Here is a 144,179-nt window from a genome sequence, read left to right on the forward strand (position 1 = left end):
GGGAGTTGGAGTTATAAAATCTTTGTATTGTGTTACCTTAATATGTGACAAGTGCATGTAGATCTAATTGAAACTATAGGTTTACATTGAATTAATAGTTTTTTTAATGAATTTACACCTATATTACCGGAAAAAATAATGAACTTTATGCATAAAATACGGTAGACCAGGAAGATCCTTCTCATTCGCATGGATTATTCTGCATGTTCTGCCGGTGGTGAGACATCCGGTTGATCTTATGCAAAAGGAATAATAAAGACCCAGAAATTCATTCGTGAAATATTAGACCAATATCAAATAGGTTAACTTTATTATTTCATAATCGTGTATTCGTTATTATTTATATTCTTGCATGTCTGGAATGGTATTCACCTGACACGTAAAAATTTGGGAAGGACATTTGGCTTCAGAGATGACCTTGTAAAACTGATCTTTGTACTGACAAACAGGCACTTGTCTTTATAAAACAATACAACAATTCAAGGAAATATAAAATCGATTCATTGTGAGAAGAGTACGATCACAATGGATTCCGGTTGGTCTACTCGAAATGCTAGTACGAATATACAATAAACAAAAGGTGGGCGTGTTTAATGCCATTGTGTACGAAACAAATGGAAATTTACGACATAGTAAAATTTATTAGGTTGACGATCGCAGAGTAAGAAAATAACTAAAATTGACGACCGAGTATCATTTCAAGACAATCGTGGTTGGTAACTGTTGTTAAATAAAAGTGTAAGTGTTTTTAAAGATAAGCGACTGGTTCGGGTTTTTACTCGTTTTGGCTTCAGTTTTTAACTATTTTGATCTGAGCGTCACTGACGAGTCTTATCTAGACGAACCGCGCGTCTCGCGTATCAAATTATAAGCTTGGTACCTTTGATAACTATCTGGCACGAACATATCTGTGAAGTGATATTAACATATGGTAAATAAGACTTGCTACAATTCCCTTTCTTCTGTTTCTTTCTTACTAATTTATATGCTTACTGAAAACTACCAGTATACCGATTGCCCTGCAGATGTCAGTATAAGGGTAATCTCTTGTTATAACAGTACGTAAATTTGAGAAAGAAGCAAAATTAATATAAATAAGGAAGGGACATGTATTTGCAGATGTCAGTATAATAGTAATCTCTTAGTTATAGCAGTAAATTTGTTAAAGGGGCAAAATTGAAAAAAAAATAATAAGGAAGGGACATGTAACAAGTCTTATGGTAAATATACAGTTATAGTTTTATTCAATAGATTTTATTGATTTTGCCGGATAAGACGCGTTGTACCTTGCTATATACAATTTCCTTTCTTCACAATATTATTAACCTTCCATAATTAAGTAACCGCTCGACTTTAAAAAAAAAAAAACCAGCATATGGTTACAAGAGCGCAATTATTCGTAATTCATTTTCCATAGGGTATCACTGGTGTTCCGGGTTTTTTTTTCTCTCGAAGACTACACAAACTGGGGAAAAACGGTTAGCAGTTCCTGTTACTAGAAATGCCAGTGTTACATTACAACCATAAAATATATAGGGTCATGCGGCAAAAATTGACTTGAAATGCAGTTGAAAAAAAATCGTCTATTTTATTTTCTTTTTTCGCTTAATGTAAAAGGCATATTTTTGGTGGCTCAAACGTGCAGAAATGGAAGATATTTTCTATACTTCGTGAAACGTGAATATGATTTTCTGCAATTTTTAAATCTAATTATTGGATAAGCTTTCGATTAAATGTAATCCCAATCCTGTATCATCCAATCAGAAGCCGTATATGATTCTATTCTGAGTACCATCTGGGGTCAAAATCTTGCCGGTAAAATGTAACCAAATAATTGCGCTCTTGTATCCATATATCACCTTTGTGTGAAATTCTGTAGTTTTAAAAAATCGATTTATCTTCCTTTCTCCAATCTTCATTGTATTCAAACAAAATATTCTCTGAAACTGACATTATCAAGATGCTTGATTTCTCGATTGACAACATATTTGTTACGTTCGGAGGACGTGTTTTTTTCCAATGGGAACAAATTGTGCCCCTCTTCTTGCCGATTTGTTTCTTTAGTATCATGAGGCTGACTTCATACAGGAACTTCCTAGGAAGAAAGATAAGAAGTTAGCAATATCCGTAAACTCTACTTTCCGCTATATAGATGATCGTACTCTCACAAAATAATTCAAATTTGGTGACTATGTTCGCATCTATCCCATCGAACTAGAGATAAAGGATACTACAGATACAGTTAAGTCGGCCTCACATCTTGACTTACATCTAGAAATCGACAATGAGGGTCGGTTGAAAACAAAACTTTACGTCAAAAGAGATATTTGCAGCTTTCCAATTGTGGACTTTCCATTTCTAAGTAGCAACATTCCAGCAGCACCTGCAAATGGGGTATATATCTCCTAATTGATACGATATTTCCGTGCTTGCATTTCCTATCATGATTTTCTTGATAGAGGGTTGCTGCTAACAAGGAAGCTATTTAGCCAAGAGTTCCAAATGGTGAAGTTGAAATCATCCCTTCGTCAATTTTATGGACGCCATCGCGAGTAGGTTGACCGTTATGGAAAAACCGTTTCACAAATTATATCGGATATATTCCTTACGTCGACACTACAATCACCTTCCCTTTCATGAATGTGACCTACCGAATTAAACTATTTACCGGATTTGTTATCACATAGCAACACGACGGGTGCCACATGTGGGGCACGATCTGCTTACCCTTCCGGGGAACCTGAGATCACCCCTAGTTTTTGGTGGGTTCGTGTTGATTATTCTCTAGTTTTCTATGTTATGTCATGTGTACTATTGTTTGTCTGTTAGTCTTTTTCGTTTTAACCCATGGCGTTGTTAGTTTATTTTCGATTTATGAGTTTGACTGTCTCTCTGGTATCTTTCGCCCCTCTTTTATAAGTTTTTAACTATATTTTGAACCAAAAATTTCGGAACAATAGATTTTGCGATTACAGAAACAAAAACAATACAGTCGTAAAATTGAGAATGGAAATGGAGAATGTGTCAAAGAGACAACAACCCGACCATAGAAAAAACAACAGCAGAAGGTCACCAACAGGTCTTCAATGTAGCGAGAAATTCCCGCAACCGGAGGCGTTCCTCAGCTGGCTTCGAAACAAATATATACTAGTTCAGTGATAATGAACGCCATCCTAATTTCCAAATTGTACACAAGAAACTAAAATTAAAGTAATACAAGACTATCAGAGGCCAGAGGCTCCTGACTTGGGACAGGCGCAAAAATGCGGCGGGGTTAAACATGTTTATGAGATCTCAACCCTCCCCCTATACCTCTAGCCAATGTAGAAAAGTAAACGAATAACATTACGCACATTTAAAATTCAGTACAAGAGAAGTCCGAGTCTGATGTCAAAAGATGTAACCAAAGAAAATAAACGAAATGATAATTATACATAAATAACAATTTATTTATTTATCAATTCATGATTATCTTTTTCTTTCAATAATAAATCTGGTCAAATTATGAAAATATGTAGTCTATACCTCAGAAACTCTCATGAAACAGTATCCACAATGCATTCAATATCAATACTATATTTAAAAGAGTATACAAAAAAGCGTAGGTACCACGGTAAATGCAACCCAAAGAAACATAACAGCACGAAGAAAATAAAGGGGAAAATATAAAAATAAAAAGATAACCAACTTCTGCACCTATTGAATCTATAACTCAAGTTTTGAATTATTTGTGAAATAGATACAGAAAGTGCATCTATTACCAATAAGTATAAGTACTTTCCTATGACGTTTTTAAGAAAAAGGACAAGACATTTTTTTGACAAAATCGTGGTACTTTTTTTTTGTTTGCTCAGAACTACAATATGGGTGAAGTAGTTTATTGCTGCTAAGGTGAGAAACCTTATTAATTTTAAAATTGAAAGCGTCTCATTTGTCATAGATTTGTTGTAGACCTGAAGATATAGAGGTAGATTTTCTTTGGATCAATTGGTTATAGTGCTTCCTTTAGATCCTGAGATTCACGTTTCGAATCCCGTTGGTGCCATCTATTGGGGGCAACAACAATAGCGCTGCGAGCAGGGTCTACTTGTCCATACAAGTGTATATCAGTGCCTGTCAGTTTTGTATGGTCATGAAGGTTTACCAGGTTATATGATGACCGGTACTTGTCTAGATGACATGCAGGGAACTGGCCAGAGGATTTCCGAGTGAAAATCTCGGGGTTGTACAGTAGTGGACCAGTAAGTTGATCGAAAAAAGAAAAGGATGAGGAGGAGTGTTGTAGACCTTGATATATAAAGGAAGTCTAACTAGTTTAGTTAGAGAAGATCTTATTTGGCTAAATTGGTTAGAGCCCTGCCTTTAGATACAGGGATTGAGAAAAATAATAAATAACACCACTGGTACTCTATGGGAAATGCATGACGAATAATTGCAATCTTGTAACCTTTTGCAAATGTACAAGAAACAACACCTACAAGTATACGTTAATCAAATCGAGTTGTCGTCCTTCTTCCATAATTTGGATAAAATCTATAAAATGAACTTCTAGACACGTTTTAATGTTATGTTTGAAAATGATGACTTTCAGAAAATAAAACAAGAATTTTCAAAGAAAGATAGCATAATGTTGCAACAGTTAAAATTGTCATCGTTACATAGAGTCGGGACGTTCAATCTACTTCTTAGTGTAAAGTTGAATATCTACTGATCGAAATAAAAGCTTAATATATTATTCATGATGGGCTAATTCCCGACAGAGTCCATCCAAGTTTTTTTTTTCTTCTAAAAATAGCCAAGACGGACACATACTGCTTGGAAATGGTCAAAATATAGTACTTGACATAAGCCAACAGTCCTGGCTTTTTACAGCAAAATTTAAGAAGTTGTAAGAATAAAATAATGATAACTAAGTTTGTACCGTCAAATATGTTTATTATAAGTTTATCAAAGTTTTCTTTGACTGTTGTCACCATGCATGAAAAAATCATTTATGTACATCACTGTTAACTGTTTGAAGACTATGTTACTTCTACATGTTGGTGGGACTTTTCAATAGGCAGTTTTTTGTAGGTAGTTCGAACAATTCCGTTAAAAATATTTGTAAGAAATTAGGTAGCATTTCTAAAATCAAGCACGAGTTGTTTCTCTTCTATAACGTTATTGTATTTTGGATGTAATTACAATAATCCCGCCGTGTTCATACCAATAATCGCATACATGAAAGGAGAAAATAAACGTGCGTATGCAACCGATCGCACAACAGTTTGACTCCTATCGCGTAGAATTTTAATCATCCTTGAGCTACTCTCTTTTTGACAGTAAACCCCTTTCTAAATTTGGACATCCGGGCTGTGCGGGATGTATAAATACCCAACCACGTCCGATCGTAATGAGGGGAAAAACTCTAAGGTAGAATAAAAGAGGGGAGGTTTATAAAACAAACTAACAACATCAACCATTTTCCAGATACGGAACCGGTGCGAAACAAATGTCGTACTAAGTATTCCGGACTTATTACAAGATCAAGAGTTTCTGGAAGAAATTGGTGGTGTAACCTGTTTTAACGCCAGCTAATCCTCCCACTTGAATGACAGTTGTTAACCCATTTTAATACAATTAATTGTATCATGGGGAAGTGCCAATCACTTTGCACGTCAATGAACCCTTGCAACAACTATAAGTTGTGACTGTCATAAGTTAAAATTGTCTGCCCCGTCGAAAACAAACTCCTCATTTCTAATGGCAGTCCAAAGGAGTAGGTCCGGTAAGGGCCGATTTTGGCCTCAAATTTCAGGTTAATGTCACGAAAGATTTAGAACACTTTTTAAACGCTTAAGTGTCTATTTCAATTGATTCGATTAGTTTATGTGAAAGATTTTTACTGAATAGGCATTAAAAACGCTCCGATTCTATCTTAAATATGAAAAATCTATCAAAACGTCACTCTTTAGATGTTTTTTGTCAAAATTATATATATAATGTATTATCATCAAATACAACTTACATTTCAATATTATGAATGAACACGAATGCGGCTACTTTCATTTAAGACGGAAACCGTCTAAAAGTTGATGCTAGTACCCAATAAATATGCATTGTTTTGTCAAAAACAGCCCGGATGTATGTAGCAGAAGCATTCTTCTTTCCAGTAAATAGCTAAAAGATTACATTTTCAAAATTTTGTAAAACTGCTATATTTTGGGGCCATATATATATATCAGTGCCTGTCAGTTTTGTATGGTCATGAAGGTTTACCAGGTTATGTGATGATCGGTACATGTCTAGGTGACATGCAGGGAACTGGCCAGAGGATTTCCGAGTGAAAATCTCGGGGTTGTACATAAGGGACCAGTAAGTTGATCGAAAAAAGAAAAGGATGAGGAGGAGTGTTGTAGACCTTGATATATAAAGGAAGTCTAACTAGTTGAGTTAGGGAAGATATTCGTTGGCTAAATTGGTTAGAGCCCTGCCTTTAGATACAGGGATTGAGGAAAAAATATGGAACACCACTGGTACTCTATGGGAAATGCATTACGAATAATTGCGCTCTTGTAACCTTTTGCAAATGTATAAAAAAAAAACACCTACAAGTATACGTTAATCAAATCGAGTTGTCGTCCTTCTTCCATAATTTGGATAAAATCTATGAAATGAACTACTAGACACGTTTTAATATTATGTTTGAAAATGATGACTTTCAGAAAATAAAACAAGAATTTTCAAAGAAAGATAGCATAATGTTGCAACAGTTAAAATTGTCATCGTTACATAGAGTCGGGACGTTCATTCTACTTTTTAGTGTAAAGTTGAATATCTACTGATCGAAATAAAAGCTTAATATATTATTCATGATGGGCTAATTCCCGACAAAGTCCATCCAAGTTTTTTAAAAACAAATAGTCAAGACGGACATATACTGCTTTGAACATGGTCAAAATTTAGTACTTGACATAAGCCAACAGTCCTGGCTTTTTACAGCAAAATTTAAGAAATTGTTAGAATAAAATAATGATAACTAAGTTCGTACCGTCGAATATGTTTATTATAAGTTTATCAAAGTTTTCTTTGACTGTTGTCACCATGACAAAATCCTTTATGAAGATCACTGTTAACTGTTTGAAGACTATGTTACTTCTACATATTGGTGGGATTTTTCAATACGCAGTTTTTTGTGTTGTTCGATCAATTCCGTTAAAAATGTTTGTAAGAAATTAGACAGCATGTATAAAATCAAGCACGAGTTGTTTCTCTTCTATAACGTTGTTGGATTTTTGATGTAGTTACAATAATCCCCGCCCTGTTTATACCAATAATCGCATACATGAAAGGAGAAAATAAACGTGCGTATGCAACCGGTCGCACAACAGTTTGACTTCTATCGTGTAGAATTTTTATCATTCTTGAGCTACTCTCTTTTCGATAGTAAACCCCTTTCTAAATTTGGGCATCCGGTAGGCTGTGCGGGATGTATAAATACCCAACCACGTTCGATCGTAATGAGGGAAAAAAACTCTAAGGTAAAATTAAAGGGGGAAGGTTTATAAAAAAAACTAACAATATCATTACAACCATTTTCCAGAAACGGAACCGGTGCGAAACAAATGTCGTACTAAGTATTCCTGACTTGGTACAATATCAAGAGTTTCCCGAAGAAATTGGTGGTGTGTAACCTGGTTTTAGCGCCACCTAATCCTCCCACTTGTATGACGATTGTTAACCAATTTTAATACAATTAATTGTATCATGGGGAAGTGCCACTCACTTTGCACGTCAATGAACCCTTGCAACAACTATATGTATAAGTTGTGACTGTCATAAGTTAAAATTGTCTGCCCCATCGAAAACAAACTCCTCATTTCTAATGGCAGTCCAAAGGAGTAGGTCCGGTAAGGGCCGATTTTGGCCTCAAAATTCAGGTTAATGTCACGAAAGATTTAGAACACTTTTTAAACGCTTATGTGTCTATTTCAATTGATTCGATTAGTTTGTGTGAAAGATTTTTACTGAATAGTCATTAAAAACGCTCCGATCCAAGCTTAAATATGAAAAATCTATCAAAACGTCACTCTTAAGATGTTTTTTGTCAAAATTATATATGTAATGTATTATAATCAAATACAACTTACATTTCAATATTATGAATGAACACGAATGCGGCTACTTTCATTTAAGACGGAAACCGTCTAAAAGTTAACTACAATTGTGAAGATTACAGTAATTTAGCATGACTTAATGATGCTAGTACCCGATAAATGTGCATTGTTTTGTCAAAAACAGCCCGGATGTATGTAGCAGAAGCATTCTTCTTTCCAGTAAATAGCTAAAAGATTACATTTTCACAATTTTGTTAAACTGCTATATTTTGGGGCCATATATATATATCAGTGCCTGTCAGTTTTGTATGGTCATGAAGGTTTACCAGGTTATGTGATGATCGGTACATGTCTAGGTGACATGCAGGGAACTGGCCAGAGGATTTCCGAGTGAAAATCTCGGGGTTGTACAGTAGTGGACTAGTAAGTTGATCGAAAAAAGAAAAGGATGAGGAGGTGTGTTGTAGACCTTGATATATAAAGGAAGTCTAACTAGTTGAGTTAGGGAAGATATTCTTTGGCTAAATTGGTTAGAGCCCTGCCTTTAGATACAGGGATTGAGAAAAAATATGGAACACCACTGGTACTCTATGGGAAATGCATTACGAATAATTGCGCTCTTAATAATTGTAACCTTTTGCAAATGTATAAGAAACAACACCTACAAGTATACGTTAATCAAATCGAGTTGTCGTCCTTCTTCCATAATTTGGATAAAATCTATAAAATGAAATACTGACACGTTTTAATATTATGTTTGAAAATGATGACTTTCAGAAAATAAAACAAGAATTTTCAAAGAAAGATAGCATAATGTTGTAACAGATAAAATTGTCATCGTTACATAGAGTCGGGACGTTCAATCTACTTCTTAGTGTAAAGTTGAATATCTACTGATCGAAATAAAAGCTTAATATATTATTCATAATGGGCTAATTCCCGACAAAGTCCATCCAAGTTTTTTAAAAACAAATAGTCAAGACGGACACATACTGCTTGAAAATGGTCAAAATATAGTACTTGACATAAGCCAACAGCCCTGGCTTTTTACAGCAAAATTTAAGAAATTGTAAGAATAAAATAATAATAACTAAGTTTGTACCGTCAAATATGTTTATTATAAGTTTATCAAAATTTTCTTTGACTGTTGTCACCATGAAAAAATCATTTATGTACTTCACTGTTAACTGTTTGAAGACTATGTTACGTCTACATGTTGGTGGGCTTCTCAATACGCAGTTTTTTGTAGGTAGTTCGAACAATTCCGTTAAAAATGTTTGTAAGAAATTAGGTAGCATTTCTAAAATCAAGCACGAGTTGTTTCTCTTCTATAACGTTATTGGATTTTGGATGTAATTACAATAATCCCGCCGTGTTCATACCAGTAATCGCATACATGAAAGGAGAAAATAAACGTGCGTATGCAACGGTCGCACAACAGTTTGACTTCTTTCGTGTAGAATTTTTATCATCCTAGAGCTACTCTCTTTTCGACAGTAAACCCCTTTCTAAATTTGGGCATCCGGTAGGCTGTGCGGGATGCATAAATACCCAACCACGTCCGATCGTAACGAGGGAAAACACACTAAGGTAAAATTAAAGAGGGGAGGTTTATAAAACAAACTAACAACATTAACCATTTTCCAGATACGGAACCGGTGCGAAACAAATGTCGTACTAAGTATTCCTGACTTATTACAAGATCAAGAGTTTCCGGAAGAAATTGGTGGTGTAACCTGGTTTTAACGCCAGCTAATCCTCCCACTTATATGACGGTTGTTAACCCATTTTAATACAATTAATTGTATCATGGGGAAGTGCCACTCACTTTGCACGTCAATGAACCCTTGCAACAACTATAAGTTGTGACTGTCATAAATTAAAATTGTCTGCCCTATCGAAAACAAACTCCTCATTTCTAATGGCCGCACAAAGGAGTAGGTCCAGTAAGGGCCGATTTTGGCCTAAAAATTCAGGTTAATGTCACGAAAGATTTAGAACACTTTTTAAACTTAAGTGTCTATTTCAATTGATTCGATTAGTTTGTGTGAAAGATTGTTACTGAATAGTCATTAAAAACGCTCCGATCCAAGCTTAAATATGAAAAATCTATCAAAACGTCACTCTTAAGATGTTTTTTGTCAAAATTATATATGTAATGTATTATCATCAAATACAACTTACATTTCAATATTATGAATGAACACGAATGCGGCTACTTTCATTTAAGACGGAAACCGTCTAAAAGTTAACTACAATTGTGAAGTTTACAGTAATTTAGCATGACTTAATGATGCTAGTACCCGATAAATGTGCATTGTTTTGTCAAAAACAGCCCGGATGTATGTAGCAGAAGCATTCTTCTTTCCAGTAAATAGCTAAAAGATTACATTTTCACAATTTTGTTAAACTGCTATATTTTGGGGCCATATATATATATCAGTGCCTGTCAGTTTTGTATGGTCATGAAGGTTTACCAGGTTATATGATGGTCGGTACACGTCTAGGTGACATGCAGGGAACTTGCCAGAGGATTTCCGAGTGAAAATCTCGGGATTGTACAGTAGTGGACAAGTAAGTTGATCGATAAAAGAAAAGGATGAGGAGGAGTGTTGTAGACCTTGATATATAAAGGAAGTCTAACTAGTTTAGTTAGGGAAGATATTCTTTGGCTAAATTGGTTAGAGCCCTGCCTTTAGATACAGGGATTGAGAAAAAAATATGGAACACCACTGGTACTCTATGGAAAATGCATTACGAATAATTGCGCTCTTGTAACCTTTTGCAAATGTATAAAAAAACAACACCTACAAGTATACGTTAATCAAATCGAGTTGTCGTCCTTCTTCCATAATTTGGATAAAATCTATAAAATGAAATACTAGGCACGTTTTAATATTATGTTTGAAAATGATGACTTTCAGAAAATAAAACAAGAATTTTCAAAGAAAGATAGCATAATGTTGCAACAGTTAAAATTGTCATCGTTACATAGAGTCGGGACGTTCATTCTACTTCTTAGTGTAAAGTTGAATATCTACTGATCGAAATAAAAGCTTAATATATTATTCATGATGGGCTAATTCCCGACAAAGTCCATCCAAGTTTTTTAAAAACAAATAGTCACGACGGACATATACTGCTTTGAACATGGTTAAAATATAGTACTTGACATAAGCCAACAGTCCTGGCTTTTTACAGCAAAATTTAAGAAATTGTTAGAATAAAATAATGATAACTAAGTTCGTACCGTCAAATATTATATGTTTATTATAAGTTTATCAAAGTTTTCTTTGACTGTTGTCACCATGAAAAAATCCTTTGTGAAGATCACTGTTAACTGTTTAAAACTATGTTACGTCTACATGTTGGTGGGACTTTTCAATACGCAGTTTTTTGTAGGTAGTTCGAACAATTCCGTTAAAAATGTTTGTAAGATAGTAGGCAGCATGTATAAAATCAAGCACGAGTTGTTTCTCTTCTCTAACGTTATTTAAGGAATGACTGTAATATTTTTTCTGTCTATGAAGAAATAATTTAAAAATTTGGTGCACACTGAATAACGCGCGTAGCGGGTTATTTAACAGTGTGCACCACATTTTTTATGTTATTTCGAATAGACAGAAAAAATGTTACAGTCATTTCTTATAATTTAATTCTAAATTCTATTTTAAACCGTAGAAAACCATGAAAAAACGTTGATGACGTCGCGGTCACATGACTAAATTATGGCTATGGGCTCATAACAAAATAACGTCAGCCAATCAGAAGATGCGTTGCATCCAAAATTAAATTATTGGATTTTGGATGTAATTACAATAATCCCGCCGTGTTCATACCAATAATCGCATACATGAAAGTAGAAAATAAACGTGCGTATTCAACCGGTCGCACAACAGTTTGACTTCTATCATGTAGAATTTTTATCATCCTTGAGCTACTCTCTTTTCGACAGTAAACCCCTTTCTAAATTTGGGCATCCGGGCTGTGCGGGATGTATAAATACCCAACCACGTCCGATCGTAATGAGGGGAAAAACTCTAAGGTAGAATAAAAGAGGGGAGGTTTATAAAAAATACTAACAACATCAACCATTATCAACTAACGGAACCGGTGCGAAACATCTGTCGTACTAAGTATTCCTGACCTGGTTTTAACGCCAGCTAATCCTCCCACTTGTATGGCGGTTGTTAACCAATTTGAATACAAATTATCGTACAGGGGGGGGGGGGGGGGCGTGCCATACTTTTTGCACATTAAAAAACCCTTTCAGCCACTTCCGTTGTGACTGTCAAGAAATAAAATTGTCTGTCCAATCGAAAACAAACTCATCATTTCTAATGGCAGTCTAAATTTCAATTCCTTCATCCTGGTTATCATACCTGGCTTTCATTGTTAAGTTGATATTGTCCTCAAAAAGTATACCGATTTGTTTTCAATATTCAAATTAGGGAACGACCATTTAACTTTCAAGGGAGAGGGGGTGTGGTTTTTTTTATTAAATATTCTGATCCCCCAATTTGATGAAAACAAATATTCTGGTCAAGCTCTAGATGACAAAAAAAATTATTCTGAATGCAAATTCCCCCATATCATTGGCGGATCCAGGGGGAGCCCCTGCTTTTTTTTTTTTTGAACGATCAATGCATTAGAATGGGGACATATAGTTGGAACACCCCCCTTTTTTTGTCCTGGGTTGGGAACTCCCCCCCCCCCTTTTTTTTTTAAATGGCTGGATCTGCCCCTGCATATCTTATAGTGTTAAATATTGAAGAAAAAAATATGAGTGTTCGCGCTTTGCACCAATAAATAATTATGGCTAAGAAAGAAAAAACATCACAAAAGAGAGAAAGAAACCGTATCAGTATATAGAAAAAATACAATTAAAAAAAAAGAAAAATGTAAAAATTTGTAGTAATTGTTCCTGTCTTGGCCTTTTGGTTCCCGTTCCCGTACTTAATATAAGCCTTCACAAAAGATTGTATAAAGCATGAAATAAAACTATACAGGAAGATCAATCTGTTGTTGTCCCCCTCCCCTTTTTCGGTAGACGGACTGACAAAATGGGGCATTCGAGAAAATTACTTGGAAAGGCTGTACAATTTTAACGTTTGGAATCGTTAAAAGGACGGGAAATAATTTTACTTTATTTCAAATTTAGGGAAAAAAAATCGAAAAAAAATGTATCATGTCAAACTCCCGCTGTGACGTTAAAACTTGTCAAATAAACCAGGTCTAATATAGTTTGGTACGCGAGACGCGAGTGTCATCTACAAGACTCATCAGAACAATTAGAAGACCAAACAAATAAGAAGTTAAAGAGCATTTGAAAATTTCGATAAGTTGGGCCAAATACGGATTAAGCATTCTATAACTAGTGGTTAATATCAACAGTGAATCGAAAACATCATTGTTATATACATCAAATTCACAGAAATGAACGTTATAAGGGATATTTCTTGGTAATAGACTACTGACTGGTGATATCATCGGGGACGAAATGTCCACCAGCAGTGGCAACAACCCAGTAGATGTAAACACTCATCAAAGATAGTAAGCTTATAAAATTTGGAAGCTACATTGTAGACGCACGTTTCGTCTACATTAAAACTCGTCAGTGATGCTCGAATCAAATCAGGTGCACGCATTCTTAGGTAACATTAAATGAGTATTCTTGTCTAGTCCATGGTCTACTTAATTAAGCTCGGTTCTGTTTTGGTCCATGTGTAAATGGATTGAATTAATTTCTACATGACATCATAATAAAATTATGATAAGATAAGATTAAAGACAATCTTTTCTACAGGTTATTGAAGTAGAAATCTGGCAGCTAAACTCGCAAGTTAAATAACAATGCGAAGCATTCTCATGTAAAGATTTTAAGTCAGAGAGCCAGTGTTTAGATACGATGTGTCCTAGCCTTATAATTCTAGACCCAATCATTTTAAATTATTTCAATCTTCAATTTGCTTCAAAACTATGATTCTATTTATGATTTTATGACAGTCAGCTCTAATACATTGTGCATAGATATAGATATAGGAAGATGTGGTATGAGTGCAAATGAGACAACTCTCCATTCAAGTCAGAGTTTATAAAAGTAAACCATTATAGATCAAAGTACTATCTTCAACACGAAGCCTTGGCTCACACCGAACAGCAAGCTATAAAGGGCCCAAAAAATTAATTGTGTAAAACCATTCAAACGGGAAAACCAACGGTCTAAATAATAATGTACCACATCAACAAACGACTACTGATCATCAGATTCCTGACTTAGGACAGGTGCAAACAATTGCAGCGGGATGAAACGTTTTGATGGTATCCAACCTTCACCCTTATCTGAGACAATAGTGTATCATCACAACATAGAAAGCCACTTGAAATGGCTTTACTCAATCAAAAAACATATTCACAGTTAGCTCTAATACATTGTACATGTAGATAAGTCTTGAGTAACGCAGCATCTATGTCTGTCTTGAAAAACATGCACAAACATAATATGTTCTCATGTTTAACCGTGACAATTTCACACTAATAAACATCAAATTATTCTCACACATAAATTTCTAATTTTCCTTTGATCATGTGATTAACACAAAATTTGTCTAACACCCCAAAAGGTTTGTTAACAACTTTATCTTATCCTTTGCGATGAACCTGTAAATTACCCAATTATCTTAGTATATGATAACGTTTGGTGTTATCTTGATGATGTTTATAAACAAATCAATTCATTTTCTATTGTTTATAATCACCAATTACACATCAATTCATCTCTAAGTGCAGAATAAGGTCCTTTGGGAAGAGTTCATTAAGTCTGGGGATAATTTAGTGATGTTGCAATAACATTTTTGTTAATTAAACATGCATATGATGAGTTTATTATCGGGAATTTAACTTCCAAAAGATGCATGTTCCGCATTTACATTTCTCTTTGTGTTTATTAAACATAAGAATCCTTTCATAAGTGTAACCTTAAATAACTACTAGTCCTGAATATTTGTTTAATTTTAGTTTATTTATATGTTTTTGGAGTTTAGTATGACGTCCATTTTCACTGAACTAGTTCACATTTGTTTAGGGACCAGCTGAGGCCCACCTCAGGGTGCTGGTTTTTCTCGCTGCGATTAAGACCCATTGGTGGACTTGGCTGTTATCTGCTATTTGATCGGGTTGTTATCTCTTTGACATATTCCCCATTTTCATTCTCAACTGTACTGTTATAATTTAACCTATAACTTCTTCTACGTATTATATTTTTTTAGTTCTTTCTTGTTCTGAATGTAATTTGACACCTATGAGATCGAATCTGTGGGCAAAAAAGGGAATGATGGGGAGCCGGAAAATAAACAATAGAAACAATGCCTTCCTCTACACACACACAGTGACACACACAAAAAATATAAAAATGAAGACTCATGCTTTCCAGACACAAAAATATTTCTATAATAAAATGTTTCATACTCGCTATTTGTATGATCATTGAATAATTTTATTTCATTTATTACATATTTACAATGTATTTGTGTTATAATATAAAAAAAATCAACTGTATATCCTTCAATTAAAATGCTATATATAATGACTTAAAACATACGCATTTAAAATTTGCAAGACAGGACACTGATTTCACCTGGTACATTCTAAGCATACTTTTCACCCTAATTAAATGCTCAATTTAAGGTTAACAAACAAATTTGAACAACTTTTTTACTTGTTATTGATGGCTCAATGTGAAAATATGATACCAGAGGTTAAAATCACAGGTTGCTGAAGATCGTAAATCAACAAAGTCATCCACTTTCTCGTATCTGCCGTGTGCATCAGGGTTAAATATAAGACCCTCTATTCTTTGTATTATCTGTGGATGATATCTAAGTTTATCTGATGTAAAATCTGTGACACTTAAGGCGATAATGTCGCAATACTATTACAATTAATTGATGAATTAAATGATAATGACAAATCGTTTCATGAGAACAAAACTGTACTTTTTCTTGTAGAATCATGTCCGATCCAAATCTTACAGGAGTGCGTTTATTTTATATTAGTAATAGTACTGTAAGTGTTTGGTTTCAAACGGTTACTTCCAATGGTTGAAAAGGTCACCGTGTCTTTCTCTAAAACCAATGTTTAGAGTAGTCCGTCTAGCTTTTGGATGATGTAAAATTAAACAAAAGGGACGAAAGATACCAGAGGGACAATCTAATAGACCAACAATAAACTGACATCGCCATGGCTGAAACAAAAGACAGACAAACAATATAGTATACAAGACTTAACATAGATGACTAAAGACTATAAGCAACACGAATCCTACCAAAAAAACTTCGGTTGATCTCAGGTACTCCGGAAGGGTAAGCAGATCCTGCTCCACATGTGGCACAGTTATTACACACTAGGCAAATAGTCTAATTCGGTAGGCCACATCCGTGGAAAGGGAACAAGATTATGGTTACAACATACGGAACAATTTGTTATTATCTTTGAAATGGATATTCCGTAACGTTCAACCAATTCGCAGTTTCAGAATGTAATGCATTCTGGGTAATATTTTCAAAAGCGTACATCAAAACGTTGTAACTGGAAATTGAAATTTGATTGTATTTTATACTCCATGAATATATAACTTTTATTTACGAACCAATCCTCTTTAGCAAATGTGGTATGCGCTCTAGCCTACTAGCACTACTAGGGCCTACTAGGGCCAAACAAGTAATACAAAAATAACTTCAGGTGTCATATAGTAAAGCAAATGCCAAATTTCACATAAAACCAAAATAAGAAAATGACGAATACCAAAAATTACAATTAAAATGCATATGGTATACATTGTATTTGATAATGACTAATATTGTAACAAAACAGAAAAGGGGGGGGGGGGGTCTTGACTTCAACTCTATGTGAGTAGTTGTGTATCCTAAGCCAGGATGTATGAACTTTTATGTGGTTATTGTTATGTCTTATTCTTAATGTGAAGTGGTGTTGACCACTGGTCATTACACCAACACTATATACCAAATGGACAATTAATTTATTTTAGTTAGAGAAGTCCTTTGATAAAAAAAAATAACACATGGACCTATATTAAAACATTTCTTCGGCAGATTTGTTAGCAGTATTACAGTTTTGTATTATGAATACATGAATATATAAAAGTATTGGATGGAGAGTTGTCTCAATGACATTCATACCACATCTTCTTCCTATATTCATCTTCAAGTATATGATATTTGGTTAGATTACATTTACTTAAACAGTATCCTATATAGCTAGCTCAAAATAGAGTGGCGCAGCTCCCCACTATATACTAAAAAGTATCTTGTATTTCCTTCTGTTCATTCCTCAGCTTTTCTAGTCATGTCCTAAGCATTCGGGTTTTTTTCGGGGGTGGGGTAAATACTGTCTAATGCATGCTAAAAGTCAGAAACAATATTTTAAACAATCAAATACTATAACCATTATATATATATATATATATATAAAAAAGTGTTTTATAAATAGGTTGAAGTTAACCCTTTCAGACATGAAGCCCTAAATAATATATTAAGTGTTCATCTTCAGTATTGAAATTTGACGAGTTTTTATTATAATATTTCAAAATTTGAACTCGTGCAAAAAATCAGGGGAAATTCAGCATACCTCTCTATAATCAGTTATATACCTTATTGTTGTTTCTTTTTCATTTTTCTCACATATTACCCATGTGTTTTCAAACATCAAGCACATGTAACTTAAATAATATGTTTATCTTAAAATTTAATTATATTTTTATATCTACATTAAACCGAATTTAGTATGAGCCTTTCTTTAAACATTTGAAAACTGCCCGTTGGAATCTGAGAATAGCCCATTAGCCATACTGATAGGGTGTAATAACAGTGTCAAACATATAGGATTTTTAAATATTACTCAAATAAGTCGACATTATGATTTAATCGACAGAATTATTGGATTAAGATATCACATAATATGATTATTAATATTTTGATAACGAGGGGAAAAAAGAATAGAAGTAGTCATTGAATGGCTACTAGACAACGTTTTAACGAATAATATCTAATGGTTGTTTAGAAAATAACTTGTCAGTTAGACAATATATGTTAGAACGAAAGTGTTTCACCAATATTCGAAATTCCCATATGGCAATCGGATTCCTTTGTAAAGTAAAAGAAAAATGCAAATCAGAAATAAAGTTGTCCAAATAGTTTTCAAAACATTTAATTTTGTATCGTTTTAACCACTTATTGTTTAAGCAATACATAATCGATGTTTGTTTATTTTTTACAATAAACTCATCATAGATACATCATCCTGAACATGCATGAAATATTTGCCACTGGCCGTTAAGCAACCAACAATCAATCAAACAATCATCATAGAAACCAGGATTGAAATGTTCTATTAATGCGTGTATTAACGCGTATTTTGTCTACAAAAGACTCATCAGTGACGCACGAATCGAAAAAGGTTAAAAAGGCCTAATAAAATTCGAAGTTGAAGAGCAACGAGGACAAAAAAATCCTAAAAGCGTTGCCAAATACAGATGAGGTAATCTATTCCTGAGGTACAAAAGAGTGCTTCTTTTAAATACATAAAAAAGAAGTAAAATACTATATAGAAAGTCAGTTTTAATAAGCCCGGACATTGTAAAGTCTGCATGAAACAATTTATATAAGAAAACCAACTGCGTGATTTATTGTAAAACAATAAAATAAAAACATACATGAAAGACAGCAAGCAAACCAACGACAACCACAGAATAACAGGATCCTAACTTAAAAAGGCGCATATAGAATGTGGAGAGGTGGACATATTTTGAATGCTAAAAATACTATAATACACCGTGTTGTATAACAGCATGTAGGACATACGAACAAACTGTAAAAATCAGTTGTTGCAACGTTGTTTGTGCAGGGAGCATACAAGACATCGGATATAATATCCGATTTTGAGCAGGCATGCATTTGAATTAAGATAATATATCCTCTCATAAACTGAAGATTAAGGAAACCACTGATACAGCTTCCGCCGCCAATTCTCTGTATACATTTACCTCGAATTTGACAATAGTGGTCACCTCATTTCACAAGCTGATGATGATTGAAAGGAAAGATTTACCTTACACTACCATTTTTATCCTCGTATGGAGTATACATTTCTCAAAACTTACGAGATTGTAGCTGGTACATGGACTTTATTTAACATAGTTGATGTCGAAGCAAAACAAAATTAATGAGCAAGGGTTTTATCGAAGAATGTCTTGTCCTGTTTTCTTTAAAATTGTCTACCCAATTTTGTTAAAATGGTGGACCTTAGGTTTAGCTAGCTATAAAACAGGTATAACCCGACCACTATTTTCTTCAACATGCATGTACCAAGTGAGGAAAATGACAGTTGTTTTTCCACCCGTTCCGCTGAATGAATTTTAATTTAACTGAAAATCAAAAAAAGAAGATGTGGTATGATTGCCAATGAGACAACTCTCCACAAGAGACCAAATGACAATCTGATTGAAGAACAGAGCATGTGTCCAAGCTTTGTTTACAAGATTCTAAAAAAGCTCCGTTTGACTTTCTGGGTTAAAAGGCCTTCCAGTCTCCTCTAGTTTTGTTATCACTTCTTGCTATCTACATGTAACTCCTCGCGTATATTTTTGTAATTTTACACCCTCAATTTTGAATTTTTTGGGTTGAACGTTCTTGTCGAAGAAAAAACAGAAAAGAGTTTCGGACGCACGAAATTAATATAGTGTATAATTGATTGACGGTTGTTCGACACAATGATGTGACGTAACCATGAAATCCTCGTGACAAAATTAAAGTCATAACTGCGATTTTCGAAGACCTCGGTATACCTCGAATCAGTATAAAATAAGGGTAAGGGAGCTTCCATTTGATATTAGGGGGGCTAGGATGAAATAGTGTTGATAAAAAAATGAAAAGACAGGATGAACAACTTTGAAAAACAAGGCAGAATGACAATTTATGTTAGAGTCAGGATAAACTAATTAAAAATGCAGGACCGAATAGAGTGAAAAATAAAAAGGAGGGACACAGATTACAACTTAAACAAGAACTATCTTAAAAAAAGATATCCGAATTTAAATTTGAGTATATGTTTTAAACTATCATTTCGATTTACCATTTAAATAACGTTTTCTCTGTTTGTGTTCAGTATTCTCGGTCCTCGTATCTTTTTGTTTACATTCACCAAAACCCCGCGGAAATCTCACATGCGTAGGTGCGTTCTAAAAGTCATGTACGTTCGTACAACAAAGTTTACATTGAAAATTATATAATTGTCCCGAATAAACAGCTGTTAATATGGATGCAAAGAGCTATTGGAGAAACAATTATTTTAATAAAAATATAAATCTTTGTAAGATCTAGTTCAAATATTTATAGTTTTTCACTTGCTTTCCATCACGATATAATTAACGAGACGTTTTTTTCAAACACAACCAAATCACCCACCATGACAGCATTTTGTCTAATCACAGATAGGATTTTCGAGCATGTGTATTCTGTTGCCATAGTTAAGCGTCCTTAAGTTCAAAGGGCACAAACCGAAACTATACCGACTACGTCGGAAAAATGCAGCCCCCCCCCCCCTTTACACCTAAGAATCAAATTGTAGCTCCCTAAGTGAATATATAGTATATAGAAACTATAACCAAAGTAACTGGGGATTATATCGATACCTTGGGGGGGAATGATATCGTGGCTTTTTACATTGGAAGCTGTATGGTTTGGATGACGTAAATGCAGGAACGAGTTCTAAATCTTATACATATATAAAAACGATTGTACCTTGTGCATTTCTAATTGTTTATTCTTAATTTTATCACTACCATAAAATATTCTGTATAAAATATAGTTTTTACATTTGTAAGTACGTGATAAATTTGTACAAACAAACAAAACCTCGATTGTGAAATATGCCTCCGTTTGGAGAATCTCTAATTGCTTTTATGATGCCGTCTCGATCGAATCTTTGTATACATAATTATTAGCACCCATAACGATCATTTAAACCATCAAAAGTGTGAGAAAGTGACTATTTGTGTAATTAAAATATCTCTTACACTCGAATTTTGAGGTATCAAAACACCATTTAGGACATTTATAAACTTTAAAGACATTTGCTGGTGTCCAAATATTGACAATAAGACAAGTATTTGATCAGCTCATTGGAAGCGCTTAAGATCGAACGTCTGTCATTGTTCGTGTCAATTGAAAGATGTTCATTTCGCAAAGTTTGTTTATTCAGATTACAATAGAACTAAACATTTACTGTCTTTATGTAAATAGAAAAAGAAATAATGTGAACTTTTCACATTTCTTTCTACTTATGCCGGCTTAGGAATTAAACAAATGTTACGGAATAGAGATCAGATACTTCGTAGTTTAAGTTATGGATCAGGTTAACCGGCACTTCCAAGTACTCTTAAAAAGAGGCTACTGTTAAACGCAATAGTGAATCTGAACGATAAAAGCAGCAGACCATGGTGGAAAATGATTACATGTATATCAAGAGGCGTTCTATTTTCATCCTCACGAAACCCTTTGATTTGGCTTTTAATTTGAGGTCCTTTTTTGTCATATGGCTCTTCATGATCAGAAGTTTGGGTTCTAATATATCATTGGCTTTAAAATATTCGGCTTTGAGTCTTTTTGATGAAAATAAATCCAGAGAAGCACTTTAGACATTTGAACTATATAAAGTGTTGCTTTCATATTTATAAAGTTTATTTTTGGTGTGATAAATATAATTCCTATTTTCTTTGGACAATAAACTTGACAAAACAGTTCTGCACATACGATTAAATTATAATTTTGACTATAAGACTTAAAGAGAACAATTTCCTTCGAAACTTTGAATTATGTCTCTGAAAAAATTCATCACAAAAGGTTGTTGAAGAGTTCACTGCCAGCAATACTCTCCCAACATGGAAATTCGTATTAACGTGTACCGGACGTATCTGTATATATTTATCTTGCTAAGACATTCAGACGTTCTTAATATGAGTTGTACTGTCTGAACAAGAAATTATATTATGTCAAAGCTAGCTACTCTTTACAATACTCTTGAAATTTACACTGTTGTAATCAAATATCGCGATCTCTTTGTTCTTGCCCCCTCCCCAACCCCCCAAAAATGTAATACGAACAAGAATATGGTCACTGTGGTCTTCTTCCGACTGAATCTAAAACCCTCGTTAAAGTTGAGAGTCCGTTTTGGCAGTGTGGGATGTACAAGTACGTAGCCACGCCCGGTCAGAATGAGAACGTTTAATCTGATTTTTCCTTTATTTTCCAGTACCAGTCAAAAATCCCACGACCTTCTTACCGGACACCCTAATTAAAAGGACTTAACTATTGTATTTATTTTCATTTTGTATGCCAACCATTTGTTTTCAAATTTATCTGCCTTGTCCAATTGAATGTGTTGTCTTAACCATCAGGGAGCTTCAGAACGAGGAAAGACCTAAATAGACCAGTCTCCTAAGCATGAGAGGGCATCTAAACTGGAAAGATCTGAATATAACAACCGCTTTAGCATCAAAGGGCATAAAAACTGGAAAGATCTGTATGGAACCGTCTCTTTATCATCAGACGGCAACAAAACTGAGAAAATCTGCATGAGGCAGTGTCTTTAGCATCAGAGGGCACCGATCTGAGAAAATTTGCATGGACACATCTCTTTAGCCTCAGCGGGAACCAAACACTGAGAAGATATTCATGACACAGTCTCTTTAGAATCAGAGGGCACCGAAACTGAGAAGATCTACATCGAACAATCTCTTTAGCATCAGAGGGCACAACAACTGAGAGGATCTGAATGGAACAGTCTTTTTAGCATCAAAGGGCATCAAAACTGAGAAGATCCGCATTAAACAGTCTCTAGCATCAAAGGGCATCAAAACTGCATCAAATCTGAGAAGATCCGCATGAAGCAGTCTCTAGAGCATCAGCAGGCATCAACACTGAGAAGATCTGAAAGGAACAATCTCTTTATCATCAGAGGGCACCAAAACTAATAAGATCTGCATGGAACAGTCTGTTTAGCATTAAAGGGCATCAAACTGGAATGATCCGCATTAAACAGTTTCTAGCATCACAGGGCATCAAAACTGCATCAAATCTGAAAAAATCCCCATGAAACATTCTCTTTAGCATCAGAAGGCATCACTGAGAAGATCTAAAAGGAACAATCTCTTTAGCATCAGAGGGCACCAAAACTGAAAGTATCCGCATGGAACAGTCTCTTAAGCATCAAAGGGCACCAAAACTGAGAAGATCTGCATAGAACAGTCTCTTTAGCATTAGAGGGCGCCAAAACTGAGAAGACCTGCATGGAACAGTCTCTTCAGCATCAGAGGGCGCCAAAACTGAGAAGATCTGCATGGAACAGTCGCTTAAGCAATAAAGGACAACAAAACTAAGAAGATCTTCACGAAAAAATCTATTTAGCATCAGAGGGCACAAAACTGAGAAGATCTGCATGGAACAGTCTCTTAAGCATCAGAGGGCGCCAAAACTGAGAAGACCTGCATGGAACAGTCTCTTCAGCATTAGAGGGCACAAAACTGAGAAGATCTGCATGGAACAGTCTCTTCAGCATTAGAGGGCGCCAAAACTGAGAAGATCTGCATGGAACATTCTCTTCAGCATCAGAGGGCACCAAAACTGAGAAGATCTGCATGGAACAGTCTCTTTAGCATCATAGGGCACAAAACTGAGAAGATCTGCATGGAACAGTCTCTTTAGCATTAGAGGGCACCAAAACTGAGAAGACCTGCATGGAACAGTCTCTTCGGCATTAGAGGGCGCCAAAACTGAGATGATCTGCATGGAACAGTCTCTTCAGCATTAGAGGGCGCCAAAACTGAGAAGATCTGCATGGAACAGTCTCTTTATAGCATTAGAGGGCGCCAAAACTGAGAAGATCTGCATGGAACAGTCTCTTTAGCATTATAGGGCGCCAAAACTGAGAAGACCTGCATGGAACAGTCTCTTCAGCATTAGAGGGCGCCAAAACTGAGAAGATCTGCATGGAACAATCCCTTCAGCATCAGAGGGAACAAAACTGAGAAGATCTGCATGGAACAGTCTCTTCAGCATTAGAGGGCGCCAAAACTGAGAAGATCTGCATGGAACAGTCTCTTCAGCATCAGAGGGCACCAAAACTGAGAAGATCTGCATGGAACAGTCTCTTTAGCAATAGAGGGCACCAAAACTGAGAAAATCTGCATGGAACAGTCTCTTCAGCATTAGAGGGCGCTAAAACTGAAAAGATCTGCATAGAACAGTCTCTTCAGCATTAGAGGGCACAAAACTGAGAAGCTCTGCATGGAACAGTCTCTTCAGCATTATAGGGCGCCAAAACTGAGAAGATCTGCATGGAACAGTCTCTTCAGCATCAGAGGGCACCAAAACTGAGAAGATCTGCATGGAACAGTCTCTTTAGCATCAGAGGGCGCCAAAACTGAGAAGATCTGCATGGAACAGTCTCTTCAGCATTAGAGGGCACCAAAACTGAGAAGATCTGCATGAAACAGTCTCTTTAGCATCAGAGGGCACTAACTATAGACGGTAAAAATAAGTTACCCCTGGTCAAATAGTGCATACATACATATATGTAGGACAAACAAAATCCCACTAATTATAAATATTTGTTATTTCCTTGTCGTTCAAGGAGCTTTGCACTTTTCTGCACTGCAATGTTTTTATAATTCAAGCTCTCTGTTTCAATCGCGTTATAGCCTTTTGTGATGATGCGGCGTAAAGCAATCAACAATCAATCAATCAATAGGACAAATGATGTGTTTCAGTACATTCAATATTACCATTGGTCCCCTCGTATAAAAACACATCAAATTAAGGCGGTAAACAATACTTGCCTGTCCGTACAGTAAAGTAGCAAGTTTTGAGCTGCAAATATAGGCTAATTATTGTTTAAAAAATTAAAGAGTTACACATTCATCTTCTTATCAAATCAAAGAAGGGGTCATTTTCATTCAAAACCTTTTATCTTAATGGGTAATTAAAACATTAAATGACAGGCATATTAATTTGCACTCCTAAAAATTGGTATTTTATTAACATTGCAGGCTGATTAATCTTTTAAGTCTTTAGAAAATAAAAGAGATAATCCCTAATTTTACAAATAACATTGCTGTCCCGTTAATCCAAACACTTCTTTTCATTATTTACCTATATATAGATATATACCGTTAGACTATTTAAACCTATCGTATCGTTATCAAAGTTTTGGACATGATTGTAATATTAATTCTCTTTAATTGGTTTTATTGACAAGAAAAGAAAGTGTTCTCCTTTTAATATCAGTTTTTGATACACAAAGCGCATGCGTGTCAGGTGAGAGTTAATCTTTGCTTATTTGTGTATTGTCTTGTATGAGTGGTATATGATAGCTAGTCGGAACATCAAAGACAGAAAACATGAGATCGAAGTCTAAAGCAAGAAAACTAACACACGGTAAGTGACAAAATACACACACAAACATTTAAACGCACAAACACACATTTTGAATTTTATTTTTATTTTTTTCATCCCTCAGATTCTGTATCAATTATAACCACCTGTCGTTTTGACATCGAATTTGATTAAATACAACAAGTACAGGCTTTTTTAACTATATTTAACAATAAAATAAGACTTAACATAATTCGATCGATTTCTTCAATAAATTGCTAAAAGTTTGTAACAGGTAATTGCTTTAATATTGTCCTTTTAGTAACTTTCCCTAATCTATTTTCGGCTATTGGAAATTAATTATTGGTCAAAGTGTAAATTTCAAAACAGAGTTTGGAATAACCGTAACTCTGATGTGATTGTCATTTTAATTCTACGTATCAATTTTGTTCACATGTATAGAACAAACATATTGACATTTTAAAAAAGGAAGATACAAAGTTATTTAATATTTAATAATTATTTGTCTTGATATAAAGTGTAATATTCAATCTTTGTGCAAGACATGAAATCGTTTGTATTGTACGTTTTCTATTGAAAACATTCACTCGGTTAGTATCGATAAGATATAGTTTATGAATACTCTTTATGTATGCTCGTGTATTATCATTTTGCACAAATAGACCCATGGAAAGCTAATTTATACAATAAAAAATAGCAGATATGCTAATTGTATAAATTCATGTCTATATTTATACAAATCTCCTCTAACCTGCATGTGTAAATTGATTCTTGGCTTTCAGGTGTTTTTGTTTGTTTTTAGGGTTTGTTTTTTTTTTGGTGAGGGGGATGGGGGGCTATAAGAGATCACGATGAAGATCAATCCAGAACTGCTTATCAGACCCACCAATTGTCATTTTTCTTAAGCAAATCGTCTGTGTGAGGGATATATTTTTATTTACAGATGAAAGTGTTTTTTGTGTATGTGAAGTTAGGAGGGTTTAAAGCATATGTATATAAGTACATGTTGTATTTGCATGTCCTTTTAGTCGTATAAAGGGCAAATGCTTTGAAATCTATTTAAATAAAGATGTGCCTTACAGCAGCCAGCACTCACATTGATTGACCTTGGACGATTTTAGCTCAAACCTTTTTAGGTCTTGGTTCTTTCGAACTCAGAACCTCAGTGTTGACTGGCTTGTGATTACAGTAGAAACTACTTTGACCACTCGCCGAGGCCCCCTCCATAGGAAAAAAATAAGAAAAAAAATACAATTTATACATGCACATGTATTGACCTTGGACGATATTTGCTCAAATCTGTTTGGGTCTTGCTTCTCTTAACTGGCTGCTCAAACTGAAGAATTGGTATTTATCTTTACCCGATGACATCCAGACGCGCGTTTTGTCCTCAAATGATGACCACGTGTCTTACATACTCATTGAAAAGCAGTGTTCTCCAACAAGTGAGATGTTTATCTACCCTAAAAACCAAGTTCGTTCCACCATGTTCTACATGAAAATGCCTGTACCAAGTCAGTAATATGACAGTTGTTATCCATTCGTTTGATGTGTTTGAGCTTTTAGTTATGCCATTTGATTACGGACTTTCCTTTTTGAATTTTCCTCAGAATTCAAAATTTTTGTGATTTTACTTTTTTTGACATGCAAAAGTTGATAATAAAACTTTAAATTATTCCGATGCATTATCTCAAACGAAAAGATACAAGAAATCAATGTTTTCATGTTATGATATTCATTTCTTAAATTGTGATATATACGACAGCTGGCTATGTTGTTTGTCTAAATCTTAAGTCATGTAACTTAGATGGCACGTGACAACAAACTTGATCTCTTGTAGATAGTTGTACCATTGGCAATTACAGTGAAACCTGTTTATACTGGAACTCTTCGTGACTAAGATTATGTTCGGTTTTGGCCGATTTTCTGGTTCACAACGTATACAATATGATATGACGGTGCTTAAGTTCATGTTTGGTTTATACAGGATTTCGGTTTATGCAGGATTCGGTTTATCCAGGTTTCACTGTATACTCAAATATCCTTATTGTTATATTGATAATTGAATGTAACATTGTGAGCTCGAGTTTCGAAGAAAAAATGCTTCAAAAAGGACCATTGCATGCTTACCATTTACTTGAACATTTCGGTTCTTATGTCTATGACTGCATGTATTGTCGTCTATTCTACTTGTTGCTTTCCTTCCATACGACTGTCCATTTGAAAATGTTATCAAATTGAATACTTATAAAATTCAATATACAAATGAATACAAAACATTACATCAGTTGTATGATGATGGTAACAAGGGTTCAGTCGTATGGCCTTTTAGCTTCCAGATAGAAATTCGCGCGTTGAGCAGGCCTTCGTTTGCTAAAATGGTTGTACAATCAAGAAATGTGCGATGGGTGTTTTTTAATCTAAGACATTTGTACACGCTATTGTTATGCCAGTAAATCAAAAAAGAAATACATTAAAACAACATGCTGTACAGTAACCAACAACAATGTCGTCCATAAATTCAGTTAAAATGAGACGATTCAAAATAAGTGTAATTGACTGCTTTGACGCTACTCCTTTTTTAGACGACATTTTTCCCAAAACTACATGACAACTTATATAAGATAATATAAAAACCATCGCATCAAAAAGTTCTTCTTGAATTGTGTTTATTTGTTCAACGTATGATTTCTTATAAGAGACAAAACACATATTAAAGAATAAAATAAGGAAGTTACAAGGTGGCAGAATAGGTATGATAATTACAAGTGTTTCAATTTAAAAGACTAAATCATGCGTAAAGAACACTATATAATCATTACTAGACCTTTCATTTAGTCAAATGTATGGGACAGTTTCAAGATTTGCTGCTCTACCTAATAATTACTAATTGAATTTTGTTATTATCAAAAGGTAAAAACGGACAGAGACTTATTGAGTTCACATCCTCAAACAGATTAACATAATATCAAACTAAAATCCACACCCCATATAGCACAACATGTATCATCAGATTTTCACTACAATAGGTAGGTTGTCCTGTCGATAAGTAAAAATATAAATTAGCCAGGGCTGATATAAGTATATTAGCCTGTGCTGATATGAGTCAAATGGCGTGTTATATTTATATTACCTTTCAGTAATTTCTTTTAATCAAGTTATGAATAACAACAAACTATTGTTTATGCTTCATATGATAGAAAAGATAACAAGTTTTTCAATGAATATCTCTATTTGATACGCTTTTCTTGCCAACTCAATATGAGAAAGTGAAATTACTAGATGTCAAAGGGACATGTATTTGTCATACTTAAGACTTAGTCATCGTGTTCATGTACTTTACGAAGCTTTCTGTTTTTCTTCTCTGAAGTTTAAAAAAAAACATAGAGTAATTTGTGGGGCCCTTTATAGCATGCAGTGAGGTCTGAGCCAAGGCTCTGTGTTGAAGGCCGTAGTTTGACCTAAGATGGTTTACTTTACAAATTGTGACTTGGATGGAGAGTTGTCTCATTGACACTCATACCACATCTTCTTATATCTATAGTATAGTGATTTTTTCTTTGTATTTAAAATTCAATCAGAACCCACCCTTTTCAAGCTTACTATGAGGTATGGGTTTTGCTCATTGTTGATGGCCGTTTGGTGACCAAGAGTTGTTATGTCCTCTGGTCTCACGCATGCGATATTTTCCACTGGACGTTAAGCAAACAAAAGCTAATCAATTGACTTGTAAATTCGGAACCAGAACAAATTTACAATAAATCATTGCATTCGAAGGTTTTACAAGTGCATTGCCCGGGATGAAGATTTGCAATAGGGAAAAGAAAATAATAATTTGGTCATTTGCAACAAACAACTTCTGTAAACGGACCTCTCAAACAGTTGTGTGGGTTTCTAACGCGGAAAGAGTAGGGCACTTGTTTTCCATACCAGGGGTATCAAATTGAATTTCACCGTTCCTACCTAACGTAACTGTGCGTTTATACATCAAGCACAGTAATAGGCAAGCGCCCCATTTTCTCCGGCAATATAAATTCAAAAATGTGCATATGGTATTAACTATTTGTATAATGTATGCAACTGTATATAAATGATAATCAATGTCAATATGAAGTTCAGATCTGTTTAAATTTTATGATGACGGTATATGCAGTTGTAAACACAAATATAGAGCTCATTTGTTCTTGTGAAATACACAGGGAAAATGTGTAAAAAATTTGATTCTATCATACTTTTATTTACAGCTTTTTCTATTGGTAAAATGTTTCGGATTTTTTTCTCTCTCATGAATCTTGATATCTCACTCCTATTCCCTTTTTTAGGCAAAACCTCTCGAAATTTTGGGTCCTCGATGGTACGTCTTCAACTTCGTTCTTTAATTTAACCTTTTTACTCGAGCATCATGGTCTTTTAAAGATGAAAATCTAGTATAGCGTACACAATTTCAATCCTAATATGTATATGATGAGTTTATTTCGATTGCATGACACACTGTAATTTGTGCATTTAACTTTTTCATTGTTTATTTCAATGCATATATGTGTCGTTAAATGTATAATACGGTGTATCTGTAAGATTGTAATTATAAATTCTTTAGATTTAGTGAAAGATTTACCCATTAACCCTTAAATCCTTTGGCCATTTCTTGCCAAAACAAGTTTTCTTAAGGTGGACAATGAGTCAATACTTCTTCTATTTGTTCAGAAGTATTCCTCAATGGATTTTCCTTTACTTTGGCATCTGGGTGATAATGCATCGAAAAGAAAAGGATCTTTATGGGGCTTAGTATACACTTAAATATTTATCTAAGACCAATTGTAATATGACACTATTTAAGTAATATTTTCTTGAACCAAGGATAGTGGTCTAAGACCTTAGAAAAACACACTTTAATGGATTCATCAAAAGAGGAGCATTTCTCGCATTTAATTCTCAAAACAAAATATCTTCAATTAGGTGTTACATTAAAAACGACATTTTTGTTATGATAGGTGACTTCAATGACAGCTTGGGATTTCGGACAATCCGTTATAAAGTAGTGGTAATGTATACAATTTATGTGGTCAAGTGGCCACACTGACACGGTTTGGGTCATCATTGTACAAACAAAATGGAAATGTATAGATAATACATAAATAGGTAGTATTGTTCACTTTTCATAAGTTTTATGTGAGAAATTTCTATCGAATTTTTTGTTAGTTTAAACTGTTTGCATTAACTCGTGTATTTTCGCCCCTTGTCCATATTTGATCAAATATTTTCAGTAATTGACACATTATGTTGATTTTAGAAGTAACAATAAATACTACTATCAGTCTTTGATAATAACCCTGAAAAGAAACCTTTTTTTAATCCGTCTCAATCTATTACGAAGGATTAAAATATAAAGTACAGAACACTGATTCATTTTTTTCCCTAAATAATTAGATATTGAAAAAAATATATACAGTCATGTTTTGTATCGATTATGTGATTCTGTAAGATTTTGAATTATTCTTGATTATTTTGCGAGATTTTCCTTTAATGACTTCATTAATAAATGATGTTGCAGGTTGTCACTATGACCATTTTTTCTAAAAAAAAAAAAAAAGAAGAAAAATTGTATTTGATTGATTCACAGTGTTTGTTTTTTAAAAATCATTCTTTTAACTATATATTATATAGATAATTTGTATCTAAATATAGCACTAAAGATATTAAAAATATCATTTTTTTTCTCCAAATTGCTGGTAACTTTACGTTATGTTAAATGCTAACTAAATGACAAAACAGGTGCCACATGTGGAGCAGAATCTACTGATGCACCTGTCTGCTGTTGTTTGTCTTTTTGTCATGGCACTGTCAGTTAGTTTTCGACCTTTGAATATCCCATCTTTATAGTTTGCCTCTCTTTTGTAATATATATATAGAGCTTATAAATTTTCCGCCGCATATTAGCTCATTAGTTGGTGTCATTCAGATTGAAGCTGCACAAAGCTGTCTCGCTTTGAGTAATATTTACATAATTTCAACATTACTTCCCACATAAAAATTGTTGCAAGATCATTGTTTTCTCTTCAAAAATGGATTGATATCTTATAAGGACAAAAAGTTCAATTTGCAGAGACTTATAAAAGTACATCGTTTAGTATAACAATAACGGGTTCAATATACTAATAAAAACTTAGTATTGCTGCAATTAGACAATAATACGTGTATAGAAAAGACATTAAATAGGATAAATTTTGTCATTTTGAAAGGATTTGCGAATTGAGAAAGAATATAAATTAGTTTCCTCATTTTAAAAGGATTCTAAGAAGTTAGGAAAAGCCCGTGTTCAGCGGCAAATATCATTGTCTTTTGAAAGCAAATCATTTATTTTCAAAAGACATTTATATCATATTACACGGCGTACTTAGTAACACTCAGAAACAAATCTTTATGTCTTTTGTGACTTAATCTGATTATCTTTAGAAAATCAATTTTAATATACATTTGTTCATATAGATATTGTACAAACAAAACTTTAAGAATCAGAAACTCGTCACAAACAGTACGATTTATAAACTGATTATTTACCTAATCTATTACTTATCTTTTTAATCATCTTTAATCTGATTTTCTCTCTTAAATAGATAATCCGTTGAAATGTGTGTATCTGGTAAAATCACCGCGGAGATAATTCTTAATCCGTTAATCTTGTCTATAATTGGGGTGCAAAATAAGGAGAATCTTTTCAAAAATTAATTCGTACTTTTAAAATAAATAAATTTCAGAAATTCTAAAAAAATTTCTAGACAAGAAGTTAAATTTTTGCATAATTCATTTGTCCTAATTTTGTGAAGGTACGAAATTTACAGAGTAACAACTAACCTAACTTTTCATAGTTCCGATGACCCTTGAGACACCCCAATATTTAATGAAATTCTGACAGTTATCATAATTTTCATCATAATCCATAGGTAATTCATATATTTAATATCATTCAATTTTAATCTATTTTGCGCGTGTTAAGAATTGTTGAATAATAATGGTAGATTATGTGTATTGGTTCAACACATGAAAAGAATTACATAAGTGTCTTCTTAATCTTGACATTTTAACCTTCAAAAGAAAAAATAAGTGCAAACATTTAATAAGGCTTTATTTTATTAAATTCAGCAGTTTTTATAGCTGAGACAAAGAAGATTGTTCGATTTTGATATTAACACATATAAGAAAGAATACAAAGAAACATGTCCGCACTTTGTGAAAATTAAAATTAAATTAACGAAAAGTAAAGAAAATCTCAAAATTAGTTATGACTTGTATATGTATGGTATGTATTGTAAATGAAATAGAGACATCTTTTGAATTTACTTAAGTGAAATTTCTGTCATCCATTCTTTTTGATAATTATTTAGACTATTTTTTATTTTTATTGTATAGCCCTATATCATGAAAGAATATAGTACTGTTAAAATTGCAAATGCCTTCATGGTAAAATAAATTCATGTATATGGGTTAAATTATAATAGTTTGTTTATTTGTACAGTCTTTGATTTTTCCAATGTTCTAAAAACATCAGAAATAAAAAAAAATCATTAGCAAAAACAAAGAATACAGTAAATTTCCGCAGTTTTCAATGTCTTTACAGCGGAAACCCTCTTATTGGAAGATTCACTCTGCAAATAGAAACATTAATAGGCGGAGATAAAAAGTTCTTCGTCTGTTATTGACAGATCACATGAACATCCCTATATCATCAATCATGGCATATACTAAAACAAGAACTGCATTTTGTAGATGGAGCATGCATAGACGTGTTTAGATTCTCTATAGATTGTCAATAAATTTGTTAGGAGTTGAATAATGCCATTGCTTCTGGTAGAAAATTCAAAAGCAAATTCTGAATCATTAGTGTAAATAATTATTCTATTTGGAAATACAAATACATGCATGCACACAAAATACAGTTCACTTCAGGGATTGTACAACTAATGGAAAATCTCTTTTAGAAATGTACTTCCACTAAACATTTCTTCCGAGAGTTTAAATAAGAAATATAAAAAAAGAAGATGTGGTATGATTGCCAATGAGACAACTATCCACAAAAGACCAAAATGACACAGACATTAACAACTATAAGTCACCCGTACGGCCTTCAACAATGAGCAAAGCCCATACTGCATAGTCGGCTATAAAAGGCCCCGATAAGACAATGTAAAACAATTCAAACGAGAAAACTAACGGTCTTATTTATGTAAAAAAATGAACGAAAATCAAATATGTAACACATAAACAAACTACAACCACTGAATTACAGGCTCCTGAAGTTTTCTGTATTTGAACCGTTTGGATTTCTTGTTTGCATTTTTTCGAATTTCAATTTGTTCATGCTAACAATCATTCACCATGCACATGTATCTTATACAGTTATTGAATTTCTAAAAATGTACAGATTTTATATGCACTAAAAGTGAGCAAGCCATAGCTAGACTTCTACTTGAGCAGTGATTATTTTCATCCTTTTTTTTTATAATGGAGATATTTGGTATTTCGAAACATGATTCGACAAATGATCTGCTTTCCGATCGTAATTGCCGGCATTCAAATATTGTACCTAACATCGATAGTGCTCATTACTTAAAAGGGTTAAGAAATTGAAAGATACAATACACAGCCTGCTTGGGCTGTGAATTACCTTTCGTGTTATGAGTTTGGGCTTTTGATTTTGCATTTTGATAAGGGAATATCCGTTTTGAGTGTAGTATTTTTGTTATTTTACTTTTTGATGTGTCGATTATCGTATCATCACGTGAATGAATCGATTATGAACACACGAGTCCCAAAGCCATAACATTGCTGACAAGTCCGTTCCAAATATCCACCCTATTGATTACTACATACCAGCTATTAACAGTGTATTGACACAGAACGATGAGTTTAAGTGTATGGGTTGTTGATTTTATTGTCAGTTTAACTGTGGGATGAGTTGTTTATCTGATAGATCAATTGATCATCATCCGCAGTATGTTTATCGTTATCAGCATTGATAAACTTATGGAGCTAGACTTGCTATGAGAGGAATGTGTGAGGATCTAGTGGCGGAAAAAAAAGAAATGCTTACGGATTTAAAAAAAAATTAAATTGTCATTCATGCCAAGTATGGACATACTAAGAAAAAATTGTATGGGTAAAAATATCTTCTTTTTGTCGAATAGGTTAACAATAAAATGTCCGTTCACTATAAGCTGATTGTTGTCCCCATTACACTTTTACATCTTTTGCGTGGGGGTCAACTTAAGGGTGCCTTACTCCATTACACCTAACATTAAATCGGATTGGCAGCTATGATGGGGTTTACCTCGACACTAAGCATAGTTTCCTGAGACCAATACCGAATCAAGTAAGATACGGAAAGATATACGCAAAGAGATTTTGAGTCTCGAAGAATTTAATGACAACGAATGACAACCAGTAAAGAAACAAAACTATTTCGAGTTGATTCGGTTTATTATGGAGCTAATTCAGTTCTAAAACAGAAGTTTCTGAAGGTGGTGAAACAATTTTAAGCAAACGCCTTTTCAGGGTTCATTTGTGTTTTTGTAGAAATAAACATCAGATTCATCAAATATTTTGTCCCATATATTTTCTTTTGATCAACAATTAAAATTGTTGTTGGGACGAATCATCCAAAATGTGCACTTACAATCATGGGGCTTCCTTAGAGGCGACATAATCTATCCGATTTATCGAAATCGATTCACACAATATGTATTTAACAAAAATGTAGGAATTATAATACAATTTTTAAACTTTTCTTTAAAATCTTCTTCGTTACAAAATCAACAGATACAAGAAACAATGATATAGTTGAAGAATTGGACAACCCTAAGAGCGCCCTCTATTAGTTACTGTGAAAAATGTGGATGACGCTGAGATGTCATTTTAGATCTTTTAAACCGACGAGATAAAAATGAACATCTGAAAACACCATGAAACAGCCACAAAAATTAAAGTCATCCTGTTTTTCTTATTGAGAAAATGAAATTAATAACAAACATATGCCTAACAGATAAAGAAGATGTGAGAAAAGTAGAAATTAGAATTTCTCATCCACATAGTTGCTAAACACCGTGACCCAAGAATATATTAGCTGTGAATGCTGTTATCTTGGATGTATTTCATAATTTCCACATGCGGGGATGCACAGTTTTAACAAGTTGTATAAGATTTATAACGAGAAAACCATTGGGAACCATTTACCCATGCCAGGCCTGATAATAATATACATTTATTTTTCAAATTAAATAAATTACGACTGTCTTTTTGAACTATGACACCACGGTGAAATATTTTATTATTAATTGAAGTAATGTTTTTAATGAAATGGTTGGATGTTGTAACACTCAATCATAATTAATGCAAAGTAGTTATAGGAGCAAAATTCCTGCACATCTTTTAATTGAGCAAGTTTGGGGAATTATATAAGCTTTACCAATACCAGTACTAGTATTGGCATTGAATAACGACTTGACAACTCTTTTCCCCAAGAGGACATCTGATTTCATTAGTACTAGTACTATGGGACCGATCACTCATCTTAGGTGGGGTATGATTTATTTTCTCTCAGTGCAAACAACTTGTTTCACTTTAAAAACAATTCTCAATGGAACCAAACATTTATCTTTTTGGGGAATGCTTGATTGATCTTGGTTTTTTTTCTGGATACAGAGACAATCTTTCTTATTTTCCTTTATGATATATTACCACATATTTGCACTTCCCTCCTGAAACAATCTTTTTTTCTAAAAACAAAATGATTCAAACACCCGTTTTTGTTTAAGTGAGAACCTATCCCAACCCCTTAAACAGACATGCTTCCATGCATACAAGATGCCGTGCTCCCGGAATAACTTAAACAATGTACATTTGATTACAAACTATTCAGAAAATTCCAAAATTCTTCATCTTTTAGGGAGTCAGCATTAACTTTAAGGAGCGTATAATATGTTGTTTTTTTTAGTCAGAAATTTTTTTTCGCGAACAAATTCATTTTGTTTTTCAACGCGATCACTCGGATTTTTTTCTCTCAATATTTAACACCATAAGGTAGGGGTGGGAGGGGGCCGAGGGGGGGGGGGTCATTATAGAAAAAAATAAGTAGTTAAGTGACCGTTTCCTTTTAAATTTTTCTCTGTACACATTTACTTTGGTAATTCTAGAAAAAATTTAAATCCGTGCAGTCATCTTTTCTTTCAGACTCATATATATACAATGTATGTTGGGTTGATGTTTAGACGAGTTATGTATATATATAGACCGCATTAAAATATAGACTGTGGGAAAACATGGACAAGTGTGATCACCAATTGATTTAGTTATCACTTTATTTCACACTTGATTAGTTTTAAATTACCAGTTAATTTAGCAATGACCATCCGTTTAATATAAGAGACATATCGAAGTAAGAAATTAATTTGAGAAATATACAACGAAACAGATGATAACGGTTTTCAATCAGTGTAATAAACAACAAATCAATTTCCACGACTTCATGTCTAAAGGCATTTTATAATTTCCGATAAAAAAAGAAGTTCTTTCACAGTTCTATCTTTGGTTTACTAATTTGAAAGGACATGACAATGTTCTTAATTTGTCTTTCTGGCTGTTTAAGTAAATCTGATAATAATAGTAGCAACGCGACTCATCAATTTTGTTCCGAATGAAAAGGCTTCGGTGAAATTGACAACGTTATATAAACTACTTGTATGGTTTCCGTCTGATCTTCTTGCCAGAAGAGCTAAATTGATGGTATGTTTTTGTAAGAACGTTATCTCCACCCTACAAAAGACGTACAAGATTTATTTCATCGGGGCTTAATTTATTTTCAAACTGTTTTATTCGAATGTCTGGCTTCTATAAGGCCGAAGAGCGGATTCGGATAACGAAAATGGATCGATCACGAAAAAGGCGACTTCCGTAGAGGTTTTTCCTTTCAAACAAAACTTGGCATCAATTAATAATGCTTTTAAGATTAGATAATAAATTGAAGTTAGCAAGTGCACATAGTAACAATTAAACAGGAAGAAACCAATAAAAAAGGGAAAAAAAGAAACCTTCTTTGTTTTGCCTAACATGACATTTTTTATTATTATTATTAATAATATCAAATTATTCATTTTGGCAATGTAGAGAAATAACTGTAAATTATAAATAAAAAATTTAAGTTGGTTTTTATTTATTTTCGAATTGTTTGAGTCTTTTATTTTTTTGGTATTTTAGCTATATTTTTGTAATTTTAACATAACTGAATTATATTCACTAGGATTTTTTTCATGCTTCTTACAAAAACGCCAGCATTATTTCTTGACATAGATCATCACATATGCATGGGTAGCTTTATCCCAAGCATATGATTACAACGTGTTTTTTTTTTTAATTTAAATTAATTGGTATTGACCACCAACATATAAACATACTTGATTGAATGTCCGATTAGACTTTTTTATAGTGTTAAACGCATGTTTCTGTCACTACAAACCATCATTGTAAGCTATTATCTTCTTCAAATACTGGCATTAACCTATCTTCAGCATGTATTGTTCACCTGGAGCCCAGTCGAATCCCTAAAAAATAAAAAAATAAATATTTGCATTTTTCTGATTTTTGAGCTAGAGTGGACCATGTTGAAAGTCTAGGATCCGACATAATAACCTAAACAATAAGCCTTGATGTGTACAACTGTCGTTTGTCTTTCTATCTATATCTGTCCATTCTTTCTCTCTTTCTTTTTTTTCTGAATGAATAATACAAACAATGGTTCATTTTGTCGTGATAATCTGATTACTCACTCTCACAACTGATTTGAAGATAACGAGCAGAATATATAAAGATATACCCAATCAAAGAGAAAAAGACTTGGGTGTTGTTTTCATTATTGACTATTAACCTGTGAACATAAAACGGGGTTGTATGTCTAACAAAACATTGAACGTGTTATTAAGGTGACAAAGGAACCATTTAAGCCATCTACCTGATATTTTCCTCCCTGAAATAATAGATTTCAATGACAGTTATGTTTTTTAAAATCATGGGAAAACTGCTGATTGACTTGAAATTGATGTGATGTCGATTTCAGAGATACCGATTTCACCGTTCGATATATTTGACACTTCATTATAAAGTTCAAGATTTTCGATATATTTGACATTTCACTATAAAATTCAAGATTTCATTGATATAAAATTCAAAATCTGGATTGTCATCATATACAGAACAATGAAATCATTAATTATTATTATCATATACATATACATGTGTATTCAAGACACAAAGTAAACAAAAGATAAAAAATACCCTAAAATTCTCCCAACTAGAGGTACAAACAATTAGCATTTTTAATGCATCTTGCACCTGAGATCACCCCTAGTTTTTTGGGGGGTTCGTGTTGTTTATTCTTTAGTTTTCTATGTTGTTTCATGTGTGCTGTTTTTTGTTTGTCTTTTTCATTTTTAGCCATGGCGTTGTCAGTTTGTTTTAGATTTACGAGTTTGACTGTCCCTTTGGTACCTTTCGTCCCTCTTTTGCAATGCCTTTAATGCAACATTTACTGACATTATATAATTACTTCTATTATAATATATTTATTTGAAAAGAAGACGACATTTTTGTTTTTAGGGACCAGCTGAAGCATGCATCCGGGTGTTGGATTTTCTCATTGTGTTGACGACCCATTTTAGGCAAATTTGTTGTTGATATCAACTTTGAAGACAATCTTTTTAACTTTTATAATTTCTTTAGAATGAAATTCAAAACAGTGTGGCTGTGGCCATTGATTGACACATTAAATTCATCCATTGACTGGGACAATTTACATGAACGTTTGTCTGTAACGACCACTGTTCACGACGTACCTACGATAGACATTTAAACTGTGGGGTCACCAAAGGTTTCTTAACGCCTTTAATTATAAAATAATTCAAAAAATTAATCAGGAATAACCTTTATGTTTTGATTTATATAATTGATATAAATCAAAACATCGTGTTATTTCTGATTAGTTTTTCGAATTACTTTATTAAGGTGTTGAGAACCTTTGGTGACCCCATAGTATAAGTGTCTTTAAAAAGTACATAGTGAGCAGTGGTCGTTATATACAAACGTTCACCTAAATTGTCCCAGTCAATGGATGAATTTAATGTGTCAATCAATGGCCACAGCCACACTGTTTTGAATTTCATTCCATTTGGCAAGGGTTTTAGCGTAGCTTTACCAGAAAGGGTCAATTTAATATCCAAGGGATTTGATGACAGTAATGTCTAATGCATGATTGTGTTAAAACCCCGGTTTGGTCAAACTAAAGACTTAAAATCAGCTAAACGTTTTAATAACGTTGTGTTGTTAAGGGAATATTAAGCTTCTCAATGATCAAAATTAGTGTTTGTCAAACTGCTATATAACCAGTGTAATTTTTCTGATAAAATGGTTGGTTTATTTTTTTTTTATTTTTTTATATTTTGGTTAAAGGGTCAAAGTAAATGCTTTGTAAAATTTTTAGGAAAATTAAACGAGCCAAATTAATTTTAGTTAAAGTGTTGGGTACCACCTTAAGGAGTAAGAGCACAATCTGCATGGTCGGCTCGAAGTCAGAATAGTGTGTCCGGGTAAGGTGGCATATCTTCATACAGACTGTCGTTACCTTGTGAACAAGCAAACTTGAAGCTTCTCGTTTGCATGACCTATCCTAACCCTTGTTCTGTTAATTGCTGTGTTAGGTTCCTGTCTTATCGTTAACTTTATATTTTGTTCAAGCGACTTTATTGCATATTTTCGAAGCATGCAACCCCATAAAATAGTTTGCCAACATAACGCACAAGCTGTATCTTGCAAAATTCTTAACGTCACAATTATCTAATCCTTTATATTCACTTATATTGTTAATTAGTCTTAATCTATACATATCACCGTATGCAAACTGAACTTTTAACATTGATAGAAAGATACATAGTTATCTTAAATAGTAGACTAAGTTTGGAGATTCCTCTCAATGGTAATGTCTATCATATCATAGCAACGTTTGACTATAGCCATGAGGAGAGATCTTTCGTGGCTCCTCTACTTTAAAAGGGTTATCTTGTTTGACTGTGTCGCGTAATCCGTTTGCTGTCATCAGTGGACAGAAGTCGCACACCTTTCAAAGATAACGACACGCGGAAACGAATTTTCAATGTATACTGCCAAACCACCTAAGATCATTTATCATATAACTGTTCTATATCTATATCTTAAGAGACGTTTTGAAAAACCGGATAATTTATTTGAATTTTTCCTTATAAACAATTTGTAAAAAGAAACTATTTGTATAAGACATTCGCCCCTGTTATGGTGAAGTTAAATTTATGTGTGGTTTTCAAATGGTTAAATTTAGTCCTTTTTAAACAAATTTAAACAAATATGGGAGATATCAAGAAGATTTAGCGGGTTAGTAAAACTTTCTTTCTTACACCAAGAAAAAGTTATTGCTTTTGTATAAACATTCAAAGATATTGAGAAAATATTGTATTTTAATTTCATTTCATTACATTAAATTGATAAAATTAAATTGATAAAAGAGCGTCAGGGTTAAATGGTCATCATAAAACTATCATATCTAATAATTGAAACTTGTTATTGCTAATAACAAAGAATATATGTAATAAATTGAATTACATATATTTGAACTCGTCCTAAATATGCCTGAAGTATTTGCCACTGGACATTTAAGTAACTAACACAACAATCTTATTTTGCAATGTTTGACTGAAATGTATCACAAAGTATAATGACATGTTTTGTTACAAGTATTGGAATCTAGACCAAGCAAAGTTGTATTGATAAGTTTTTTTTTCCTCTCAACTATAGACTGAGTACAGACCTTGTCAGGTTGTTTTATGTCTTGTGGTATACGTATTACTTGAATTACAGTAAAAGGTGCCAGTTTTATCTTAGCAGATGCCTATTTCGACCTGTCTCTTATATTTTGAAAAACGGTATGGAAAATAATAAACGCAGAAACCTCAAATAGGTATGTTTAGATTTTACAAAGAATCTCCGAAACAAGATAAGCATACGAATGTTTCGTTCGTCCGTGTATGGGAAAGTATGAAAGTGAAGACTGTATTTCCTGTCTTAAATGAGCGAATAATTTCACAACTTATGTTAACAAGGAAAGACACAGGAGGAAGTAAATGTCTCTTAATTGACGAAATAACTATTATATTATAAAGAAAGTTGAAAAGATAGCAAGGGGCCAAATGTCAATTCTTCCTCCTGTATAACTTCCCTATAACGAAAACTTATTTTGAAATTGAAGGTCGAAAAAAGAAAATTGTCATTTTTCATGTATTCATAAACATGAATTTAGTTAGTCCGTCTCACGGTTACAGACAAATAAAGTTTTGTTTTATTTTATTATCTGTTTATAAATTTAAATATACTTGTAATACATGTACCATTGCAGTTAATATACATGTAATTAAATTTGCCATCTCCCTTTTACACATAATGAAGTTAGCTATGAAATGCAATGAACAAAATAAAAAAATTGAAAACAACACGTTATTTATTTCTTGCGTCACACACACTGGAAATTCAATATATTATGCACATTGACCTATAATGATTTACTTTTATAAATTGTTATTTTGATAGTTGTCTCATTGGCACTGACACCACATCTTCCCATATCCGGTCTAGATTTAGTGCGTGAACAATTTTGTCTTTATAACCTTGTGTTTACATGCATGTTTCAAGACCAGATACACACGTGCTCTCCTTTAAAGCGCAGGTATATCTTCATAAATCATATTTTTGCTCAGAAGGAAAAGTAATGAATGCTATATACATAAAAGCAATTATTTAGTCTTTAGTCGAAAAGAGGTCGCTGTAGGTCCAGGCGGCTATCTGAATGAATAGACACCAGTTATTTCTACATGACCAATAGTAATTTTGTCTATTTATTAACTTTTTAATTTTGATATAATAATCATGTCCTTTTAATGGTCTGATAATTTCATCATAAGGTCCAGTAGTTTGGTCGTTCCATTAGCGCCTAAAACTAAATTGTTCTTTTGTCTAACAAAGAAAATAAAACAGAAAAGAGAATAAAACACGTAAAAAGACCCATTCTCTGTAAATTTACATGTTTTGAAGCTTCATTTAATAATCCTGACCCAAGAAAACATTTTGGTACTTTGTTTATCTATGCGATGTTATTACAGCCTTTTGGTTATTATTATTGCCAAATTAAACGACCATAAAAAGATGATTTGGTTATGATCACAAGGTTTTTATTGGATGACCGAGTGATGAGTAAGTTAAATATACCCAACATTAGTAATCAGGACACCCGAACATGTTATTAAGTTAAGCAAGGCGTATGTTATAACTCCTCCTACTTTCGTGAAACGTGTCCACACATTGAATGTAAGTTTGGATACAGATGAAACTAAAAAAAAAGAAAAGGAAAAACTCAGGTTTTTTACTATAATTTTGAATTGTATCTAATTATATTCACGTCCAGTGGTACATAATTTATGAGACCTTACCAAAAAAAAGTTAATCGTTGAAAATAGAAAAAAGTACCTATAAAAAAAACAAGAAAAAGAGGTGGGTGGAAGGGTGTGAAAATGTACCGATGTAACTTGTTTGATCCAACATTTTAAAGGCACAGACTTCTTCTCTTTCTGGAAAAAACAGGATTTTTTTTTTCAATCACAAACAGGAAAAAGATTTGAGTTTAAAAGTCAATCTGGTTTTGATTGTTTTTTTTCAAATTTTATTGATTGAAATATATTGTTTTGTTTCATTGTATACTTTATTTTTAATCGAATTAGAATAAAATATGCTTCCTATATAATAAGAATATGGGGCTACTTTAATATACTCGATCTTAAGCTTTCCATGTTGTTGTTATGGGAAGTTGGCGCAGTCGTCGTGAACACGTTAAAATGAAGGGTTATTCAGGTGTTCCGGTCATAACAATATCTTGCAGCTTACGTAGATGGCACCCGTTTTAAACAAAGAAGATAATCATGTCCAAACTATTTTTTTATTTCAATAATGAACACTGGACACTTTTAATTTGCAAAACACTCATTTGCAAATCCGCCGCCGCCTCAAACAAGAGCTACAATATCATGTATATAACCAAAATGTGCAGAATTACATGGGATTCAATAATTTCATTGGTTTTCTACAGTTACTTTCATATTTATTTTGCAATTTGAATTATAAAAACATGGGATTTTCAATATCCCATGGGACAGGGCAAAATCCCATGGGATTTACCATTATCCCATGGGATTTTGGTTAAATCCCATGGGATTTTTTTTGGTCCCATGGGATTATTGTAGTCCCATGGGATATTTGTTGTCCCATGGGACAAAAAAAATCCCATGGGATTTTTATTATCCCATGGGATTTTTATTATCCCATGGGATTTTTAATATCCCATGGGACAAATTAAAATCCTATGGGATTCTAATTGTAAATATATAGATATAAATAAACAGTAATGTGTATGTTACAATGTATTCTATTTGGTAGTAAATTATTATAAGATGAATCTTTTTAATTGAATATCTTTTTTTCTTGGGAAATGTTAATTTAGCATATTGTTCTTTAACTGTTCAAAACTAAACTTTTAAACAACAAAGCAGATAATGTAAGTATCAATATATGTTTATTCATGAATTATAGAATACTTTCTTGAAACACAATTATTTGCCATTTGAAATCAATAAAAACTCTATTGTTAGGCTTAACATACTAGTAGCTATTTAAGTAAATCTATTTTTTTCACAATATCCCTCAACACAAAACATTAATAGTTTCTTATCATCCAGCATTGTTTGATGGTATAGTCCACTTTTTGGACATTCAGCACAGAACTTTGACATTATTGTGGTTTCAATATTTTTTTGAATTTAAAAGAACTTCAAATCATTGACTGAGTGATGAAAATAATAACTGATCCAACTTTTTTCTTTGAATTTATTCTGGTCTTGTTTCTATGTTTTCTCCATTTATTTAAGGTGGTGAATTTCAATCCTTCTGAAAAAGAACCAATAAAATCTAAAGCAATGGATTATACAAAATTGTTTTCATACATGTAGCAATAATATGATTTTCAATAAAAATAGCTATGCGGTATGGATTTTACTGATTGTTAAAGGTTGTCCAGTGTCATCAGTTGCTAACGGCCTACATCCTTTGGTCTCTGATGGAGGGTTGTCAAATTAGCAATATACCACATCTTCCTATTCTAATACCATATAACAATCAATTAATTTATTCTTCTTTATAAAATTTGGGTATTTTCCCAAGTTATATACATAATATATATATATATATACTGTAAATTCGGAATTAATGCAAGTTTTTTTTTATTGCAAAAAATGCAACGGAGTTGTAAACGCAATAATTTAAACTCGTATTATGAAATATTTTATATGGATTAAACAGGATTTTTCAAAATCGTAAAATTTAAAATCGCATTTAAGTCTAAAATGACAGAATCGCAATAATAAATGCACGCAATAATTTATGAATTAACAGTATAAAGATCAATGTTAAAAGTTAAAACTTTAGACAACTATAATAACATTCCATTATTCACAAGAATTTGCAATATATATTATACAAAATGCAGACAACAGAAACAATATTTCTTTAAGCTTTTGAAGTTCAGACAGATTTCAATTTGTGTTTTATTTCAATGAAAAAATACCTTGAACATATTGGAAATTATAACATTGATACAAACAAAATATGTATGTTTTATCCTTTTTTTTTGTGTTGTTGGCTTGCTGTCTCATTTTAATATACATTTAAACATACATCAATAATCTTCTTCTTTATTAAAAGTAAAAATGGGATATTTTTGATTTTGATATCCCAAAACATTATAGTTCTATCACATAACTTATTACCAAGTTCAAAAACACCAATGTGTTTGATATTAATTTTAAGACATGTATAAATGTTCCAGACCATATCAGTATTCGGATCTTACTTTTATGGTCCAGAACTTACAGTCCCACCATATGTGTACAGTCAGACCATTTAAGTATACTTGTACTGTCTGGTACCAGCTCAACCAAACCTGTGTTTTTATTTTAACTGCAATTAAACTTTTTGTATTAATCTATTAAAGATTTCAGTTATGTTGATCTGTACTGTACATTTGTTTGTAATAAACTTGACCAACTTCTTAAAATTGGGCAGACTGTATGCGTACAGTCCAAATACTTGTTTGTTCTGGAACATAAACATGATTAACAAGCATTTGGCAGGATGTCATGCTAAAATCCCATTAATATTAGTACTAAATTTTGAGTATATACATGTAAATCCACAAGTTACTTACTGAAATTCATGGTGAACACTCACCAAAAACTTACAATTTAGAGGAAAGACTGGAAAGATGAATGCAGTAACACTATCAAAACAGAGCATAAAACTTACCGAAAAACAAGATGTTTTACATTTATCCAGGAGCAGGATAATTGAAAAGTTGTTTTTTTCTTTCTCTGCTGTCCATCATATAACCTTTGAATTCATTCATGCAAAATATGAAAATCTGCAAAGGTAAGACCAAGAACCTCAACTTATCCACATTTTGAATTTTGAACTGCATACTTGTCCTTTTCATCTTGCTGACAACCTAAACATAAAAAAATGATAAAAACATAATTCTAGATTGAATTTGTGTTTTTATTTTTGTTGGTACATGTACAAACAATTTTCCCAACTTTAAAACGAAAACATCATCACCAAAGAGGAGGTCATACTAACCTCCGAAATATTTAAACAAACCGAAATTATTACTTGATTAAGATCTTGTCGTAAATTAATGACATAGATACTCTTATTTTTGAAAACTTGATGTCTATTGCATACTTATATTCCTTTGTACGAGAGTATGCATATTAAGATGGACTCCATGGACTTTAATGCAAGCATGATTAATTTTACAGTCACTGACAGTTTTTCAGCTCTATGTGTACATTTTGAGAGAATCTTGCAATACTGTATATTCTGATATTCAGAACTTATTGTGAGGTTTTTATTAATACAACTGAAAGCTGTATCTCGTTTTCATTTCTGATACATATTTATGAGCTGAAGACCAGTGCCGAATTTTTCTCACTGCATTGAAGACCCATAGGTGACCTTCGGCCATTGTCTGCTCTTTGATTGGGTTGTTGTCTCTTTGTCAAATTCCCAGTTTCCACTTCCCATTTTATATCATGTATGCTGATTTTTCTTAAATTACAATATTCAATCATGCAATTTTGTCTATTATTGAAAATACGATAAGCAAAAATAAATGCACAAAAAATTTAACATTGTTATATATATGTAAAAGACTTTTTTTTAAATTCAAAACAGTTGCCTACACTGTTAATTTCCTTGTTTGATTTCATATTTTTAAAGCCTTTATAGCTAGCTAGATGGTATGCCGGGGCGGATCCAGCCATTTTAAAAAGGGGGGTTCCCAACCCAAGACAAAGGGGATGATCCTATATTCATTTGATTTGTTTTATTGTCTCATACAAGAATATATATGGTTTGACGGTGGGGATCAGGGATCCTGAAATTTTTTCACCTAACCACTGGATGACAGGGGATCTCAACCATTTAAAAGTTTCTCAAACATGTTGGGGTGGGGGTGAACCCCATGGACTCTCCATATATTTCCTTTGATTTGTTTTATTGTTCTATACAAGAATATATAAATATGGTTTAGGGGTGGGGATCTTGACCGTTTACAAGTTTTCAAACTAGAGGGGGTGGGACTTCACTTTTATTTTATTTCATTATTAATTTTATTGTCCCCGACAAGAATATATATGGTTTAGGGGTGGGGATCTGGATCGTTCACAAGATAATAGCACATTCTCAAATTGAACAGAGTGGGGTAACCCCCAAAGACCTCCTTTTAATTTCATTTGATTTGTTTTATCGTCCCATTCAAGAATATATATGGTTTAGGGATGGTGATCTGGACCGTTTACAAGATAATAGCATATTCTCAAATTGAAAGGGGTGGGGATTACCTCCCATGGACTCACCCTCCCTTCTTTCTTCCCCCCGAAATACCTTTTAATAAGCCCCAATGCACAGATAGTTCACAGTATTTTCCCTTGATTTACACTAAAGAATATACACTATACAGGTGTAATTTTTTTTTTAAAAGATAATACAACTGATGACCACCATGACCACAGTGGTGGATCCAGAATTTTTCATAAGTGGGGCCCACCGACTGCCTAAGAGGGGCCTGCTCCTGCCATGACTCAGTGATTCCATATATAATCAACCAATTCTTTTCCCAAACAGGGGGCCCTGAACTCCTGATTCCCCCTTTTTTTTCCTCATTTCAATCACCCTGATATAAATTTAGTTTTATCACTTACAATAGGAATGGTTTGAATTCCCCAATAATTCTTATATACCATTATTATAATATCAACATATTTCATTTTTGATAAATGAAAGGCAAAAGTTTTCTATGGGTAGAAATGGATAGTGGGAAGCTTTCAGATTCACACCATGCCGGTGGCTGTGTTCAAAGTGCTGGGTTTTTATGACCCTCGTTGTTTGCGGACTAACTATTTAGGCCAGTGGTGGATAATAGTGTGCGTGCATTAATCTTCTATACCTTCTTAATCAATATATTCAAATACTGACGGCAAGTGTTGTAATGATGTATCAATGTCTTTTTGAAATCACCGTGCTATTTACATGTGGGATCGAGAATGCAGGGGAAGGAAACTTGTCAATTATGTTTATTTCTAAGCCAAAATAAAATGTGCCGCCGTAAAATTAACCTTGGGTAATAACAGTGCATGTAAGGCTCGTCTCGGAGGGGTATTTTTTTTTTCTGTCTTCTTTTTATGCCCCACCTACGATAGTAGAGGGGCATTATGTTTTCTGGTCTGTGCCTCCGTTCGTTCGTCCGTTCGTTCGTCCTGTTTCAGGTTAAAGTTTTTGGTCGAGGTAGTTTTTGATGAAGTTGAAGTCCAATCAACCTGAAACTTAGTATATATGTTCCTTATGGTATGATATTTCTAATTTTAATGTCAAATTAGAGTTCTTACCCCAATTTCACGGTCCACTGAACATAGAAAATGATAGTGCGAGTGGGGCATCCGTGTACTGGGGACACATTCTTGTTTTAGTTATATTTTTAATAACTTACACTTTTTTCCATTATTCTCTTTCTTTCACTATTCTTTATTCCTTTTTTTTCTTTGTCCTTTGTTCTCTATTCTGTTAATTCACATCCATACCCTCTTATGTGTATGTGGACTTACTGTAGTTTATTTTTTAGTTCTGGCAGAGATATTAGATACAATATATATGTCTCTGGTTCTGGTATTATGCGATAAGTCAATTTCTTTTTCATGCAGTGTCATGAAATATAATGGTTTTATGCATATCAGCCAAGATTGTGCGCAACATTTTAATAAACAATTCAACACTATATACACGTTATGTGAATTTTATTAAAATCGATGAAGAACATGAATTTGGCAGCTAGTGCCCCTTAAACAGGTAAAGTTCAATTAACAAATTCTGATCTACTGGCATTCAACACCAAATTACTTACTTGCTGTATATTGATAAATGTGATTGATAAATGTGATTGTATATTGTCAATACCTCAACATCGAGAATACGTCATGTGAGGTGTTGGTCGCTACGTTTGATACGGGGTCAAAGGTTGCGGCTTCGAGACAGAGAAAAACATCCAGGTAAAAAGTGTAGAATTTTGTTTTTGAAATTTTGATTTGTAAATTTTCCTAAAAAGTACTTAATTCCGTTCATCTAATTGTAAATTTTCCTAAAAAAAGTACTTATTTCCGTTCATCTATTATGGGTATAAACTAAACTGAACAAGAAAAGTATTAGTAAACAGACAGAAAGTCCGACGTTGAATTAATTATTTTACAATTAATTGTTTAATTATATGAGAGAATGTTTTAGGCGAATTTTCTTTAATTACAGATAAATGTATTTTAGGTTCAGGAAATGATTTATTCTTCGGGTACGTCTAAACAACCGCTCAGGACCTCCTGAGTGCACTCAGGACATACAAAGTGCACTCAGGACATACAAAGTGCACTCAGGACCCATTACCGTAATCATATCTGCACACATGAACCCCCCCGGAACCCCCCCCCCCTCTGGATCCGCGCCTGAATCGAACTTAGATAGATATGTTAATTCTTATAAAATAATGAGGGCACGTGTCACTGATTACACAACTACTGAGCCATGAATTATCCAATCAACAAAATTGATTGGATTATCTTTATTGTTTTTTTGGAATTGTATTGTTTAGTTCAGTTTTACCTTTAACATGAATTTGCATATAGAAAAAATAAAACATATATCTCATTCGATGTGCTTTTTCAGTTTATTTTTCATGATGACGGGTAAATTAATTTGTTGTGTTTTGCAGTTCAGGAATAAAGAAAATTATTTTATAGTTGCGTTTTTTTTTTCTGTAACAAGTTCGATTTTTGTTTTTCAGTGTGATTCTTTTCTCTATCTCTCTCTCTCTAAATCAAGTTTTTAAACAAACACAATGTTGACTGAATATCAAATTTTATTACATTTGTATATCTTTATTCTCAACAAACCATTATACAAGAGAAGACAATTATGTACAATATTCAGTTTAACCTTAACGAAAATCTGTGCACGAAGACTTAGTCGTGGTTTGAACGGATTTCGTGTCAATAAACTGTCTTCGAAATAGTCTTTCTTTGTTAATGTTTGTGTCATTTTGGTCTTTTGTGGATAGTTGTCTCATTAGCAATCATACCACATCTTCTTTTTAAAATTTCTCGCTACTACAATCTAACTTACATATTTTTTAGAAATAATTATACCCAAAATATCATAATTTTCAAAACACGGAGATGAAAACGGAGACAAGTTCATTTTCAGAATTTATTTTCGCATTGAAATTCGTTTCAGGCTTGTGAAACTGGACAAAACGACTTTAATTAGAGAAAAAAAACTTAATAAAAACGGATTTCTTAAAATATTCGTATAACTCAAAAATAAAATTCCTGGACAAGTTCGATAAAAATGAGAAATAACATCTAACTACATGTATATGAGTTTGATTGTTTGAAAAGTACGGCTTTTACCGTTTAGAACGGATTCCATATACAAAACTTTAATTAATATAAATTCTTTTAAAGTATGAACATTTATAATTATTTCCCTTTTCAAACTCGTGCAAAGAATTAATTACTGGTCCAGGACATGATAATAAAATTAAGAATAAAACTTAAAAATTTATGGAACGAAATTTTAATAAAAGACGAAAATCTTAAAACATCGTGATATTCATTCTAGACGTCACAATATTACTTCCCGCATGGTCACACTGTACTAACAACACAATGTATAAAACAACAATAAAGATAATCCAATTAATTTTGTTGATTGGATAATTCATGGCTCAGTAGTTGTGTAATCAGTGACACGTGCCCTTATTATTTTCTAAGAATTACAAATTCTACCAAATTTAACTCTAAAATAAGAAGCGTATAAAGAATATATGCATCCATCCTGTGTGCGATGACTATAAAGGGTCCTGAGTGCACTTCGTATGTCATGAGTGCAATCAGGAGGTCCTTCAAGCGGTGTTTAGACGTACCGTTATTCTTCTGGAAGCTTCAATTTTTTCTTATCAATAACTTTTACACAAGGAGACATTTTTTTTTTTGACAGCATGAACACCAGTTAATGAGCAAACACAAATTAAGAACGAAAATCGTTTACAATTAAATTTTATAGAAGGAAAAAAGGGGGGGGGGGTAATAAACAAATTTTATTTACGCTCACATACTTTTAAACAGATTTGCATATGTAAGCTCTCTATAGTTAATGTTAAATTATTTCAGGAGTTTTGAAAAAAAGAATATTATATACAGTTTAATTTCGACTAAAATAGTGATTCTTTTTATAGATTTGGTACCTCAGTTTCGACTCAACATTTCATTTTGAATTGTTAGATGGCAAACTCTTTAGGCGAATATTGTATCTGTTCTTTATTTAATTATGGTGATATTGGCGATAATATTCATTATAACAAGGCCTTGTACAAATCCTAATTATGCAGGGTTTCACAAGTTGATCTCCAAGCGGCCCACATTTAACATATAATAAGATCTATATTTTTCAACGTTTTCAAAATGAAATAACTTGAATTGAAAATTTCCCAACTGTGAAAATTTGTTATTTCTAAACGTCTTTAATTATTATTTCGGGAAAAAAAAATATTTAGCATATTCATATATTTTCATAATTTTTTCCGAGGAAACCTTTTTTTTGCAAAGTTTACTTCTATATGTTTTTAAACATCACCAGCGACTTATTCTCTGCCATCACCAATTAGTCCTAATTATTAAAGATCAATTGCCCAAATTCAAATGATGATTGGTATATCGTATTGAATATGACCATCGGTCATCCGTGACGTATCCCAAATAACGACGCATGCCGATAGATAGATCATAGTTTATTAATTAGCGTCTCGCAATTTAAATTTCATCAAGCAAAGTAAAGTTGGAGAACAGAAACGAGAAACTCAGAAAACGACCTCATAAAAATACTCCGAGCGTCGTCACTACTTTATTATGATCTCTTATATATACGGAGAAAGACTTAAAACTAGCAATTTCCTGGATTTTATAGTGAGTCCGTGCATGTGTAGAGACACATATAACCATCCTCGTTTTTTAGATAAATTGATTCAAAGTTGACTGATATGCATAGGTTTACTTCTAAGTTTGTTTAGTAAGAGGTTGTAAAATGTCCAGTGGCAAATACTTCAGGACGACACAATAAAATAGTTGTGTCCATACCCGTAGCCAGGGGCGGGGGGTTTCGGACGAACCCCCCCCCCTTGAAAACAAATAAGCACTGTTAAAGTCAATGTTCTGTTCGAATTGTGACTGTTAAAGTCAAGTTTGTGAGTCCAACAAACCCCCCCTCCCCCCTTGGAAATTCCTGTCTACGGGCCTGGTGTCTTAATGCATCCATAAAAAATTACTATTAGAACACTCCGTCAGTTGTAAAAGTGATTGATACAAATAAAATAAATTTCGAATGATGTAAACGTGTGGGTTGTGTGCGTATTTGCGGAAAAGACCAAGTTCAACAGTCTGTCATACGTAAAAACTCTGCAATAAAATTATCTGAGAATATATGCATTCTCTATAAGTAAAACACATGGCGCATTATGTAAATTTTTAAACTAAATTGACTAAAAGTGTCACAAAAATGTGCCGTTTTCATTCAATCCTGCGTTTCTATAATTTGTATTTATATGTATAAATACTGTATAAAAAATCGGAATCGGCGTGCATCAGACTTACAAATTCAATAAAAGACAGCTTAACAATCAGTGAAAAAGTTACCGGGGTTCTTGAAGCAGAATCAACAAAACCTGTCTTGTGAAAGGACAAGACGGGGACAAGCCATAAAAAACACATTAATATTAGACCGATTTCTATTGAAATCAGCTTCCCATACATCAGTTGATGTTTTTTTAGTTTTTATGGCGGGAGACAAGAAAAATGGGACGGGAGAATGGAGAAAGATATCCCCTGTCCGACCATTCATAAATCTATAACTGTAAAAGTGACGACATCAAAATTAAAATCTATTCTGTGTTTTTGTGGCAAAAAGCATTGTGCATAAATTTTATATTAGTTGGTTGAGGAAGACTATTCTAAAGTAAGAGAATGGAAACCAATTTTGTAAAAACAGACGTACACTATAATACGTACATTCGGATCAACGTACAAACAGACAAAGATACAACTTAATGCCCCCTTTGCTACAGCGGGGGCATAAAAATGTACATTTATGAAATAAAATAAAACTCCGCGAAACTTAATGAATTGTTTTTGCACATAGACGTTATGGATAAACGTGACGTCATATAATGAAAACTAACAAACTGAAGGTCATAACGTTACTTGTACGATTCAAATTTTGATAAAATTACACCAAAACGGCAAATTTGAGGTAGGTGTTGTTTTATTTTCGATAATATTGTAGTTATCGAACATTGGTTATTCAAAGCAATTCAAAATGGCGGGTCCCTCCTTTTTTCAATTATTTGAATTCGAGTTATCTCCCTGTGTACGCAAACCTTACCTTAAACCAGTTACTATACAAATCTTGAAAAAACGATGTACATGTACTTTTTAATATTTTTAAAACAAATTACGAAAACGTTTAGTGTAAAAATCACCGAATATAAATGTTTCTTTCTTGCAGGTTTTGGCATTTGTAAATAACATTAACGTTTTGGAATTCTAATGCAAAAGACAGTCGATTCAAACTGAAATAACTTAATTCTTTAAAGATGGTTTGATTTTTTCAGAGACACATGTATTATATATGTCTCAATACATGTATTATATGTCTCTGATTTTATCAAAACAAAAATTACAAAATTATAAAATATGTTAGTTATCGAATGTATACCCTGAACTCTCACTATTATATATACATGTCCTAAGTTACTTAATGTCCTGTGTGCAACCAGGAGATCCTGAACGGTTTTTAAACGTACCATTATTTTATATGCATATATTCAAAGCTGTTCTTAATTATATGCATACTAGGTATCAGTGGCGGATCCAGGGGGGAGGGTTTCGGGGGTTGGAACCACCCCTTTTTTTGAACGATCAATGTATTTGAATGGGGACATATGGTTGGAACCACCCCCTCCCCCTTTTGTCCTGGGTTGAGACCCCCTTCTTTTCAAATGGCCGCAGAGGTATATTTATATATATATGTGTGTACCAGCCCCCCTCCTAAATCTTGGGAAACAAATGGTAGATTATATAGGGAATCACGGAAGCATGACTGGACGTGACCCCTCTAAGGCAGTCAATGAGTCCCCACTTATGAAAATTTCTGGATCAACCATTGCTTAGTTCTAGTTATCTTAGGTCCTAGTGTGAAATAATGCCAATAGGTCTTTTAAAACACATCTTTATTCATACATGTATATATACGTTTTCTCACGGATTTGTTCATGCAATATTGGAATTATGTTTACTCAATGCGCAATTAATGAAGTTTATATTTGCTACTTTTCTTCTTAATTTCATATAATTTTTTTTTTGATTTTTTTTCTTCGAAAAATTAGTGGTGTTGAAATAGGGAATGGACACAGATACCTTATCACATTTAACCAAACAAATGTTGTATAATGTCATCAATCTGTATTACACGTAGACAGGATGTTCTCTAGAAAACTATACGTTATACACACCCGAGAATACACGCACTGTCGTAATGGAAAATTACTGTATGTTATAGTTACCTGTAATCAGCTTTGCAACACCATGTCATGACAGTTCAAAAAAGATTTTCTTCAAATCAAATTGGAATATTCATTTTTTCTGTAAAATTTAAAACTTTAAAAAGTAGACTTTGACAAAATTATGAAATAGAAAGAATTGAACAATTTAAAATCGTATTTTAACAAAGATTTAGATATAATTTTACAACGATCCTAAAAAATAACCAAACAAACGTTGAATCAAACGATATGAACCTACGCAGTTTTATATTAAATACTGACACACACCAGTTTGCCATCTCAGTATGCAAGGCAAGGGTGCTTGGTGAGGTGCTGGAACTTGATGTACATGTATCATTAAGTTAATACATGGCAGTTCTGTTAGTATTGACTGCCTTTTTACAGAGACTTTCTATTCTTACTGTTATCAGTTAGTATAGACGGTTCCTGGCTTAGAATGATTCTCTGCTCAGCAAATGGTGCGTAATTAGCATTTGAATCAAATTTCTTGTAGAAGTAAAAAACACAAATTAATGTATTTGACAACTTTATTCAGGAGCACAGTCTATATTATCCGGCGTAAATAACTTCGAGATTTATGTGGAAGTTTATTCTGCTGCTCGATCTATGCTAATCGATGTTCCAGTATATTTCATATTTATATTTATTCGTGAGGCCTCGTCATCGTTTATATTCACTAAAAGCACATTACGTACAATCGCCTAAATATTTTATATGGCGAAAAAATTGCGAAAATTGGGGGAAATAATATATTTTTAGTAGCATTATTATTTTAGAATCTTTAGAGGTTGCTTGCAAATTTAACTCTAAAATGAGAAGTGTATGACGATCTATAACGAATATATACATCCATCATGTGTGCAGATACGACGGCGACTATATAGGGTCTGCCATGAGTGCACTTTGTATGCCCTGCATGTGTGCACCCAGGAGGTCCTCCTGAGCGGTGTTTAGACGTACCGGGAAAATCTTATCTGATTCAGGATCAATTCATCGGTTACACTCCCCTGTCACCAGTGATTCTTTTTTTGCTGACATTCTGAAAAAGTATTGTGTAGTCCCTGTGTAAGTGTGGACTCTCAACTTGCACATGTGATTTTTTAACACTCCCTGGACTTCTGCAAAAACAGAAAGTCACAGGACATTCCGACAAAAAGTCACAGGACAAAAAGTCAAACACATGTCAAACTCAGGCATAAAGTAACAAAGTTAATAGGACAAAAAGTCACAAACAATTTGTTGACAATTGATTGAATATAAATGAAAAAAGATTTTGAAATATCTTCTTTTTATTACATATATTCATTTTTAATTTTAGGAAATTGTTCATAATATAAAAAAGAAGATGTGGTATGATTGCCAATGAGACAACTGTCCACAAGAGACCAAAATGACACAGACATTAACAACTAGAGGTCTTTACGGCCTTCAACCATAAGCCAATATAAAGAAGGTATGGTATGATTGCCAATGAGACAACTGTCCACAAGAGACCAAAATGACACGGACATTAAGAACCATAGGTCACCAAACAGCCTTCAACAATGAGCAAAGCCCGAGGTAAAGCCCATACCGCATAGTCAGCTGTAAAAGGCAATCATACTATATCTTTTTTTTTATATTTACATGTTAAAAAATGCGTGCAAGTGTAATCAAAAGCTGCACACAAACGTAATGATTTTTGTGCGCAAATGTAATGGTAATGTGCGCAAACCTAATGCACTGATTTATTTGTTTTTAATAAATTTTAATTTAAAGTTGCTACATCATGTTCATGTATAAAACTTCAAGAAAAATACAAAAAGAGTGTTTTCTTGTTCAAAGAAAAATAATCTCAAAACTAAATTGTGACTTTTTGTCCTGTGACAGTGTGTGACTTTTTGACTGTGACTTTCTGTCCTGCATTCAGATTGAATAGGGGAGTTTGGTTGACCCCGCCTCCCTCTATCTGAGACTACTATCTCAGTGATGAGCTTTATGTTTCATGTACAAATGTATTGTGCTTGTCATCATGGTCATATATATGTATGTCGGATAAAAGCTCTACAGACCTTTAATATGTTGTATTGTTATATGTATAACCGACAATAAATAAATAGCCCCTAACAAGTAAGAATTAGGTTACTTCTTTTTGTTTTGACATCTTGCATGGGTTTTTATAGCCCCGTATTAAAATTATGCCCCCACTTTAAAAAAAGGGGGGGGTATACTGTTTTACCCCTGTCTGTCCATCCATCCTTGCGTCAGTCAGTCCGTCCGATGAATATTTTTTGTCCCATTTTCCTTAGGAACTACAATAGAAGGATTTCTGAAATTTGGTTTCAGGGTTAAATAAGTCAGCTATACCGTGTGATGCATTTTCAGATTCATCACTCGACAACTTCCTGTTTTCCCAACACTTGTATGATTTTACACATGATAGCCAAGTTGAAAGTTGAAAACTAACAACCTAATTTATGTACAAAAAAATTGAAAAACAGATATGTTACACATAAACAAATGACAATCACTGAATTATCGGATCCTGACTTGGAACAGGCACAACCATAAAAAATTGGCAGGGTATAAGGAACTTTGAAAATATTTAGTTTTGTGGTTTGGTCAATTTTCCGGATACTGTAAGCAATAAGGCCCCTTTATTTAGTGAATGAAATAATTGTAAGATGCACTTAGCTGTCTGTCATATTTTATATGAACTTGACCTCATTTTCATGCATGGTTCATTGGTCAATGAAACACTGCATTGTTTTGTCAGTTTATCATATGTTTAAAGTTACAGGTAGATTATATTTGGTAGATATGAAACAATTGTAAGGTGTGCATGTCTGAATGGCAGATTCATATATAAACCATAACCGCATTTTATTGTTCTTTGGTCAATGATAAGTTTTCTTGGTTTTGTCATTTTATCAGGCCACATTTAAAAGAATGTCTGTTTCCCCTCCCCGGGTCTACCCTTTGTAAACAGACCAGGAAGGCAGGTTTTTTTTAGCTCACCTGACCTGAAAGGTCAAGTGAGCTTTTCTCATCACTTGGCGTTCGTCGTCTGTCGTCCTGCGTCCGTCGTCTGTAAACTTTTACAAAAATCTTCTCCTCTGAAACTACTTGGCCAAATTCTACCAAACTTGGCCACAATCATCCTTGGGGTATCTTTAAAAAATGTGTGGCGTGACCTGTCAAACCAACCAAGATGGCCGCCATGGCTAAAAATAGAACATAGGGGTAAAATGCAGTTTTTGGCTTATAACTCAAAAAACAAAGCATTTAAAGCAAATCTGACATGGGGTAAAATTGTTGATCAGGTCAAGATCTATCTGCCCTGAAATTTTCAGACGAATCGGACAACCTGTTGATGGGTTGCTGCCTGTGAAATGGTTATTTTAAGGAAATTTTGCAGTTTTTGGTTATTATCTTGAATACTATTATAGATAGAGATACTCTGTAAAAGCAATAATGTTCAGCAAAGTAAGACCTACAAATAAGTTAACATGATCAAAATTGTCAGTCGACCCCTTAAGGAGTTATTGCCCTTTATAGTCAATTTTTAACAACTTTTCATAATTTTTTGTAACTTTTTTAAAAATCTTCTTCTCTGAAACTACTTTGCCAAATTTAACCAAACTTGGCCACAATTATCATTGTGGTTTGTAGTTTAAAAAATGTGTCCGATGACTCAGCCTACCAAACAAAATGGCCGACATGGCTAAAATTAGAACATGGTGGTAAAATGCAGGTTTTGCTTTATATCTTTGAAACTAAGACATTTAGGGCAAATCTTTCAAGATTTAAATGTCCATCAGAATAAGATATATCCCCTCACAAATTTTCAGTTGAATTGGACAACCTGTTGTTGGGTTGCTGCCCTAAAATTGGTGATTTTAAGGTAATTTTGCAGTTTTTGGTTATTATCTTGAATACTATTATAGATAGAGATAAACTGTAGACAGCAATAATGTTCAGCAAAGTAAGATCTACAAATAAGTCAGCATGATCAAAATTGTTAGAGGACCCCTTAAGGAGTTATTGCCCTTTATAGTCAATATTGAACAACTTTTCGTCATTTTTGTAACTTGTATAAAAATCATTTCTAAAACTACTTGGCCAAATTTAACCAAACTTGGCCACAATCATAATACTAGGGTATCTATTTAAAAAAAAAAGTGTCTAATGACCCCGCCTACCAACGAAGATGGCCGACATCAGTAAACACATTAACAGGTGAGCGACACAGGCTCTTGAGAGCCTCTAGTTTTTTTTAACTGGATGTGATTGTCATAGCATGGTCACATGAATGGTTTGACTTGTCCAGTCCAGGCCACTTATCAGTTGTTTGTGCTCAATTTGAGTGTATTTATTTAGATTATCAATCCTTCTGCTTTCAAGCACTTTCCAAAAATGGAAACAAATTATTTTCAGGAAAAAAATAATTTCGATTTTTTTGTGGAAAATAATTTTTTGACCCGGGCGCTTATTTTTGACCCGTGTGGGGGGAGGGGAAACAAACATATTTTTAATTTTGGCCTTAGATTTTTTAAGCATAGGTCTACTTGTTGTATGGAATGACTACAAGGTATCATATAAAAAAAGATGTCTGCCTGCCAAGGTTAATTTTACTGTGACCTCATATTCATAGAATAATGATAATATTCATGATATTGAACAGCAAGAATGATGAGTAAGTTGATGTTATATACAAATAAGACAAAATTTTCAGTTGCCTACTAATTATGTAATACATGTAGTAGTTATTTTTGTCATTAAATGATGTTTACCCTTTTATGTGTAGGGCAAGAACATGAAAGATAAAGGGGAAACTATAAACAGAAGAAATTATCAACAAAATAAGATTTACAGAGGTCAACAAAGCCTAAATGGTAAGTCCACTGTTATAAAAAATTTTGTCCTTGAATAATAATTAAATATTTATTAAAATAAGATGTGGTATGATGAAAGAGAAAACTATCCATCAGAGTTCAATTTAGTGGATGTAAGCATTGTAATTACTTATTAGAGGCCATTGATGACCTGTAAGTAATGAGAAAACCCATACCCTATACATGTTATAGTAATCTATAAAAGTCAACACTAACCAAATTTGAAACAGAGCATCAATTCAAACGTCAATTATACCAGACTAATTTATAAAAACAAAAAATTATGAAAAATAAAAATGACGGGTATGAACCAACATCAACCACTGAACTATGTACAAGCTCCTGATATTAGACAGGTATAATATGGCTGGGTTGATATAAAAATAAGAAACACTTAGCAGTCTGATTTCCAATGAGACATTTCTCCAATAGAGATCAAATGACATTTAAGGAGGCTCTAGGGTATAACAATTTCAGAAAAATGTTTTAATATTTTTTTTTCATAACTCAATTTATTTATATCTTTATCATATGGTACACCAAATCATTCAAAACAATCAATTCGGTTTGGCCCCAGATGACTTTTAAAATGCATATATCATTGAAAAAGCTCCAAATTATCTCCCTTTGGTGCAAAAAAGCCATTTTTTGGCATTAAAAATGTAATATCTTATTTAACTCATCGGTGGCCTATATTTTTTATTATAATTTTAAATAAGCTGTACTTTAACTAAACTATTATAAAATTTAAGCGATTTCTGTAATTTAGTACTTGAATATTTAAATGAAAGTTTATCATATTAATCATAAACATGATAAAATAGCCATTTTATTGATCTCTTCACTGATAATTTTTGAGTTTGTGTATTTGTAGGTCAGAAATCTGGATTTTCATGGTCAACATTCACAGATCAATACTGAACGGGAAACTTAAAGCTGATATTTTTCTCCATAGTGCGACTTTTTTATTAATTTGAAATGGAACATGTTTTTTCCTACATTTATTTGAAAGAGGAAATTTCAACATGATGACTATAAACAAAAAGGAGTCATATCATCACGATCATTGATGCACAAGAACTTGATCATATAAATACAACAATGTAATTATCAATTGAAAGATGGAACGAATGAACAAGATATTAGAATGTTGTTGTCCAAATAAACTTGCTTTGTCTTCTCATTTGAAATCTCTCTATTCAATAAAGATGTACAGAGGAAGATCTTTGAAGAACAGATTGAAAAAAATGTTTTGTCTAAGAATTGCAGGAATATTCTAGTGAATGAAATTATTTATTGACTTCACTCTTATATAGTGGACTGAATAATTGTACATAGCAAGCTGTGAATAAAGAAAGCAAAAACTTTAACAAAAAGTGTTTATATTATAAATTTGCAATTATAAGCATACTATTATGTACACCACAAAGTTATATATAATTCAAATTGTTTGCCTATACAAGTATTGCAATGAACCTATAACAAAGAAAATCTTACCTCATGAAAAGAGTGAACTATTCAGTCAGAATATGAAATATTTTTTCAGTTCTATTTTTCATAATAGAATAAACAAGACAAAGATTTCAAAACAATATTTTTTCATTTATTTAGAAATTTCATCATTTTGTTTCAGTGAAAGGACTTTATTCTTTGACTGTAAAATATTATTATTATACATTCCAAAATAAGAATAATATTTATTGTCATATAAACAAATAAAAAACATGTTTGTGACAAAATTTAAAAAAAATTATATATAATGTATATATAAAAAATATAAAAAAAACTCGTATACATTTAAAACATTTTACTACCAAACAGCATTCATTGTAACATACACATAACTTTATATTTATGTATATATATTTATAATTTTAATCCCATAGGATTTTATTTTGTCCCATGGGATATTAAAAATCCCATGGGATAATAAAAATCCCATGGGATTTTTTTTGTCCCATGGGACAACAAATATCCCATGGGACTACAATAATCCCATGGGACCAAAAAAAATCCCATGGGATTTAACCAAAATCCCATGGGATAATGGTAAATCCCATGGGATTTTGCCCTGTCCCATGGGATATTGAAAATCCCATGTTTTTATAATTCAAATTGCAAAATAAATATGAAAGTAACAGTATAAAACCAATGAAATTATTGAATCCCATGTAATTCCGCACATTTTGGTTATATACATGATATTGTAGCTCTTGTTTGAGGCGGCGGCGGATTTGCAAATGAGTGTTTTGCAAATTAAAAGTGTCCAGTGTTAATTTCTCTTTAAGATATCAAATGTTATGGAACATGAGAGATCCAGCAGTTCGAACAGAAATAAAAACAATTTATCAGTTTATTGTCCTGTTGCGGGATAAAATATATTAGTTTAAAATCACCAATGGGTAGTTTTGTCCGTGACAGGTACACGTCAGGTTCGCCTCCTATGACCCTAGGTGAATCTTTCGTGACCTAACATCATAAAATTTGTAGTGACAGTTTTATAAAGACAACATTTACCGAAGATTAGACAAGCAATTTGCTGCGAAGTAAAAGATCCGGGTACTTGAAACGTTTGCATGTCAACTGTCAGGACCTTCTGTGCGTTTTACAATCCATAGAACAATCAGAGTCATTTAGAATCTTTTAATCGAATTTGACATTTTAGATTTGTAGATAACCTACCGGTAGCGAAACTTCACTCAAGTGACCTTTTAATTTTGTCACGGGAATTTGTAATATTTCACAGTTTTCTTCATTCAATAATTTAAAAAATGAAATACCGTAAAATTAGACTAGTAAATTCAAAGTGAGAAAATCATATCATTAGATCTTCATATTTAGTGTTTGCTACATTCTTTACTATTCTACGCATACTCAAGCGCATACTGACCATGTGAAATTTTAATTAAGTTTCTCTGACTGACCTCTTAGATAAAGATAAAACACTTATTAAACTTGGTCATGATCAACAATGGAAAAGACCTGTTCATTTCTATTGTTTTGTGTATTTTCTCACCCAGAATATTTAAATTGCTGTTGACTCACACAAAAAGAACCCGGATTATCTACATGTACTCTCTTAAGCATTGTAATATTTACTTTTCTCTCTAATCTATGTCTTAAGAAGGGGGAACAAACTAAGAAAACGCAACATGTCGAACGAAGACAACAAATATATGGTCACAATAATACAGACAAAACAAAATTTTATATGAAAATAAGGAGATTTAGTATGCCGATTGTCAATGAGACAACTATTTACTAAGTTCGAATAAAGTGCATAGATGTAAACAATTATAGGCAACCGTACGGCCTGCAACAACGAAAAATCACATTTTGATATAAAACATCAATCGTCATACATGTATATAGTCTTAATAACATCAACAGTCAATGCATTTTTATAATAGATATAAATTTTCACATAAAAGACGAAAATCAATTGTAAAAATGTCTATATTATACCAGACTATGCATCATAAGTAGATATTCAAAAGGACTTATTTTGCATGTTTAGCTATAATGTTGTTAGAAACATCTTGTCTTTAAATACATTGATGTCAACGATGTATTAGTGCGCCAGCTTTTGACAAACGAAAATCATTTTCCTAAGAAGGATCGATCTTTGAATGATATTGAGGCAGTAAAATAGAGACAATTGCAACGATTACCGCTAACCTGCCACACATCAAATATGCCATCAGTAAATATACTGAACAGCTTATCTACAGCAGCAAAAAAAGTAAAATCACAAAAATACTGAACTCCGAGGAATATTCAAAACGGAAATTCCCTAATGAGGGCCCTCATGGGGTTTTTGATTATGTGATTACTTGGCCGTTTTTTAATGATTATTTGATTATTAAGCCAAATATTTCATGATTATTTGATTACCTAGGACTGTATTTTTAGTTTATGATTATTTGATTACTAAAGATAAGCAAATATTTAATGATTATGTGATTATATTGGCAAAAAAATGGTGATTATGTGATTACTAGGACCCCCCATGAGGGCCTCCCTAATCAAATGGCAAAATCAAAAGCTCAACTTGACACATCAAACAAATGGATAACAACTGTCATATAACCAACTTGGTACATGAATGTATTCTATTACTCCATAGCATACAAATGAACCGATTGGTTGACCATTTTAAAACCCATTTTACATATTATCCATATGAAAAATTTCTTTAATATTTATTTCTTATTTGGAAAGAGAAGCATGTCAAACAAATCTTAACTGCAATATTGGATTATTACACGGTATATTTCTTTTTTTTAAATCTGTATATCACAATCTTATTCTGATTCCAAAATTTCTACCTAAAGATATTTTCGAGTTAATGTCTCAATACTTTGTTTCGGTATATTTACTTTCAAAATTGTATTTACCATCTGATGCTGCTGAAAAAAAGTACAATAGTACAGTCAACCTTTATATAATGTTCGTCCATGAGAACGGAGAAAACTGACTTTTCAAGAGAGTTGACCTTTAAATATAACTAGCATATTTTGCTCATTTTTTTACTGTACATTTGAACAACAAACAATCTTTGCCTCATCATTATATTTTAAACGACATCGAAAAGAACAAATGTTTTATAAATCATCAGCCTTTTCGACCATCATATATGAATGCATTCACATTTCGTAAAACTTAAAGGACGGATTGACATTTGCAATTTGGTTATATCCCCGTTTGATGTCAATGGGAGTGAAATAATTTTGCACGCTCAGTATATTGAGGTAAAAAAAAGTTTTAATAATCTCTCTCACCTGTTGCACAAACACTAGAAGACGTTTTAAGTCGCGAATCCCTAAAAACAAGTATTAAAATTAGGATGTTATAAAAGATGACAGATGGACGAAATTCTATCAAAATCACATTATACAATAAAATAAAGCTTAATGTTTTATTTTGATCTTATTAACGTTAAAATCATAGAAAGAAGTCGTGGCAAGCTTATCTTTTTCTTTTGTCTTCGAGTATTCACTGATTTTGGTTGGTATGTATATGTTTAAACTTGTCGAATTTTAAAGCAAATTAAAAGTAAAATTTCTAAAATTAAAAATTATATATTTTTTTATATAGATCTTGAAATTTTTAATGACACAAAAGACGTGCTAGTTTTCGAAAGTATATATCTAGTGTTATAAACCTCCATGGAAATCATGCCAAATGAGGTCATCAGTTATAGAAATTTGATTTGAGACTGCATTCAAATTCTAGCCTGTTTCAATGTGTGTGTCAGCTTTTCCGAAATTTCATTTTCATTTCCCTCATATCAAGGCTTATAATAGCGTGTGAAAAAAATAAAAGGAGATACAAAATGTATGGACCGCCAACAACGATATCTTCTTCTATGTCGTCCGAATTAGAATTGACAATGCTATGAATATCATGGGAATCATAACAAGTACCTTCTTATATGTTTTTATGACAAAATATATCCTTATAAACAAATAGATCATCGTTCAGTAAATTATTGAATTTCTTGATATGTAACACCCGGCGATGACCTGTCTCGTGCAGAACAATTTGAGATTATATATTCATATTTTCTCAATTAATAATGATGTAATAAGTTATTAAAGGCCTTATTATTATTAGATATGAGTATAATGGTATCAAATACAAATATGTATCAAATTTTTGATTGGGTCTTTGATAACTTCGATTTTGAAGAGCTGTTAACGAGGATCAATTTCAAACACCTGTGAAGATTTTTATCTTTGATATAAGCAGTAATTATCTATGATGTAAGGGGTTGATGATCAAGTTTGGGTACGTGTTACATGATTTGTAAGTTTGATTCATAGTTTCGGGGTGGATCTTCATTGAAGCAGGTCATTTTACAACCTTGCTTTGTGCTTTTAAAATAAACATGAATATATCTTGTTTTCTATTGAATGGCTATAACACTATCAAGTTTATTCCCAGGGAGTTTTCGTTTTTCTTGAGATATTTTGCTTTTAAGGTGACTGGTTTTGTTTTCCATGACTTTGTATCTCTCCTGGTTTAAAACCAACTCAATTAATGTATGTATACATAGTGATAATATTGGTTTGTTGAAAAAAATAAATTCATTGGACTTATAGCAGATTTTAGTGTTTCCGTCAATTTATTAACATCTTTTTATCCTCGGGCTGTTAGAATTTTACTTATTTTCAGTAATGGACTTCTGGTATTGTATTATAGACTCATCGTAACGTAGGCTGATTTGGGAGAGTGGCAAGGCAACTAGGCCATCGTATGGTGACTACATATATAGCTATTGAATAAACTTTTATTTACCCCACTTCTAATGTTGTCTTTCCAGTTCCACCCTGCCTCTTCAAATTTCTAGATCTTCACCTGACATGTCTGATGTCAAACACCGTTGGCAAATCTATATGCGTCATCAAGTTGGTGTTTTCTATTGTTTGGTTGGTGTCTTATTGTCGTGTTCTCAACATCTCCATTTAATTCCTTTATATCAATTTGAGATCATTTGATCAGGCTTTCAAAAACGACAAAAATCATTTCAGTAACAATAGATCTTGACATTCGGATTCTTTCATACTTATTTTTTCAGTTTTATTCAAAACAGATACAATGTTATCGATCGGGATCATGTGAAATCAAAACATATTTATGTAATGGAATTTATTTAATGTCCAAATAAACAATATATAGTAATTGAATAGCGCCTTAATATACATCAGTCATAACAGACTCGTTGAAGCTTATTTTTGAAGATATACCATTTTTAGTGATTACTAATATTAAAATCATACTCGTGCAAAAGTATTGTGTAACGCTTTGTGAAATATCCAGAGTTTATAATAGTACATGCCAAATAAGACAGCTATGGCGTTTCATAGGTTTGTGTTTCCTTTAGGATGTACTTAGGTGAGGTTAGGTGAAAATTAATAAATTGAGAATTTAAAATTGAGACTATAAGCTGGTAGAGCATTAATTAAGGATAAAAAATAAGCTAAAAATATTAATAGGTCATGGACCTCCTTTTCGAGATATTTGAGATTTAAAATATGGCGGGAAAAGGCTGACTTGGGCTTTTACCTTATATTTGCATTGGTATTATTGGGGTCTCAAAAAAAAAAAAAAAAAGAAAATCAAGAATCTTCTAAAATTTTGGTAAATGACCTTTCGTGAGCTATTTAGTCTTATATGAAAAAATAAATGTGTGTTATGGGGCAAAATATCTTACATTGTATTGTATGAAAAAACACCAAGGAGTCAAAACATTTGACACAAATTCAAAACCTCACCTAAGTACATTCTTAGTTGATGTGTTTTGTACTGTCTTTCTGTAGTTTTCTTTTTTTTGTCATGGCATTGTCAGTTTGTTTTCGACTTGTGAGTTTGAATATCCCTTCGTTACCATTCGCCTCTCTTTCAAAAATGTCATGCATCGTATTAAATGGCAAAACGAACGTGACATAGGAAGCAGTTGAAAGTTTTTGATCGACATCTCCTTTCAGATTAAATTGTGAAATTTCTCTATTAAGCAGACGTAAATATAAAAAAAAAATGGTTGTCCTATATAATGCTGAAACATCATGACTATTCAAAAACTGAACGATTATTTTTTGTTGTAATCTAATTTTTTGTGTAATTTAAAAATCAGATAATTTGCACCAAGGAAGACAAAAATGGCGATAAAAGAAATTATGGTCGTTGATAATGCACACCGCTATTCCGAAATAACTTCCGGTGATTCAATCTCCCCGGGTAATTTTGGTCGCAGACTTATTTAGAAAGAAAGACAATCTTCGTATTTCCTTTCTAATGACAATGATATATTAGAAGGGTTTATCGTCGCCCATTTTGATTTTATTAAAATCCACAATGCGAAAAACGAAAGATACAACAGACTAAGAAAAAGATCAATTTCACTAGAAGATAAATGTTTCTCGATAAGGCAGTTTTATTGAATACATATCGAAAATGTAATTACACAATAGCATTATAAGGTATTTAAACTCTTGAATTACCCGTCGCATCTATTCCGGAATATCCTGCATTTATGAAAATTCTTTAATCCTTCCCTGATGTCACTTCCGGCCGTCTGTCAGCTGATTGATAAAACTCGCATCCAATCCATTGACAATATGGCATCGGTTTCAATATGTTTTAATAAATTTACCTTATCTTCTTGTCAGTTTCACCTAAATTGGTATATAATTACTAATAATTATATTGATTTTAACAATAAATGCTTGTCAATTTCATGGTTTTCTCTTCAAACAAATATAATTAATATAGCTAAATGTTTGCTTTGTAAAACCCTTGTGTTACTAACCAGATCTGCAGTTTAGAAAACAAATTATCCAAAAATTATCAATATTATTTTCAAAGCATGATGCAGAAGAAAAATTGATGAATCTGAAAAGATAACTCTTTTTTTCATTAGAACAAAATGCAACCGACCTAATTGAAACCATTGTCTGTTTTGTGGGAAAATGTTGAGAAGCCAACTATCTGAATGTTAATTGCAACAATTCCTTTCAAGGTTGGTGCACCACACGATTAAATAATAAGTTGCTGCACGCGCGTTATATGCTTCTCGTGCATCAGGCTGATCGTGGGAAACTTTTTTGTAATACTAAGAGATTTATCCACATCCAAACTTAAACAGTCATTATTTGCTTTGAAAAGAAATGAAAGCACGCCTCATTCTGACAACAATTCCAAAATGTTTGTACAACATATTATATAAAGGCATTTTTTGTACGAGTCATTATGATTATTGTCTTATGATGAAAGAACCTCTATCTTAATTTACTACTAATATATAACCTCACATTTTTTAATAAAGCATAAATTTTGAGTGCATTTCAAGCATAAGTGACAAATAACATATCGGTGTACTTGACTTGAATGCGTTGGAAGTCCGTGATCTGAAGTCCTAGTTCTTTGTAACCAAGAGTCAACATTGACTTAAATTATTGTCACCGTTTGTGTCTTTTGCGACAATTTAAAGTTTATAAGTGTCAGAATTCTCACCATTTCTGTTTTACCTATATCCTGTTTTATTTACCTAAGTTACTAAACAATTCAAATCGCAAAAGGTTTTTCCAAAATTGCTATCAAGCCGTCTTTGCTACGCGTTTAAAAATACTATTGAAAGTTCAGCACGTGATTGCAGACTATTCTATTCTTGGTTTTACATTTCTACCCTTACTATAACTCTAGGTAAAGGCCATAATTTTCAACATTACTTGCAAAAGTCAAAACACATAATTGGCATATTTTCTAACACTTGGCAAAGGTCATAATTGTCACCTTTATAACGCTTGGCAAAGGAATGAAACTGTCAACTTAACTTACACTATAGGCAAAGGACATTATTGTCAACTTTTCTTACACTAGGCAAAGGATACTATTGTCATCTTTTCTTACATTAAGCAAAGGCCATATTTGTCACTTTGACTAGCACTAGACAAGGGGTATACTTGTCAAGCTAGTTGACTCAATCCTTTTCATATCGTAATGAATAAAATATGTTTAAAATCAAAAGCTAGTTGACTAACACTAGGAAAAGGCAATATTGTTGCACTGGGCAAAGGACATAATTGTGTATCCTTCCAAAATCTCAACTCGTGACAAAATTCGGTTATGTCGTACTTCATTTTTGAAACACATGCCGTAAACTTATTTCCCCGTTACGACGCTCTTAGACTCATTTTCCGGGAAAATAAAAAGCAAGCTGTTCATAACCCGCCGCATTTTTGCTCCTGTCCCAAGTCAGTAGCCTCTGTTCTTTGTTAGTCTTGTAAAATTTTTATGTTTAGTTTCTTATATATATATTTCGAAGTTTATATATATAGTAGGACGTCCATTATCACTAAACTAGTACATATGTGTGTTTATTGGCCAGCTGATGCACGCATCCGGGTGCGGGATTTTCTCGCTGTATTGAGGACCCATTTGTGGCTTTCAGTTGTTTTCTGTTCTTTTGTCGGGTTGTTGTCTCTATGACATAATCCCGATTTCCATTCTCAATTTTATTGTTCATAGTATTTGTTTATATTTCAGGAGAACCTGAAGAAAATGTTGAATCAGATTTAGAATTAGACTGCAACAGTGAAACCAGTGAACAATTAATGGATCTGACGCCATCAAAACCTGAACCAACGCGCGTGATGGGTAAAACAGAATTTCCAGCGGACATTGAAATTAAGCCTGTTCCCGGATCTGGTACTTGTTCAGTCTTTACTAAAATCGTTGTCTCAAGTGGCAGAATATATGGTCCCAAAAAATTCGTGAAGTCGGAGAGCCTTCCAGGGGTAAGTGTGTCTATATTTAATTTTTCGTTTGTTGAAATCATGACAATCAGAGTATATACTGTATTCTAGTCTATAGAGACAACTGTATGCTTTAGTATTGAGCACAGGCATAGTTTTGTATCAATGGATCTTATTCCTTTACTTTGTGTAAGTCGAGTACATCAAATGGAAAAATGTTGGGGTCTATTCACAACGAAGTCTTTTATAACCTGTTCACTAGATGAATTCTTAAACTTTTAACTGATATAACATTCGTGTCTATTGATAGTTTTGCGATTTAAGTGCAAATCTTTTTTCGTGCGGATTTTTAAAACCGGACATTGAAAGACAAATGTGCCTTCCCATTAGTAATACAAAGGTCACTCATGCAAGTTTGGGAATTTTAAACTTGCTACAGCATATGCGGAATTGATTTTGTTCATTGTTGAAGGCCTTTATAGGTTCTAACATCTATATTTCATGTGGTATCTGCATGTTGGTTGTTGTCTCATTGGCATTCATATCACATTATTATTTTTAATAAAATAACCCCAACGCGACAATATCAATGGGTATTGCATGGTATAAAACAAAACATGTCAGATAAAGTCAAAAGAAGGAAGTTTACAATCATATCTATTCCTGCACCGAAGATGGGCGTCGAAATCACGAAGAAGTGGCAGGTCTCATAAATCTGATGGTTCTTAATACATGTTATACCTTTTGTTTAGACGGAGCGATAGATCACTAAGATTTAAGTATGCACAAAGAATTTATAAAACATTAGTCTCAAGTGGTTGTAAAGTCCAAAACATTTGATTTCGTTTAGATATGACAAACAAGGCTTACCTTTCGGTTATCTATTTTATTTGGATTTTTCCGTCTTGAGATCGTTACATGTCTTAATATGCAGGTAGGCAAACAACATAAATTATATTGTTAACATTTTTTACATGATTAAAGTTCTTTTTTTTTTCTTTTTTACGTAATATTTGTTTAAAAAGTGAAAGTGGTGCTACATAATTTTCCTCTTGATACATATCGGGAATTCCACGACACGGGTACGAAAGTTCGATGTTTGACTATTAACTAAAATCACGTTTTTGTCTAGACTCCCATAATAAATTTGATCATGATGCTCAAAAGTCTTACATATATGCTTGAATTGTCTTGCCTTGTCTTGTCTTGTTTTGTCTTGATTTACACAGGCTTCTCGTTTCTCTCTTTTTTTAATATAGATTAGACAGTTGGTTTCCCTGTTTGAATGGTTTTACATACTGGTCATTTGAATGGCCCTTTATAGCTTGTTTTTCGGTGTAAGCTTTGGCTCTGTGTTGAAGACATTACTTTGACCTTAAATGGTTTACTTTTACAAATTGTGACTTGGATGGAGAGTTGTCTCATTGGTACTCATACCACATCTTCTTATATCCATTATTTGTACTTTATGTAATTCACTACCACTTCGATAGTTACCTGTGTGTTTTACTGGTACTCAGCTGTTTTCGTCAGGATCTGTTATAGACTTGGGTTTTTTTTTAAATCCTGCATCTCTCAGCATAATCATTAGTAACATGGAATTAAACAACATATTTTTTTGTATCAGTTTCATTCCTGTGGGTATATATATCTCATGTCGCTCTATACGGTTTCGTTTTTTTGGGTGTGTCGTGGTTCCTTATTTGTGTATTCAAAACACATGTCTGTGTGTACAAACGTATAGGGTTAATATTGTCCTGACATATTGATGTATAACCACAGATAAGATATTTTCAATTTTATTCATCCCCAACCAGTTTTAGTATCATGCAATATTTTATAAATGAACCATGTAATAGGTATTGTAAATTAACATGTGAATATTTTGCGGAGACACGCATTTCATGACAGTTCTTCCCCGTATCGGGTTTCTGTTATTAGGTACATTGTCACTTTTGGTAACTTTTGGACGGGATAGCCCGTACTGACATTTAGTGCAGGTTATCTATATCCTAATGGTTAATATGACATGAATTTGTACTATTTTAAAATATCCTAATATAAACTTGTATAAGTGATAGACAAATTTGCCTTTACCGTATTAGTTTTTCATATCTACAAAAATCATTAAGACTTATGTAAATATATATATAGGATCGATGCATGATATGTCTATGTTCCCAAACATAAACAGCTGTTAATTCGTTAAAAATATTAACAAATGATGTCTACAAATGAATTTAGAAACTTAAAAAAAGTTTAATTACTATACCAGTCTTTTGTACCATGCTCAAAACGGCTATTTGTTTTAGCTGATTTTATTATAGAAATAATTTCGACTTTTCTAAACTCCCCGAATGAGTTTTACAACTAAATGTGTAATTGTCACCAACAATAAAACAGATGCCACTTGTAAAGCAGGATCCTTTGAGATCAGTTTGACTGGGTTCTTGTTGTAAAGTTTTTATAATGTTGTTGTATACTAGTATACATTTTTGTTTTTATCTGTCAATACTATAATTTTTAATCATTTAATTAGATCATAACCTGTTGGTTGTTGTTTTTATACTCTTATCTAAACTAAATATTCAAATTGAAAATAAGCAAATTTTATCTGTAAAGACTTTGATTTGATTGGTTCTGAAATCCAACCAGGAACTCGTGCACTATATCTATATAGACGAGCACACTTTAACGACTGAAACTACGCATGTTTGCTCTAATTTGAAAGATTTACAAAAGGGACGGATTTCGATTAAATCGATTTTGATTAAATGTTGTAATTTTGCAGCATTAGGTTACATTGCGCAAATCTGCAAAGCATTAATTTGTTTAGTATATAGATAAATAGTTTTTAATGCATAATCCAAGTGCATATGCGTAATTAATACCATCAGCTTTTTAAACGGCCAGCCTATATATTGTAGCATTTTATGGTTTTGAGATTTTATATAAAAATAAAGTTAACGGTCTTGATTTATTTTATGTAAATATTTTCATCGGTCCTCAGTAAGCAATAATCGCTCAAGCTGATGCGCGCGGCAGTTGTTGTCAATTTCAAAAGGAAAGGAACATTTCGTCGGATGAGTAGATATGTACAGAAGCTTTTCTGTGTGCGTACCTCGTTTCAATTTTATGATAAAAAGTATCAAAATGATATTAAGTACCGTATAAAAGTGTGTCTGAAGAAAGGTTAGATGAGGCATGATAAAGACATTATTGTCTTCATTCAAAAAATAATAATTTTGATGGTGTAAAAGGACAACATGTGGAGAGGCCTGATCGATAGAAGGGAATGTGTAAGGTTGTCCTACAATTAGGAGAAGAAAATACAGGGTGATGATAAATAGGCTGTAGGGGGTCTTAAAATTTGCGTATAAATCAACCTGCTACGTTATTTAGTGATGCATTTGAAGGTATGCCACGAAAAAAGTCATTAAACAAATGTGCACCACAAGTAACATAGTTCGTGGCCCTCAGTTAAATTCACAAATGGGACGGTCCGTATCCAAATATCTAAAAATTATTTAAAGCCCTCCCCCTTTTTTTCCTACAAACATTTTCACATTTACAGTTTATTGTACAATTGTGGTACAATACAATTTCAGTTTACTTTGAACCCAAACAATGAAGGAACTGTATATGAGAAATAAATAATCATGCAGATGCACATAAGTGTGCATGACATGCATATGAATGTAAGCAGAAAACCAACCCTGGAACAACGAAAAATAAAGCAGTGATGAAAAATTGAAGATCATAAATTTATCTCCATTTAAAAAAAAACATCATATATATCTTGGACTAATATGAATAGGTCTATGGCTTAAAAGGGTAAATCATAACAGCTTTTCTAATCATGAAATCTTTAGACAATATATAAAACTTCTGTATTGATATTAATGCAATCTGTCTCGCACTTGATGGACGAGTTTAAGAATAAATGATGATAAAATAAAAATGAAAATATGACAGAAAAATACATCTGTTACAGGTTTTGGCTACTTAGATGATTAAATTAGCATTTTGTTTGTCGTATTTTGTCATTTTAAGAAGGAATAAAGAGAAATTAAAAAACCAGATCGAAGATCCCACTGAGGAACCATGTCGCTGCAACGTGGTGCTGATGTAGAAAGCTGAAGAAGATTTGCATTAGTAAAATGTTTGGCAAATTTCTAGGTTAAAAAGTTTATAAAACTTCAAAAAGACTTCCATCCAATTCTAAATTTGATTAAAACCGAATACTTGATTGAAACAAGGGTTTGATGTGTTACATATTTGTTTTTCGTTCATTATTTTGTACATAAATTAGTCCGTTAGTTTTCTCGTTTGAATTGTTTTATTTTACATTGTCATTTCGGGACCTTTTTAGCCTACTATGCGGTATAGGCTTTCCTCATTGTTGAAAGCCATATTGTGACCTATAGTTGTTAATTTCTGTGTCATTTTGGTCTCTTGTGGAAAGTTGTCTCATTGGCAATCATACCACATCTTTTTTATATATATATTTACAACGTTATAATACCTTTTTAATAAAACAAAAACGAATTTGAATACTAAGTAATAATCTTTTTCAAAATTTAATCGATGTGTTTCTTCCAATGATATCTTATTTAGACCTTTGGTCAGTCGTGCCTTTTTTAGAAGAAGAAATATTTATACAGGAATCCATCAAAATCAAATTATCAACCAAATATAAACATTCTTTCGCTCGGAGTGAAGGCCAGTTATCAAAGGACAATAACTCTTTGGGTGAATTTATTGAATTAGATGCAATATAAGCATATTTATATAACATTGATAATGACAAAATGACTTAATTAAAATATTATTTGATAGTGAATTAAATTCCATGCATGGGGTTAACTATTTAATATTTTTTATTGCAAATTAAATGTTGCAATTTTCAATTTTCATATCTTTTGATAGATTTTCATTGTTACAAAAAAGTTACATGATAAATATACAATAAATGTGACATGATGATATGGGAAAAGTAATTTTATTTGTAATATTTTTGCAACGAGATATTGTCTTGCATGTCAGTGCAACTCCGACATTTTGACAATTTAACCCGAGATAGACGAATAAAAGTGAAATCGAATTACTGATTAAGGATTTGATAGCTTTATCTTTTTGTAATGTAACTTATATTTGATTAATTTTGTAACCTTGGTTGTCTTATCTTGGTTGTCAATTTCTGTTGAATGAAAAATGGAAAATGAATGATTTGAAATTTTGATAACAAATTTTGCACCGAATGATGCAGGTATCTATACGTTAATTCCCAAGTTTGGAGACTTTCTAGCACCAATAAAAAATGGGAAATATTTCATTTTTATTGTTTGATTAAAATTGATATGACTTGCATTAATTAATAATAAGTTACAATACATTTAATATAAAAATGTTACAATGTATATATACTCAAAATATCAGCACAACAACGTTAAATCTGCAAATTTGTGGAATCAAATTTTTGTTTTTCCCTCGCCGCGATTCGAAATCGTGCTATTGGGATATCGAGACAACATATTGTTACATATTATGATATTGATATATATATACTTACAGATAAAATTTTACTCGATTTTTCAAGTTTTTTTTATGGTACATCAGCAATATGCTTGCAGACAAATCAAACTTATATGCATCAATAATATGATTGATATTTTAGAATATGTCAATGAGGCAATTCTCCTCCTTTCCAACAGATTTTTTTTGCAAATTCGGAAACAATATGCATATTTAGAAAAAATATATACACCCAAAAATATTTTGTTCCTATTTTCCCATTTTAAGTGTTGACTGAGTGTTCATCTCGTGAACAAATATTATGAAACAAAGCGATCTCCATGTAGTTTGAATGAATTTGAATAGATATAAACATAAAACAGTACATAAACTACCGATCTGTCAGAAAAGTCATGGCTATAATGTTATATTTATATACCACTGTAAAGGTTTGGGAAAAAAAACAGCATTGTTTTATTGTTTACAGTCACGGCGGATTCAAAAATATATTCTTTAAATCATACTTATGTATCAGGCTTTTATGTAAACACCATGCACAAAAACACTTCAAAACACTTAAAGTAATTGCTCTATTCATCATTAAATCTAATATTGCAAAACTTAAAAACTTTTAAGTTTTTCAGCCAAGTTTCTGAAACAATTTATATTTACTTTTTTCCTGATTTTTTGGTTATATATATATAGATATGATCATTTTAAGTATTTAGTGTAAAACACATTTATTTGCAAACGGCAGCTATATATATATATATAGGGGTTTCTGCGTTCTTTGTCTGAAAATTGATCTGCATATTCTGGCGGACGTTTAACTATACCTTGCGGTTTGACCCCTTGACAGTGTTTTGACATTTTTGAGGCTGAAAAGTGCACTTACATGTAGTTCAAGATGTATTAGTTTTCATTGCATTTATAAACACGACCCAGACTATTGTCAAAACAAGGAATAGTCGAACCCAAGGATAATTCGTCAACGACAAAATCAAGATTTTTTTCCAAATATATCACCCAGATAAAAATGACGTGTCTGCGAAGACAGGCTCTTTTGTTTACCTTTGTAGGATGACGACGGTATCGGGCCACAAATCTTGAAAAATCGTTGGGTGGCCTACCCCCGTTCTTTTACTGTCATATACCCTTATGAATACAATCTTGAAATTTAAGGGTGACCTTTAATTCTTGACACCTACAGATAACAGTAATTTGTTTACAAATTAAACCAATCGTTTAAATCGATTTAATTAAGGAAATAAATTTCTTGTCAATTGCACCATGAAACATACACGGACGACACTAAAAACAAAATAGGCAGATGGAAAACTAATCCAATTAAATTTGAATTAAATTACATTTTGATCATTTCCTGTATTGTCAAAATTTGTAGATAGAGTAAAATGTTGTTGCTACATGTCGATATTTAGTTTCATCCAACGAAATAACGTATAATTTCTGAAATGAATATGAGTTATTTTAATGGCTGCAGTTGCTAAAAATGGGATCTCGATGGGAGACATCTAATTGTTGAAGGATCTCCGAAAGACTGCGTTCCAGTGTCCGGACTTTTTTTTATAAAAAAATATTTTATAAAATTTCCCCAAAATTTCAATATAGTAAGAAAAATTAAATTTACTTTCCTATATTTAAATTTGAACTTCGATGTCCTCTGGATTGGCCCACAGATGTCACTTAGGATCCCACTAGTATCATATGGTCGCATGCTCCCCGTGACATCTCCCGGACAATGTAGATCTTGATCTTAAGATAAAATACCTATATTTTGTCTAAGAGGGTTGTCAAATACACAAACATTTTTGAGATGACAAATTCATCACGGTCATATATTTTAATACAAGATAAGATGAATCTGGCTGGAGCCTCGATCTCGCACAGTGGGATCACGCAAAGAACAATAATGACTTGACCTCGGGAGTACAAATATGTATAGGGAAGTGAGTGTGTGTGCCTATATGAAACTAGTGTGAAAACTTGCATATAATGCGATTAAATATGTAGCATGTGCTTTAATCTGTAGTTTTAAACATTCATAGAGTTATTTTTACTACAGTTGACTTGCACTTGATGAACACGCGTTGCTTTTGGTCATATTAGGGATCACTATGAAGTTTGCCCATCATTGAAGGCCTTACGGTGACAAATAGTTATTGGCATCCACGTTACGACTTTTATGAACTCATCTTGAGCCGAGGAATTGCGGTGTCATATTTTAAGCCTTACTCTAATTTCTACAGTTTTTTTTGTTCATAGGTTGCCTACATTCCCAACTCAGTACCATTATATAATTGTGGCCTAAAATTATAGAGCGAAAATAACACTGTATCAACTTGGTGCGTCCGAAGCACTTTTCTATAAGATCTGATTATCCTTCCGGAGCACCTAAGATCAACCCCAGTTTCTGGTTTGGTTCGTGTTACTTAGTCTTCTGTTTTCTATGTTGTGTCTTGTGTACTATTATTTGTCTGTTTGTCTTTTTTTAGCCCCTCTTTTGCTGGGTCCAAATTTATTATAAATCTAAATCCCTAAAAAATGAAAGCCAGTGACGTGTAAAAAGTTGAATATTGAGGGAGCTGTATGACCAAAAGGGACTTGGACAATTACAAAGTCCATCTGAGGTCAGAGCAGCCTCGCTTTCAAGAGTTGGAACCTTAGGTTCGATTCCTGTCTGGGATGAAAATTTCAGGGACTAAATTTTCGGCTCTCCATTGAACCTTGACACTATCATAGTCTTGAGGAAACGATGATAGTCCGTCGGAAGGGGACGATAAATGGCGGACCCATGTTAAGAGGGAGCCATATCTCTTGCACGTTTTAAAGACACCCTTGTAGATTCGAAAAAGAGCAGGCTAATGCCGCTACAAGGCAGCACTCGCACCCGCAAAGTGGAAAGGGATTAATATAAGTTGAAAAACTTATTTCCCAATCCACTATAAATAAATATGTTTAAAACTAGTAACTTAATGATTGACAGCGCCCATGTACTCTTCAACTATACACTATGATTGAATTATCGTTCCCTTGTACTAAGATCTAAACTTGTTACCGTTCATGCGAATAAAGAAAGTAAAGAAGTGTAGAGAAAAAGTCACAGGTTGACATATAGTTTCAAATTTATCTAGAATTTCCTTTTTATATATCTTTTTATATATCTTCTTCCACTCTTTGAACTGTTTTGTTTAATATGTTAAATCACCGACAAGAATGCTTTAATACCAGAGACTGTTTTGAACTATATATAAACTATCGGTTCAATATCTGTTGACATTTGACTATATTGACAAAGAAGAGTCTGGATGACTGTATTGAGTTTACAGAATATATAGAATCATGGGTAAAACATAAAGAGTATAATTGACATAAAACATATAGCATATATATAGAGAGAGTTTGCGAATAATGGGTTAACATACTAAAAAAAGGCCTAGAACATAAAGCATAAAGTTTGAGAATAATGGGGTGCTTGAAAATATAGAAGAATTGTCATATAATAAATAGAAGAATACAGAAAAATTATCAAATTCAATAAAAAAAAAAATAGAGGGACTAGCGACGACAAAAAAAAACCCCGAATACAGGATAATTGTCAAAAATAAACTTAAAACTACAGTGGAACTAGCAACAAAAAAAAAATCTGAATAAAGTGGTGAAGACCACCCCTACCCCCGTCCTACGTAGACCCTCATATATATAATTTGGTGATATATATAACCTCCCCCTTTCAGCATGATCAGTGAGTTGACATCTCAATCATCTGAAATGGACACTTTAATATTTCCTTAATGAAACTAGTCATAGATGTTAGTTTCCTTTTAATTTCTATCCACATATGTCAAAATATAACATGATATCAAATTTTTCACATTTCATTTCAAAAATTTTGCGGAATGGCATGTTATCGAGGTAAAAACAGAAGTTTCATTTTAGATAGTCATTGATTCAAAATAAAAGAAAATGATTTCATACTAGATTTTAATGATTTTGCACTGGAGTGATGGTTTCGGTCGAGGGTCGAATTTCGAGGCGATATTACGGACTCGCCTTTTTGTTGCTCATAACGGACAGTCGTTGGATACACGACTGATAGTGGGTTTCAGTCATGCGATGGCATTAATATTTGTTTGTATGGGCAGTCAATGATCTTGAAAAATTCTTTGTTTTGTTTACCTGTTATAACATGTGATGATATTTAAGAACAACTGTCCCCCAAGTGTGTAAAACAATTATAGGATTGTATTAATAACAAGGCTAGGTGTCATAAAGTTGAGAAATATATAGTCATTTGTAAACATTTAATTCATAATTTTTTATCTTAGAATTTCATTACAAAAATGATTTAAAACGAATAAAGGATGACTTTTGATTTAACATAAAGAACTTCTTATCATATTCTTTTACCGTTGTCATTTCTATATATGTTTGATGGCTATCAGCGAAAAGTCTTGTCTTGCATATTCACATATATTCTGGTACTTTTTAATATTTATTACATTCAGTCCCCTTTCTAGATGTTTTACAACATATTGTATTTTTTTAGGGTTCAAGTACGGCAATGAATGAACAGGAAGGAGAGCTCCAATGGCTGAACTTCATTCGGAGGTCAACAGATTCCGAAAACTCCAACATGATGGCCAAACATATAAATGGCAAGGTATATACATATTACCTATTTATTTGAGTATCCGAAAACATGCAAATGTTATGGGCATTCATAAAACCTATTTATCCATAGAAAAAAGTAAAATCACAAAAATACTTAGCTCCGAGGAAAATTAAAAAAAGACACAAGACAAAACCAAAAGCTCAAACACATCAAACGAAGCGATAACAACTGTCATATTCCTGACTTTGTACAGACATTTTCTTATGTAGAAAATGGTGGATTAAACCTGGTGTTATAGCTAGCTAAACCTCTTACGTGCATGGCAGTCGCATCAAATTAATATTGCCAACGAGTTGATCGAAATTGAGGGTGTGGGATCGTAACCCTTTTCCCTCGTATTTCTCTTTAAAGTACGTTTAATCAAATCTATATATATATTCACTTTAATGTAAGGAAGCTGGTATGTATACATCTTGCCCTTCCAAAACTTTGTATCGTGCAAGATTGGTTGTTTAGTGTTTACTGTCCAGTGGCAAATATATCATGTGTGTTCAGGACAAGTTGTTTTGTTCAATCTTGTAATTGAAGATTGATTTTTGTTTTGTCTAGTAAAAGAATGTGACTATTGAACTTTTGTTGTAAACTTATGTAAATGAGTTCATTCATGTTAATTCTACAATTTTCCCAGATGAATCGGACACTGAAAGCTTCGGATACAAATTGTACTTCAATGACCCTTAAGTTCTCCGCACATGTTGAGCAGTTTTTAAAAATCGTTAATTACGAATAATAAATATAGATTTTATCTGTCTATTGTGGTGACAAGTTAAATAAAATATGTACATTTCTGAATCACTTTACTCTGAAACCGACAACTTCTTGAGACAGTAATTAAAACTATTTGAAATATGTGTAAGATATGTGTAAAGACAATACACCAATTTAAAATGATTAAATGTAAATTTCTTTCATCTTGTCATAAGCTGTCATAGATCACGCGGCGGGATCCAGTAAAGCTAGACACTGTTTCGTATTATACCCCGTGAAAAGTCAGGTCAAATAAAATTTATTTCTGCGCGTGAAAATGAAAGAAAATGTCAGTTTCATCAACTATCTTTCTTTGTCCTTGATGACACTAATTGAATGTATTGGAGTTTAGACAGTGTTTCTCCTTACTTAGTACATGCAGAATTCTAATTAGTATCAGAATGTCATCGTGTTTATTCGAGACAGGAAAAGTCTAACTGAAAGATGCTTGAAATTTATAGCCACTTGTAGATTGCGATATGTGTTTCTAATAATCTTATAACGACTTATTAAAAGTTGAACATAGCAAATATTTAGCCCTTGAGTTGATGATATGCCACTTGTTCGCACTGCAAGCAGTACTAAATAATTAATGGAAACTTTTCGAGGAACATTAAGAGAAACACGTGTGTTTAATTTCGTTTGATGATACGAAATTTCGTGAGAAAGAGATATTTTTATAAAGTTGTGTCACATTTTTATGATTTTGTTAAAATTATGTTAAATTTTCTTTCTCATCAAAACGATGAACTCATAAATAAACATTCCGTCGGCTTCAAAAAGGGTTACAAGATGTTATTAAAATTACACTAAAGTAGAAAGATATGTTTTAAAGTAAAATTGTGAAATCCATTTATGAAATATTTCGTTACCTACTGCATTTTTTTTATTCACATTTCAATAATTATTATGTACATTCACAAATGTCCATGTAAATTATTCGACAATATTCAGCTAAACAAAATAAAAAACAAAATCAAATCAATTTGAACAAATGAATAAATGTAATGAAAATTAAAATTAAAATGTGTGCCTATCTGTCAAGGTTTGTATAGTAGCATCTTACTACACAAATCCCTATGAAACAAAAAGATGACAAGGAAAAGAATGTATAATTTTGCATAAATTTACTGTTTTTGTTATATTGTGAATATGATCTGGAATTTTCATCGCCAAATAACAGAAATGCCGCAATAATTTATATTTTTATAAATATATGAGTTTATTATGCAGAGAAATAAATAGCTCTAATGTAGGCGAGAAGCACAAAATAATCTGTTTGAAATTTTAATGATTTAAAACAATTTCATTATTCTTAAACACTTAAAATACTCATGTGATTAAAATTTTGGTCAATATCATACATTTTTTATCCGACTGTATTACCAGAGAAATCCGTTATCTTTATTATTTACTACAAAACCACTGTGTAACCACCTGTCAATCATCCCGTTAAGCCGTAATGTGATACCTTACAGAAGATAGGGTAAAGATAATCACCAATCAACCGGTATCACCTACCACTATGAGCGACGATCTGATTGGCTAATCAATTCTGAAATGACAAGCGTTCAACCAATCAAAACCAATACTTTTCTTTATCATTGAAATTTGGATTTTATTATCGGTTACACATTATGAAAGTAGTTTGTTGTCAAAAAGGTTTTATTATTGACACATCTATTTAGGTATTTTATAAAGTTATAAAGGACATTGAAGCCGGTCAAGAGATGTTGTTATATTCAACTGACCCAGTGTATTCGGAAAAACAGACAGAGGGATTTTCAGCTTTTGATAACGGTGAGTTGAAACTTAAATGTTTTTTTTTTTAAATTTGTAATACAATTGTCTTTATGACAACTTGTTTTATATGTTTATTTGCATGAATATATGCGTATACTTTTTATTGTAAAATGTTAATTTTCCCATAATATATAATGCAAGAATTAGTATGTGTGTGTATTGCAACTGTAATTGATCATGATGGCTATCAACTAATGTCAATAATTAGAAAAGAACACAAGGTAGCGGCCGTAGTTAAAAAAATTCCAATTTGAAAATAAAAACTTTATTTGTCTTGTAAGATAATATTAAATGTTTACATTTAATCGGGAAGAAGACGAAATGATCTAAATTCCAATTTAATTCCTCACAATCAATAAAGACATTTAAAACAATTCATATTTATTACCTTTATTTCCGGTTGTTTGATTTTTAAAATTATTAATGTTTGATTTATTATTCTTTATTGAAAGTGAAAGTTTTTTAGTAAACCTACGTCAAACATTGTAATACATTTAATCACTAATGCTAAAAATGCAATTGACGAAAATGCATTTGTTGCAGGCGTCTTCAGATGTTCCATAACATATCTGTTTGATGTGTTAACTGTGATGTTTAATTGTCCGATTATGTTAATCTATATTCCGAAGGAATCCCTGTGAATGCTGAGAAAAATCTTATTTATTTATTTGTCGCCGTCTTCGTGTCATCTTTTGATCTGTCAATTATAACGGGAAAAGTTCAACAGAAGATTCTTTGCAATACACAATTATCTAAATAGATAAAAGCTTTGAAGAAATCTAATAAAGTAATTTGAGAAATTCAAATAAAAGATAAATAACACGATGTGCAAAGAAACATTTCTTAATTTTGAAACATTAATATCTTTTGAAGTTGTTATAGATGTACATATTATTATTTTTTATTAATATCAATTCGTAACCATCACGCATTCAAGACTCTACATTCAAGATATTGTTAAAAATACATGTAAAGAATAATATATTACAAGAAATTTAAATAAAAAAATACAAGATTTATCATTTGGACCTTCAAAAATAATTGTTCTATACATTCATAAAATTTAGAGTTACTACCATAGTTAACATGTTCATATTTTCTCAATTTCTGTTGGCAGTCTCCTTTTTATTTAAATCATTCTCACCATCTAATGTTTTTTTTATTTTATTAAATTCATAAAAATCCTATTGATACTAGCTAATTGGTTGCCATAGTTTATATAATATACGTTAACCTCGAAAAATCTAAGACAATATTGTGAGAATGATTTTCCAATTGGTACCGTTTTAATATTATTATTTCCAATATGGGATGATAAAAATATCATAAACTTGAAAGGCAATCAACAGGTAATTGTTGAGCCACGCCCACCTGTAATTCGTACTCGGTAACCCCAGCTAGTGGTTTTTACCATGATTTGGCAGTATTATTTTCCAACAATGTTTGGGGTAGTAAGATGAGTCTCATATTTCTTTATTGTGAATGAAAATTAGGTAAATATATAGGTACATAATACCACAGAAACCTCAAAATCAATCATCCGAAAAATTACTACAACTATAGTAAACTTGTAAGAAGCGAATGTCTTCATTCTACTATTTATTTTCTCACGTAAACAGGACAGAGTTGACCGTCATTGTATATTATTATAATAAGAGACTTTTAGGACGTATTTATAGCACATCTTGGACGGTCATTGTTTATTAATTAGAATAAGAGACTTTTTAAGACGTCTTCATTGTAAAAAAAAAAGTGAGTATCGTTAGTGTCACGTGGTTAGTGTCAATTTTAAGAAGATTTGGGGAGAAATATGACATGTTATCTTAAACTGTCTCTTTTAAGATAGCACTAAATAAGCTAATTGAAATTAATCGTATTTTTATTCCATAAAGTCCAATTAACAGATTAAGGTGTTGTACATAATGTTTATTCATATAGAGATGTATATTTTTGAAATCTTCCTTGCAATACTTCAAGCTTCTATGTATTCATAGCAATTAAGGAAAAACAGTTTGTAGAACCAGAGACATATAATACAATATATATTATATGCCTCTGGTAGAACTAAACAAAAAAATAAGCACATTAAATTATAAAAAAATGTACAAAAGTGTCTAGCCGTTCTAAGAAAAAAGAGCCGGTTTCAGAAATTTTGTGTTTAAAGGGTTGTGGCCCAATTAAAAGTTTTCGAGATGCAATGCTAACATAAGTGGCACTTTACTGATAAATTCTACAATTTGTGTTAGTATTTATTAGAAAAGGTAGTTTTGTTTTGTCATCTTCTATTTTTCTTTGTAAATGTTATTAACTTAAAACTTTGTTTGGAATTGACTTCGAGCAGAATTTCGGTTTTATGTACCTTAAGCGATTGGAGGGACACGTGTAGGGAGGGATATGTACTGCTGAATAAGACGCTCTGAAAATATATAACATAAATTAATTTAAAAAAATATAATTTCCTTTTAAAATACTTGTAATTAACTATAGTTCATTATACTGTCGACTTCATTTCTTAAGTGCAAGGTGCAAACATTTCAGGTAAACTATTGCATTATTATTAATAGATATTTTATTACTACGACGAGTATTCGATTATAATCAATTATTGGAAAATGAAAACATTCAGAAAACCACCCAAGTTGACCTTTACATTACAAGTACTTTTCGAACCCACCGTGATTTATCTCACCAAAAAGGCATATGATTATGAAATTGCATTCATTTATACGGTTTAGTAGTAAAAAGGTCGGATTGTAATGAAATTGCATTCATTTATACGGTTTAGTAGTAAAAAGACCTAATTGTAATGAAATTGCATTCATTTATATGGTTTAGTAGTAAAAGGGTCTAAGTAATCATAAGTGACGAGGCAAAATAGTGACGAGGCAAAATATTGATAATTTGTTTCACCCACCGTGTCATATATGTGAAGAGAATCTATGGATAAAAAGATATATCTAGTCTAAGATGTATACAGTTCGGTTAATTAAATTCCTTCTAAGGTACTCACCACAGAATGACAAACCAAATAATGCTTTGAACCCCAAATAAATTAAAATTTAAAAGAATTTAATTGATATTTGAGGAGACAGGCGAGCTCATCAATTTCATTAAATTTAAACGGATGTATAAGTACGTGTAAATATCTCAAAATCACACTTTTAACGACCACTTTCATTAAATTTGAATGATATATAATAAAAGACATCAGATAATTTCATTTTCCTCCTTTGATCGAGATATTTTCACCCATGAGTTGCACTTGTTAGTTTCAATTCCTTTTGTGGTAAATATTTAATTTCATAGACCCTCAACATCATACAATATTATTAAATAGGGAGATTGACAGAAAAAGAAATCTTCTTTGATTTAAAACATTCGAATTGAATTTATTTGAAAGTGTAGATTTCATATTTTTTTGTATTCCCTATTATTTACACGTTGTATCACATTTAACTAGTCAATTTATTCTAGATTTTAAATTGTAACCGCATCCCATGTTATTATTGATATAAGGTTAAATGCAAACTCGCAGATCCCAAGTTTTTTATAGATCGATTTATAAAAGTGCATAGGGCGCGTGCTCAATTTTCTTTCATAAATACAAAAATTCGTTCAAAGTTGAGGATTAATTTTTAACAACCTCAAAAGAACTAAATTCAAAAGTTCACTTTTAAAATCTCTTTTTAATAAATTAACATCTTGAATTGATGCTTGTTTAAAAAAATCATTTAATTTTGAATCTGTGACATCTTCTCTTCAATAAGTGCTCAATAATAAGATTTATACCCTCTGAAATTTAATCCCTCATTACACGAGATAGTTGTTAATCATTTTTAGGGGGCAGATGGAACGCGAAGATGACTTTTTTCATTTCCAAAAATTAAAATGTACAAAACAAATTCGGAATAACAATGACTTATCCGAGGCAGATGGTAGCGTTGCACCTATGATGTAAGACCGAAGTTTGTCAATAAACCTGTTAGATAAGATTAATGCAACATCTGCCAAGAACGGACGATTTTGAGGTATGCACATGTCAAAAGGGGAGGGTCGTCAGTGTCTTCACAAGCGCTAATTATCATCCGCGGTGCTCCGCCATTGTTCAGAATCGATGCGTGTTCAAGGTGCAATGACACCATCCTATTGTATAATACAATTTTATTATTGTTCCTTATTACGTTTTCAAAGAGGAGAAAATGTTTTGTTATAAGAGAAAATTTACCGCATCCAATACCTGAATAAGGAATAATTGAAAGTTGGACAAAGGCTATAAAATGAGATAAATTTGTATTCCTTTCAAATAAAGTTTATGGGTATCAGTGCAAATCTTTTGTGAATTTTCGTGTTGATTTAATGAGTTTTATTAAAAGTGACATATTTATTACCAAACGATGCTTTCGAATCATGCTTTGAAAATAAAACCGAAAGTTTTGAAAAGAGGAAATTTAAGCATTATGGGAATTTATCAACCATATTGTTTATAAAGGCACAAGATTTATTCCTGCATAGGGCAAAACGTAATTTCATAGATTTGATTAATAAGAATCATGGAGAAAGCACCATAAATTCAAGTTTAAAAAAAACAAAACAAAGAAAAATGAACAGGTATTTGAGTGGTCAGCAAATAGTAGCTAAAATAAACGAATTATTTTAAAATATTATCATAAATTGTAATTATTTTTATCATCAAACTGTAGGTTATCAGACATAAAACGAATATCAGACCATTTCGTTATCATTATAACTTAGTTCTTAAATTATTTTTATTTTTTATTTTCAGAGATAGCAAAATATCCTTGTGGAGATTGTAGTGCGATCCTTACATCACGAGAGGAATTGAAAAGACACCAAGCGTTCTCTTGTACCAGAAACATGATACCAACCAATGGCCAGGGATCTTCCGATGAAGAGGGCAAAAGGTATGTATTAAAAAGAAAAAAATATTACTGCCAATTGGGTATGGGAAAATGGCGACAATGTCTTTTTTTTGTTACTGCTATATTTCTACTCTTCGAAGGTATGTTGTGGGTCCTTTTGAATGATAAAGGTTCTGCTTCTATACATCATACCCATGTTCGACGTGCAGTTACAATTTCCTGTGTCATTATTGTCAGATCTCTTAAAATGCTTATTTTGTTTTCATCCTAAATATGCTGCTGCAAGAAGTATTGCATCGAATGTCCCCCAATAACAAGAATGAATAAAAAAATGTTTTTCAGTGGCGGATCTAGAAATTTTCATAAGTGGGGACCCACTGACTGCCTAAGAGGGGGCCCGCTCCGGTATTGCTTCAGTGATTCTCTATATAATCAACCATATTTTCCCCAGAAAAGGGTAGACCCGGGCCCAGTGGCCCCCTCTAAATCCTCCTCTATATTTGATCTACTTTAGAGGTCACAAATTGTTTGTCAAGACAGAGAATAACATGTACACTGCGTCTAAGTTACTCAAGAACATAAAAACCACACAATAATGTTTCTTAAAATTTGCATGGAAATACGATCTCAAAAGTTTATCTTTCAAAAAGGCTATCAAAAGTTTAACAATGAATATATCATGTATTGTTGACATTCGGGGTCTCGTGAAGATCACTTTGTTAATAGTGTCATGACTTGTTATGTTATCTGATTGAAAACTTACTTCTGACAGTAATTAGCCATTACGTCTGTGGCTCCTACTTCAGTAGAGCTAGCAAAATTATTTGAGCAATAAATTAAGTTTGACACTAAATTGTTCTATACAACTGTGAAAGGAAAAATATTTCCGAATCAAAATGTACTAAATGAATTTTCATAATCAAACTTAATTTCTCATTTCTAATAAAAAATGACGACTTATGAAAAATTACCTTTTGTTAAACGCATAAAAGACTTGACAATATCTTACAAGTCATTGTAAAACTTTGAACAATCTGGGTCAAATGGGAGCTTGTTTTTGATAGACGATAATGCCACTGAATTAAACCTAGTCTTCTTTACAATAAAGTTCAATTATTATATTCAGTATTACGGTCTCATACAGAATTAAATTTCTATTATGAGTTTAAATGTCAATCATTAATGTATTCGAACTTTTTATATTACATTCCACCATATCTATTTGTATTGATATACGAAGTTAAAATGAAGTTATGAAGTTGAAATAGACTGACTCATAACTGTATCTGATGAGAAACTTCCAAGAAAGTACTTGAAAAAACAATTACACCACACACGTTTATGGCAATAACATTTTATGATTTTATTAAATTAATGGGGAATCCCATTTATAGTAAACGACCGGTATATACAAGATTATTAACTCCCCGTCCTTTTGCAATCATAAATAATGTTCCCTTTCTTTTTTCAGTAATAGTGCAGAATATATGGAAAGTGGAGAAGGGGACTATAGATGTGATGAATGTCCACAATCATTCCAATGGAAGTCCAATCTGTTAAAGCATCAGGTAAGCAAACCTAAAACACGTGACCCACAAAAAAGGAACATTTAAAATTCCCAAGTTTTCAGCCTTTTAGACGTCCTTAAATGATAAATAATTTTCTAGTTTTAAATAGTGACAGCTACTCAAAACACATGTTTATCCAAAATAGACAAGTTTTTGAAAAAAAATAATAACCTTACTTTTGTTGCTGTCACATTGATATAAATTGAAAAAAAAAGATAAATACTCTTTTAAAACGTATACGGTATGTATTTGTCACAGACATACAGCTTAAATGTGTTTGTCACAGAAATGGTTTTAGAATCCTTAAGGTGAATCTCTAATCAGGTTAGGAAAAACTTAAATATTTGTTGTAAATCTGTGTACTTCTTAGAGACTATAGCTTGTCGAATATGCATGCATGATGGTTAGGTTGTTTGTTGAGTATATATCCCCTTGTTTTAAAATATAATTTTGATTGAGTATATTTTTTTTTACAGGCAGCTCATGATGCTATGAAGAGATACTCGTGTGAAAATTGTAATAAAATCTTCACAGACCCAAGCAATCTTCAACGTCACATCCGGTCACAACATGTCGGTGCCAGAAGTCACACCTGCACTGAATGTGGAAAAACATTTGCGACATCTAGTGGCCTAAAACAACACCAACACATTCACAGCAGTATTAAACCATTCCAATGCGAAGTCTGTCTCAAAGCATATACCCAGTTTTCAAATTTATGCCGCCATAAAAGAATGCATGCTGATTGTCGTCAACAAATCAAGTGCAAAGATTGCGGTCAGGCATTTTCAACTATGACGTCATTGAGCAAGCACAAGCGATTTTGCGAAGGTGCATTACGTAACGGGCTTCATTTAGGATTTTCACCAGAGAAAATGAACACTATTAATCTCCACCAAACCACATCACAAGCTGGAGTTCTGAACCCTCTTTTTTCAATGTACCGTCCACCATACCCATTTTATCCGCCATTAGGAGGAACGTTTCCAATGTTTCCAGGAGGCTCGCCATTCCCAGGTCTGCCATCATCACTAACACCGTCTGCTCTTGCAAAGATGCGACAAGCAGGTTCTCCAGATCAGTCATCTGTGACGTCATACGAATCACATATGCATACTGAGAATGATCAGCCACCGGAGAAAAGAATGAGAAGAAATTCATCTGGTTCTGAACATAGCGATTTGAGTTTTAGTTCTCACAATGATAGGGATTCTGGATCAGGATCTGATGCAGAAAGCGAAAGTAGTGTTAGCAAAAAGCAGGACATTCCAAATTCACAGTTCGAACCCATTAGCCGAACATTGTTCCAACCTCATATAGTTATACCTAAACCAATTTCACCACAAAGAGAATCGAACATCAGAGCAAAAGTTGAACAAGAGACACCATTTGATTTATCAAAGCCAGGTTCAGCTTCGTCATCACCTGCTTCTGTAAGTTCGGATCGAGAAAGCACAAAAGTTCCATCAGAACAACCACTTGACTTAACAAGGAAATCGACAACAAAAGAAGTAACACAACCCGAGAATTCCCGAAAGACTCATATATTCGGTGACATGCGCGGTATCGGATTACCAGAAAACAAACTGCATTATGCATACCCTCAAATACCTAACCCAATGATGTTTGAGCATGCGCTGAGAATGGATAATGATCATATGAAAGCAGCTTCAAAATTATTGTCGATGCCGAGATTTCCAATCACCAACCCATCCTTCCCAGGTTTCAATCCGTTTGTTCAGAATATGTTCAAACAAGAATCAGCTGCTTTTCCAGTGCCTCATGGACTTAAAATGGACAAACTAGGAGAGCAATTTCGTTATACTTCACCCATTAATAAACTCAAAGAAAGATATTCATGTAAATTTTGCGGGAAGGTTTTTCCACGGTCTGCTAATCTTACCCGTCACTTGAGAACACATACGGGTGAACAGCCGTATAAATGTAAATACTGTGAAAGGTCCTTCAGTATTTCATCAAACCTCCAAAGACATGTGAGAAACATTCATAATAAAGAGAAACCATTTAAATGCCCATTATGTGAGAGATGTTTCGGTCAACAGACGAACCTCGACCGTCATCTTAAAAAACACGAAACAGACGGACCTATCGTTGCTGACTCACCGGTCAATGAACCCGACTTGGACGAAAAAGACGAATCATACTTTTCAGAAATTAGAAACTTTATCGGAAAGGCGACAAATATTCCTCATCCACATTCCGCATTTCATTCCGATATGAAAACGGACTACCCGATTGATCATCTCGACGAAAGAGCTGAGGAGAAAATTGACGGTAGTATTGATGGTGAAATTGACGAAGATGACGTCGAGGAAAATATTGACTGTTCAGATGATGAATTACTAGACGAAGAAGAAGATGAACAGCAAGAATCGTTGTTCTTAAAGGGAGAAAACTGTCTCGTAAACAACAATAATGTTGATAAAACTGTGACCGAACCGTTCAGTGCTGTCATTAAGACTGAAGATCAAAATGAACTCGAACAAGACTGTAGGCCACTTGTATTTTAGTTATTGTTACATCAATCTAGATATGTTTGCATTTATTTTTATTGGGAGTAGATTGTGTTCGCTATCAAGTTATGCATTTTTCCAATGATACCATTTTTTATTTTATTTTAAAAGATAAGGGCACGGAACAAATACATATATATTTTTCTTCTAAGCTGAAATTTCTTTTCAATTTACATATATTTTGTTGGTTATTTTATCCTGATTTTTGTTTATGCTTTATTTATTTATATGCTTTATAATTTTCTGTATACCAATAACCAAAAGCCAAATGGTGCTATGATGTTTTTGTATATTTTTGTTTGAAGTGCTACCTTTACCATTATTTGTTTCCCCCCTTTTTTTTTATTGACAATCGCTTCATTTTTTATATCAAATTATTCCTATATAAGGCTTTATTGATCATTTTCATTCTTCATTTTGTAAATTAAATGCGCATTTATTTATTGAACAATCACTGCCAATTTCATTTTCAACATCACGTCATGTGATTGTCACATGTTTGAAAACCACACACAAGCGTTTGCTGTGATAAATTATTATACATCTGTCTTGAGAAAAATATTGTGAAATAAAATAAATATTAAAATATAATTTGTTTTAAGTTATATGTATATATATAAAGGCAATAGTTATATACTGCTGTTCAAAAGTCATTAATCGATTGAGAGAAAAAAATCTAGGGTGCAACCTAAAACCGAGGGAAACACATCAACTATAAAAGTAAAAGAACGGAACAACAGAAACACTTATGTGCAACAACAAAAAAAAAACGCCAATGCATAATAATAAATAGAAACGAACTATTTGATAGCAAATGCAATATTCCTGACTTTTGGTATAGGACGTTTTAAGAAGAACATGGTGGGTTGAACCTGGTTTTGTGGCTAGCCGAAACCGCCCGCTTTTATGGCAATGTTAAAAATACCGTATACCATTCTTTATTTTGAATTAACGTTCCAACACAAGTTTAAAAAGATAATCAATGTTAAAAGAGTTTGTTTGAATGATTGATTGTTGTTTGGTTAATGTCATTGTTGTTAAAGTCTGTGTTATTTTGGTCTTTTGTGGATAGTTGTCTCATTGGCAATCATATCACATCTTCTTTTTTATATGGCTAATATTACATGCAGATTGAGGACGAGATTTCACTTACGACTGGATTTGAGATTGGAAATTAAGAAAAGTTCACAAAAAAATCATATTGAATTGAAAATCTTTCTAATCTGACACAAATTGAAAACTAGGTATGCATGGTATATTTGTGTTCAATTGGTTGACGCTCAGATATCCTTTTCATTTTTTGTCAATTAACATTTAAAAGAAATGGAAATGTTTTCATTTTCTTTCGTCACAGGTAAAAGGAGGCGTAGGGACTTTTTATCAATCAGACAGCAACTCTACGAAAAATGAAAAAAAAGAAACAATGCATACACTCGCTTTCGTAAAATAGACAATGATATACATATGCCAGACAGTTATCCAACAATAAACAACAGAAGGCCAACATACATTTGTTTAAATACACATGCATGTGTACTACGTATACCAATGAAACCAGTAGTATACGCTAGAAGATATTACAATAGAAAAGTATATGTCTCTATATATCAACATGTCAGAACCCCTACAAGTAACAATGGACGACTGCCGGTATAAATATCAATGAGACAGTAATCCCACAACAAACAAAAAGGAGACATCATACAATTCACAGGCATCTGTGACCGAAACTCTACAACAAACAGTAAGAGGTCAACATGAGAGCTCTTACAAGATACCAGCAGGGGCGGATCCAGCCATTTTAAAAGTGGGAGGGGTGCCAACTATATGTCCCCATTCAAATGCATTGATCGGCCAAAAAGGGGGGGTCCAACCCCCGGACCCCCCCCCCCCCCCTGGATCCGCCAATGACCAGTGTATACCAATATCAATAATACTGTTACCGTACCACAAATAGACAACGATAAACATATGCCAATGAAACAGTATGTCAACAATAAACCGAAAAAGAGGCTAACATTCACTATTGTTCACAGATCTATACTTGTACCAATGCAACTAACCAAAAGAGGACAATATGCGCCAATAGAAAATGTCTATATCAACATGTCAGCAAACCTACAACAACAAAAAAAACAGAGGTCAGGACATGCTTAATTACAAAGACTAGTATATACACATATCAATAACCCTACAAAAACAAAGTAAGCCAAAAATGTGTTCTATAATAATATACAAGATGATATATATACAAATAAGGCAGTAACCCTACCACAACCAAAAAGGACAAAATACGCTCTTTCACAATAGACAAGGATCGTTGTAAGTCGTGTGGAATTTACATTTTGTTTAAACCATATCACCTTATTCACCAAATGCTTCCCACTATTCCGCCAACCTATTATTCTGACATATTTTAATACCCCTTTTTTCTAAGAATGTAAAATATTACCAGAATCGTTTTATTCATTATTCGTTAAATTGTGCAACGTTCCCGATTTTTTTCCATGTCAATATCGATCTATGCATGGATTCGATTTTTTATTTTTTATTTGCCATTCAAAAAAAAAGAAGAACAAGATTATTAAACTGTCGACAGTCGTGATAAAAATGTCAAACATGATTAGGGTTTGTTATTGCAAGATTCTGGTCGACATGGTATATTTTATAAATCAAGTTCATTGCGTAGGTATAGTATGTCCATCGATGTGTTTGGGCGAGAGCTGTTTGATGTTGTGCTGTAAACGGAAGGGCATGATTTTTTCATAAGTGCAAATTTCCCGCGTTGTATGGTGTCATGTATTGTTTAGACAGCATGCAGACGCAATACATAACACCAAATTGCGGCTGCCGATGAAATGACAATACTATTTCTAGTACTAGTATTCTAAACAGATTTTGTTAAGTCCCATACTATTGTAGATTAAAATGAAAAAAACATAGGGTGATTCTATCTTTCGAATGTAAGAAACATTTGAGCATGAATTCTGCCAAGTTCTGGCGACAATAATCCCAGTTAAAGGCCTGTTATATTGACTTTTTTTACTAAGTTTCGTGGGAGGCTGTTTGAGGCAGTTTTATCAGCAACCTTCCAGCAGACGACATAATAAAATACTTTTGGCAGATTTCCTGACAGACATTATTCTTTGCGATACAAATTTCCATAACAATCATTTGGATTTTTTGTCATGTACAAATAAGTTTAACAAAAAGAAGATCTAATTCAAACATTTTAAGGACCTGTCATGTATATCTAAGGTTTACAATTCAACCCCCTCTGTGTAAAAAGTCATTTTAATAAACAATGTTTATTGACTTTTAATTTTCGGACAAAAGTCAACTGCTCCCCATTAATTGAGACTGAATCATAAAGGATAGTTTCCGAACATCCCACTATTCATTTCATTAAGACGCTTTAAACTTAGATCAATGTGATGACAACGTTTTATTATTGTTCCGTCACACCCACTTCTCCGAAAGTAGAGTGCAATTGTTTGCGTGTCAAATATTGCTTAATACTTCGTATTTTTATTTTCTCATTCTGTTTTTGTTCATCATAATGTTTCAGTGACACGTTTATTTTTTATATTCACATGAATATAAAGTTGTCAGTTTAAATATTAGAATTATTTGAATAATAACTGCATGTACAACGTCGGCTAGCTCGATCAATTGTATGGTGACAACCGCTGGAAACTGCAACTATGCTAATTTGTAAGGTCGATAAAGAAGCAACCTTCTTCAAAGTCTTAATGTTATGGCAAAAAAAAAAAACTACTGACATTTCACCATTTGAATATTTTATTCTATTATCTAAATGACATTAATAAAAACTGTTTTACAAAATAAATCAACGTGTAATTGTGAGTGAAAAGAGGAGTATGCGCAACTATAGAAATACAGTGAAACCTATGTAAACCGAATCTTGCATAAATCTAAAATCTGTCGAAAGTATACAATGTTTTTAAGTCCATTCATATCAAATTTTATGTATTGTGAACCTGATTAAACCGAACATCTGACCATCTGACCAAACCGAACAAAATCTCAAGTACCGAAGTAATTCAATTTAGATAGGTTTCACCGTTTTTTCCGTTTTTCGTTGTTGCCACATTCTCGTATACCCTACATCTCTACAAAATCTACAACGATCAGGTGACCTTGCAAAATGGAAAGTTGAAATGTTACTGGAGTCTAGAAAAGTAATATAAATGTTAAGTATCTGCGATCAACTTTCAAGATTCAATAAAAAATATATAAAAACAACAACAAAAACCACAACCAACGCACCAATACAACTTTGCAACCATGCACCTACTATAGGTTTCTTACATTTGATATGAACATACATGAACACCTGGCACGGCAAATCACTTTTTTTAGACCTACATTTAAAACTAAATCATTGAAATAACAATAAAGGTCATAGTTTGCGGAGAACACACACAATCGTCGAAGATCTAGACTGTTCTTTAAATCAATGCGATTGTTTTTAAACTAACGGTCGAACTTTATCAGGCAACTGTGATCTTAGTCAATATTTTCTGTTTTATAGTTTGGCCCTTTTTACTTATGTAGTCACATGTTCCATATATTTAGTTTTCCAAAACTTTTGTTACAAGGGTGAAGGTTTGGTATGTGCTTGATATTATTGTCATAGTAGTTGTATTGGAATGGAATTATACTTTTGATTTGGTTTACTTTTTATAAAAAATTTACCTTCGGTATAGTTGCTGTTTTTATCCATCTCGCTCAGTATAGTTTTGACGATGTATAGTGTTGACTCATATACTTTTGCAATCTCCACTAACACTTGTATCTTCTTTTTTATTAATAGATAAACAAATTTAGAACCCCTTCCAAAAAATATAAAATTGCAGCAAAGTTTAGGATAGAAATTACAAAGCACGAAATAAAAAGAAAAAGAAAATAATTTGGTTAACATTTATTTTCTCCACTAGTAATATAACTTTTTCTAAGTTTAACAATTTAACTTTACTTCCCAATTGTACTTTCTTGAGATTTGTTTTTAGAATTTACAATATTTTCTTATCATTTTGCTTTTGTGAAGTCTTCCGCATGTAAAGTGACCTACTACACAAATATGTCTAAAAATAGGATATAAAAGGATATAATACTAAATAATTTCATTCATGGCCATATTCCCACTGAATATTTTATTGACACAGAAGTTTCTTATGCCTTTTGAACTTTTTACCGATGTTTGTAATACTACAATGAAACATTTCACTGCTCACCGGTGGTCAACCAAATACAAGAAAAACAGATAACATCAAAGTGTCGAGAATAACTGTGTGAATGACCATTGGTCATTGAATCAATATTATCTGAGTATACTATTTACTTCAAGTATTTGAATTATTGTGAAAGTAAACTGTCAAAACTAATATAAGGAAGATGTGATACATCGGTTATCTTCCCTTGTTTGTTGTCTTATATTGATCTTAAACTATGTGGTTTAAGACAGGTGCGATATGGTCGTGAGAGGAATACTTATCACCGAACTAAAATATGTCTACGATCTCTACATGTGCATTGCCTTGTCATAGAGTATATCAGTGAGAATAAATAACAACGTGATTTTTTTTTAACGTGACTAATAAATTTAATTGCACACTAATGCTGTTAACAATTTACTTAGTTTACATAAGATTATTGTTTTTATTTTTTTCATTTTTTATCTTAGTTATGATTTATTTGAACACTTTTATTTCCATTCACAATTTTATTTAATTGCAAATATGCATTTAACATCCAAAAATATACAGTTATTATGGAATCATTATTATAATTCATGGGAAACTATTCTTTGTATGTTTCGGGAATCATGCTTACCACATGCTTCAGTGTTTTTTCAGGTAGACTTGCTTTGCAATATGATTGGTCAAAACCACAATATCAAAAAATCCACGTTATAGTAAACTTTTATCAAATTCACAAAAATATCTTACGTTAGGCCGGAACAGATTTACTCTGGTTAAATCGGCTAATCAATATGGCCGCCAGTGATTGATATATTTCTATACTGATAAATAATTTTTTAAGGGACCATCCAATTGACCGAAAAGAATCTGAAAAAAACCCAAATCTGTATTCATTTTTGCTAATCCATTCTAGTCACTGTTGGAGGTTGGGGAAGGGGACGAGGGTTTGCATCAAGGAATTTAACTCCTGAGAAATGCTGAAGGATAAAAAGACTCGAGCGTGGACACTGTTGAGGGTGGGAGAAGGGGAAGAGGGTTTGCATACATCAAATTTAACTCGTAACACTTGCTGAAGAATAAAAAAACAAAAAATCAAGAGCGTGGTCAACGGTATAAAATGAAAGAAAACAAATGTTCAAAACGTTCAAAGTCATTGCACTGACCTTGAAAATTCATTTAGGACAAAGGTTCTTGAAACCTTTCGTAATGAAAATAAGATAGACGCCCAGTGTAATACTATCACTTTAAAGTAGTCCCTCTAAAGTAGTTCCTTGAAGAAAGACAATTATCTTTGGGATGTGATACACAGTAGTTACAATTTGCAATGAGGACGGATATTGTCAAGTACTTTTAAGTATATTACATATCTAAAACGATATGTTAGTATCGTAAACAGTCATTATCGCAATTTGACAACAGTGTTCCTCTTACAAGGTTAAAATAGAAGTAGCTTGAGAATGGCTTCCGGAGGCTGCTGACAACAGATAAAGTCAAAACAGGATTTTTCGTCTTCGTAAGGGGCTTATTTGGATATGATAACTTTAAAATTCCATTCGATTTGCTCATTGTTTTCGGAAATCGCGTGTGCATATCATTATCATACGTTAGACACTTACGTGCATTACAGCGGTGGAATGTTTTCTTCCGGTTTACGTCCCGGAAATGCACCATGTTGTCCATTACTTTAGATAGCAACGTAAAAGTATTGTAAATATTTATAATACACATAATTTAGTTGATTAACAAAAATATGACTAGGTTAAAACATAAAGAGGGACTGTTGAACACATTTTTTTCTCTGCATATTGTACATAAAATTAATTTTCCTATGCCGTTTTAGATATCTCTTTGTCCGGGTTATCTCTGATGGATTAACATTTTCATTGCCAGTATACAAACGTATATAATGTGTGTAATCTGCAAGATTTTAAAATTCGTTCAATAAAATATAATATTTAATTTGTTAAGCTAAAACTTTTGATATCGATAGTGTTTGGTTAAAACTTAAGATGTCAAGACAGCTTTACAAGGGTGCCAATGTCAGTTTAAAAACAATTGCCCGAAAGAGAAACAACTTGGGGTAAATGTGTATAAAATCGGTAGTTGCAAAAAAATTGGTTTCGAACATATATTAAACGTCTCTTTAGTATTTTTCATTGTGTACTTTCGAGACAGGAAGACCCATGCACATACGCGTCAATTTGAACATAGAAATTATTGAGAAGGGCGAAAAAGAACAGCCAACACTTTCCCAAGTGTTGAAATATGAGACAGTCCCTGCAAAATAAATACGTTTGTTACCATCTGAGAGCTAAGCAACCGAAGGTTATTAACCACCAGGAAAGGGAAAATTAACAAATGGAATAGAAAAGAAGTCCCGCCCCGTTCAGGTATCGAATTAGAAATTGAACCAATCAGCATTGAGATGTACGTTATCGAAGCTTTTTCTGAAAAAAAACCCAACTAAAGTAGCTTTGATGTAGTTTTCTTAGATTTAATTAAATATACATGAAACTTAATTATGAAAGAGAAATATCATTAGACATTTTTAGCACAATATATTTATACAATAAATTTGCACTACAATTTTAAGGTATATATATGTGCTACCGTGATAGTATACTTATTCTAAAAGGTGCATTTGTAATGAGTAGATGCCATGTGTAGTGTCATTTATATCTACAATATTTGAATTGCTGGTTAAAGTTGATATATATATATACAGTTCAGAATATGAATAATAAAGTCACATTTTAGATAAAATATAAAGACAGTTGTAAAAATTGAAAAATTGCTTAAATGTCGAGTGTTTTAGTTTAACACCTTTACCAAAAAATATGGCATGAAGGTTACATTGAAAATTCTATCGCCAAATGCCTTAAGGAGAACGATATTAACGTTTAATTTGAGATGGATAAATTTTATTTGTATATACCGTGTATTTAGAAATATCAGGATTGTTTACAGAGAATATGTAGCTATTACATCTTCTTGAACACAAACAGCTTAGTTGAAATCCGTCGTATTTCATAAGCGATGACACAATACCGCAATCAATTATAAAAATAGCATGAACAGCCACCTGCCACCAAATGATTTTAATAGCACAAGAATTAATTCGAAAATCGACAAACAACTCGTCATTTTCCATGTTTAATAAAAAGCATCTTCAACCAATAAATCGCCCTTTTCAACACGCCCTTTTCCAATAATGATTTTGCGGGAAAACATCTTAAGCGTCTTGGTGAAATGAAGCATGGATGATAGTATTGTTATCTTCTTTGAAAAATCACATCTTAAACGCAGATGCTGGATATATTATTACGCCATCTTGTGATTATAGTTTTTCGTAATTGTTTCATACTTGCAAATTAAGTCATTTGGAAAGCCTTAATGTTTGTCCATAAATTATTATTTCTATTTACGACATGGGTTAAGTGCCTGTTTGGTTAAAATGCTAAGTATATTTTGTTAATCGAGTCAAATGAATGTTTGTTGGTAATAATTAGTTAATAATCGCACTATAATTGATTTGAATGTAAAAATAACTTTGAATAATTTGTGCAAAAGAAAATCATAAGAATGTCTGCATACTAGGCAAATACTTTAATACGATAATAATATGTTGTTGTTTAGCAAATAAAAATCTCCAAAGAAATTATAATGTTGAAAATTGATTTCGGCTCTATCTATAATATACTCAGACAAGAATGACTGTTTATGCATGAATTTAACGTTGTTGTGTAAAGGATTTTCACTCCAACCCAATTATTCTGAATTTGTACGAAAAATATGCCACTGGACGTCAAACAAATCTATTTAATTTTCATTAGAACGAAATATATCTAAACTGTAAGTTTCAAGGCAATGGAATTATATACATGTTCAGGGGCGTAGCTAGGCCAAAATGATGTGTACGCAATGCCGGGGAAAGAAGTCATACGGCGAGGGGTCTGGGAGTAAATGTTGCAAAATCCTGCATTCTCGTGATTTCCTGGGACTGAAAATGACCTCACAGAAATCTTATTTTCATGAGTAACAAGACAACTTTTGAAAATAATTAAATTTGAAAAAATAAAATTATAAAAAAAAACTTCTAATGTGCATTGGGCATGTTGGGTAGAGCTTTTTTATATATTAGGTAACAATTAAAATATATAGTGCCACCACCATATATTTTAATTGCTACCTAATCGGTATCAACCCACTATACATTCACTGAGAAAATCCGAATTTCTAAGCCTTAAAGGGTATTCTTTTTATTGAGAAAATACATAAATAAATTGAATCACATTTCTCTGTTTTATTTTATAAGAGAACAAGCAGTCTTTCTTTTAGCTTTTAATTCTCAAAGTTAGTTCTGAAAGTCAATGACTATTTCCTTTCCAGTTATCCAAAACGTGTCTGTTGAAATTTGTTTTTCGAGGTATATGTTCAATAGAATAAGCCCAGATAAACGAATGGATTTCATTGTATTTCTTTAGTCGTCTCATGGTACTGAAATAGTGTTCTATCGTTGTCGTCCAGACCGACATACATGCATATTATATGTTAAGTATTTTAAAGATTCCCGGGTAATTCAGGGCCATAAATTACATAGAGGCATGTAGGCAGTTGCCTCCTATTGTGGGATCACTGACAAAAAAAATTATGATTGGAGAAAAAAAAAAACACTGAAAAGAAAAGAAAATGGTTAAGATCATGCATAATTTTTATAGCACTGGTTGTTAGTTAAAACAACAAGGTGGTTAATCATAATTATATGCAGGTGTGTTCAATATTTGGATCTGAACTTAACTCCTTTGCACACATAGAATTTTCCCACCAAATACTATTGCATCTGCATACATAGAAGTGACAAGTGCTATAAAGATGGAATTCGTCCAGTCAGAAAAAATCATCTTAGCATTTGACAAAGCCAGAATAAAACTTTTTGGTGTATACAAACATGTTTTAATAATTTGAACTTGATAGATAAAAGTATGAGTTATTGAGTATGCATTTTCATTTTAAGGTTTGAACATTGTGTCTTTAAAACGAAGTCAAAATTAATTCGATTTGGACAGCCAAATAAGCCGGATAAACCACAAAAATGACCATCTTCAGGGGGCTTTCATTTTAAGTCTTTGCAAAATTTTCCCTAAACTTAAGTAAAAATATCTTGTGAAGAGTCATAAAGCAGGATAAAGCGAAAACAAATCTTTCTCTACCGGGACACGTAATCTAACTCTGGTTTATAACTATTTTTAATATATTCCAGGCGCATATTTATTGAAATGTAACAAAAAATTAACAAGTCGTGTATTCTTGGGAGGTACATTGCATACAAGGAAAAGGCCTGAAAAAAATCCTTTTTCTGCATGGAATGGGTCCAAATATTTTTTAACTCGCTCCGCTTAGCGATAATAAACTGCCTTCCATTACAGGGCAGGTAATTTACGACCCTGCGGTATAAATCCTTGTTTATAACATAGTTATGAAACCTTTAACTTTACATTTGTATATAAATTTATACTTTTGAAGTCCCAAAATCTACAAGGAAAAGCTTCAAAACTAAATCTGAGTTCTTTTTATCAACTTCCAAAAACGATTGTTTAATTTTAACAAAGCAAGGAAGCAAGCACTTTAAATTTTGGACATGGAGAATAAGCACTTTTAATCTCGAGACACGTATAATTAAATGAACGAGGCACCCATCTTTCACGACCGAACATAAAATAAAAAAGTAAAAAAACACGTTGATCGTTCAAAAAAAGGTCGAATAGGTTGCAAAAATATTACCCTATTAATAGAACATCACGTTTTATTTCATCAGTCATTCAGTTGAAATCTTCAGAAAAGATTTTAGGGTAAGGAGGAATAGTAGACGCACTTATTTTATTCTGAAACCCTTAGGACTCAGCTATTTTAATTGTTTGCGTCAGCAGCACAATCACGATGCTGGTCCCGAAAATGTAAAGAGAAAACTAGTTTCCAGAACGAAATATAGTTACAAAGTGACTATTAACATATTTTTATAACACTTTATAATTAATTTTATTACTTAAGTTTTATTCTAACTAGATTTACCATATTTTTATTTTTGTCAAATTTTCGATGTGTACGAAACTGCGTTTTTGCGTACGGGTTGCTACGCGCCTGATGTTTGTACTAATACATAAATTTTGTTTTATTTTCACACTGAAATATTAACGGACTAAAAATAAACAGATCCGTCATATCAGGAGGGTTCTATAAGACTTACGCTTAAAATCAAAACTCATTCAGAATTGAATGCTTCTTTTTGTAAATTTATTGGAGTGTAAACGCGTTGACCAAAGAGCATTTCAAAAATGTACGCACAGTCAACGCTTTAATTGCAACCCTATAAAAGTACTAAAAAAGACATTCAAACATACTTATTATTACATTGTTATGCTAGGATCATGAAGGAACGATTTCTATCAAGTTTTCCTTTATTTGCATGACTTTTTTGTGCACTTTCTTGTGGAAGCTCGTGTCATCAATTATGCGCGCCTTTATGATTCTAGATAGAAGGGGTCGTCTGTATCCCTGCATTATCAAAGTTCATCAAGCGTTTTCGTGATTGTCATTATATACAGGATAAACAAGAAATATTTTTTCTCGTATGTACTCAATTGCAATTCCAAAACAAGCGTTAGCCTTTCAAAAAGGCTATTCGACTCTTAGCTGATGAAAATGGAAAGTGCTCTCGCTTTGTAGATTAATTCATTTACTAGAATATAGCCACGTGCATCAATCAACAAATTTTACCACACACGTGAGGTCACACGCTATGAAGTAGTATCGTTTAACGTTTTTGTTTACTCCAGAAGATTCGACTATTTATAGATAAAGGTTACCTGTGTAAAATCTAATTGCTAAAATAGAGAGGACAAATCCGATACTCTACGGGATTGAAGGACATTTACTTGGTTTGGATTGTCCTAACCAATCAATAAACTTTGATTATTCACGTCTCGTAATATCTTCCAATCAGGTAGCAAGAAAAATTCACGCACTAACTGTCCATCGTTCAATTCTTAATCTCGACTCCTAGGAGTCGAGAATGACAGCAGTGCTGATTATCAATTATAAGAATTCGATTTGCCGCCAAAATAATTCCTGCAATATAGCATCATATTTTATGAACCACTCAACATGGCAATGAATGTGCCGACGTCCCTAAAATGCATGACCAAAGTTTTTTTTGACGGAAATGCACTTTCTTGTGCACTTTCTTGTGGAAGCTCGTGTCAACATTAATATTACAATTCATTTGTAAATGAATAATGATTTCAAAATGAGGCGATATTACTGTTAGCCAATCATGACAACGTATTAAAAATGAAATATACATGTAACGTAATTATAAATAGTTTAGAGATCACTTTCAAAGACCAAGATTGGTCCGAGTCAAACATTAACTTGAATATGCCAACGAAAATGAAAGCTGACGATATTTAGCTAGAAACCTCAATTTAAAAGAAGCTACATATCGTCAAGACAATAGGGATTAAAAAAATAGCAAACACTATCATGGGAAAGATTAGTAGGGACGGTCCAAGTAGCAAATGCTACTGAAATTTGGGTTGGGCCCCTAAAACTTTCATGAAATTACCCATAGTGCTTATTGTCCGGACCGATTCACAATGAATCATTTATAAATTAGAAATTTATAATACTTATATAAAATTGTGCATGAAAGTTTAAGATGATAAAAACACAGATAATAGAACTAAAGCCAGAGCAAAACATAAATTCAAATATAACTGTACATTGACACAGAATATATATATAACTAAAGCTATTATTAACATCTTATCTTAGAACTAATACGATTTCAACATCGTCGTATAAGTGGTTCAAACATGAGAATTTCCGAGAAAGAGGTTTTCAGGGAATTAACTGACTGTTTGATACGTAACGTTGACATAGCTGACCCTGGACGAGAACGAACATGACAATATATTGCAGTCACAGGGGCGGATCCAGCCATTTTAAAAGGGACGGTTCCAAACTCAGGGCAAAAAAAAAGGGGGGTCAACTATATGTCCCCATTCAAATGAATTGATCGTCTAACGCCCGGAACCTCCTGGATCCGCTACTGAGTCGGGTATACGTAGGTGCTGTCATAGAAATGCCACTTTCGAGTTATGTCCTTCACCGGAAAATTTCGTCAATTATGCGCTCCTTTATGATTCTAAATAGAAAGGGTCGTCTGCATGTGTCCCTGCATTATCAAAGTTCATCAAGCGTTTTCGTGATTGTCATTATATACAGGATAAACAAGAAATATTTTTTCACGTATGTACTCAATTGCAATTCCAAAATGACAGCAGTGCTGATTATCAATTATAAGAATTCGATTTGCCGCCAAAATAATTCCTGCAATATAGCATCATATTTTTTGAACCACTCGCTCAACATGGGAATGAATGTGACGACGTCCCTAAAACGCATGACCAAAGTTTTTGACGGAAATGCAACGAACTCGATCGCGAAAATTGTCTTTTGTATTATAAGTCTTTAGTTCTGCAGAGTGTATTGGACCTTTATATTGAATGTGGGATTTGAAGGTAATTATGTTAAAAGAGAAAGAAAAAAGTTTAATCACAAAGATACTGAACTTCGGGATAATTCGAAAAGGGAAGTCCCCAATCAAAAGGCAAAATCAAATGCTCATACACTTCAAACGAATGCGTGGATAACAACTGTCATATTCCTGACTTAGTCCATGCATTTTCTTATGTAGAAAATTGTGGATTGTACCTGTTTTTACAGCTAGCTAAACCTATGACTTGTATGACAGTCGCATCAAATTTCATTGTATTGACAACGATGCGTGAACAAAAAAACCCAGACACAATAGATGAAAATGTCCAAAAATAGGGGTACAGCAGTCAACATTGTATTATCATCTTAATCACTATAAAACGGACAATGTAACAGAGAAGCACAAAAAGGCATACATCTAATTTAGCAACCTTATTTTGCTTTTTTTTATCAACACAAACCTCTCAAATAGTTTGTTGCAAAGTTTCCTTAAAGTCCAAAAAACATGACACAATTCCACCTTTCGCATCCTCATTCTCATTAGACGTGACTATGGGCACACCCGTTTAAGCACTACGCACGAATTATAATGCCAACTGTAGCAGACGACAAGCTATTAATAGAATAATTTGAAGTCACACCCGGATTTTCAAAAACTTATTTCCTTAAACTGAACTCTTCCAATGTACAAAAAATGTACTGTGATATGATCTTGTCAGATAATTGTAGACTTCCCTCTTACTTACTTAAATTTAATTGCCCTAGATCTACATTAGTAAACGGGGAAAACGTGCAACTGACCTACTGCCCCATATATGATATGCACAAAGGCGGGCGAAAGTACATGTATGACTGCTTCGTTTGTTGTCATGCATGCAATTGCACATGTACATAGTACTATTTATGCCAGGTGCAATTAAATCGAAATGACATTTTGAGAGTGACAGCCATTTCAGGTCGAATAAAAGTTATTTTTGAATGTTATTTTAAAGTATTTGACGAAATATAGGAACTAATTAGGGAATAAATACTTATCTTTTCTTTTAATTTCTCACGCTTTCACGGAATAAGACAATTTTGACATATGATAGTTATTAGATTAATGAAGTGCTGCACTTGTTTTGTCATTCAAAGTTCAATAAATGTTCAAAGCCCAATTGTTAATTAAAAGCTAAGATTGTTATACAAAAGTTTTAACAAATAAACAAATAAAAAATAGGAGTAATATAAATATACGAATAATACAAAAAGATGCACAGCCTTAGGTTAGAATTAGATACCTCAAAATCATCACTAAAATATATATTGAAGCTAGTTTCTGCATTGTCACCCCTCATCCTCCCCAGAAAAAAGCCCACATTGGATATATATAGGATAAATTAAAGCAATGAATTATGAAATTATAAAAAGATAAACTTGACACACCATAATATAAAAAAGTATTTGTTTCAAGAAGAGATTTATTTAAAACAGCCTATATATATGGTGACATAATCACCGCTTAACTCGATACATTTTGACACAAAAATATTTTGGGCGCATAAAAAAAGGAAAGACACTGAAGAATGGAATCAGGTGGGGGGACTCCAACATGGACAAATACTCCATGGAAATACCTATCGTCCTCATATTCTTTTAGATTTTTTCTAGAGTAACTGGTTTTGATAACTAATCATAAAGAAAATAGGATATCCTGAATAATATAATTTTCTTCGAATAATATTCCATTAACTTTATTTGCATGTGCATTTTGTAAAGAATAATTCCTTTCATGCACGAGGATTCGATTTAAAAAAATAAATACATTTCTAGTTAAATTAATCTCGACAAATGTTGAAATGAGTCTTTCTATTTATCAATATTAATATTTCACAAGGTCACAATTATAGATAGAGTAAACTTATTATAAGCAAATCTTCAAAAAGAAATCAATTGAAAAAGTGTCAAAATATTTAGATTATTTATCAATTTCAATATCTATAAGTGCACGTATTTTATTTTTGAAATGTGATTTGGTTAAATGTAATATCTAGTGATAATTGAGCAGATTTTCATCTTTTTTGTGATCGGCTGCTCGCATTATTAAGAATTTTTATACATTCATATATTGAATAGTGCCAAAATCTCCTTAGGAAAGGTCACTCAGTAGAATTTATGATCTGTGAATACACCGGGTATAAAATTAGTTTATCTTGTCTTATTATAATATCTATCCTAAAACGGTTTTTATCAATCGAGCGGGGTTAGTTGGGACATAGCATTGTGGAATGAAATCAGTCTTTTATTCATACTTTAATGGCGGGCGTTCCATATCTTCAATTTTTAATTGGACGATTTTCTCATGAAATAATCATCAGAATGGAATTTATATTTAGTCAATGAAGTGATAATGATAAAATGCGAAACATATGCAAAATAAAAAACTATATGATAATATATGAAAAATTGTTTTGGCTTAAGAATTGATAACGAAGCACGTGTAAAAATATTTTAATGAGCTATTATTTTCAAAAAAATCTTGATTAATCTGCTACATGCATAATTCCAGGAAAACCATATTTGTTATTATTATTATTAGTAGTAGTACTGTAATAGTATTGTTATCATTATTATTAATATTATTATTAGTTTGGTATGATATTACAAATTTTACCAAAATTTTGTAATATGGTATTTTCAAAATCAAAAGTAATTATTATTACTTTAATAAAAATATTTAGGATGTTTATAAAACAGTATGTGTTTCGGTACTTATACATTCTCAATTTTATATTTTTATTCTAAAATATTTGCTTGAGCGCTTCTAGTGAAGAAAACATTGCTCTACTGACGCATTTAAAAAAAAATCTTATTTTCATCTTCTGACAGATTACGTAAATCTTGTTTCATGAATTAGAGAAATGAATCAGAAATAATATTAAAAAAAAGTATCTGGCCTTGGCCTATCGGAGACAAAAAAATCTAATTCCTGTATAAAAATAGATTCTTAATGAATAAATAAATTAAAAAAAACAGTTGAAAGTTTTTCTATTCTTCACAGGCAAATAGATAATGAACAATTCGTATTTGTTAGTTTATCAGATGAAATGATTGAAAATTGACTCGCTATTAGCTTTTACATATGACTAATATTTTGGATAATTACTGCAAAAATTTGAATTTAAATACATAGGTGCCGCTTCACAACGCTTTCAGACTAGTTTGATTGAACATCAAAGAGACGATTCACAACTTGAACATTAATTTGTCTCTATATTTTAAGGTATTTCGATAAAGAAACAGACTACTTTTGTCTAAAAAGATGAGTTTTTTTTATCAACATAACGACACTAAAATGAAATTTAGAAAAATTGGCACGTTTGAATTACAATTATTTTTTTAATATTTTTTTGCACTCCATTAGTCAAAGACAGTGCACGTTTTTACAAAGAAATGCGCCATACAAATTATTTGTGTCGATGAACCTATTAACTTATATATGAATACATACGTTTGCATGTAGATAAAATATTTTCAAAGCTAATCTTCAAAACGAATACAACAAAAAGACTGTCTATACGAAGAAGAAAATGCACTTAAAAATAATTATTGAATATAATATTGCTTATGAAGATACATCATTTGTCGGCAGTTTAATATTGTAATAAAAATAAGTAGATGCGATATGAATGCCAATATGACAATTATGACCAAATGATAAAGATTTAATCAGTTCAAGGGCACCCCACGACCTTCAGCAATGTGCGAATTTCATTGTATATGTAGTTGACTATTTAAAAGGACACGGGATGACAAAATTAGGAATGATTTAAAAAAGTAATCAAACGGTTTGATATATACAAAGCTTGATGTAAATTATATTGTACCGGTTCGTATAAATTTTATTAAATATACCAATTTAAGAACATTTTATAAATTAAAGGATACATGCGATTGAACCACTCCTTTCGGCAAGATGAAAACGAAGACCAGGATATATAATGCTTTTGTGGTTCGAATATGTTTTAACGTCACTTGGAACTGGACAGAAACTAACTAACTAAGGGAGCTACCATTTGATTACTTAGCTGTAATCTCTGTCCTGCCTTTTTATTTTTCGCTCTGTTCGGTCCTACTTTTTTTTTAGTTTATCCTGACTTTTTTTTTTAACCTAAATTGTCATCCTGACTTTTTTTTTTGAAAATGTCTCATCCTGCCTTTTTTTTTACTCAAATTCCTGTCCTGCCTATTTTTTTCAAATTTCATCCTAGCGACCCCCCCCCCCCCCCTTAAAAATCATATGGTAGCTCCCTAATTAACTGACGAATTATTTTTTTGGTTAATTCTTTTTTCCCCACTACTTATTTACATTTTGTTAAAATTTCATCCACTAGTGATAAAAGTTTCGGGATTAGATTTGAATGTGAAATAAATGTAAACTATGTCATAAAAATCTCTTGAATAAATTGCGCCTTCTAGCGGTCATTGTCCTTCCAGTGTGGACTGATCAACGACTGAATTGTACAGTTTATCTGACGAAAACGAGACCAAACTTGTTATCTGTATTATTTACCAAGCATTTTCTTTTTCCATTATTTTCCAAAAGTTTTGATAAAAATTTGACACAAATTCCAATTTATCTCGAAACAATCAAGATCGAACACCATCAACGGAAGATATATCATTCTATGTATAGACAGGATTAAAATAAAAGGGTCTTCTCCGATAGCCTCACTCTGGATCTCCCGGCAACATGCAAGATTTCACTGAAAGGGATTATCTATTATAAACTTAACACTGTGGCTTCGTATCTGCTCTGACTTTTGATTTATGATTTCGAATATGTCGATCAAAGATAAAGGGACAAAACTTTATTTGATTTAGACTACATTATTTTATTTGCTTCTGTTTCAACTATAGAATTCTAACTATCCCATTGATATGATAAATGTAACACGACTTTAGCTGCCAGTCGAATCTGTCTCAACACGAAACTGTGAAAAAGCTGCAGTTGACAGTTACTTTATAACTATTTTGATATAAGCGTCACTGATGAGTCTTTTGAAGACGAAACACGAATCTGGCGTATTAAATTATAAGCCTGGTAACTATTTACCGAATCCTATCTGAATTTGAATTTTTACAGACTTGCGAACAAAATGTTGCTGTACAGTTAATTCCATTTTTTTAATCAGACGTTTTACCCCTAGCGTCTTTATTCGAAAAATGAAGCATTCATGCAGAATAGTGGTCATTTATTGATAAACGTAAAATGCGGAACGACGTCCACTCGACCAATATTTGGACAAATGTACAATTTTTGTAAGATTTAAGATCAGTTAATGTTCCATAAAACCTACAAAAACAAAAGCTTCTTGCTAAGAAAACATGCAATATATAAGATTTTGGCATTGACATCAGTATGACCACCCTTTGGCTTTTCTCCCTCAATCTGGAAAATTATTTGGAAGTATACATGTACAAGAATATTACACATTTGCACATATGAGTTCAGTTATACATGTAACGCATTTTGCGTCCTGTGATGACTACATATACTTTTTAGGGAACGTGCTTATCTAGACTAATTATAGCCACTGTGTTGGGTAGTTGTCTTATTGGCAATAAATTAATTTCCGTCTGCTTATTTTTTATACATAACGTAAAACTAAAACACCTAATATAAAACCTGAACAGTGCACCTCTAACACGAACGAGGAAGTAATAACCGATTATCATTTTAAAAGTACATTTACACAATAATCGGTGAACTATTTTTGTCCGAATTCGTAGAAGGTCTCAACGATGTACCAAAGATGCCTTTCCTGTCCCCACCCTATATTACAACATATACGTCTATAGTTGATCTGTTGTTTGCCTTAGTCATCTATTGAGAAATCCTCCAGTCTTGTAGAAGATATTCAATACTTCCTATTTTGACAACAAAATAATTAACTAATTGTTCACAAAGCGTATTTGATTACCATTTAAAGTGCATTTTGTCTTTAAACTATTATTCTTTGTATATTATATAAAAACTTACACCCATCGTTCTGTGCAAATCTTTAAAGAACTATTTGTGTGAACCCACGTGTAATAATGCATTATTTCATTTGCACTTCAACATTTTGCGTTGTTATTTAATAGTTGACATGTATTATTACAGGGTGCATACGATCCCTAAACATACAGAAAACATTGTTCCTTTTCCGATTTTGTTCACGGTGTTTACATTTTTAGAGAAAACGAAGACTACGAAGACAGAGGTCTATATATTCGGGAATCTATACTTATTCCCGTGCTTGCATTTCCTATCATGATTTTCTTGATAGAGGGTTGCTGCTCACAAGGAAGCTATTAAACCAAGAGTTCTAAATGGTGAAGTTGAAATCATCCCTTCGTAAATTTTACGGACGCCATCACGAGTTGGTTGACCGTTATGGAATAACCGTTTCACAAATGATATCGGATATGTTCCTTACGTCGTAACTTCAATCCCCTTCCCTTTCATGAATGTGACCTACCGAATTAGACTATTTACCGGATTTGTAATCACATAAGCAACACGACGGGTGCCACATGTGGAGCAGGATCTGCTTACCCTTCCGGAGCACCTGAGATCACCCCTAGTTTTTGGTGGGGTTCGTGTTGTTTATTCTTTAGTTTTCTATGTTGTGTCATGTGTACTATTGTTTTTCTGTTTGTCTTTTTCATTTTTAGCCATGGCGTTGTCAGTTTGTTTTAGATTTATGAGTTTGACTGTCCCTTTGGTATCTTTCGTCCCTCTTTTATTAATATATAAGAATATTACAATTGTCTATCGTGTTTATACCAAAATTGTCTTGGTTTATGTGGATTTATAAATTCACGTCTGATTGCAACGGGCACAAAACCCGATGCCTCGATCATTTTGAGAATAGTTATCATAGGTAACTAGGCTTATTATTTAATACGTCAGACGGGAGTTATGTCTACATAAGACTCATCAGTGACGATAAGAGAAAGTGTCATGTTCTCTGTAAGCTTAAATCAATTGCAACAACTCTTTGAATTGTCTGCAGGTGATATGTTGCAAGGACAAATTTGTGTCCACATCCAATACACAATTCTTTTCTAGTGCATTCAAAATTTTCCTACTGCATGACACATGTCCTGTTTATATTTGTTGCTAATTCGTTCTAACCCTGAATATATCCCCATGGACGTAAGCATATATCATAATATATATATTATAACATTTTGTCAAAATATACAAACTATACTGTACAGAAGCTCTGGCCTTGCGGTCATAAAACTTTCGAGTCGTTTTTTGTACTCTTACTCGAAAATCAACCAATCAAAATGCTGGATTTCATGTTTCGAGCATGATTTTTGTGCTCCGAGCAATGAGCAAAGTTTTATGACTTCAACCCCTGGACTCACAAATCCCTAGCTTTCACAAATTGAACTTTGAGCGTTCCTGGTGATGGATTAACGCTTTGAACCCATTAAACGTATAAAGTGTTATTTTAATTGGTTTTTTTTTACATAGAATATATCAAAATACATGCAATTATCTCGTAATATATAATAGAGTTTATGCCAATTCGGAGTCCCTAATAAATAGAAAAAAAAATAACAAAAGTACCAATCTCCAAGAAAATTCAAAACAGAAAGTTCCTTAACAATTGGCAATATCAAAGTTCAAAACAGATCAAATGAATGGAAAACAACTAGGCATATCCTTATGCAAAACGGTGGTTGAAAACCTGGTTTTATAGCTAGCTGAACCTCTCACTTGTGTGAAGGTCTTGGAACAGAACTATTATCAAACTGACGTTTTGTATTATTAAAATATCTATGATTTACAGTTTTTACATGCATGTATGTAGAATAGCTTAACAAATTGCATACATATAACTCGATATATTCAATAGTCATGGGTGTTGAAAACAACAATTGGGAGTAGCTCACCATGTTAAAACGTATAAATTTTCTATTTGAATGCACCTGACGCTTTAAGTGAAAAGTTTTTGTCATTTTCATTAAAAACACACTTTGGAACGATTTCAAACATTTTAGAGTAATCTTAAAAGTGAAGAGTGATTAATCGAATTAATACATGAATTATTTTGTATTCTATTTGATGGGTTTTCAGATAAACCATAAGATAGACCCGTGGTAACAAGTGGTACTTTTGACGTCCATTTTAATGATTGAATTTAATTTTCTGATTACTTTAAGTGTTGTCAATACAGAAAAAAGGACAGATATTTCAATCTTCTTATTGTTCCCGACAAAAACTCACTGAAAAGCTTATTGATAGCATAATAGTAACAACAGATCAATACAAAATTTGGTCTAAAAATCACTCAAAAGATCCTGAATTAATTGATTTTTTAAAACATGAATACATTCTGTTTTTTTGCTTTTGTTGTAACACGTTTGACCTTATAATTAAAATTAGGAAATTGACAGTTGGAGATAAAACGTAATAATTAACCAATTTGGGCAAATCCGTACCTTCTTAAACCCGTCCCCTATTTAGTTCAAGACATGATTTTACAATTTCCTTTCTAATATAGCATGGTTAATAAGATATCGTAAACAGAACAGTTAACCTCTGATATATAACATACCATTAAATAATCACCTTCATTTAGTAAATGTATTTTACACCCATCCTTATTAGCTTACATTTATTTTCAATCCTTCAAGTTTTAGTTAATCTATTTTACACCCATCTGTATTACCTGCTATCTATTATCAAGTATTCATTATGGTAATTATCATTTGCACTCCACCCAGTAAATGATAAATATATATACAAAAATCAAAATGCATGTACAATAGTCCATTTGCCAATTACCGATTTGATTCTGTTATTACACACTTTTAAAACAAATTACTGCCCTATGTCAGTTGTAGACTGGTTCTATACCGGACAAAATTGGCTTTTGTTAATGCAAAGCATAATAAGTTGAAAGTGATATATCGGCGGTTTATCTTAATTTTTATGAAGAATAACTTCTGGTGACAAAAGTATTTAGCTTAACAACAAATTAATGCAATTACAAGATTCGAAAAACGCAAAGATTACTCACATTACGCCCAGGTAAATTTGTTATTTCCCTTTCTCTCCATTGTCAATAAAAATGTATCTCCCTCATAAGGGAGACAACACAAAAAGGGATCTCTAATTACAGTGTCAATTACGGGAATTGGCAAATAGACTATTGATAAGAGAATTCAATACACTTTCATGCATTAAATTAGGTAGGCAAAATGTAGTAAAAAGGCGTAATATTGATAGTTCATTTCGTCGCCTCGCGACCCCATAAGTGAAAGGGATATACAGTCATACCTACTTAAGAGACCACCTGTATTAAGCAAAAACCTGTGTTAAAAGACCATCAATTTTAGATCCGTCTGTAGTACATTTTATGAAATTCAACCTGTATAAAAATAACACCTGTCTTAAGAGACCACTTTTTTGCTTGCCTTTAGTGGTCTCTTAAAACAGGTTTGATTGTATAAATATGGTCATCTTGGTCTTCTATCGACTGTCAGTACGAACTGAAAACAACTGTCATATTCCTGACTTGCAACAGACATTTTCGTATTTAGAAAATGGTGGATTAAACCTGGTTTTATAGCTAGCGAAACCTCTCACTTGTTTGACTCGCATAAAGTTCCATTATTTTGAACAAAACAAACAGACACAATAGGAAAAATGTAAATAATAGAGGTACAACAGTCAACATTGTGATATTATCTTAATCACTCTAAAACAAACAAATATATTAACAAACATTAAATATAAAATACTCTTCATGTGTGAGATGTGGAATTCGATGTCCCGTTTAGAGAGGGTCAATCCCTTTGTACGTTAAGGAACTATTAGGGGTCCGTAGTTGTCCTGTTGTAATGCATAATTCCTGCTCCTATCAAACAGGAATTATTTTTTTTGTGGCAGTGCAAAAGTGTCCCAGGCATAGATTACCTTAGCCGTATCTGGCACAACTTTTTCGAATTTTGGATCCTCAATGCTCTTCAACTTTGTACTTGTTTGGCTTTATAAATATTTTGATTTGAGCGTCACTGATGAGTCTTATGAAGACGAAACGCGCGTCTGGCGTACTAAATTATAATCCGGGTACCTTTGATAACTATGTTCAAATAATTTGCTTGCAGTCAATTCTATACCGTTCAGTATGTTGTTGATCTGTACAAATAATAGAAATAAAAAACAACTACTGAATATACTTAACATAATTAAACTGAAGAGATCGGAATTGACTTAAAGCGATTAGTCTGAACAGTACCAAATTTATCGCAGTGGGTATGTATGAACATTATATAAAAAACTGAAAATGACTTAGTTATTTATTGTTCAGTCTGTTCAGATAAATAAAGGCAACAGTAGTATACCACTGTTCAAAACTCATAAATCCATGGACAAAAACAAAATCGGCGCAATAAACTAAAACCGATGGAAACGCATTAAATAAGACAAATAAGATAAAAAAGACCATTTCAAACCAAAAATTCGTTTACTAATTGATCAATCACTAGAGAAAACTACACACTTTGCTGGCGAACCTCAATCCTCGTCAAAGAGTGAGATACCAGAGATAACAACCCTCATTGACAGTGAGGCTCAACTTTCGTCAAAGAGTGAGTTTATAAAGGCAATTACACTGTACTTAGTTTTATCTTATCTTAAGACACATCTTCCATTGTAACATTCGTAGCAAAATTTTCACAAACGTCCGCGAGGAGATCATGACATCACTTCGTTTCTATAGATATGTTTTAGACAAATGTTTAATACAAAATATTGTAATTGTTCATCTTTTAAAATTTAATTGATTAACTTATTACTTCCATGTCTTACTGTTGATATTCCATTCTGAAATCAACCACACTCATTCACCCGACTCACATGTAACAATTTTACACTGCCAAAGAAAGAGATCTTTTCTATACGATGAACCTTTAAAAGCAGATTTAAAATTATTTTTTGATAACAGAATGATAACACAAAAATATTTTTAAATCGTAGTATAAAGAGAACCATACCTATTTTTTTCCTACTCTGCTTAATATTTAAACATTTTACTATTGCTGAAAACCTAGGCACACAAATGGATATATTTATTTCCCCGAGGGTATCACAAGCCCAGTAGTCAGCACTTTTTGTACTGACATGAATTATCATTGATATTGTTATATTTATAAATTAACTGTTTACAAAATTTTGATTTTTTTGAAATACTAAGGCTTTTCTACCTCAGGCATAGATTACCTTAGCTGTATTTGGCAACACCTTTAGGAATTTTGGATCTCAATGCACTTCAACTTTGTTCTTTATTTGCCCTTTTTTATTAACTGTTTTGGATTCGAGCGTCACGGATGAGTCTTTTGTAGACGAAACGCGCGTCTGGCGTATATATAAAATGTAGTCCTGGTATCTATGATGAGTTTATTTGGACATATATAAAAAGTTAGGTTTTGATTGTCAAACGACCCAAAATTCACCAAGTAGGCCAAATAACCTATATATTCAAGTGTGGTATATTCACAATAAGATATTTAATTGTTCCAACAACAGGTTTGTTTATAATACTTATTAACAAAAAAATATAATTAGTGAAGTTATATCCTGATAATATTTACATTGTCAACAAGCGGTTTAGGATTTGGAACTTGCCCAAGTATATGAACCCTGTATACACACATATCTTAATATACCAAACCCTCAGCGAGAGTATTGATGCACTTCTTGGATTAATTTTAGCAAGCATTGTTGTACTGACCAATTAAATATCTTTTAACAATCTATCAAGGAACACAAATACAAAGAATTAAGTCTATTGGGGATTTTACTTTTAAAGTTGTTCATACGGGTATTCGGGAGATAAAAACACTTTGGAATTCATCCGGCTTAAGATACAGGGTGCATGATTCTGTATATGCCGGTCTATACCCTATATACATTTCTATTTCTCTTACTAAGAATGCTGTTAAGAAGGAAATCTTGTACGTTAGGATTAAGGTCATGAAATATATGTATATTTGTATTTAGTCTACTTTACATGACCTTACAACATCTGTTGTGTTTTGAGAGTCGACTATTTCACACAGGAAAAGAGTTAATATAGCTTTCCGTTTTAAAATTTCAAATGAGGGTAGAGTGGGACACTAAAAAAAGTATGTTTCTACAAATCAGACCACCGGAATAAAGAGACTACCATTTGGAATATTTATCGGAGCAAATTATGCCTTGCAATAGGACATCTTAGGCTGTGTAAGAGACTTGTACACGGTTATAATCAAACAGTACAAGTTAATGTATAGGCGTACACAGAATTTGATTCACTGTAATTGTACCAAAGTGAGACCTCACCTTTTTTGAGGGTCATATGGGCATAAGAATTACAATAATTTTGTTAAAATCTCTCCCCCCCCCCCCCCCCCTGAAATTGATATTTTAAACGAAAGAAAGTTTACAAGATGGCAATTGTAAATCATAAGTGGAGGATGAACAGACATGAATATACACACACACACACACACACACATATATATATATATAATCCTTTCACCAAAAGAGAGGTTGAGCTAGCTATAAAACCAGGTTTAATCCACCATTTTTTAAATAAAAAAAAATACCTGTACCAAGTCAGGGATATGATAGATATTATCCATTTGTTTGATGTGTTTTGCCATTTAATTAAGGACTTTCCGTTTTGAAATATCATCGGAGTTTTACTTTTTTCAACAAAACACAGAAAATTAAATTATAACAACACGATCTCAACAAAATATGGACTAACTTAATTTGTTTGGTGTTTTCCCTGATCTTTCATTTTTGATATGTACTATTATTTTACTACTTTGATTTTTTAATTTGATTTTAGCATTCTGGCGGTTTGGGCGTTAAATTTTATATTTTCATATATTAAGCAGTTCTCGCTTTAATGATCAGTGGCACCCATTGCTTATCACATGACAAGTAAATACCTATAAATCTATAAATATAAGATGTAATATAGATGAAACATCTAGGCTAATTCCAACAAGCCGAGCATAAAGAGCAGATTGTACTGGGTGTTTCCAGGTTCCCCTTTAAAGGACAGAGATAGGGAAAATTTCATTCCAATCAAAATCTATACGGGAGTTGAATGTTAACCACTTTCCACTATCACAGCCCCAAATCTTGAATGCTCCAATGCTCGGCTTACAAAAAAGATCACCTGTGTATAGGATTTTAACTTTCAAAGATCTCTTTATATTACGATTTTATTTTGGACTTGTTGAGCAACACAGTGGCAGAATAATCAGACAGTTGATTGCGGCCGCAAGAATGCATTGCTAGCAAGGAAAAAAACATGAAAAAAAAAGGAAAATCACAAAAACACCGAACTCTTAAGGAATTTCAAAACGGAAAGTTTTCTTATGTAGAACACTGTATGTTAAACCTGTAATAGAATATTCTTTCTGAAAACAAAGCAATAGTTCTCTACAGCCATGTCGGTTGTACGTTCCATACTGAAACCATGCCACTTCTTTTTAATTTCATATACTAATATTCATATAATGGCATATTTACAGATCTTTAAAAAATAAAGTTAAAAAATAAAGCTACATAATACTTTAAAGTAAGCAGGCAAATGTACTCTTTATATAACGACTTGCAAGTACATTTTATGTGTACATCTATAACTTTAAGAGGGATATCCCGTTGTTCGTCCGTATTTTTAAAGCAACTTAACATGCAAGAAATAGATAATAATATTTTTTATATAATAATTTCACTATCGGCCGAGTACAATTAATCTGAAGTTTGCATGCGCTTAACTGTGTCCACTGTAAGGAAATTAAATGAAGCATGATTTAAGTAATGATGAAACTAATATGAAATACTCGAATTGTTCTCGTTAAGGAAGACAGATAGAAAAACGCCCCATGGTACCGTATTGTTCCATATTAGACATTTCTAATATTTAACCTAAAATGATGAAATCAAACCAAGATCAGATAAGACATTTTTGAAAATAAAATTCATGAAATAAATTACCAACCACAATAATGCAGAAACAACACATAGGGCATCTTGTTTCTCTTTGCGTGTCCATTCGGAATCATCATAATAAAGATGTTCCGAAAACAATGTATATTTCTTCTAAGACATTTTACATTACTGACAGGAAAGAGAGAACATATCTAAAGTGTCATCGACAAACGATTTTTAAAATTAATTTTTCTCAATGATCAGTGTGCATCGATGTCACAAAAACGTTTAAATTAAGGAGATTCTCGATTAAGATAATGACTAAATGACTAAATAACTTAAAATCAATTTCGAAAATAGTTTGCGGTCATATTACAAAAGGGATTTATTTCGAAACGATTTAGAGTAATTTAGGAATACTACTCTTTTTCCCGTCAGGATATAAAATGAAGAAGTGTGTTTAGTCCGTACAAATCTTTTGTGTTGTGTGAATCTGTGTGGAAGTACCATATGCAACTGCATACAACGCTTCGTGCACCAACACAGAGACTTGAAGTAATAAAACAAATAGATAACAGTTCATCAATAGGTATTTGTTGCAGACTAAATTCTCTTCAGAGCGTAAAGTCTACGAAATATACATGCATGAAAATTCAATATACCAACCCCCTCAACCAAACACAAAAATCAAAAGAAATATCCATAACCCAAATAAGGAATACCGTTTTTTGACATAATATTCCAAGCCAGGTCAATGATGAAAAGGAATTAAAGAGTAAGAAATACAATGAAAAAGTTTCAAAGTGTCATGAATTTGCCAATATTTGCGAAAAAGTTATAACCAATGACTGATAATTAGTTTCTTCTGCCAGGAAATGCACTAAACGAAATAACGTTATTAATTTTGTCGACACTGACTCAGTGGTCAAGTGAGGTCAGCTATAAGACAAATGCATTACTGAACGGCCACAAGAATATACTAAATAAAAGACCTTTTATCAGAGTCTATCAAAGGCATCATTTGTCAGCGTGGTCCTAATTGTTTAATAGTTTTAATGTTCTTTTTAAATTTGATATGCAGATGGTCAGTTTTTAACCAATAAGTTATAGAAACAGACATTTGCGTCTGTCCTTTACAAAGACATTCATAAGACGTCAAATAAAATATCATCTAAATAATTATATTTGACATACGTTTTAACATTTACACAATTATTCTGTTTATCCTTTTAATTAACTAATTCCAATAAAAACATTTATCCGAAACGGTAGGTCAGTTGTAATGTCAAAATATTGACGGAATGGACAAGATTATTCCGGGTTTTCCTAGGAAACTGTCATTTTAAGTGATATCACACTGCAAAGTCTTATCCAAAGAAGTGTCTAGGGTATAAATGACCAATAAAATAGATTGGTTATTTTCACTCGATTTAACAAATTTAAACGAAGTGGAAAGTGTACAAATTAGCCACGGTATCTATGAGACAGTACTATGTCTTTTCCCTGTAGGACACGATACTTTGATTATATTATACTAATATTGAGTGAACCTTTAAGCATTTTTAACAGGGAAGTTGATACTTTCAAGTGCTAGAAAAAATGTGACGGATTTATCTTAAAATTATACACATCTTTCTTTTTATCTTATTTCACGAAAACAAGACAAATTTTATCGAAATAAATTTCAGTGTATAATTCATCTCGTTTTTTATGATGCTGATTTTTGTATAACCATTTTAACATACCTCCTTTTGTGGAAAACATAATTTAAACACAAATAGGTTGTCCGTTTTTTGTTTTAAATTGAAATTGATAAAATGTTCCTCTATATTTTGGTAAAAATAAAACGATACGTTTGAATCAAAGGCGATGAGGAATATATTCAGTGTTTGAAACTCAATGATATTAAAAGGACAACAGGTGGAAAATCTTCTCATTATCATAAAAGTGAATGTGGATTTCAATTCCAAGATGTCTACCAATGCCGGCACAGTACTATAGAAACATATCTAATCGTGAAAAGCAAAATTTTGAAGATTTCATATTTAATATCCAAATCAATTTACATCTAATAACGTTTTGATTGTGGTAGAAGAATGCACACGAGTAATTGTATTTTCGTGTAAATTGCTTAAACATATTGAAGTTTTTGGCCATTCCCCCTATCAGGGACAAATATACCGAGTCATCGAAGCGTTTTAAGGAGGCGAATAAAATTAAAAGGACAAATGAATTATTTTAATTGAAATCATAAAATATCTTTAAGATAGTACTTGAACAATACACGTGTCACCTGAACTAGCTTATGACGACTCTTCAAGGGAGATTTGAAATTTATTATCTGTATAATTGTAATCTTATTTGGTATATTTACTCAAACTTATAGACCTTGCTTAAGTCTTTTTCGTCTTTTTGTAGTATACGAAGCACCTGAATGATAAGATTATGTTACCCGGTGCATCGGGAATAAATTAAACCAAAGGACAATGAAAGATGACATACAAAGAAAATTAATTTGTCATAAATATAGAAATATAAATAAATAAATATGACACGACTCTCTATCGGTTTAGAAGTCATATTTTAACTAAAGAAAGCATATAACCTTCTAATATTACCTTTTATTTGCATAATATTGGAATGCACATATGCGCAATGACACTTATTGTAATTAAATATTATTTTGACATAAATTTAGAAACCGAGAGTACTTACATATTCAATAAGTTATTCAGATATTTATTAATACTTATGCAGGCATTGTTGGTTTTCCTCTTTTCTGAGTGAGTGTTTAAAATGTATTATGATTGCATATTTACACAGCATATGTTTTTTCCATCAAGTAAACAAACTTTAATTTTTTTCTCATAATTTTGAATGTGTTGTCACTTTTGGTCTTTTGTCGATTGGGTCGATTGGCAGTGAAACCCTTGACAAAGAAGGGTGTCCCTTCAACTGTGCGGCATAAAAAAGTAAGCAGCCATTCAGTTTAGAATGTGGACACTAAATTCGATACATCGTGATGAGAGAGTGCCGCAATTTAAATTTTCCCGATCTTCATCCCGGACGGCCGCTACCTGTTGTTTTTATTATAAATTTGTTCTCGTATGGAACATGCTTGACACTTTTGCTACTGTACGTTTAGCAATCAATAAATTAATCCTTTGGAATCATTAGACACTCAATATCGTGTAACCTGTAATTCCCAGATTGTGTCCTTTTGGTGTTTCTTTGTTACATATCTGTTTGTTTTTAAAGTAATTAAGATTATAACAAAATGTTGACTGCTGTACCCCTATTTTGACATTTTTACCTATTGTGTCTGTTTGTTTTGTTCACACATCGTCAATATAATTGAATAAGAAGGTCATACAAGAGGTTTAGCTAGCTATAAAACCAGGTTTAATTTTCTACATAGAAAAATGTGTGTACCAAGTCAGGAATATGACAGTTGTAATCCATTCGTTAGATATGTTTGAGCTTTTGATTTTGCCATTTGATTAGGGACTTTCCGTTTGGAATTTTCATCGGAGTTCGGTATTGTTGTTGTTATACTTTTGACTGAGTGTTTATTCGCACGACAGGTGGTGCATGCAAAGCAGGATAAACATATCATGTTGTCACACTCGGTCTCGCTCTCTCGTGTTGGCTTCTTCTATTTAAAATTTAAACATCGATAAACTTCTGTTGCCTATGTTTAACGTTTAATCTTTTTATCTACATAAGGAAATGTCTGTACCATATCAGAAATCTGACAGTTGTTTTCCTTTCCTTTGATGTGTTTGATAGTTATCTTTTGCCATTTCATAAGGGAGCTACTATTTGATTTTATGGGGGGGGGGGGAGGGGGGGGGGGCTAGGATGAAAAATTTTGTCCTGTATTTTTTTTTAGTTGTAATCTCTGTCCTGCCTTTTTATTTTTCACTCTATTCGGTCCTGCCTTTTTTTTTTTAGTTTATCCTAACCCCCCCCCCCCCCCGCCCCCCCCCCCCATCAAAATCAAATGGTAGCTCCCTAAGGGACTTTTCGTTTTGAATTTCCTTGGAATTCAGTATTTTTGTTAATTGACGTTATATATATTCAAAACAAACATAATTGCATGCCGATGTATACCATATGTGTTAACTTTTAAAATCGTCTGTTAAAATATCAATATATCAAACACAACAAATATATTCTCGTTTTGAAAGTAACTCATTTTGTTAACACAATATTCGATGTATTTGATGTTTGAATCATTTTACTATATAAGCTCGACACATTTTAAGCCTTTTATTTGGCATGTGTTCGCTGCGTCCACACTACAAACAAGCTTGATATTGGGGCTTGCACCTGATATTCTTCAGTATTCCAAAGTATACTTCAAACTTCACTGATATTCGATACTTATTGAGAACCAAACATACATGTTTGATAGAACGTTGACATACGAGTTGTGAATGATACAGCTGCAAAAGAGGGACGAAAGATACCAAAGGGACAGTCAAACTCATAAATCGAAAATAAACTGACAACGCCTTGGCTAAAAAGGAAAAAGACAAACAGACAAACAATAGTACACATGACACAACATAGAAAACTAAAGAATAAACAACACGAATCCCACCAAAAACTAGAGGTGATCTCATGTGCTCGGGAAGGGTAAGCAGATCCTGCTCCACATGTGGCACCCGTCGTGTTGCTTATGTGATAACAAATCCGGTAAATAGTCTTATTTGGTAGGTATTATTCATGAAAGGGAAGGGGATTGTAGTTACGACGTAAGGAACATATCCGATATCATTTGTGAAACGGTTATTCCATAACGGTCAACCAACTCGTGATGGCGTCCGTAAAATTTACGAAGGGATGATTTCAACTTCACCATTTGGAACTGTTGGTTTAATAACTTCCTTGTAAGCAGCAACCCTCTATCAAGAAAATCATGATAGGAAATGCAAGCACGAGAATATCGTAACAATTGGGATATATATACCCCGTATGCAGGTGCTTCTGGAATGTTGCTACTTAGAAATGGAAAGTTCACAATTGGATAGCTGAAATGATCTCTTTTGTCGTAAAGTTTTGTTTTCAACCGACCCTCATCAAAATACATTGATTTATACTAAAAAAAAATACATATATTTATCAATTTCCAGGTTTAACCTGCCATTTTTCTTTAAACGTCTTGTATCAAGTCAGGAATATGGCAGTTGTTAACTTTTAGTTCGTTTCTATGTATGTTGCATTGTTTTTTTCACTTCAGTGTTTCTGTTCTGTTGCTTTCATGTAATAGTTGATGTGTTTCCCTAGGTTTTAATTTGTAACCCGGATTTTTTTTCCCTTCTAAATCGATTTATGACTGCCTTTATTCACGAATCCGAAGCGCATTCCCAAATTCACCTTCACCTGCCACGGTCAAAGCCAAATAATTGAAAGCGTATAACTCGAAACAGTTGAAGAGCTATATGACCTTAAGATACTACAGCGGCATCCATCTAAAAAGTAAAATCACAAAAATATTAAACGCCGAGGAAAATTCAAAACAGAAAGACCCTGAGCAAATGGCTAAATCAAAAGCTCAAACAGATCAAACGAATGAATAACAACTTTCATAATCCTGACTTGGTAAATGCATTTACGTATGTAGAAAATGGTGGATTAAACTTTGTTTATAGCTAGCTAAACCTCTCACCAAGATTTTCTTAAACGCTTTATAGTGTATCATGAGTTTTCAATGCAAATTTCAGTGGACGTATGATTGCCTCTTTTTGATAAAGCTCGTATTAAAAATCGTTAATCGTGGTGTTTGAAGCACACAGTTATAAAAGTCTCTTTCAAACATCCAACTGTCGTTCCCTTTGTCTTAAAACCATCCTTTTGGTTCATACTCCATCATTATATCCCTTATCTTATCGACATAATCACAACTCTCATAATTCAATTATACATACTGGGAAGAAAGAAAAGTCGAAACAAGAGACCGAAAGGTTGCGTAAATATTTATTCAGATTGTAACATTTTATAATGAATTTCCCACTTTGGATCTATGTATTTAAGGCAACAGAACTCACATAGAGTAAAGGATTATATAAGGGGTATCCTCTTTACATAAATAATTAGATATATGCAATGCATACAAAACAACACAATCAATTTTGTTCTTTCAAATATTGTGTAAACTATTGTAAAATTACATAATGCTATAATCATTACTTTATTTTTTGAAGTGACACACATGAAATGTCTCCATTCAAATTAACCGAATTACTCAGACAGTTAAAACAAATAAAGACTTGATGCAATGTTATTTACATTTAAACTTTTAAATTCCTTGACACAAGCTGTGAAACTATTAAATAAATTGAATTTGTTAGACTTAAAAACATCTTATGACATAAAATATATATCAATAATAAAAACTGTGCTAAATGTACTAGTTTGTATCTTATTGAGTGACTCATTTTCACAATTGGATAGGGAACAATTTGCCAATTAAAGTTTCTCTTCAATAATTTTATTTTTGTTGAAAGTTAAATTATATGTCATTTGGCTCCTTCAAAGTAAAAACACCATATACAAATTAATTTACGCGCTAAATATCAAAAAGGATTAGAAAGGCGAAGTAATAAACTCAATTCAAAGAGTTCAAACGTAATTTAGTCAATCAAAGGCTCTCCCTCAAAGTTTCGTGTCTTTTTAATATAATATAATACCTTTAAAAAATTGGCCACTGGATGGTTAAAGGTGACTTTTGGAGGATGACACAGAATGACATTGAAACAACATATAAAAGATGAAATTCATTTGAGAAATATAATTATAACTTGCACTAAAAATGCCCCTCTTAAGTTGCCTCAAATTATAAAACATCCATTTGGTAACGGGAGCGATTTTATCTAGTCCAGTACCATCTTGGAGCATCACAAATGCTTTTTACTAAATAGTTTTAAAGTGAAAGTGTAAATATTTTGATTCGTTTACATTTAAATAATCACAAATAACAATTCTAAATGCATTTAAGTTAAGTTTAAAATCTATAATTATTAAAAGGTTCAAAATTCCGATCTATGATCAAACAGTCATTAAAGGGAGATAAAAACGTTAAGTAGTAAATCTATAGATTCCCATCAATTTGTCAAAGGCGGGATCTTCATGTTTTTAGTATCTTTTCTTTGACGCGATAATTTGTTGATGTTTCTACAGTAGATCCGAAATTGACGGAGTTAATGGGGTGCAACATTGGTAGCTTTGAACACATTGTTACTGTGGTCAATTGATGGTCACTTATGTCTATAATGTCCAGTAAGGGGCGACGTTTCGCCATTTAAGGTTAATTTTTACAGCGAAATCATGTAATGCGTTCACTTCATGATTAAAGGTCCGCTCAAAAAGACATGATCAAAACCCAGTTTTAGTTATATTCAATTTAATTGCTTAAAAAAGTCCGAATTTCGTCTAGCAAGAGTTAAAATTGGAACAATCCTGTCACTTAGTTTGTACATTTTAAGTGTTTGATTTGTTTATGAATAGAGTATGAAAGAGTTTGACTTATAAACTAAGCTTATCCATCAATGACACTTTGACATTCGGTACAACATCATCGTGAAACTTTCTGAGACAAAACGTGAACTCGAGTTTCAACTAGTCATTATGCACTCACATTCATACATTGACTCACGGATATCTGTTTGATTAGAAGGACAAAATGTCGATCACAAGATGTATAGTTAACACTATATGTTCCTGTCATTTAAAGGAGTATATAGACCAACCATTATACATTAAGCAGGCAAGTTGTGATCGGAAAGAGAAATACCGTATACTAAAATCAGAAATTTTGAGTATCTGAAATAACACGTGCAGCATTTCTCATTTGCCCTTACCTTGACTTTCAGCTTTTTTAATTACGGAATCGTAATCTTATGATCTTATTTAATGGTTTCATTTAAACGTCATATGCATTTAATAAAAAAAATGAAGATGAGACGTCTGTCTTTTTGTAATATCACTCCGCGGGATTAATGACATGGGAATGTATATGTTAAAGTCGCTTCAAGTGGTGAAATGGTTAAACCTGCGGTGCAACACAATCTGCTTGTTTGTGTTTTAAAACACTTGGTGGTAATTATGAGAAAGACGATTCAAGGAGTTTGTTGACAATAATCCCATCTTGAAGATAGTACTGTCCCAGTCAAAAAACCTCAAATTGATAAAATCTGCCACCATCTTTATTACAAAAACATGTTCTTTCTCATTTCTCATATCTAAAGAACGACGAAGGTCACAAGATGGCATGGGAACGTCTTGTAGTATATACCGAAGTTTACAAAGATGAGGCGTGGTCTTTTATGATGTAACAAGGATGTATATTTGTTATTAAAAACAGTAAATAATTAAATTATTAAGTTTGGAAAACGCTGCTCTATTGTAGTTCACCTAACTTGATCTTTAAAAAAGGCAGGATGTTAAGACATATTTTTAAAATCACACAAAAAAGAATAAGATATTTTATTGTTGTGTCATTGTTTTGGTAATACATTTTGTTCATGCATCTGTGGCCTAGCATCAAGAACATTAGATAAGGGCCTATGGTCCGTTGAAAAAAGGGGGCATTGGTCTCCTCTTTTTTCAAGAAAAATAAAATGAAACATTTGGAAAAATGAAAATGTGATTTGATAGACAAAGGCTTGTAGTTTTAAGAACGTTAGAAGTTTGTTTTGCTTGTCACTTTTAAATAATAATTTTTAATCTGCTCTAACGCCACTAATTCTGCATACGGAACAAGCTCCATGATATAATAGACAAATAGACACATCGATAAAATAATATACATTATTTCGTACATGAAATTTACTTAACCAAAGTTCATCTGATTTTCTGTCATCGCTTGGTGTCCATCATCTATGTGTCATTCGACTAGCTGAACTTCAAATGCCTTCATTCTAAGAATTGATCGATCTAAAGATAATTAAATGTTAGTTTATACGTGTTTCTCGTTTCTCTTTTTCTTTTTTTTTTATATAAATAAGACCGTTGGTTTTCCCGTTTGAATGGTTTTACACTAGTAATTTTTGGGCCCTTTATAGCTTGTTGTTCGGTGTGAGCCATGCAAGGCTCCGTGTTGAAGGCCGTACATTGACCTATAAGGGTTTACTTTTTGAAATTGTTATTTGGATGGAGAGTTGTCTCATTGGCACTCAAACCACATCTATCTATATCTAAGATAAAAAAGACGCAACTAGCCAACAAAGTTAAAATGAAGTGGATGTAAACAGTAATAGACAACCGTAAGGCCCTTGAACAAATGAGTAAAACGCACACTGTATAGTTGGCTATAAAAGACTCCGACATGAAAAAATAGACAACCACTGAACAGCAGTCTCCTGACTTATGACAGTCACTTAAATAATGCGGCGGGGTTAATCATATTTGTTATAATAGCGATTAATGTTTCCCTGGTTTACATAATAAAGGTTTTGTGAAAGGCATTGAAATCAGTTGTTATGAGCCTCTGTAATGAAATTGAAATCAAAATTAAGAGGGATTTTTATTTTGAATTACTTGTACTCTCAAATGCTGATGCGACAGATATAACGTGTGTGATACCGGTACCTACTGATTTCGTGAGTGGTTACAGCAATTGGCTGACCAGTACAACTCTAAACGCTTGCTAAGTAAAGAAATGAGAAATATGATTTTACAAATTTAATGTTTTATCAAGTTGTGTTGTCGATCTGTGATATATGTCTACAAATGGCTGCTGAAACCGTAACCTATAATGTCTGTTTGGGTTGCTCACCTTATTTGGACAATATCATGGAACTAGTATAAACAAATGTCGTGTAGCTAGTGAAAACCAGCTGTAACCCAGTTGAGTAAAAGCCAGAGTTAAGCTGGGGTCACACATTCACGATTTTTACTGCCGTCCTTGACAGGACCATTCCCGATTAAAATTTATCAAAAGTCTGATCAAGATCCTATGAATCGTGGATGTAAATTCAAACTTTAAAAATTTAATCACGACAACAATCAGATATTGTTCAGGAAGCGCCGATATTCAACCGTTTCCAAGCGAATTTATCCCGATAATCCCGTTCTAAATCCGCTTCTAATCCGATTTTTATCTTTCGCCAGGTAAAATTCGACCGAGTCTGTCACGACTGCGTCCCGATTCTACCGAATGTAATCCGACAGAGATCAGATAGTGACAAGACAGTGAACCGACGCTGACGGAAGTTATCCGTTCGAACAAATTTCTCCAGATCATTCCCGTTCCACAGGACACCGTCCCGAATACACAGAACATTGTTAGGAATTCGATCCGATACAACAGAATCTGTCACGACATAGGCACGATTGTAATACGACTAGACAAAATCGGCTGAGTTTCCCCGAATGTTACGGGACGCACCTAACTGTCGGGGTGCTTTGCCGAACTATTCGGACCCTTCCCGACCAGTAGGAATCTGTTACGAACTTAAACGACTGCGTTCAGACAATAATAGGACATTCCAGATAATTGAGGATACTAATCCGACTTTTTCACTTTTCGTGTCGTATCGCTGTCTGATCTCAAACGGGAGTAATAATCGGCAATGTGTGAACCCCGCATTAGTAAATTCAACATACTCATACAGATACAGATCCACCATTATATTTTTTTTAAATGCCAGAACCAAGTCAGAAAAAATACAGATCTAGATGCTAGCCATTTGTTTCATTGGTTGATATTTAAAAGTATTACGTTTTATTTTGTCAGTTTTAATGCATATTTTTTTCGTTTATCTAGGAATTCCGTATTGTATTAATATATATATTTTATCTTTAACCTCGTATTATTTTCACAATCTAAGGGACATAACTCTTAATTATGTTGTCCCACAATCTTTACATCTCCATTTATTGATTAATTGAATATAAATTTAATTAGATGTCGTCTGAAAGATGAGGTTATAATGTAAAATATTGCGTATAAATTCGTACGACACGTGGACAGACTTCACTAATCTGTGACAAGGTGAAAAATGGCGGGAACACATGGTCATCAAAATACGATTATAGCACTCATAACTACAGGTATAATGCATTTACAATCGAATATCAATCTGCAGTTGAAACCAATTTGATGAATAATTTTGTCATATTATGGAAAGAAAATATGATTAAAAACCTATTAAAGGTAACAGTGCTCTATTATCAATATCGTACTAATTTTAAAAATAATATATTGTCCTCTGCTCATTTATTGGTTTTATCAATCGAAGACAGAATAATAGATAAAAAAAGGAAAGACGAGGGGGAAAATTCCTTTTTCTTTCCTGGAAGCCTCTTACGCCGTTTTGCTATACATAAATTTGCGATGTCTACCACGAAGCACATCATTTGCTAGGTATCAAGTTTTTCTTGAATGGAATATATCAATGATAAAATTGAGAATGGAAATGGGGAATGTGTCGAAGAGACAACAACCCGACAAAATAGCAGACAACAGCCGAAGGCCACCAATGGGTCTTCAACGCAGCATGAAAATCCAGCACCTCAGCTGGCACCTAAATAAAATGAGCCAACTGTAAAATATCTAAAAGATCATATTGGCGTTTTCTGAAGTTAATAAGTTAGGGAGATAAAAGTTAAACATTAAAACCCTGTAAAACATATTTTAGTATAAAAAGCAAAGAGGCAACAATGGTTAGGACTTAAATGCAACGCTTTTAAAATTTTATTGAAGGTATAACTAAGTCTGCAGCTGACACGTGTATTAATCCATTTCTCTTGACTTGGTGCATTCCTGTTTCATTTATTTAAATGTCCGCCTTAGTTGATCCATTATGTTTTTTTGTTGTTGTTTTCTTTTATGCCAATTCTAATCTAACACTTTGCAGTTTTTTGTCCAACATCTTAACCATCAATAATACATTTCCACAATAATAGCAATTGTTGTTGTAAATGATTTTCTTAAGTGTGCCATATAATAATTGTTGGACATTCACTGCAGAATAGTCTCATTCACTGCGGAGCATACCAAAATGGCCAACCTTGCAAATTTTGTTTGATTGTATGCAACTATAACAAGACAGCTTCAATTTATCTTGTCTAAGACTCTCAATTGAAATTAAATGAAGTGATAAGAAGGCATTAAAGATAATACTAAGATCATTTCCCATCCAATTATAACTTCAAATCGTCTTTGATATGAAGACGAGCAAATGATTAGGAATGTCTTTTGTTATTTTTCCTAAATAACATCTCGCATACAAAAGCAATAAAAGCATATTAGCGGCCGTGAGATGTCAATGAATTAACTAAATAGAATAAAGTGGCTTATAAGAATTGTCGATTGCAGTAAAAAATCGAATAATTTAATAACGTAGAATTTCTTATGGAGCGTTAATAAGTTAATAATGCATCGTACATTGTATAGTGGAGAAGAAAAAGAAATATATACAAATCCTTTTTAATGCAGAGGGGAAAAACAGAAAAGGAACAATACTTGTATTGCTGTTCTTCGTTTCAAATTAACAGTTAGTGCGATCATCAGCATGGACCAAACACTGTAAGCTCAAGAAAGTTTCTTATTGCGAAATTATTGGTATATAACCATTTTTACCCTTCTAAAAAGAAATTCAAACGATTATAATTGTGAAATAATTATACTCGACATTTCGAACTCTGCATGCAAATTAAAATATCGCAAAACCAACACATACATTGTACGTAATAAAAAATCAAAAGTAGTGAATAAAAAAAATACAATAGAACAACAAGCAAATTATAGAATGAAATTGGTTTTTAAAATTTTTAAACAAAAACCCTAAAACAAAATGCAAAGACACTTATATTGATAAGATTTTATGTTATACCATCCTTTCGATCAACCCGGAAGAAAAATACAGTACATGCTATTAGTTGGCAAATTGTTTATACATTTTATATAAGGGAGCTACCATTTTATTTTTATGGGGGGGGCTAGGATGAAAAATTTTGTCCTGCATTTTTTTTTAGTTGTAATCTCTGTCCTGCCTTTTTATTTTTCACTCTATTCGGTCCTGCCTTTTTTTTTATTAGTTTATCCTGACTTTTTTTTACCTAAATTGTCATCCTGACTTTTTTTTTTTGCAAAGTGTCTCATCCTGCCTTTTTTTTTACTCAAAACTCCTGTCCTGCCTATTTTTTTCAAATTTCATCCTAGCCCCCCCATAAAAATCAAATGGTAGCTCCCTAATTGATTATATCGTCAACTGTAACTTGTTATCTCTAATGTTTATTATGATACCATGTTCTTTCAGAATCTTCTCACGCCTCCTCTTTCCCATGAACGCAGACGATATCAAACCATCAAACAACACGTGATGCACAGAAAATGTTTAATTTATTAATTGTCATATAACAGTTTGATAACAAATATTTAAAACGGGTTCATTCTGCATTGATTACTATAAATTTAGTTACATAATGGCCTTTAATGAATACTTTCTTGAATTCCCGCGCATTTGCACGTGCCATGGTGGTCGTCTGCTGTTGATTGCAGAAGACACTTGTGTTCTGTAACAGACAGTTTCATCCGGTGATGCTCTGCATTTACTAGATTTTCCCACGTTTTATCATTGCCATTCGACAAATATCATTTGCTAAAAAAATCTGCAGTTCATTTATGAAAGTATTTCAGCTGCAGAAGCGCAGCCTGTTGCTCCAGAATCTCATTTGATTGAAGACGCTCTTATACAAACAATCACTTGTTATCTGATCACATATAAGAGGCTCAGGAGGGGCGAGACAAAGTGCGCAATAATGACTTATCCAAACGCAAAATTAAATAGAATGTAATGTTTGAGCGTAATGTTTTTAAAGAAATTTTATCACATTATTGTGTTTCAAAGACTTTTCTTTTCAATTCTAATCAAGAAAATTGAATGTAATACAGTCGGTCCAAAAAGGTCTGTGTTCATATTTTATAAAGGGATTTACGCTGGTGTTTTTTAATATGATTTTCAAAAGAAATATAATTATCTTCGGGGTAAGAATATATGTGTCGAACCAAACAGTCATTTGTATGTTTAGTACAAATCATGTCGATACATTTCAAATATATAAATATACAGAATGTATTTCACCGAATTCAAGCAAATATTTCGCGTGCTTTTTGTCTTTTAAAAAAAATAAAAATTTGATGGTCAAGGAAACAACATTCAACCAGAGACTAAATGAAGTAGAAGTTTTCAACTCTAAGTAACGGTACAGTCTTTAACAATAATTATAATTTATAACCTATACTGCATAGCAAACTATAAAGGGTATCGACATGACATATGTAAGAAAACAATCAAAAACGAAAACAAACGTCCTGATGTATGTAGAAAACAATAAACGAAAAACAAATATGGTGAACAGAAACATTCGACAACCACTAAATATATGCAAATGAATATCACTGTGTGTTAAGCGCTGAAAATAAATGAGTGCCGAGCCAGGACTAAAATGAATCAATCAACTGTAACACAAAATGAAGAATTATAAAATTATAGGAGATATACCGATATGTACAAAATGAAGAATTAATTTATATAGAAAAGTGAAAATAAAAGCACGCATATCAATAGATGAAAATAAATAGTCAATCCACCAAAAAATCCTCCTGGTCCTCCCCCCTCAAATTAAATGGTCGTGTCCAATATCAAAATATTGCAATTCAATGACATAAGGAACCAACTCTAACGACATGGGAATGAAAATGCAACTTCTGAATCAAAACAAGTTTGAGAGAAGATTCTCACGCTTATGATAGTCCCGGAATGTAAATTATCCACTTTTTAACATAAGAAACATGTGTTTATCATTTTAAACAGTGTAAGTGTCATCGAGAATGCCTTCTTTGAAGTCAGTTATATAACGTTCCCTGTGTCAAATAAATTAAGCGTTAGATCTTAAAATTATTCAAAATGTTTCTGAAGATAATTACTAATATATATTAATTTTACACTAATTTTGTGAATTTTTGAGCTCATTAAAAAGAAAATAGTCAAGACAGCGTGGGGTTTTTGATGATTTAAAATTCCACTGATGTTTTATAGTTTCATGTTCTTTTTATGAAATCAAGGAGTCATTTTGTAGTCATTATGTTAAATGATGTAATAAAGGACAGTTTTGGTTGTCTTTTAACATGGTGTGAATTACTGCATGTGAATTACTAGAGACAGACATTGTGCATGATATCTGCGACTATTATACCCACAATATATCATATCCCAGATGGTATTGAAAGAAAGAAAAAAAAGGGCTAGGATTACAAATTTATGACTTATTATTTAAATAGATGATCATTTTGATGAACATCTGCGCGTTTAAATTCATTTTACTGTCATTTATGTAAAGTTAATGTATTTGCATATTAAATTTGTGAAAAAATATTTAAATCAGAAAAAAATGGTTCATATTATATATGAGCTGATCTTATTTACAATACAATTATAACATTGTACTTAAAATAAATATGCATAAAGTATGCATTCTTTACGCGTTTTTGTTCCCTTAAATTCAGATAATTGTAAAATGCTGAAAATGGAAATAAATAAATCCAAATTTAAAGTATGTACTATACGCTTTTGTGTAAGTATACGACGTGAATAAAAGAACAAAAAGTGAGATGTATAATAATAAAAAAAAACATAATACTTGTGTGTTAGTTTATATTCTAAATGTATCGATGCATATGTATATTGATAATAAACTCACTTGTCATTTTCATTTACTTAGTAAAGAAATATATATGATAGAGGATGGCAAGTTTTGCTTCGTTATAGTACAATGACTAAAATTCTAATTTCGGAGGAGGCAAATTTATTTTTTAGAATTTTTTTGAAAGTAAAAAAAAAACTTATATTACTAGTCAATATAAACTATGTTCGTATTGTGTATAATTGTCATTAGCAATTTAATTATTTACATTTACTGAAATAATTCTGCTTTTTGGCAAAAATACAATTGTTTCACCCAATAACATTCGCGTGCATTTGTAAGTAGAAGGGTGACAACTCTGAATGTTTTTAAATGCACGTGCATTACACTTTATATTTCAACAGCATATCCATACTCTTCGACACTAAGAATAAATTCATAGAATGCATGTATTAATAAATCAAAAACAAAAATAATGCCTTTTTATATATTTACTGTTATAAAATTTGAAATAAATTCGTAAAGACAGAATTCTACATGGTTGGAATTACAGAAAGAATGTGTCGGGGTTAAATTCAATCCTGTTCCAACCTAGAACAGTGGATTACCAGCTTAATGTTAGAACACACTATTAAATTGTCTTATAGTGATTGCATATATACTGAAAGCTAATTCGAAGCTTATGTAAGTTAATGTACAGTTAAGGCGAAGTATTTCCCGCCATATTTTCTACTTTGACAATGATTTATTTCACCTGCAACTCAGAATTCTTTAATATTGTCCGGAAATTGATCATTGTTCAATAAATAGAAAAAAGGAATTTTGGCATGTCCAAACGTCGTTATTCCCAGAACACCACAAAAATCTTCTCTCATTAAAATATCTTTTGTCCATTGGACATCTATGACAAAGGAAATTTAATGCTTAATATCAAATTCAAAAAGTTATAACTATTATTTCCTGTGTCCAGTGTAACTGGCCAGTGGTCACTTCAGGTTTTGACATGACACTATTTGACCCTTCCCATGACCCAATGTCCACTCTCCGGCCATGCCTCCGGACATTATCTTTTTGACAGACATATTTGAAAAGTTTTTAAAGTGACTATTGTTTGGAATGAAAAACTATATGCGATGACCCATACTTAAATATTAATATTACCATAATTCATAATTTGGATGAAATTTTTGTCTTGAGCATCCCAAGCAGGTGGCGATTTTATTCTTTACAAAAAAGTCAAGATGACCCTAACTGACCACCACTGGACATTTAAGGTGATAAAGAAGCGACGTCCAAGTGAGACTTTTTTAATTAGATTAATACTTGCAGAAAAAAACCGCCAGATGGAATTTTTTGGCCATGGCAGTATTTTTTTATTGTGAATTTGCTTCATTTGTTGTTCGTTTCTTTGAGTTTTTACATGTATGTGAAGTACTCAAAGCATTTTTGTGAAACCATTTGTAAATTGTCGAATGCAAATATACAATTATGTTGCTTTATACTGAACTTCTAATTTGTAATGGCTGTGCTTAGAGACTTTGAGTTTGATATGAAAAGTAATTAAATGATTAGTCTATTAATTGTTGTTTATAAAACGTTAAGTGACAACTATGTCATGCGTTCAGGACGAGATAAGTAAATTGAGTAGAACTTTATGTTCTACATAAAAGTGGTCCACAGTCATATTTTTATAGACAATATTCATAACTATAATAGTTTAGTTATCCCTACTTTCTTCCTCAATTTCCTTCATTTGAACGAGGATCGATTTAAAAAAAATAAGTAAAAGTTGTGAGGGATTAATATACCTTGTTATTCCCTCACAGTTGCGTCAATTGAAATTGTGTGTGTCTTGTTTGCGAGCCATTTTTTTTTCATGTATCTAAAAGGTATACTTATGAAACCTCGTTAAAGCAAATAACATTTTTTAGGTCGCATTTGGACATACAGTTCATAGACGCCTTTTTCTTCGCTCGAATCCCCTATGGAATTTACTGACCCCTTATATATCGTATTAGGTCACTAGCACACCATATTACTAATACTATAATTCTTGTCTTCAAATCTTTAGGTATAAAATTGAGAATGGAAATGGGGAATGTGTCAAAGAGACAACAACCCGACCAAATAAAAAACAACAGCAGAGGGTCACCAACAGGTCTTCAATGTAGCGAGAAATTCCCGCACCCGGAGGCGTCCTTCAGCTGGCCCCTAAACAAATATATACTAGTCCAGTGATAATGAACACCATACTAATTTCCAAATTGTACACAAGAAACTAAAATTAAAATAAAACAAGACTAAAAAAGGCCAGAGGTTCCTGACTTGGGACAGGCGCAAAAATGCGGCGGGGATGTTTCTGATGAAGGCAATTCAAGAAAAGCTCGGAAGCGCGAAATAAATAATGTTTCTCTCTTTTACAGACTTTTATTTCAAATATTTAATTTAACACGAGGTAAATGGATTTGATGTAAGCGAGGAAAGCCTACCTGGTAAACAAAGACTAAGACAAACTTTCATATATATACAATTATTTTTTTATTTGCATTTAAAAATTAGGAACTTTTTATTTCCACTTTTGAACTTTTCCTTCCTCTTTTTGACAGTGTATGGGAAAAAGATAATCTATCTATCTCTACTGTGTGCAGTTATTATCAAACATGTCTGTGATCAATGAGTTGAAATAAGGAAAGAAAAAAATTGAGAATAATTTGGATATAAAATAAAGAATAGAGAAAAATGAACCAAAAAGTTAGAAAATTATAGGGTTCTTAAATATATAGAACAAAGACGATATGGCTCCAAAAATGTTTTAGTGAAAAACGGCCTAAAAATGAAAACAATATAAAATTGAAAACACCCCGACAAGACCCCCATATAAGGCAAAAGGTATGAAAAGGATTCATTCATTTTTTTCCAATGGCTTTCATCTATACTACTTTAAAAGAACGTTAAATATTACGGGTTAATGATAAAATAAAAAAGGAAGAAAAGACGTACAATTAAAGAAATTCCATCTATTTGATATCAAGATACATAAATTCTTGTAATAGCCTTCAAAAAAGATCAAAGGTTGTAGATCAGTTTGAAAAATAAATAAAAAATCTTCTTTAAATTCCTTAAGAAATTAGTTATATAAAACTTAAGCCATCTACGACAGTGACTATATGATCCTTGACCGATCTCATGTTGGGAAGGCCCCGGATGTACAACTCATCTATTTGTTTAGGACATATTCGAATTGAAAGAGAGAATTAGAGAAGAAAAGAAACACAAATGTTGATTCACCAGTTATCAAAACTGATTTTAAAACCCAATTACGATTTGAAATTTTTGAAACCCGAAATGTTTTTGACTGGGGCTTAGTATCAACAACTTGTATTGTGTTCTACTATTGAAGGCGTCTTACCAGGTGATGCTTTAATATAGTCATTAAAACAACATTATGAAATTTTAATAGAAATAACATTCCTTATCACTTTTTAAGACGGAAAATAAATAAATGTAATTGACAGTGAGTCATCTTTTCGTCTTTAAAAGCCGTAAAGATATACTATTTATTATATTTATTTTGTATTAGTATTAGTATGGGAAAAGGATAAGCCATTAAAATATGTAATTTGTTGTAAATGTTTTGATTATAGTATATTTATTTAATTTGAATTTTTTCAGTTATATCCTGAAATTATTTTGATGACTTTAATAAATGCATTGAAAATTGTAATTAGTAACATAATAATTTTGTAGACTATTTTTTTCCCTTGGTACAGAGTGTAGTTGCAAACATCAAATGTACATAAAAAATATATGTGGGGTATATATTTCAATGCGGACGCATCCGAACTATACAAATCTGCAAAAGGCACTTATATAAAACAAGGAAATTTGGTAGGTAGTTATCAAAGGTACCAGGATTATAATTTAGTACGCCAGACGCGCGTTTCGTCAACATAAGACTCATCAGTGACGCTCATATCAAAATATTTATAAAGCCAAACAAGTACAAAGTTGAAGAGCATTGAGGATCCAAAATACCCAAAAGTTGTGCCAAATACGGCTAAGGTAATCTATGCCTGGGATAAGAAAATCCTTAGTTTTTCGAAAAACTTGTAAACGGGAAATTTATAAAAATGACCACATTATTGATATTCATGTCATAGGTAGATATGTATTCAAAGAAATCCAAGTCATGTGCGTTTAATTAATAATAGGCCAGCGTACGACTTTCAATACTTTTGAACTTCTACAATCAGTAATCACATACCGTTACCGTATAAGCAGCAATAAAAGGCCCCGAGGTACCATCAACTCAATGGCAGTGCTTTAATTAAGACCTGATTTATAACAAAATTTTCGGGGAAAGTTGACTTCAGATGCATTTGGCTGTTTTGCAGATCTCTTTTGTTCGTGTTCAGTTTGGACTACACCCATAGCTTAAACAAATAGCTGTGAGCGTTCCTGATGCAGGAAAAACAAGAAAAGTGATTCGGACGCACGAAATGAATAATGTTATTTTCCTGTTCTACAAAGCACACACCTTAACTGTATGCCCAGCTTAGCACAACGTCTTGACAATTGCATTGGACCTATTTCAGAACACATCGAAAAGAATACATATGCTGGTTTCCATCCCTACAGAACAAATAAAATGTTGATTCAGCGTTAGGCGACGACCTTCTGGTGTTCGGTGTTTGTTGGTGCAGGTGGATTTTCCAAAAACAGAACCTGGAACGAAAAAAGCAAAACAAAAAAAGAAACAAAAAAAGATTTTGCCCAAGATAGGATGAAAATGAATGGACTGCACTACTTATTGCAGGAAATATTCTTGCGGCGAAGCCACAGAAAAAAAGCATGCGTATGAACAGATGAAAATAAGAAGTCAATCTGGAACATTTACTTATACACCACTACACAGAATATCAATTATATAAATTAGGTTTGGCCATTCAATATAAAAATCCATTCACAATAATGATTTATTTACAGAGACTGTGTCGGATTAAAAAGCACTCCTCAGAGATAGCAGAATATACTTAGTATATGGTGAGATGTACATTGCCACTTGAAGATTCTTAATAATCGTAGTTGATTCAAGCAAAGAAACCATAAGTACTTAGCGACGAACTTCACCAGTACTTCTTTTACCTGGAAAGAGAAAGGTACCAAAAATTACAATTTGCAGGAAGATTTTAGTTTCAGAATTTTCAGATCGCACTGAAGGATGAAATTTTGGTTGCAGCCACGCATGTATAAGAGAAGGCTAACGGGAGTAGTTCGCTTTTAAATGTTCTGAAAATAGGACGTTTGTCCTGTATACATCTTAGTGCACTGTTACTGTACGTGTTTCCCAAAAAAATACTGAACTCAGAGGAAACTTCAAAACGGAAAGTCCCTAATCAAATGGCAAAATCAAAAGCTCAAACACTGACATTTTCCTATGTAGAAAACGGTGGATTAAACCTGGTTTTATAGTTAGCCAAACCTCACAATTGTAAATCAGTTGCATCAAATTCCATTATAATGACAACGATGTGTTAATAAACCAGACAGACATAATAGGCAAAAATGTAAACATGCAAGTTGGTACTGTTCAAACTGCCACATTGAATTGACTTTGGTATAGCAATATGGCCACCCAGAGTTCTCTCACGTTACAGTAGAATATTTACAGAACAGGAGTCTCCGCTTGCCTGTGCATGATGTATATTTTCGCTGCTTTATCCGGTCGTAATTGGGATGTTCAATTCCAAATGGAAATGACAAATTCTGTGCATGAACAAAAAACTCTTATTACAAATTTATTAAAGATAGTTCTAATAATATCGATCTTATAATTTTATTCATTTCATATTTAAAAGAATTGAATGTTTTTGTATATTTTGCATATAAGCACAAGGCAAGGCAAATGTGTGCCTGAAAACAACTGTTACGGTATATCATTTTTTGTTGTTGGTAAATTGTCCAACCTGTTAAATCATTTTCAGAGAAACGATTTCATGCTAACTATGTCTTCTAACATATTTTTTCATCTCTTTTCTTTTCTTTTCTTTTTATGATTTTGTTTTAAAGCACGCATGTATTTTTACGAAGATGTGAAAATGCAACACTTTGAATATTCAAAATTTTTACAATTATCCAATTTACAATGTGTTGGCAGTTTTATTAGGGTCATAATAATAAATTTTGTTTATATTTTCTATATGAATACTTTCATCTGTTCAGATATTATCATGCTTATTGTAATAACTTTTAAATATCATTTTTAATATCTTCACTGTAAATTCTTTCACAAAGGTATCTCACAAAATTAGAAAGCTGCATGGATGTTAGAAATTTAATTCTTAATTTAATAAAGAATTAAATTATTTGTAATAAATTTCCAGTGCATATATAAAGTGAAATCTCATTCGAAAAATATTCGAAGAATTCAATAATACTATTTTTAAATTGACAATTTCACTTTTGTAAAAGCTTATTAAATGTTTCCATATTAATTTTGTCAAAGTGATAGTAAAGATTCTTTACCCAAACAAGCATGATTTAAGCTTTTAAACAGGTGAATTTAAAGGTAAGTTATTATTATAGATTGCAAAATAATTGACTTAATATTGAGCCTCGACAAGGAGCAGATGTTCCCCTTTGTTATATAGACTTTGATGTTCTCTTTGCAGATCATCACTTGATCCAGAGTTTTCACTCTAAACTGTTCAATAGTAATAAATTTGTAATTAGTTACCTGTAAATTTCGATTAAGTTTTTTTATTTATACAATTATTAAGGTGTTTCAGTCGTTTCAGACTCTTTATTTATGATAATTTATTGACATTCACCGAATTGATGACGAATCATCTTTATAAGTGGTAAATGTTATTTGAAATTAATAATACACACATCATAAGCAATAATAAATTTTATTAAAATTACTATACAAAAAAAAATCAAAGAAAGTAGGCCAGTAAGTTATCACAAACCACTGTAATGTTTCATTCATACATGTGTGTATATTAACAAATTGTGGTATGTGTAGTAAACACGTAGAATACAAAGAATGCGATTTCTCACTCATCATGGGAATCTTACTATATATAAACATTTTTACAAATTCCATTTTTGTTTGTAGATAGAAAGTTAAACAGAATAAATTACCGCAAAGTATCATAAAATATTTCCAAACAATTGCTTTGAATCAGAGAGGGTCATATGACGTCATATAGTCAACAGAATGACACAACATTAATAAAAATAAAATTGTTAATGAAAATTCTATATATTGTATAAAAAAGCAAGCAATCTTATTACAGTGATGACATTAAAGTTAATATAGCAAACGTATATAATAAACTTAATTTATTCAATTATAAGTAAGTTTTATCCATATAGTTTTCGAAAGTGTTGCTCACAATAAGATACCTACCTTGAACAAAATTTCACAAGACAAAAGTTTGCTACTTAATGGTTATCAATATATGCATATATGCTATTAATCAGGTAGTTGTTTTTCTTTTTTTGAATTGTTTTAAGATTTTTCTTTCATTACTTTTTATAGCTTTTATACTATACGATATGGCCGTTTCTCATTGTTGAAGGTCTTTATGTGATCTATAGTTGATAACATCCTCGTCCATTGGTTCCTGTTGACAGTTATCTCATTGATTATCATAATACAGCTCCCTATCTTAATTAAACACGTACCTAGTATTTAATTTTGAAGGCAACTAAGGGAGATACCATTTGATTTGTAAACGTTCTTGTCCATAGTTTGTCATAAAATGCTCTTCGAGTACAGTAAGTTTGTTTCTACTTTATACCTTTGCTTTCATTGTTTGAAATGTGATATATCTGAAACGGTTACACATTTTTTACTTTATACATTATCTCAATTGTAAACAAAAATACATCCCTTTTTGGTATACAAATATTTATGTATAACGGTTGTGACGTGAGAAACAGACAGCCAGCTGCAGGACGCCTCCGGGTGCGAGAATTTCTCGCTACATTGAAGACCTGTTGGTGACATTTTGCTGTTGTCTGTTCTATGGTCTGGTTGTTGTCTCTTTGCCACATTCCCTTAATTTTATCTATAAGAGCAAAACCATAGAGGACAACACAAATGATGATGTCCTTTTGATAATTGTTTTTTTTTTGGGGGGGGGGGGTGTTAGGAAAAGAGAAAAGTTGTTGTTACATTGCATTGTATTCAGATCAACTTCAAGTGAACAAAATATCACCAGTATTATTTATTTGGATTACTATGAACAGAAACAATTAGCAATCTTTAATAACTAGACAGTAAGAAGTCTTCAGTAGAAAACAAAAACCACAAGTCGTAGAATGACGGAGAAGTACAAAAAGACAAAGAACAGTCCAAAAGTCTCCATTCTGAAAACAGACACAAACCCAACATGCCATTTTTTATATATTGAAGCCAAGTTAATATGTGGGGGGTCCAGTAGAGAACAGAAACGAATCTTTGGTGTTGACATGAATATCAATAATGTGGTCATTTTTATAAATTTCCTGGTTACAAAACTTTGAATTTTTCGAAAAACTAATGATTTTCTTATCCCAGGCATAGATTACGTTAGCTGTATTTGGTACAACCTTTGGGAATTTTGGATCCTCAATGCTCTTCAACTTTGTACTTGTTTGGCTTTTCAAATATTTTGATATGAGCGTCACTGACGAGTCTTATGTAGACGAAACGCGCGTCTGGCGTACTAAATATAATCCTGGTACCTTTGATAACTATTTACTAGACGTAAAACAAATCAAAATTTAAATATCACAATAGAAGTGAAAAAAGATAAATGTTTTGGTCTGAAAACAGAAAAAATACAAAATTGGATCAAGGAGTCTTGGCAAGAAAATGATAAATATATTGTCAACGAGAATACACTAAGGTGAGAGAAAGAAATGGAACACACAAACTCAAAGTAAGCACTTATTTCGAAGTTGAAACAAA

At 32.5% G+C, this 144,179-nt stretch overlaps 1 protein-coding gene and 2 long non-coding RNA genes across 4 annotated transcripts; 2 read left to right on the top strand and 1 right to left on the bottom strand.

The window, feature by feature from the left end:
- The first annotated feature begins 25,358 nt into the window (after positions 1–25,358).
- LOC139501167 (histone-lysine N-methyltransferase MECOM-like) lies at positions 25,359–92,398 on the top strand. 2 transcript variants are annotated; one of them, XM_071290157.1, is made up of 7 exons: positions 25,359–25,603; positions 69,860–70,110; positions 80,150–80,263; positions 82,711–82,822; positions 87,609–87,747; positions 89,177–89,273; positions 89,750–92,398. In XM_071290157.1, the coding sequence occupies exons 1-7, from the start codon at positions 25,567–25,569 to the stop codon at positions 91,802–91,804; spliced, it is 2,805 nt and encodes a 934-aa protein (XP_071146258.1). In that variant the 5' UTR covers positions 25,359–25,566; the 3' UTR covers positions 91,805–92,398. The 2 variants fall into 2 exon arrangements, with proteins under 2 accessions (XP_071146258.1, XP_071146259.1); XM_071290158.1 differs by lacking the exon at positions 25,359–25,603 and adding an exon at positions 40,966–41,005.
- On the bottom strand, positions 44,228–48,376 carry LOC139501168 (uncharacterized). The gene is made up of 3 exons (XR_011658479.1): positions 48,231–48,376; positions 46,031–46,229; positions 44,228–44,617 (listed from the first exon to the last, which is right to left on the bottom strand). It is a non-coding gene; the product is annotated as an uncharacterized lncRNA (long non-coding RNA).
- On the top strand, positions 55,738–61,404 carry LOC139500737 (uncharacterized). Its single transcript, XR_011658347.1, has 3 exons — positions 55,738–56,003; positions 59,725–59,812; positions 60,687–61,404. It is a non-coding gene; the product is annotated as an uncharacterized lncRNA (long non-coding RNA).
- Positions 92,399–144,179: the final 51,781 nt, after the last annotated feature.

Source organism: Mytilus edulis, chromosome 13 (assembly GCF_963676685.1).
Source record: "Mytilus edulis chromosome 13, xbMytEdul2.2, whole genome shotgun sequence".
Taxonomy (NCBI): domain Eukaryota; kingdom Metazoa; phylum Mollusca; class Bivalvia; order Mytilida; family Mytilidae; genus Mytilus; species Mytilus edulis.

Coding starts and splice junctions, on each gene's coding strand:
- LOC139501167 (XM_071290157.1), top strand. CDS start 25,567: ATGAGATCGAAGTCTAAAGCAAGAAAACTAACACACG. Junction 82,823..87,608: donor ATTTTCAGCTTTTGATAACG/GTGAGTTGAAAC, acceptor TTTTATTTTCAG/AGATAGCAAAATATCCTTGT. Junction 89,274..89,749: donor CCAATCTGTTAAAGCATCAG/GTAAGCAAACCT, acceptor TTTTTTTTACAG/GCAGCTCATGATGCTATGAA.